The sequence below is a fragment of the Ornithodoros turicata genome, chromosome 4 (assembly GCF_037126465.1).
Source record: "Ornithodoros turicata isolate Travis chromosome 4, ASM3712646v1, whole genome shotgun sequence".
Taxonomy (NCBI): Eukaryota; Metazoa; Arthropoda; class Arachnida; order Ixodida; family Argasidae; genus Ornithodoros; species Ornithodoros turicata.
In genome coordinates, this window is record NC_088204.1 from 55,147,081 (window position 1) to 55,258,286 (window position 111,206).

The 111,206-nt window shown below is 46.3% G+C and overlaps 5 protein-coding genes and 1 long non-coding RNA gene across 9 annotated transcripts; 4 read left to right on the forward strand and 2 right to left on the reverse strand.

Annotated features, from left to right (window-relative positions):
* The first annotated feature begins 10,078 nt into the window (after positions 1 to 10,078).
* Positions 10,079 to 21,134, forward strand: LOC135391583 (zinc finger protein 501-like). Its single transcript, XM_064621883.1, has 4 exons — positions 10,079 to 10,138; positions 10,214 to 10,466; positions 10,525 to 10,826; positions 19,592 to 21,134. The coding sequence occupies exons 1-4, from the start codon at positions 10,117 to 10,119 to the stop codon at positions 19,930 to 19,932; spliced, it is 918 nt and encodes a 305-aa protein (XP_064477953.1). The 5' UTR covers positions 10,079 to 10,116; the 3' UTR covers positions 19,933 to 21,134.
* A 1,617-nt stretch (positions 21,135 to 22,751) lies between these two features.
* On the reverse strand, positions 22,752 to 31,749 carry LOC135391584 (probable ATP-dependent RNA helicase DDX17). Of its 2 annotated transcripts, XM_064621884.1 has the most exons (10): positions 31,610 to 31,749; positions 29,649 to 29,793; positions 27,093 to 27,189; positions 26,906 to 27,039; positions 26,299 to 26,840; positions 26,196 to 26,241; positions 26,011 to 26,137; positions 24,595 to 24,654; positions 23,908 to 24,147; positions 22,752 to 23,201 (listed from the first exon to the last, which is right to left on the reverse strand). In XM_064621884.1, the coding sequence occupies exons 1-10, from the start codon at positions 31,627 to 31,629 to the stop codon at positions 22,966 to 22,968; spliced, it is 1,647 nt and encodes a 548-aa protein (XP_064477954.1). In that variant the 5' UTR covers positions 31,630 to 31,749; the 3' UTR covers positions 22,752 to 22,965. The 2 variants fall into 2 exon arrangements, with proteins under 2 accessions (XP_064477954.1, XP_064477955.1); XM_064621885.1 differs by lacking the exons at positions 22,752 to 23,201; positions 23,908 to 24,147 and adding an exon at positions 24,367 to 24,496.
* Positions 31,750 to 31,824: 75 nt separating this feature from the next.
* On the forward strand, positions 31,825 to 41,659 carry LOC135391586 (Golgi apparatus membrane protein TVP23 homolog B-like). Of its 2 annotated transcripts, none has more exons than XM_064621888.1 (6): positions 31,825 to 32,280; positions 32,356 to 32,435; positions 32,598 to 32,832; positions 34,173 to 34,283; positions 37,406 to 37,534; positions 41,482 to 41,659. In XM_064621888.1, exons 2-6 carry the CDS (start codon positions 32,362 to 32,364, stop codon positions 41,521 to 41,523), a joined length of 591 nt encoding a protein of 196 aa, XP_064477958.1. In that variant the 5' UTR covers positions 31,825 to 32,280; positions 32,356 to 32,361; the 3' UTR covers positions 41,524 to 41,659. The 2 variants fall into 2 exon arrangements, with proteins under 2 accessions (XP_064477958.1, XP_064477957.1); XM_064621887.1 differs by having other exon boundaries at positions 31,825 to 32,183.
* On the reverse strand, positions 39,954 to 52,937 carry LOC135391587 (uncharacterized). Its single transcript, XR_010422049.1, has 3 exons — positions 52,905 to 52,937; positions 42,932 to 43,105; positions 39,954 to 40,039 (listed from the first exon to the last, which is right to left on the reverse strand). It is a non-coding gene; the product is annotated as an uncharacterized LOC135391587 (long non-coding RNA).
* On the forward strand, positions 45,746 to 46,736 carry LOC135391585 (uncharacterized). The gene has a single exon (XM_064621886.1). It carries the CDS (start codon positions 45,870 to 45,872, stop codon positions 46,497 to 46,499), a length of 630 nt encoding a protein of 209 aa, XP_064477956.1. The 5' UTR covers positions 45,746 to 45,869; the 3' UTR covers positions 46,500 to 46,736.
* Positions 52,938 to 53,616: 679 nt separating the features above from the next.
* On the forward strand, positions 53,617 to 78,371 carry LOC135391588 (mitochondrial dicarboxylate carrier-like). Of its 2 annotated transcripts, none has more exons than XM_064621889.1 (10): positions 53,617 to 53,899; positions 54,237 to 54,358; positions 54,417 to 54,539; positions 56,494 to 56,654; positions 72,713 to 72,754; positions 72,805 to 72,919; positions 73,023 to 73,115; positions 73,170 to 73,250; positions 77,867 to 77,923; positions 77,982 to 78,371. In XM_064621889.1, the coding sequence occupies exons 2-10, from the start codon at positions 54,272 to 54,274 to the stop codon at positions 78,087 to 78,089; spliced, it is 867 nt and encodes a 288-aa protein (XP_064477959.1). In that variant the 5' UTR covers positions 53,617 to 53,899; positions 54,237 to 54,271; the 3' UTR covers positions 78,090 to 78,371. The 2 variants fall into 2 exon arrangements, with proteins under 2 accessions (XP_064477959.1, XP_064477960.1); XM_064621890.1 differs by lacking the exon at positions 53,617 to 53,899 and adding an exon at positions 53,940 to 54,098.
* Positions 78,372 to 111,206: the final 32,835 nt, after the last annotated feature.

Consider the following 111,206-nt stretch of genomic DNA (forward strand, 5'->3'; position numbering starts at 1 on the left):
GAGACTCTGGCTGCACATCTCACAAAAAGTAGGGGCACGACATTGGGTGCACTGATGACGTGACACTCATACGATTATGATTCACAAAGCTGCGCTTCGATTCGACCACACTGTTGCGCTCAACCTATCGGATGCCATGCGAAGGCGGTGAACGAGACAATTTGCAATGCACCTGCCATCCCACTAGCTGATGGCGAGCGGCCATGATATAATGCGTAGGACATGATCCGTAAATAATTTTAGCTATCATCGCCATTCATCAGGTACTCACCGCAGTCGTGGCGCTTTCTGGCCTTTGTTGCGCTTGCGCCACAAACACCTACAGTCACAATCTACCGCTGAAGCAGAGAGTCGGGACCCGATACTTGCTTTACGCTGCGTACTTTCGTCATTTAAAAAAGTGAGAAGCGTCGACCTTGAGCAGGGAGGGGCACCCTCCTAACTGCAAGTGAGGTGAGGGCGCCTTGAACCCCCTCACCTCACGAAATTTGAGGTGAGGTGAGGTGAGAGAAAATTTTTTATGCAAGGCTGAGGTGAGGTGAGGTGAGGGAAATTCTCTGAAAAGGTTTTGAGGTGAGGTGAAGTGAGGAAAGATTTTTTCAGGAAAGGCTGAGGTGAGGTGAGGTGAGGAAAATTTTCTGAAAAATTATTTGAGGTGAGGGCAGGCGAGGAAAAATCTGATTTTTTTAGGTGAGGTGAGGTGAGGGAACTTCTCCGAAAAGTAGTTGAGGTGAGGTGAGGTGAGGACAAAGCTCCATCCAGGAAAATTGAGGTGAGGGCAAAGACCGTGAGGAGTTTCGCCCACCTCTGCTCATGAGTGCCCCTCACCCTCACCTCACGCCTTTGAGGTGAGGGTGAGTGAGGGCAAGCCCAAGATCAGGCCATCCGTGAGTGCACTCAGAGGTTCTTACCGTCATGACGTCTCCTCTGAGTGCACTCATGAGGTTCTTACCCTCATGAGATCTCCTGTGAGTGCACTCATTAGGTCTTACCCTCACGAAGTCTCCTGTGACTGCACTCATGAGGTTTTGCCCCTCATGAGACCTCCTGTGAGTGCACTCATGAGGTGGTGTTCCCGTTTTTAGCAATTTCGTCTACGTCGCGCTGGGAACACAGCAAAGCGTCCTGAGCTGACGGATTAGTTGGTGATATGGTTCCAGTGACCCAACTACACGCAGGGTGCACTTTAAAGGGCTGGTGTGCCCGTTTTTAGCAATTTCGTCTACGTCGCGCTGGGAACACAGCCAAGCGTCCTGAGCTGACGGATTAGTTGGTGATATGGTTCCAGCGACCCAACTACACGCAGGGTGCACTTTAAAGGGCTGGTGTGCCCGTTTTTAGCAATTTCGTCTACGTCGCGCTGGGAACACAGCCAAGCGTCCTGAGCTGACGGATTAGTTGGTGATATGGTTCCAGCGACCCAACTACACGCAGGGTGCACTTTAAAGGGCTGGTGTGCCCGTTTTTAGCAATTTCGTCTACGTCGCGCTGGGAACACAGCCAAGCGTCCTGAGCTGACGGATTAGTTGGTGATATGGTTCCAGCGACCCAACTACACGCAGGGTGCACTTTAAAGGGCTGGTGTGCCCGTTTTTAGCAATTTCGTCTACGTCGCGCTGGGAACACAGCCAAGAGCCCTGAGCTAACGGATTAGTTGGTGATATGGTTCCAGCGACCCAACTACATGCAGTGTGCACTTTAAAGGGATAGTGTGCCCGTTTTTAGCAATTTCGTCTACGTCGCGCTGGGAACACAGCCAAGAGCCCTGAGCTGACGGATTAGTTGGTGATATGGTTCCAGCGACCCAACTACATGCAGTGTGCACTTTAAAGGGCTAGGGTGCCCGTTTTTAGCAATTTCGTCTACGTCGCGATGGGAACACAGCCAAGCGTCCTGAGCTGACGGATTAGTTGGTAATATGGTTCCAGCGACCCAACTACATACAGTGTGCACTTTAAAGGGCTGGTGTGCCCGTTTTTAGCAATTTCGTCTACGTCGCGCTGGGAACACAGCCAAGCGTCCTGAGCTGACGGATTAGTTGGTGATATGGTTCCAGCGACCCAACTACACGCAGGGTGCACTTTAAAGGGCTAGGGTGCCCGTTTTTAGCAATTTCGTCTACGTCGCGCTGGGAACACAGCCAAGCGTCCTGAGCTGACGGATTAGTTGGTGATATGGTTCCAGCGACCCAACTACACGCAGGGTGCACTTTAAAGGGCTGGTGTGCCCGTTTTTAGCAATTTCGTCTACGTCGCGCTGGGAACACAGCCAAGAGCCCTGAGCTAACGGATTAGTTGGTGATATGGTTCCAGCGACCCAACTACATGCAGTGTGCACTTTAAAGGGATAGTGTGCCCGTTTTTAGCAATTTCGTCTACGTCGCGCTGGGAACACAGCCAAGAGCCCTGAGCTGACGGATTAGTTGGTGATATGGTTCCAGCGACCCAACTACATGCAGTGTGCACTTTAAAGGGCTAGGGTGCCCGTTTTTAGCAATTTCGTCTACGTCGCGATGGGAACACAGCCAAGCGTCCTGAGCTGACGGATTAGTTGGTGATATGGTTCCAGCGACCCAACTACACGCAGGGTGCACTTTAAAGGGCTAGGGTGCCCGTTTTTAGCAATTTCGTCTACGTCGCGCTGGGAACACAGCCAAGCGTCCTGAGCTGACGGATTAGTTGGTGATATGGTTCCAGCGACCCAACTACATGCAGTGTGCACTTTAAAGGGCTAGGGTGCCCGTTTTTAGCAATTTCGTCTACGTCGCGATGGGAACACAGCCAAGCGTCCTGAGCTGACGAATTAGTTGGTGATATGGTTCCAGCGACCCAACTACACGCAGGGTGCACTTTAAAGGGCTAGGGTGCCCGTTTTTAGCAATTTCGTCTACGTCGCGCTGGGAACACAGCCAAGCGTCCTGAGCTGACGGATTAGTTGGTAATATGGTTCCAGCGACCCAACTACATACAGTGTGCACTTTAAAGGGCTGGTGTGCCCGTTTTTAGCAATTTCGTCTACGTCGCGCTGGGAACACAGCCAAGCGTCCTGAGCTGACGAATTAGTTGGTGATATGGTTCCAGCGACCCAACTACACGCAGGGTGCACTTTAAAGGGCTAGGGTGCCCGTTTTTAGCAATTTCGTCTACGTCGCGCTGGGAACACAGCCAAGAGCCCTGAGCTAACGGATTAGTTGGTGATATGGTTCCAGCGACCCAACTACATGCAGTGTGCACTTTAAAGGGATAGGGTGCTCGTTTTTAGCAATTTCGTCTACGTCGCGCTGGGAACACAGCCAAGAGCCCTGAGCTGACGGATTAGTTGGTGATATGGTTCCAGCGACCCAACTACATACAGTGTGCACTTTAAAGGGCTGGTGTGCGCGTTTTTAGCAATTTCGTCTACGTCGCGCTGGGAACACAGCCAAGCGTCCTGAGCTGACGGATGAGTTGGTGATATGGTTCCAGCGACCCAACTACATGCAGTGTGCACTTTAAAGGGCTAGGGTGCCCGTTTTTAGCAATTTCGTCTACGTCGCGATGGGAACACAGCCAAGCGTCCTGAGCTGACGGATTAGTTGGTAATATGGTTCCAGCGACCCAACTACATACAGTGTGCACTTTAAAGGGCTGGTGTGCCCGTTTTTAGCAATTTCGTCTACGTCGCGCTGGGAACACAGCCAAGCGTCCTGAGCTGACGGATTAGTTGGTGATATGGTTCCAGCGAACCAACTACATACAGTGTGCACTTTAAAGGGCTGGTGTGCCCGTTTTTAGCAATTTCGTCTACGTCGCGCTGGGAACACAGCCAAGCGTCCTGAGCTGACGGATTAGTTGGTGATATGGTTCCAGCGACCCAACTACACGCAGGGTGCACTTTAAAGGGCTAGGGTGCCCGTTTTTAGCAATTTCGTCTACGTCGCGCTGGGAACACAGCCAAGCGTCCTGAGCTGACGGATTAGTTGGTGATATGGTTCCAGCGACCCAACTACATGCAGTGTGCACTTTAAAGGGCTAGGGTGCCCGTTTTTAGCAATTTCGTCTACGTCGCGATGGGAACACAGCCAAGCGTCCTGAGCTGACGGATTAGTTGGTAATATGGTTCCAGCGACCCAACTACATACAGTGTGCACTTTAAAGGGCTGGTGTGCCCGTTTTTAGCAATTTCGTCTACGTCGCGCTGGGAACACAGCCAAGCGTCCTGAGCTGACGGATTAGTTGGTGATATGGTTCCAGCGACCCAACTACACGCAGGGTGCACTTTAAAGGGCTAGGGTGCCCGTTTTTAGCAATTTCGTCTACGTCGCGCTGGGAACACAGCCAAGAGTCCTGAGCTGACGGAGTAGTTGGTGATATGGTTCCAGTGACCCATCTACCGGCAGGGTGCACTTTAAAGGGCTAGGGTGCCCGTTTTTAGCAATTTCGTCTACGTCGCGCTGGGAACACAGCCAAGCGTCCTGAGCTGACGGATTAGTTGGTGATATGGTTCCAGCGACCCAACTACATACAGTGTGCACTTTAAAGGGCTGGTGTGCCCGTTTTTAGCAATTTCGTCTACGTCGCGCTGGGAACACAGCCAAGCGTCCTGAGCTGACGGATTAGTTGGTGATATGGTTCCAGCGACCCAACTACATACAGTGTGCACTTTAAAGGGCTGGTGTGCCCGTTTTTAGCAATTTCGTCTACGTCGCGCTGGGAACGCAGCCAAGCGTCCTGAGCTGACGGATTAGTTGGTGATATGGTTCCAGCGACCCAACTACATGCAGTGTGCACTTTAAAGGGCTAGGGTGCCCGTTTTTAGCAATTTCGTCTACGTCGCGCTGGGAACACAGCCAAGCGTCCTGAGCTGACGGATTAGTTGGTGATATGGTTCCAGCGACCCAACTACACGCAGGGTGCACTTTAAAGGGCTAGGGTGCCCGTTTTTAGCAATTTCGTCTACGTCGCGCTGGGAACACAGCCAAGAGTCCTGAGCTGACGGAGTAGTTGGTGATATGGTTCCAGTGACCCATCTACCGGCAGGGTGCACTTTAAAGGGCTAGGGTGCCCGTTTTTAGCACTTTCGTCTACGTCGCGATGGGACAACAGCCAAGAGTCCTGAGCTGACGGAGTAGTTGGTGATATGGTTCCAGTGACCCATCTACCGGCAGGGTGCACTTTAAAGGGCTAGGGTGCCCGTTTTTAGCAATTTCGTCTACGTCGCGCTGGGAACACAGCCAAGCGTCCTGAGCTGACGGATTAGTTGGTGATATGGTTCCAGCGACCCAACTACACGCAGGGTGCACTTTAAAGGGCTAGGGTGCCCGTTTTTAGCAATTTCGTCTACGTCGCGCTGGGAACACAGCCAAGAGTCCTGAGCTGACGGATTAGTTGGTGATATGGTTCCAGCGACCCAACTACATACAGTGTGCACTTTAAAGGGCTGGTGTGCCCGTTTTTAGCAATTTCGTCTACGTCGCGCTGGGAACACAGCCAAGCGTCCTGAGCTGACGGATTAGTTGGTGATATGGTTCCAGCGACCCAACTACATGCAGTGTGCACTTTAAAGGGCTAGGGTGCCCGTTTTTAGCAATTTCGTCTATGTTTCGTTGGGAACAACAGCCAACCGTCCTGAGCTAACGGATTAGTTGGTGATATGGTTCCAACGATCCAACTACTTGCAGTGTGTACTTTAAAGGACTGGTGTGCCCGTTTTTAGAAATTTTGTCTACGTTTCGCTGGGAACAACAGCAAAGCGTCCTGAGCTGACGGATTACTTGGTGATTTGGTTCCAGTGACCCATCTACGGCAGGGTGCACTTTAAAGGGCTGGTGTTCCCGTTTTTAGCACTTTCGTCTACGTCGCGATGGGAACACAGCCAAGCGTCCTGAGCTGACTGATTACTTGGTGATATGGTTCCAGCGACCCAACTACTGGCAGGGTGCACTTTGAAGGGCTGGTGTGCCCGTTTTTATCAATTTCGTCTACGTCGCGTTGGGAACACAGCAAAGCTTCCTGATATGACTGATTACTTGGTGATGTGGTTCCAGCGACCCCACTACCTGCACGGTGCACTTTAAAGGGCTGGTGTGCCGGTTTTTAACAATTTCGTCTACGTCGTGCTGGGAACACAGCCAAGTGTCCTGGGCAAAGCTCAGGAGGCTTTGCTGTGTTCCCAGCGCGACGTAGACGAAATTGCTAAAAACGGGCACAGAAGCCCTTTAAAGTGCACCCTGCCGGTAGTTGGGTCACTGGAACCATATCACCAACTAATCAGTCAGCTCAGGACGCTTCGCTGTGTTCCCAGCGCGACGTAGACGAAATTGCTAGAAACCAGCACACCAGCCCTTTAAAGTGCACCCTGCCGGTAGTTGGGTCACTGGAACCATATCACCAACTAATCCGTCAGCTCAGGACGCTTGGCTGTGTTCCCAGCTCGACGTAGACGAAATTGCTAAAAACGGGCACACCAGCCCTTTAAAGTGCACACTGCGTGTAGTTGGGTCACTGGAACCATATCACCAGGTAATTAGTCAGCTCAGGACGCTTCGCTGTGTTCCCAGCGCGAGGTAGGCGAAATTGCTAGAAACCGGCACACCAGCCCTTTAAAGTGCACCCTGCCGGTAGTTGGGTCACTGGAACCATATCACCAACTAATCAGTCAGCTCACGACGCTTCGCTGTGTTCCCAGCGCGACGTAGACGAAATTGCTAGAAACCGGCACACCAGCCCTTTAAAGTCCACCCTGCCGGCAGTTGGGTCACTGGAACCATATCACCAGGTAATCAGTCAGCTCAGGACGCTTCGCTGTGTTCCCACCGCGACGTAGGCGAAATTGCTAGAAACCGGCACACCAGCCCTTTAAAGTGCACCCTGCCGGTAGTTGGGTCACTGGAACCATATCACCAAGTAATCAGTCAGCTCAGGACGCTTCGCTGTGTTCCCAGCGCGACGTAGGCGAAATTGCTAGAAACCGGCACACCAGCCCTTTAAAGTGCACCCTGCCGGCAGTTGGGTCACTGGAACCATATTACCAAGTAATCAGTCAGCTCAGGACGCTTCGCTGTGTTCCCAGCGCGACGTAGGCGAAATTGCTAGAAACCGGCACACCAGCCCTTTAAAGTGCACCCTGCCGGTAGTTGGGTCACTGGAACCATATCACCAAGTAATCAGTCAGCTCAGGACGCTTCGCTGTGTTCCCAGCGCGACGTAGGCGAAATTGCTAGAAACCGGCACACCAGCCCTTTAAAGTGCACCCTGCCGGTAGTTGGGTCACTGGAACCATATCACCAAGTAATCAGTCAGCTCAGGACGCTTCGCTGTGTTCCCAGCGCGACGTAGGCGAAATTGCTAGAAACCGGCACACCAGCCCTTTAAAGTGCACCCTGCCGGTAGTTGGGTCACTGGAACCATATCACCAAGTAATCAGTCAGCTCAGGACGCTTCGCTGTGTTCCCAGCGCGACGTAGGCGAAATTGCTAGAAACCGGCACACCAGCCCTTTAAAGTGCACACAGCCGGTAGTCGTGTCGCTGGAACCATATCATCAATGCCCTCATAGGACCTCACACCCAGAGGTGGGCACCCTGACGAGGGCGTGCGAGGGTGAGAGTTTCCTTACCCTCACCTCATCCTCACCTCACGATATTTGAGGTGAGGTGAGGTGAGGGCCAATTTTTCTGGTGATGTTTGAGGTGAGGTGAGGTGAGGTGAGGAAAATTTTCAAAAAGTTTTTGAGGTGAGGTGAGGCGAGGAAAATCTTTTTAAATTTTTTTAGGTGAGGTGAGGAACACCATGGGAAAATTTTTTGAGGTGAGTCGAGGAAAAATTTATGAACGCGCACTTCATGAAAACTTTTCCCGCGCGTACACGAGATATCTTTCCTTCTTTCCACAGCTTCTATCTCTCATATGGGCGGGGACTGCCCTCCTCTCTCGCCGCTGATCTGACGCCCGACTTTGCGCGTCATTCGCATACCCACAACTGAATCTCAATTTCCGCGCAACTTTTACGGGTATAACAATCGTTCCGCGAAGCGTTTTCTATGATTGACTAGGCCAAATCCTCCAGCAAGAAGAAGAAGAAGAAGAAAAAAAGAAAAAAGAGTAACGTTACATTGACTAAGCAATTTCATGAGTTCAATTTCGAAAATGTATTTCAATAGCAAATTGATAAAACTATTTGTATTTGGTGACAAACTAAATGTCCAGAAGAAGTTTGTTTACCCCATATTTTTCCCCGTTTCCCCCCCCCCCCCCCGTTTTCTTATAATGGTCAAATGACACGTTTCGTGCCGCACCCCGTATGCACTCACGCTTGAGATATATGCATTTACATTGGCAGTCACTCAAAGCCAACGCGCATCGAATACACAATCTTCACATCGAATACACAAATAGCTTTAAAAAATTGAGGTGAGGTGATGTGAGGAAAATTTCGAAACAAATTTTTGAGGTGAGGTGAGGAAGTCTCAAAAATTCCTTTGAGGTGAGGTGAGGTGAGGAAAATTTTTCTCCCAGAAAATTGAGGTGAGGGCGAGGCTAGTGAGGACAAACGCCCACCTCTGCCCACACCCCTCAGGCCTCACCAGTGGCTTCACTCACACAGTGCAGGCGCCCCTCCGACAGAGTGCACTCACAGGAGGTCTCATGAGGGGCACAACCTCATGAGTGCACTCACGGGAGACCTTAGAGGGTAAGACAGTCATGGGTGAGGGCTTGCGTTTGTGAGTGCCGCGGGGTGAGGTCGAGTGAGGGCATGTGCCCGTGAGGGCCGTGAGGGTGAGGGCGAGTTAGGGCATGTGCCCATGAGGGCCGTGAGGGTGAGGGCGAGTGAAGGCATGTGCTCGTGAGGGCGGTGAGGGTGAGGGCGAGTGAGGTTTCACCAATGCCCACCTATGCGTGGTAAACAAGCAAGTGATGCAGCATGCGAGGCTAGTGAGGACAAACGCCCACCTCTGCCCACACCCCTCAGGCCTCACCAGTGGCTTCACTCACACAGTGCAGGCGCCCCTCCGACAGAGTGCACTCACAGGAGGTCTCATGAGGGGCACAACCTCATGAGTGCACTCACGGGAGACCTTAGAGGGTAAGACAGTCATGGGTGAGGGCTTGCGTTTGTGAGTGCCGCGGGGTGAGGGCGAGTGAGGGCATGTGCCCGTGAGGGCCGTGAGGGTGAGGGCGAGTTAGGGCATGTGCCCATGAGGGCCGTGAGGGTGAGGGCGAGTGAAGGCATGTGCTCGTGAGGGCGGTGAGGGTGAGGGCGAGTGAGGTTTCACCAATGCCCACCTATGCGTGGTAAACAAGCAAGTGATGCAGCATGCCTCAAGTGCCTGCAAGTGAAGCAAGCCTCCGTCCATGGTCCATGTAATATGGCATGGTTGCTCGAGAAGTCGTCAGCTCATAGCTCTGCCTCTGATTTAAAAAGAAAAAAAGATAAAGAAAGTGTAATTCTCCGGTCGGTGCATCCAGGGACTGCGCCGCGACGTTTGCCTTACAGTGTCCGGGGAAAACCCAGGAAGCATGGGCGCGCAATCACGGCGGGGGGGGGGGGGGGGGGGGGGGAGCTTTTTCCCCTGCCTTCTTCAAGCCAAGTTGCAGGCGCAAAAATTCTGACAGAATGCCAAACATTCTACACCCCATTGGAAAAAAATCCTGGCGGCGCCTATGCCAGGGTGTATACAGAGAGCATAACGAACCCCTGCGCAACAAAATGTATAGATGAATTCCTGGCTGGTTTATTCTCACACATCATCGCGACTTGAAACATTGTGAGCTTACTAAATGTAAACACGACCACAGCGTTGCATCATGAAAGTAGGAATATGTACAAACGTGTTCCTCTCTCACGTAGAAATCGAAACCAAAACTTAGACTTCTTTCGCATGGGGATCGCAATGCAATCTTTATATATTCGTCACATATATGAGGGGAAAGAGAGCAGAGGCTTCTGAGGAGGGGACACGGGGACACCAACGCAAGTTCTGCACTGGGGCACTTGAACACCCAGACATAATTGAATTAACGAAAAAGACATTCGGGGGGGGGGGGGGGGGTTACATTTCTAGTTTCGATTTCAAGACCGATAATCTCGCTACCAGCCGTCGTTGCCGCCCAGGCTTGTTTAAAAATGGAAGACGAACGATGGCAAAGAAAAGAAGTGCCGGTAAATGTTTCGCTTCTACACCTGGGCTTTTTGTTTTTTTTTTTGCTCCTGAAACCTTTATTCGTTTCGTTGTAGGTAAAGAAACAGAGAAACCTCGTTGCAAGGTTTGCGAACGAACGTTTTCGAGCCCGCTGTCGCTGAGAGAGCATGAGGCACTCCACGATGGTCGGACGTTGTATAGCTGCACTTTGTGTGGACGACCATTTAGGCAAAGTACGGGGCTCTGGCGCCACCTTCGAACTCACAAGGCAGCCAAGGACGCTAGCTCAGCAGTCCGCTTCACATGCCCTACTTGCGCTCGACAATTTGCTCGCCGGGATTACCTGAGGTGATCCGCGCGCGTAGCAGTAAGCAGTAATCTGACATTGCTTTACTGACTTCGTTAGGTCCCATCTGAGCATGCACACTGGCGAAGCCGCGCGGCATTCTTGCGAAGTGTGCGGAAAGTGCTTCCACCAGCGTTCGGACCTGAAGCGACATTCGGCGGTGCACGCAGAGAGCCAGGAAGAAAGGCGTCCTCACGCCTGCTCTCTGTGTCAGAAGACGTTCGTGGACCGCTCAACTCTCAACAGGCACGAAAAGGAACACCATGCGGCGTCGCGGCCTCATATCTGCATCTCCTGTAATGCAGCTTTCAAGAGGGCGACTAAGTTAAAAGAGCATGTTGCCAAAGCGCACGCATCAGCGGGTAAGGCCAATCTAATTGATATAATGAAGCCGTTCTGTACACAGCTACTCATTGTATCGAATAGGACTGTGCAAGTAGTCATTTTAAACAGGCTGTCTGGAGCTGACAACAGAGTACACAGTAAATCGTTTTACACCTTTAGTCGCTCGAAACAGGTGCATTCTTCTAAAAACACCCTGTTCCATTGCTCAAACTCAAAAAGGAAGGGGTGTACAAAAGAGCATTACTAAAGGTGGGTCATTCCACATGAAGCGATCCAATCGGGTGGCTCGCCCCCCGCAGAAATCACTGGTTTTTTTTTTCCTTGTTCCAATAGTTGAGAAATCAACACCCAAGAAATATTTTCTCCGAATTCGGCAGCATTTTTTCGCTATGTGGCGCTAAATGTCGGGATCTGCGTCAAAAGTGAGGTGCGTTTGATTGCTTTTCCAGAGAAAACGGCAAAAGGTTTTTCAGGTTTGTAAATGATGAAATGACCCAAAAGTACGTAGAAAACAGCGCAGAGATGGGACATGAAGAAGAAACAAGTGCATACACAGAGCGTTGACTAGCAACTGAAGCTTTACTTCCCAAAGGGGGCAAAACCAAAAAGGAGAGAAGAACATGAAAGGAGGACAATCAGGAACACTCTTGATTCGTGCCCCGTCTCTGCGCTGTTTTCTACGTAGTTATGTACCAACTTGCCCAAGTCACCGCCTTGACCCAAAAGGATGTGTCTTTCACCCACATCTGAGAAACCTTCGTTTTGATGTGGCTTTCAGGACATAATCTAGAGGCAAAAATGCGTGTTTTCGGTGAATGTTTAACATTTTCTGCTCACTCACTGCCTGCGAATTGAAGCTTGAAATTTGGTAGCCATCGAGTTGGTGACTCGACCAATCAACGGAAAAAAAATTATTGCTTAGGCGCCAAATGAGACCCGGATATAATTAGGCAAATATGCCAAATTTTAAGAAATTGGCATAATACAACAAAAAATAAACAAACGTGTCCAATGTGATACGAATAATCTGTCAAAGCGAAAGTGAAGGCAAATGTATCATCTAAAACATAACTAAAAATCAAAAGGGTACTTTTTGTTGTTTTTGAACAATTAATTTTTGAATGAAGCACAGTTACGACAAGGGGCGTGTAGGGCGAAGTTGCGTGCCCTTATGTGACTGGGATGAATAAATAGACACAATCACAAGGAAAAACAGTATTTAGGTAAAAAGAGTTCATTAGGGAATCATATTGAAAACAATTGGTAACAAACATTTTCCAAGTGAGTAGGAGTTCTGTAATTTCATCTGTACACAGGCGAAACTAGCAATGCGGCTGACGAACGTTGTACACCTTGGCTTTGGCGGATGATGATGTGACATGAACCCTCACTTTTCCTGTCAATAGGGGTTCAAAGCAGTGGAAATCCCGAGTGCCTGATATGGCTTTTGCCATCTGTTAACGTGTTTTCAATGCGCCCTGTTCCTGGGTCACATCACTACATGACACCTAAATTGGAACTATGCGCTCTAGATTCTCTTGATCCCAGAGGAAAAGGTCGTGTGCGGTGAGTATCTGGCGGTCGAATGGTCTCCTCAGACTTGCCTTTGCTGCAAGTCGCTTGACAGTGCCTCCAATCCCGTTACACACTCCTTTGCCGTGAGAGGTACCGAAGAAGTGCCATGTAGCTGCAACACCGAAATCCTCTTCATGATAGAACAAATTTATCAAGTTCTTCTTGTTTTTGTACTGGGCAGCGGTGCCATCGGAAAAAACAATGCAACTTTTTGATATGGGGATGATCTGCGAGGAACCGTTCTAAACATAACTTTTGATACAAGTGAACAGATGCATTGTCATGGGCGAGGGACTCTGATATCACCACGAAGGAGAGATTTTGCAATACTTGATCTCGATCCCTGAAATATACCACAATCGGGTGCACTGTTGCCTGCGACGTATTCCGGTAAAACGACTGGGGGAATTCTGGGCAATGAAAGCGCACACAGCAGGTTCTGTAGGAACTCCTCTACTTGGACAACAAATGTTTGAAGCGACGCACGAACTCCAGGCACCCACTGCTGGTATGTGATATTGTCACAAAACTCTTTGTGTCCAGTACGCTCTGGACTCCCGGTAACCCCGGGCAGTCAGTACAGCTGCCCAGCATGCACTGTTCGCATTCAATGCTGCGTACCATTGTACCAAGGAGTTCCTTATAACCGTTTTCTATCCCAGCCACGTGGAGCACCATCTTCACATTCCGATGGTAACTGCAAACACAAACAGCATGCGTTCCTGGGTCCCCTGTGAGGACGCACCAGGGTGGTCTTAAGGAACCAAATGTCGAAAAACCAGCTTTCAATGTAGGATTGTTGGCCTTCCACGTGATGAAAGCTTCCTTCAGGCTGGCGAGCATGAGACATTTCTGGTGTCCTTTCAACACGTCTTTCTTCCCCGGCATACAGTATGATATCAGATCGTCCTTGTAGAATTGAAGCACAGATTGCTTCGTGTCGTTGTCCAGAGCTGGTTTTCCCCTGGAGGAGCTTGGTTCACTGAGGATTCCAGCATATTTCTTCATTTCCCTAGCTTTCCACACCATACGTTGAGACGCTCCAAAATAACTGGCTGTCTGCTGTCTCGACCATGACGGCGGTGCCAGTGTCAATATCATGACTTTCCGCAATTAATTACCTTCTTCAGCAAATTTGTGTCTCAGTTCATCGAGCACAGTTGTGTAACCTTCGAGCAGTACGGGACACGGTTCTTGTGACGTAGTCGGCTCGTCTATCCCAACCCCCAACGATGTTTCTAGTGCCCTCCTCGCTTTTCATTCCATTTTGCGCAGTTTGGCTTGTGCGTAGCCTTCTTGTTGATCCAGGGCTCTTTTTCGCGTCACTGGTGTTTCTCCAAGAAGTACCAGGGACTCGTTGAGCGTCTGCAGATCTTGATCGATGTCGCTCGATGTCTGTACTGTACTGGACTGGCCACAGGTTCCGTCTCACTTGAAGTGTCCTCGTCATGATATTTCGCACACTCTATGTAACACTTTGGACACAACTGGTCAGCTGGAGCGACAGTGCATTTTTCGACAGTGTGGAAGATATTATTTTCATCCCACGCACATTCTTCTTGTGTTTGCTGAACGGGCCGACACAACATCTTGAAGCAAGATTTTGGCTGTATTTTCGTGTGTATAGCAAATGATGGTCCTTGCAAATGCCAGTGATTGAAGTGGTGCGCTTTGCTCGAGCAGAAATCAGTGACTGTTCCTCTTGACTCAACTCGCTGAACTTCGTGACGGAAGGGGTACGAACGTATTTGTTGCAATCCTTTGGGCCAAAAGAGCAGAGCGTACTGTCTCTCACATTGGTCGATGTAGATGGTGCATCCATGGTCGGAGACGAGAGCTCCAGAAGGTGAGTAAACAAACGCCAACCGTAAGCTTCGGGTAAGATGACGGGTCAGGGTGGCTAGTGAGGATGATTGCCCATATCAGTCGCAGCAAACTTTCGGAGGTTGCGGCATTCCTCACAAGCCACTAAAGCCGGAAGCGTCGTGACAGTGAAGGCCACGCAGGCATGTGTTGAGAAGCGGGTTTGGGTAGGTAGAGCGACAGGTATTGACGGACCACGCATGAAATACTTCTGCAAACAATTCTCTCTCGCTTGTCTAGCTCAAAACAGACGACCGCTTGGGAGCATCTTTATTTTTCGACGGGTGCTCCTCTTTCGAGGATATACATATGATACCTGATATTGGATCACATAAACAGCTTGGTGTTCTTCTGAATCATGCGGCGGACTGGCGACGTGCTTTTTTCTTGGGGCTAAAGTGCTCGAGTCCACACGTTCACACTTCGAATACGAATAATGCAACGAAATAATGTTGCGCCAATGAAAAATGTCAGTCTTTACATGTACCGTATCGGAATTGATGTTGATCGGCGGCAGAGAGCGAACTTGGCCATTAACAACAACACCAAGGGAAGGTGCCTTCCCTGTGAGTGGGCGAAAATTACATAAAAGGAAGATTAGGAAAATTTGCTTACAGGTTGCTTTAAAGTGAACGGTTTGCTTTCATTACAGTACTGTAGTAAACAGAATTTATCGTGTTTCTTTTTTTTTTTTTTTTCTGGTAGAGTTGCGTGTTTATTCATTCCAGTGACATAAGGGCATGCAACTTTCGACTACATCCCCTTGTCATAACTGTGCTTCATTCAAAAATTATTTGCTGAAAAACAACAAAAAGTACCCTTTAGATTTGTAGTTATGTTTTAGATGACACATTTATCTTCACTTTCGCTTTGACAGATTGTTTGTATCGCGTTGGCCGCATTTGTTTATTTTTTGTTGTATTATGCCGATTTCTTAAAATTCGGCACATTTGCCTAATTATATCTGGGTCTCATTTGGCGCATAAGCAATAATTTTTGTTCCGTTGATTGGTCGAGTCACCAACTCCATGGCTACCAAATTTCAAGCTTCAATTCGTAGGCAGTGAGTCATCAGAAAATGTGAAACATTGACCGAAAATGCGCATTATTGCCTCTAGATTACGTCCTAAAAGCCACATCAAACCGAAGGTTTCTCGGATGTGGGTGAAAGACACATCCTTTCGGATCACTTCATCGTTTACGAACCTGAAAAACCTTTTGCCATTTTCTCTGGAGAAGCAATCAAACGCACCTCGCTTTTGATGCAATTCCCGACATTTAGCGCCACGTAGCGAAAAAATGCTGCCGAATTCGGCGAAAATATTTCTTGGGAATTGATTTCTCAACTATTGGAACAAGGAATAAAAAAATCAACAATTTCCGCGGGGGTCGAGCCACCCGATTGGATCGCTTCACATTTTATCATTCAGGGCGTAAAGTGAGGTGTTGAAATAGATACGTCCTATACACCTGTTCTTACACCCCATTTGAACTGGAAATATGGTGCTGGAAAGTGTGTTTTAATTGGTGATATGTGAATAAAAGAAAAAGTATACTGGCTTCACAGCTTCACTCAGCAAGTAGTCACATTATGGACTATATCCTGAGCTAAAAACACAGTATATACATGTAACAGGGAGGGATGTCAGGAATTCAGCTGTTATCTCATTGCAGACGTAAGTGTTAATTGGGAAGACGCATTTCCGTCACCGTTACAAATGTTTTCCGCCCCACTGCACTTCACGAAGGTGTCTCAACAAACTGTATTTCAGTATATGATCCATCCAGTACGGTACATCAATATTGGCTATCAAGGGTGCTCCGGTCTCTTACTCAGCACTTACGCTGGTTGTACAGTGTTGCCAAGCTAATGATGGGTGCCTGTGATGCATTGTGCTCCGGTTTGGGTTGTACGCTGGAATCACGGCTGGAACTCTGCCATGTTGTGGGTGGTGCTTGCCATAGAAGGAAAAACATGGGACTGCATGGCTCGGCATGCTGCCACGGGAGCTAGCATTAGACTGTTTCAGAGGGAGTTTTTGCCAAAAGACACCCCATCCTACAAGGTGTTTTCAATAGAATACTCCCTCTACAAGGGTGTTTTTCTTTTTAAATACCCATTATAAGGGTATTTTATGAGGAATGTACCTAAATAAAGGGTGTCTCGGGAAAACACCCACATCTCATGGTATCAAAAAAGGAGTGCGCCATGGGACAAGCATGTGCTTAAAAAGGTGTAAATTGATTTACTGTGACAACAGAGATGATAACAAAAGTGACACAGATAGACAAGGAACGTCGAACTTTCAACTTTTTGTGATTGCCAGAGTGAATTTGAGCGAAGATTTTTAGAGTTCAGGAAACTTGAAATGGAGCTTTTTGGCTCTCCGTTTTCTACAGCTGTGGATAAGGTTCTTGACGACTTACAAATGGAACTGATTGACTCTCAGTGCGACGCACCGATAAGAACAATTTTGCTGAAGTTGATGCGGCTTAGTTTTATTCTTAGATTGGACAAAACACTCCGAAGATACGTACGTTGTCGCAGAGAAACCTATCCATGTGTGGTACAACATACGTCTAATTATAATTTGTGGCTTTGCATCGCGAGACAACTGTGTCAACATACGTCTGCGAGCAGGATGTTTTCTGTCATGAACCTGAATAGGTCAAAGTTATGCACACAACTAACAAATGAACACCTCAACACAGTCCTTAAGATCGCAACTACGCAATCACTTTCACCCGATGTTGACGCAATAGTTAAAAACAAGAGGCGTTAAATTTTCTCAGTACATCGCAAATAAAAAAGGATTGCTGGCCCTGTGATTGAGCATTGCTAAGGCACAGTTTCACCAACACCGGTTAACGTTTGAACAAATCCGAGACATACATAACCGAGATCAATAGTCCCTTAGCTTGAATTTGATGCTAAACTGTGCTTCACTAAAGAGTGTTAATGTCGCTGAAACACTCGTCACGTCAGCAACTAACATTTATAAAAAAATAATTGAGTTTTAACTTTTAAAACTTTTAAACTAAGTTTTAGCAACCCTTGATCTCGGTTCAAAGTTAACCAGCATTGGTGAAACTGGGTCTAAGTAACACAAATATATAAGCTTTATGTCATTTTATGTGCTGTATTTTGTCATCTTTATCAGAATCAGGCTACCCCAAACCTGTGGCATGCGGTCCGCATAGCTCCTCCATGGCTCAATGCGGCCCGCTGACACGATTGTGTTCGGCAGATGCCATTTTTGCGTGTGGGTTATGAGGCAGGGTGGACATCCTGTGGGAAAGCGCACGTAGCTACTGGATGACTAATTACCTAAAATTCATTAATTAACTTTTTAATTAGATGTTTCAGGAAAATGCGTGACAGCAGGATTGAAGGCAATCATTTCAATCTACCCTCCTTTAAAAGATCCTGAAATGAGCACATACAGGGTGGGTGCAGATAAAGTAGCCCCATATTTTCGCACATAACGCGTTTCCTGCATACCGTACGAACTTCCGGCGGCACATGCGGCGGCAAATCGAGAATAAAATTCGTGGTAACCAAACTTTGCGCAATAAAATTGTTAGCAACGCGAACTTCGCTCCGTGTATTTCCAATGGGACATGGCAGTCCAGCACAGTTGCATCGCCCCACCGCTGGGGTTGCCACTCGCGCAGAAACAAAACGAGATCTGGTACGCCTAGCGGTAGCTAGACGCAACTGTGCCGTGACAGCCATATTGACTTCTGCATAGGAAAATCGGGATGTACTGAGAGTAACGTTTGCATGGATAACATTTTTGTTACGCGGAGTATGGTTACCACGATTTCTTTTGTTCGTTTTCAACGGATAAATGCATCATCCCACGCCACCGGAAGTTCATGTGGTAAGCAGAGAACACCATACGTGCATAAATGTGGGACTACTTTATCTGCATCCACCCTGTACTTTGAGATATAAATCACCAAACTTTTATATGCATATGAGCCAGTACGCACTTCTCGAGCACAAAAATGACATGACTTTTGGCTTGCCTTGGCCAAAAAGTGGTCTATCTGGCCAACAGACCAGCATTTACTCCAACCAGCTTCGTCGCTACAAAACAGATGGCCAACCGATATGAACGCCTATCGCTCTTTCTGTGCTCGAGAAGTGCGTGATTTCCGTTTCGACTAACTTGCATAGCAAAATTTAGCAATTTATATAGATATATCTGAAAGTATGCATTCGTTTCAGGATAGTTAAAAAAGAGTGTGGATATAGATAGGGATGGATATAGATTCATTAATTAACGAGTCAATTAATGAATTTCAGGTAAGTAGTCATTTAGTAGTTTCATATGCTTTCTGACAGGATGTCTGCCTAGCCGCATAACCCACCTGTGGAAACTGCATCTAGGTGGCTCTCATAGTTATATTTTAAAAATCCTATACGTCGAAAGAGGAAAACAAAACAAAAAAATATTGTCAAGGAGCCTGCAGTGAGGGAATCAGAAACATAATGTTAAGTGGGAGCAACTAATGGTTATTAGAAACAAGACTTTCGTGCACGAGTCTGCACTTCTAACCTGAAGAAGTGCTGCCTCTTGCACAAAAGTCTCATTTCTAATAAATGTAGTTGCTCCTAACCAATTAACATTACGTTTATAAGAATTCTGTAGAGGACAAAAAAATTCAAGATCTTGTATAATCAAACCAAATTTCAACCGAAGTTCTGTTTTTTTTAAACAGCTGTGGTACCTGACTTTGAGGCTTTTGCTTTAATGTAGTGCTTTAAGTCCTCTTGACAAGTTTTAGGACCACTATTTTTTTCTCTTGTTTAGCTGTTTCTCACAAACATTTACTCAGTATTCAGAATCCAATTAACGTAGCAAACACAATTATATACAAGTTAATAGAGAGTTTTAGTGCGTCGTACGCTATTGCTTTTGCGTACTTAAGGGATAGTGTTGGTAGTTCTGCACACACGCAAAACATAAAGAGAGCTTTGCGCATACTGCAGAGCCACCGCGCTATCCCTTACGTACGCAAAGGCAAACTCTCTAATGTGTTTTGGAGTTCTGCTTCATGTTAACTGCATGTGCAGCCACCTCCATTCTCACCAAAAAAAGCCTCATATCTGAACTAGTACTCATTGCCGGAACACATATTTAATTAATCGTAATGTATGAAATTTCCAAACTCTTGTGGACACTAGCCAGGATTGCAAAAAGACAGTGCTGCAATCTCTTTGAAAGATACCAAGCAAAAGAGTGTTTCTGCGACACTAGTTCTACTGCAGGAGAGAGAAAATTGTGAAAGTCAGGATGCAGTGTGGTCTGTCTAGAAAGTTCTCCTTCGTTTACAGGACTGGAGATCTCAAATGTGGAACATATTCTCGGCGAAGACTTTGTGGAGCAACCAGACTTTTCAAGCCAGAAGTTCTACGACTGGCTGGCAGCATTTACGTCGATATCCATCCTCCTACCTGTCCCACTAGAGGCTCATGTCTTTGGGAGGGTGAGCCAAGTGGCCAAACAACTGGATGAAGCCCTTGCTGTTCCATTGGGAATGGTTGCCACAAAACATAACTACCAGATCCTTTTAGGGATTTCAGAGGACCTTCACCGGGTCACCAATCGGCACCTGCATGCTATCATGGAAGGCCTGCAGGGCCTCACTACCGAAGGATCTCAGGCAACAGCTTAGGGCAAACGAGCATTGTGTGCTGGGTCTGCCATTATCACTTGAGGGTTCCATGTCAGTGGTTAGTTACCGTGTTGCATGCAGAGGAACGAGTAAGTGAAACATCCTTAGGGTTCTCCGTTTTCGGGTTAAACCCAATTTCTCACGATAGTTCCCCCCCCCGAACAAATTTGCAAGAATTCGTGTAAAACCCAATATCTACCCGAAATCCTTGTGGTCCTTCAACTTGTGGTTCTCGGTAAACCGTCGGAAAAGTGAATCGTAATATCAGCAAAGAGAGCCATTTGTGACAACCTATTTGTCCTCCGTGTATGATCCCCTCCTGCAGGAGTCAAAGACGAGCGGAATTATAAAGATTATTGTTTCTTGTCCCAGTTCCCCAGTGGCTTGTTTCACTGTTTCACTGGACTGGTTTCACTGGGCTTGTTTCACTGTCCCAGCAGTGCCTTGTTTCATATGGCTTTCGTTTCACCCGAAAATTCCGCGGTGACATGTCAAACAGAGATCATAGCACCCAATTTCTCCCTGAATTCTCGTGCGTAAATAGCACCCGATTTTTTCCTCCCGAATTTGAAAAATCTTAAAACCCGAAAACGAAGAATCTTAAACATCCTACGTTAGGAAATACACTTTTGCACACCTGCCGTTCTGAGCTATGGTGAGATGAGAAAGGAAGCTTCGATCTCCGAAAGCTGCTGCTTTTGGGAGCAGGGCATTCGCAGTGACATCAAACAGCATCAGCTTTGGTAATTGCAGATCCGATTTTCTGTATGACCATTTGCAGCCTTTGTGGTTCACATTGATGCAAATAACACTCCTCTCCATCCATCCAGTATAGCTTCGTGCAAACGTCGCAACCCCTTACTGCGATCAGTAACCCTCTATAGACAGGTGGGTTAAAATTTTTGTCTATTGTACCGACGCTAAACGTGGTTGGATACTGTTACATGCGAGAAGTACGAGGCAGAACTTTTTAAATGTGGTTCTTGTTCAGAACAATAGATGACTGGTATTCTCCGTATTAAATTGTAGCAATGGATAATCGTGCCTTAATCATTACAAAGTAGTGATTGAATAACTGCATTTGTAATTTTATCTTCTAATACAGGAGTGCTGTGGTCCTTTCTTATTAATTTAGCCTACAATTGTAATGTACGTGGTTTTCTGCTGTCCTGAAATATTGCAAAATAAAATTGCACTCTCTACATCAGGGCTCTTGTATTAACACGACTTCCTCGTTTTCTGCTATTTTTGCGCTAACGGCTGGCTTCGTTCACTACACTTCCTCTTACAACCAACAAGTTTTGTCTGAAAATGATGGCTGGATTGCTTAGCAGAACAAAAACTGGATGCCACTGACAATGATGTTATAGCAGCAAAAGTGCTCATTCTACAGTTATAAAAAGCCGGTGACAAATTCAACTGAAATATTTTGCACATGTCCAGTTTTCAGCTTTCGTTTAGGTTTGTACTGTCCCTTTCATTTAGCAAACCTAGTGATAGCAGACAAGACAAATGCAGCCTGCAAACAGTCACAAAAAACATGGATTGGATACTGTGAATACCAAACATTGCCATTATTTTACCAAATTATGCAAACTTTAGGTGGAGACGTAGGGCACTGCCGCCTCCTCGAAATTTCCGATTGAATCAGCACTGAACACACCATTTCTCAACCTAATCACAGAGTGGCAAAATGTAACGGATTTGTACTGTTATATATTATGCTGCCATGAAGTATAATCTTGACATGAAAGCACTTAATAGGAAAGCCATTAGTGGTAGAGCACTGCACGGGCCGACTTTTCCGGGCCCGACCCGGCCCGGCCGCATCGAAAAATGGCCCGGGCCGACCCGGGCCTTCATATTTTTATGCAGCCCGGCCCGGCGACCCAGTGACTAGAGCCCGGCCCGGCCCGGCGTCTAAGCAAATAGAGCCCGGCCTGGCCCGGTGACCCGGCGAGTAGATCCCGGCCTAGTATTTCCAGCCGCGAGGTACGCGTTTCTGGCGATTATCAAACAAATTTATAAGTAAATTTATAAGGAGAGAAGACAAACATACAAGTGATGGCGGTTTAACACCGTAACCGCACAAGACCAAATTAAATCCAGAACGCACGGGGCGTTATCGTTACACTGTCAAGATTTTGCGGAGATAGAGCATGCTGTCGACAAACTGCTTCTCCCAGTCCCTATCCCTCTCACCAAGCTTTGCCAAAGTGATTGTGAAATATGTGAGGAGCAATGTAAAGTGGCTTGGAGAATGTTCTAGAGGGTCGAATCATATGCATAATGCAGTACCCTTTGCTTGTCTTTGCAAACTATGCACAGAAATGACGCAAGCGCATGAAGATAAGAACTAATGCATCTCCAATGTGTGGAATTAGCTGCGTGGCCCGGCCGGGCCTGACTCTCGGGAACATATTTGTAGGCCCGGGCCCAGCCCGGCCCGCGGTGCTGGCGTATTTTGTCGGCCCGGGCTCGGCCCGGCCCGGAGCACACAGCCAATAACAAGCCCGGCCCGGCCCGCGGGCCGGGTCGGGGGCCCGGGCCCGTGCAGTGCTCTAGCTGGAACCAGAGATGAAATGATGAAACCTACTTCCAACTTGTTGCATGTCACACTATGTTGGTATTTGTGGTTGTCCTGCAAGGTTAATTGAATTCCACTGCTCATGTAACTGCTCATGTACAGCCTTCATTGTGAGCAAAAGCCAAAGAAAAGGAATTTAGCATGCAGTACCTTGAGCTTCCAATCCGATTAGTGTTTCCTACAACTCACTAAATATGATGCTTGTGTCACTAACACAAAAATCTCAAACGACTAAGAAGCTAATAAATACTTTATTAACCCAGACAAAATAATACAAGAAAGCTCGACATGAACTTCAAGTGCAGACCTGGTGTATGTCCAAAAAAGGATGGCAATTCATTACAACAGATATAAAAGGAAACTCCCAGATCCATGAAAGCTTACACTTAAGTGGCACAGGAAAATGACAGTATCGGAGACTCTTCTCCTAAAAGAAACATGTTCTATTACCAGCCGGAACCTTCCATCCGTGGAGGTCCCCCGGCGTTATATGGACCGCCATTTAGGGGTGGGTAGCCTTGGCGCGAATTGTGCATCCCATTCTGCTGGTAGTCTTGGCGAGGATTATGCGTGCCATTCTGCTGTTGAGGTCCATTGTAGTGGCTGTTGTATGATGGCCCCACAGCATTACTCCCGGTGAGCCGTCCAGCCGCAGGGTTCCTCCAACGACTGCTTCGGCCACCTGCACAATTTCCACAGTACGTGTCTTTACCCTCTGCTTCAGCAATCCCGTTCCTCAGGAGCAACTGCCCATGCAGTGAAAGAGCTGATACTCGTAGTGCAGTCAAGCTGCATCCAGACGAACTATCTATGGCAAAAGTATGTCACAGCAACACACTTCAGTATGTCCATTTCAAACATGTTTTAGACACATGTGCATGGAGTCACTGCCAGATTTTTCGAACTTAAACCAGTCCGAATTCTTAGTCAATGGTAAAAATGGACATTTTTCCTCGAGATTTCATTTCAAAGCAGCTCAGAAAACTGTTCGTGCGCGTCTGCTTCGCCGCACGAGAATGGGAAAATGAACTGGGACGAATTTCCGCTAGCGTAACATTGCTGTTGTACACATTTATGGATGAATACAGCATAGCAGTTGACTGGCAAGAGTCAACAATACCTCTTGTCACAGTCTTTAACTGAGCCTTTTTTAAAACCAAATTTAGGAAGTGAGCCTTAAACTTATGAGCTCCCATACTGTACTATCTTAAAGACTTCCTATCTCATCTGTACTGTATCTCCGAGAGACATATGAGAGATTTTCCTCACCCTACAGTGTAGGTGAAAGCACATAACTGAGCTTACGCATGCAATCGGATAGGCAATACTTGAACGAATCATAGCAAAGCATCCTCGCGTAACAGCTATGCACGAAAGCGGCCCCTCACCTCCACGGCCATAGAAGTTGCGTCCCATTTCCATGAGCTCAAAGAGTTTTGGATTGACCACCTGGTTGGCCTCCTTGAGCACAGAGATTAGCTCACCAGCCTGCTTGCCATTGTTCATGGTGAAGAAGGTGTAGGCTGTGCCAGTCTTATTGGAACGTGCCGTGCGGCCAATGCGGTGCACGTAGTCCTCCGAACAATTGGGGTAGTCGTAGTTGATGACAAACTTAATGTCGTCCACATCTGCATTTGTCAAACAGTGTGGTCACCAAGGTGGTTGCGTAACAGCCGAGAGAGTGTTAACGCTCCCTACAGAATGCCAGCGAGAACCCAGCGACTGCATTACCTGTGGTTTGGACGTGCGAGGAAGTTGTGGGCAAAACAAAAAGCTTGCTTGGTTGCCGGTCGCCACTTACGAGCGCGTAACAGCTGCTGCGGCTGCAGCTGTTACCTCTCATTCTCCCTCTAAAACCACAGGTAAGGACTCCAGGACCAGCTTTGGCCAGCCCTGCTGTGAAGTGGCCCTCCGAGGCACCGACCCATCTTTTTTTGTTTTGTTTTCACTATTTGTACGACGGGTCTTAGGGTGCCTCTGCAACAAACAGAAAGATGTCGGCCACATTTATACCACTCGCTGCTAATGTCCTCAAGCTGTGGCAACTCTTCCAAAGCAGTTTTCGCACCACTCACCCAGTCCTCTGGCTGCCACGTCCGTTGCCACCAGGATCGGAGACTTCCCTGTGCGAAACTCTTAAAGACAAATTGCAGTCGTCAATAAAAGAGACTGAATAGTACAACAGGGGGAAAAAATAGCCGGAGCTCTTTGGCTGCACGCGTAGCATATGTTTTGTAAGTGCTCAAACGTCGCCACTCCAGTACTGGACAGCTGTTTCGGCCTTCTTGGGCCTCATCAGCAGTACTGCCGACGTTTGAGCACTAACAAACATGAATGGTACAACAGGTAGCAGCACAGATATACAGAACAGAACAGTACTGTGACACTCTTATTACGGAAGTTGTCGTGTGTCTGGCCGTTAACCCTGTGCAATCTATCATCCATGTTGCAATAAATACCATAATTAAGAATTTTTTTTTACAGCTCCAATGCACTTAAGACAATTTTGAAAAGGCACAGGAGACAGCTACCCTGGAGAAAAATACAAGTAAAGGCATTGGCAGAGCATCATCTAGAGGTTGTACGACTCTACAAAAATGTAACAACTACTTACATTAGTATCACGAGCAAAAAATTTATGCTTAAGTTCAAGTGCTTTCACTATACGGCCATTTGTAACAACTGCAAGTTTTTGACAGGAACTCATAAAATCTATACATAATCTGATGCTGCAATTGCATTTACGGACAATCCATATTCTGCATCAAAGGAACAGGGGCGTGTTGTGAAACTGCAGTTGACCGTACTAAATAATACAGGACGATTTACCGTCAAGTACAAATGACTATAGATTTTGCACAGAGCAAAAAGACCATGTTCCTACATTTGTATCTTTGCTTCACTGAGAACCATCTTTTTTGATTAATATTAATAATAACTAATAATTCGGGGCTTTATGTCCGGAGACAACTGTGATCATGAATGACACCACAGTGGTCGAGTCTGGGGATTAATTTTGCCAACCTGAGGTTTCTTTAATGTGCGCTCGTCACACCACATTTAACATCCCTCGCAGAAGACGGCGTGTCTCAGCAACTTGTACCCTTGCACCGAGTTGCCACCGTCCTTGGCCGGGTTTTAACCCGCAATCTTGGGATGAGCAGGCGGATCGGCAGCAGAATCTACCGACTGAGCCACTGAGGCCGGCACCTTTTTTGACTCTTCTAATAGCTCTTACGTGTGCAGCTGCTATTTGAACAAGTTACAGAACACTGCATCTTCTGCGCTTAGTGTGTTCCGTAGAAGCACAAAAGTCTTGAACAGGTTTGGAAGATATGCACTGCTGCTTCTCCCTGCTTGACAACACCCTTTTCTACTTACTACACCAGAATGCTCGACAAATATGATGATCTAAGAAATGTCAGCCTCGTAAGCTACAACACATTGGTGCACGGCACAACGGCACGCTGCAAGGGGGCCACAGCTTTTACCTCCAAGAACCCAGTCACGTTCGGGCTGCGACTTGTCCCCGTGAATACACATGGCCGGCCAGCCATCGCGTCTCATGCGACGGGTAAGGTCGTCCACCTTGCGTTTGGTCTCGGCAAAGATTATGGTCTGGGTGAGAACAAAGTGAGTCAGATTTAGAGCAAAGTCACAACCGGGCTTGATTCACCTTGTTGTCTTTTTCATTCATGATTTCATGCAGGAGCTTGATCAGCCTGAAAGAAGAGGCCAAAGGCCTTACTCTCATTTTCAATCAAAGCAAAAGCTCTCACTTTGCATCTTTCTCGCTTTCTTGGCAGACGTCAATGATCTGCAGGATGTGGTGGTTGGCACACAGCTGGAGTGCCCCAATGTTGACCTGGATGTAGTCCTTGAGGAAGTCTTCAGCCAGGGCACGCACCTCCTTGGGCCAAGTGGCGCTCCACATCAGCGTCTGGCGGTCCGGGCGAATCTGGTCTACGATCTTACGGATCTGGGGCTCAAAGCCCATGTCGAGCATACGGTCCGCTTCGTCCAGTACCAGGTATGTGCAACGACGCAGGTTAGTCTTTCCCGCTTCCAGAAAGTCGATGAGACGTCCGGGTGTTGCGATGCAGATCTCGACCCCTCGCTCCAGATCTCGGATCTGTGGACCCTTGGGAGCCCCTCCGAAGACGCAGGTGTTGCGGATGCGCGAAGCACGGCCGAACTCTGCAGCCACTTGCTGAATCTGCTGGGCAAGTTCGCGTGTGGGGGCCACAACCAGGGCAATGGGGCCGTCCCCACGCTCCAGGTACGGCTGATGCGAAATGTGAAGGATCGCAGGAAGGACGTACTGCAAACGCAAAGTGGTTTATCGTCACCCTCGACATTCTAAAAAAAGGGGGCATTCGAGCTTACGGCGAGAGTTTTTCCCGAGCCCGTTTGAGCGATGCCCACCATGTCACGACCACTTAGGGCGACTGGCCAACCCTGGGCCTGGATCGGTGTCGGTGACACGTAGTTTGCATGCGCAATTGCAGACATGCAGTAGTCTGAGAGGCAACACAAATTTTATCACCGGGGCAGCTGCTGATGACATTCTTACCTGGCAAATTGGCTTCTTCAAAAGACAGGATTGGATTTGGGACATTTCGACCACGCACAGTTATCTCTTGTTGGCGCCTATACGCTTCCACCTCCATCTAGAAGGAATAATGAGAATGCACTCGTGAGTTTTTCCCACAATTTCAGAATTTCTGATCCAATTGCCAGACAGACCATTCTCCGGCCTAAATATACCCAAGATCATGCTGGTTCTGCGCTCGAGAAGTTTGTAGTTCAGGTTTCAGCTCATTTGCACATCAAAATTTGGCGATCTATGTTAAGTACATGCTCGTTTCAGGATATAAAAAAAAAAAAGTGGATTCAGATGATTGCCTCCAATTCTGCTGTGTCACATTTTCCCAAAAACATCTAATTAAGTTAATTAATTAATTTTAGATAACTACTAATCATCCAGAGCTACATGCACTTTTGTGCAGGACGTCCGCCTGGCCGCATAATCCACCTGCAACAATGGCATCAGTGCTGCTTCCACAGCCTTTATTAAAAAATTGATGAAGGATAAAAAAAAAAAAAACTGTATATAAAAAAAGGCTGCGTCTTGGGCATCCAGGCGAACGCAATTAAATGCGGCAGCTTCACAGGGTTTCATGTTCTGATCCTGATCTCCACGCACCCCACCCATCTCTCATTGCAACTGTTCCGGACGGAATCGTGGTTGGTTATACCGAACAAGCAAGGAACAACTGATGAAGTTTGTGTTAGTCCTATGGAAATCTCTGACAGGCTTATCTCTCTATCTTTGAGTTGTGACAAACTGCATAGTAGCACCTCTCCACTTTTCATGTGTACCTCTCTCACTGTTCGGCTCACGCCCTAGAAGCTGAGCCACATTCGCGGGACATCTATGGGAAAGCGAAAGTGGCCATTATTGGTGAGCTTCCTGAAAGTAGGCATGCAGTTGCCCTTATCAATGGCTGTGTAGATGCTTGGAAGGTGCTTCAAGAGAGATGGACTGTCCCTGAACAAGGCTTGTGAGCTCAGCGATGACATGAAGGGAATTAATTGTGGTGCGTGTGATAATGGTGAATGCCTCTCGGAGAAATGCTGCAGTTGCCAAACTGTTGCGAATCTTTTGAGGACTTTATGACTGCAGATGCTGATGTGCGAGTGGTAGCGGATTTAAGTGATGAAGCCATCATTGACGATGCAGTGCCCGCATTAATAGTTGACGAGCTTTCGATGAACCAGTAGGCTAGCCTCTACTTGGTATCACAACAGCAGAGGCACTGAGCTAGTGTTTCGTTTCGTGATTTCATAACGCAAAAGTGCTAGACGCAACCCACGTGAACACCCTAGAGTACGGTGTAATTGTCGCTGCCGCCTACAAACAAATATATTTAAATTAAAAATAAAATTGAAATATTTTAATATATAAAAATATATAAATACATTTAGACAATACATATAAATACAATACAATATATTAAATACAATTAAATAAAAACGACATTTGATCAGTTTCACATAGCCTTGTTACCTGTCCATACTTTTGACCTAGCTACCATTTCCTGCCATCTTGACATACAACGAATGTTGGAAATGACAAACACATTGCATGTAAGGGTCGAGTTCGTTGAACTAGGGTGTTCAGCATTTGCCAAAAAATTGCCCATTGCCGGAAAACATCTCCCCAAACGTTTTTCTCTGAAAATCTGCCTACTCCGAGTCTATCGGTATTGCTCGAAAGTGGCAGCAATCTTTTTCTCTCCCGAGAGGGCAAAAGAAGGAAAATTCCAATGTCACTTCCTGTTCTCAAAATGTGCCTGCTGTGGTCATCTTTGGGTGAAGGACCTGTTCAATTGTTTGTGTTTTCAGTGAAGGATGACCTTACACCATTAGGAATGCTGGCTGGTTAGTCCTTTGTTGGACATTGAGCGCAATCAGTGACCTTTTTGTGTTCCATTCTGGATGTGTCCTTTCCTTCCACTTATTCCCAGTTTTACTGCTTGTGCCTTAAGCATCCTGGCCATGCCAGTTTCCAGTGCAAACGTTGAGCTCACATTCTCAAGACTCTGTCGCTAACAGGAAGGAGCGTGTCGCAGTGACTGACGAAAGCATGATGACGCACACGTGTGTATTACAGCAAGTTCTAGGTGTTTATCCCTATGGAAATCTTTGCAGTGTCAACAAATAATATGATATTTTATTTGTTTGCGTCCTACTGCTGTCTTATTATGGCGGATTCAAGCTTTTTTCAGTAACACAGTATAAATAATTCGGGCATTTATCTTTTAGTTCAAAATATCACTCCCGAATAAATCCGCTTTTTTTTTAAATCAAATAGATGCCGATAGACACCTCCAGGATTTCCAGGAAAATAAAATGCCGAAAATGAGAAACCCTAGTTTTAATCGAAGTTAACTTGTACGTGGCCATTGACTTTGGTGGGCCTTATAAGGCTATTGCTTTAGATCAACAAACCCCCAATTCTAAACAACCAAAACAAGATTCATATGTTCCGTAACATCTGATTTTTTGATTGAATTTTCTCTACAATGCATTTATTCGATGTGCTGCGTGAAACAAGGATGCATACATGAGAGCGACTGGCAGTGGCTGGATGTTCCCTGTAGAAGTCCTTCTGGAAGGGCTGAAGGCGGCTCATATCCCACTTGGGCTTGCGGAGCCTTTCCCCTGGTTGCCGTCCCTTGGGATCGCCCCAGTGACCACGCTGATCATTGCTATTAAGGGAAGCAAAAAAAACAACTTTATTTTATGATTGTTGAATTTTATTTGTCGGGGAGTTTCATCGCCAGTGGCAATACGCACTATCCCATTGCAGGTGGTGATGTGGAAAATGAAATAATGAGTCGCCTCACAGTGAGGATCAAAGTCCTAAGGTGTCCAAGAAAGGGATGTCAATGACAATGGTGGTAAGGGGAAAGGTTTCATTAATGTCAACGTGCCTATTCCACTGCTTCACACGTGGCGCCCTGAATCACAAAATAGCACGAGAACCACAATTTACAGCAAACTCCACGGTAAAGAAGCCTGAGCATGGGCAAAAACACGGACAACACAAACATGCTCCGGCTTTTTCGCTATGGGGTTCCTCAGTCAGCTTGCCTATCTTTGTGATATTATCTGTCACAATTTACAGGTTTCCCCGCATAAAATCCTCCATGCTTCCTTGCACACTGCAAAAGTGCTTTGCAGTTTCACCTTTTCCTACAAACATCAGCCATAATCATCTTGTCCATAATGGTCCTGCGTAACAGTTCCTCAAGGTAGTATGTTAGTATCACGTGGTAAAAAAAATATATGTTTGAGGTGCCTTCCATGCTCCTTTAGCTTTCCAAAGGTTGTAGTAGGGTCTCTTGCCCAGGTATGATGTGGTGCTATATAAATGTTGCGTGGGATTTTACACATCCCTGCCTCCAATGAGATACCTTCCTCTTACACGGAGGTAACGCATCCCTGCATCTTGTTTCAGGTAAACAATGTCCTGGTCTACGAAAAGTGTAATGTAATACAGATTGATGGTTTGGACAGATGGTTCGGAATGCTGGAGACCCCTCGTGTGCTGCTGTCTGTTCTTTGTCCTTTTTCCTCTGGAATAAATGATTGCCAACGGTCCAAGATGGATGTTTTAAGTAAGATACTGAAGACATCATGCGGCGTATGCAGTAGACGTTCTGCATGCTAAGTCTAGAGAAAGGCCGTATTGATCTAAGCCTATGGGCTCCAAAGAATTACTGAAATCAGTACAGTGGTCTCCAAACGTCAGTTAATCATGGCACCCGAAGCCCTCGGGCTCCCCACACATCAAAGTAAGAAGGTGCTTGATGTTTCGAAGAGCAGCTCAGAAATAGAAGAAAAAAAAAAAACAATGAAAAGTGCAGCAGACACCAAATGAGTAGGAGTTCCCCTTGTTGATGTTAAGCCTAACGTAACATTCCACACAAGCAACTAACCACAGTGTATATGAAGTGTTCATGAACAAAGCAAGTCACATAATAATTAAGAGTGGACTAGTGGAGCCGTAGAGGGCCTCAGAGTCGTAAAGTAGACACTGCACTGATTATATAGCAGGTGGATAGGTTCAGTGGGTACGGAGGTGCACATCGCAATGGCAGAGATTGCTGACATGGCTGTGGGCACAGTGAGTGAGAAATAAGAGCAGAATGCAATGCAATAAAAATAGGCCTCAAAGCATATCCCTCCAGCAATTGTACCCTCGACCTCAAACAAGTGAAATATCTAATAAAAGAGTTCATTAACAATGTAGTATGTAGCAAGAAAGAGAGAGAGAGAAAAAAAAAGAGAAAAATCCACCGATGCGCAGCTGTTCGAAGCAAGCGCAACAAACGCGAACAAAACACAACACCGAGGCTTCAATATGTTCCACTTCCTGAAACCAATCGATTCACTGTAAGCGGTGAAAAACAAAGCGACGTGTCGTTTAGGCGTAAACAACAACAACGCTCCATCGACATTACACCAATGGGGATTCATCACGTTGGCTCTCTATTTTGTGGCGAAGTATTGCAAACTTACCCTCTGTCTCTGTACGACATTTTGACAGTAGCAACCGATGTATAAAACTGGAGCAAATGCAAACAAACGCCCCAGCAGAAACAGCAACAACACGACAAAACGTAGCGTACTTGACCACTTGACGTTGACGTGGTTGACGTAGGTAACAAGGGGGCGTTGTCGGCGTTGTTGTGCACGATCACAAAGTGTCTGGGAACGATGCTTTTCGATCTGAGCGCCAACGCCGTCAACGATGTCGGCGAACCAGGGCGAACATTGCGTTACGTGACCAAAAGCACAGGAAGCGACACTGATTAGCATTTTGTGTATAACCTGCTCAGGGACGCTCATGAAACCCTGAGGGTCTACCAATCATCACAATCATCATCATCTGCGAACGATCCAAACAGATCCAACATATGCTCTATTGGCATGCTTTTTTATTGTCTTGATCACACACTTTACGCGAGGAACTGGTGAATGATTACTCGTTCAGGAACGACGTGTATCGCTTTGATGACTGCCTCGGCGCTGATTGCGTCCACTGAGTCAATGTGAGCACTGCAAGAACGTCGACATGAGTGACAGTAGGAGCGTAAGTCGCGTCGATAGAACAAGATTTCGACAGCATGATGGTTGATTCAATACAGGTTATGCTGTGCATGTAACGCAATTTTGGAAGCCGTAGTGAGGTCGGTGACGGTGTCATTACGTGGCATGTGTACATCTACTGGTGACAAATACAAAGATGTGTAAAATTATCTTAGGCACTGATGGAAGGGACGGAAGACGCCGCTACTATCGATTTCGGCCACCTCGACGCGGAAATTCCCAAGAAGCCCACAAAGTGAGTACTGCCTTCCTTTTTCCTGACTAAGAATTTATAATTCGTGGCTCTACTCTGCAAGACAACTATGATCGTGAGCGACGCCACGGTTCTCGACCTGTATCGAGTCGGCTTCACCTCACTGTCGCAGTCTCGCTGCAGTACGTATATACCTCTATGCAGGCACCCAGTAGCTGTGGCATGTCATCTGGGCTTCCGAGGGTCAGCCATCATCGTCTACTTGCTGTGCCGCTTCTTCACGGATAGTTTTGTATCGAGCTTTGTGAGTGTACTGCTGCTACTGTCAGCTGACTTCTGGGCAGTGAAGAATGTTACGGGACGACTGCTTGTTGGGCTGCGCTGGTGGAACTACGTGGATGATGCTGGACAGAGTCACTGGGTCTTTGAGAGCCGCAAGGTAGAGATCCCACAGCCCACAGTTAGACCTAACCTTTAAGCTGACAAGTTTCTGTCCACACTGTCCAACAGATTTTATATTTACTCCCTTTTCACTAGTACAGCTTCAAGTAGAGCCCTGCGCGGATGAGATTTTTGGCATCCGCGCACACGTTATCAGCATCCGCATCCGATCCGCTGAGCAAAATGCAACATCCGCATCCGAGCCGCAAAATCTGCACGTTTCGAAGGACGCGTAAAGACAGCCGGAAGCATGTTGGTATAATTTCGGATGCCTCCAAGCTGTCACGGAAGGACTCACGACTACAAGCAAAGTTAAACCCCTCAACAAACGTGATATGGAGAGACTTCTGGAACGCGTGGAACGCTACCTCCCTGGTGCTCGTGTGGTTTGAGACGCCAGAATGCCTCCTCTCCCGTCTTGGCCTTGCATGGTCAAAGGTGAACCCGAGCATGCATGCGCTCGCTGTTGGCATGCAATAGAAATAAATTACTGGCGGAAAAATTAGAGCAAGCGGTATATCCACATCCAATCCGCTGCCTTCGCATCCGCATCCGATCCACACACCACAGAAAGTGCTAAATTTTCATCCGAATCTGCAAGTATCTTGCGGATATCCGCTTCCATCCGCGGATGGTGCAGGGCTCTAGCTCCAAGTACAACATGCTTTTACTCCTTTCTTGTTTGTGATTGCATGTTTTGGGAAACAAAATGTGGAACACAAGGTGATGCAAAGGAAACATCACGTGAAACATGGTTGCACCCATTATACAGGGTCTAGGGCTGTGGTAGTAAGCGAATAATTAATTTGAATAAATATATAAAGAACGACTTAGAAACGGATCATCGTGGGCTTCAGTGGGCTGCTACTTTGGCACCCCCTGTTATACAAGATGAATAAAGTCACATATGGCTTACCTAGATGCCTTGGAGTTTTCCCGAAAAGAGTTCGGCATTGGCGATGTGTGCAGTTTTATTAACTGTATATTGTAACTGTATAAACGTGATGTGCTGGCCCCTCAATCAGAGGCCCCACAAACAGAAAAGAAGAAAGCCCACGCAACCTTCGGAGCTAATAATTGTCTTCGCTGTCATTTTATTAAGGTCTGGCACCCCCTCTAACAAAGGCACACGGGGCGGTATGCAGCCCTGCATTTTGTGAGATCTGTATGTAGATGTCTCTACCTACTTTTCTGAAAATTTTCCTCTTTTGGCAGCACTTGACCATAGAAGTTGTTGAATGTCCAGTTATCTCTTGTTCGTTGAGGCTTGCAATGCTGATCAATGCGCAGCTGCACCGTTTTGCAACATTTATGTTTTCGTACTCCTCGTTTCAACAGGATGGAGACAGTTCAGAGGCTGGCATCTTCTGGGTGGCACTGGTAGCTTCCCCAGCGCTTTGGCTACTCTTTCTATTTATCTCCATTTTCACATGGAGTTTCCAGTGGGCGGTGAGTATGCGTAGTTGTGTCCACTAGTGAGCTCAAGTGTCGACGGAGGTCAGATAGTGAGCATCTTGCCGACAAGCAAACTCCTACATTTGCTACCAAATTACGAGTACATACAACCTGTGCCTCCACACGGCAGGTCTGAAAGCTTGTGCCAAAGTTAGTTTGCTTACTTATCGCAATGACTTTCATTACATGGCCCAGACGTAGAACAGAGTAGGGTTGACTGCTCATGGCGGCAATGTCGTTAAGTGGTGCTAAGTGTAAAAAAAAATGTGATACAGTCGACCCCCGTTTATCCGGACAGTGCCGTTCCCGGCGAAATCGTCCGGATAGCGGAGCATCCGGATAAATGAAACGACGGAATAGAAACGTCCTACAGAGCAAGGTTTAATTAAAACACAGAAATCTCGTCAATGACAGCTGTCACATAGTAGTGTAGGCACTCGATTCCTGCAAACTTTTGCTAATTACATATAGTTGAGCCACGCTCTTGCGCTGATCGAATAATGTCAGTGCGGACGCAAAGTGTAAATGTCGGAGCCTTGTTTCTCACTGGCGTCATCGGCACCGTCTTGCTGCACATCATCGGAGGCAACAGCAGCAATCACACCGTCATCAGCCACAGCTGCATACGCGTCATCATCCTTATCAACGTCAACGTAGTGAGACACCGCAGCATCATCTACGGCAGTCGCAGTGAGCCTCTGCATCAGGGATCGCAGCTCAGCTAGGGGAATGTCTTCATCAGCCAACGGGCCGTAAGCAGCAGGCCCTCGGGTTGGAGTTTTCCCCTCTAGAACCGGACAGTTGCTCGAGATATTTCTAAATGACTCGACTGGTCGACGTGACCCAACGCACACAAATAGAAAAGTGGGTCATCGTGCACGGTTGTCTCCCCTACGGAAGAATGTAGGTCCCTGACGTGTGACGAGAATAACCCCAACACAGCGAAAAGGGTGACGAAGCGGGGTCAGCGTCTCCTCTTTCTCACGGTAGTCCGGATAACTGAAGCTGGATTAGAAGAATTTTCAACTTTCGTTCCCTGGAATTCTTGTCCGAGTCCGGAAGCTGAAGTCCGGATAAACGAGAGCAAAATACATGGAGGAAAATCCGTTCCCGTGCCTTTTGTCCGGATACCGCGGGATCCGGATAAATGAAGTCCGGATAAACGGGGGTCGACTGTAATATCTCCAAGTCTATTAAAATACGTAGTTGTTTATAGAATGCATTTGGAAGAATTCAGTTCCAGCAGTAACTTGAACATATGTGAATTTTGATGTGTGCGTATGATAGAAAAAGCATGATGACGATGGACAGTGTCGTCTGCTATGATAATCTGCTGGCACAGAACGCGGGGGCTGATGGCTAGCATCGAAATCACTCCAGATTCTATTCTACATCCGCATTCAATAGCTATAATGTTTACTCGAAGACACAATAGTAATGAATTACGCATGGGTGACGTAAGGTGGCGTAGGAGGAGTGGTTAATGTGAAAACCACTTGGAGTGTGTGGGATAGGTGTCAAGAGTATTTAGTAGTACAACAGTGCCTATGTTGTATTTTTTCCAGTTTTCCATAGCTTATATAGCTACAGCTCTAACTTTTCCTGCCAACTGCGTGTAAGGCCAAATCTTGAGAGCAACGAGGGGTTACAATCAGAAGGGATAGCACTGTCATCGTCGACGGTCGTGAAAACAACCCTTTGTGGTGCACAGGATGAGCTGGAGATGGGCCCTCCAAAAACGCTCTGCATATTCTCAATCTGTCTCCATAAGTTGGAATTATCTGACTAGGTTGCAGGGAGAATAATAGACAGTGAATAAGGGAGCTCTGTAGTATACCGTGTGTTTCACCTAAAGTGATAAAAAAATCTAACTGGTGACGTACTCGTCAGAGGATTGTGGGACTTCAGGCAATTCCGTTCTGGAAACTTTTGCCGCCATTTAGGAAGGCTTTGGACAATCTTTAATTGAAGGAAATTTATTTTTTCAATTGAACTTTGAAAATTGCCAGGCAAACCTCACTTTTTTTTTACAGAAATACGAAGTCCTCTACGAATAACCACAGATCCAACAAGAACTATGCACAGTATCGCAATGGATATAGTCGAAAAAAATTTGTAAAAATTCGGCTTTAGCCCCACCTGCCTAATTGTTGAGAAAGAGCGCAGTGAAGGTGCATGGAGAGGAGAAAGTGTTCCCGTCCCTTGTTTTAGCTTTCTTTCTCCCACTTTTACCTTTATGCTGGTGACGACCGTCTTATCACAAAGAAGGCAAAACAAATGAAGGCGGAGACACCACTTCCTGCTCTACAAACACATTTCGCTCGCACTTCTTTGCGAAAGTCAAGCAGGCGGGGCTAAAGCGTAATTTTTACAAATTTATTTCGACTATTTCTGTTGCGATACTGTGCATAGTTTTTGTTGGGCCTCTGGTTATCCGTGGAGGACTTCATATTTCTGTAAAAAAAGTGAGGTTCACTGGCAATTTTCAAAGTTCAATTGAAAAAAATAAATTTCCTTCAATTAAAAATTGTCCAAAGCCTTCCTAAATGGCGGCAAAAGTTTCCAGAAGGTAACTGCCTCAAGTCCCACAACCCTCCGGCGAGTACGTCGCCAGTTAGAATTTATCACTTTAGGTGAAACGCCCTGTATATTGTTGCATAATCACGGGCCACAATGGAAAGTGGTTGGTGTGGGGGATGACCTCTTGTTCAGCTGATTTTACCTGGCATTTTAACAAGTCGAGGAAACTTCCTTGATATCAGAATTGCAGTGTACGACTAGCTTAGTTTTGTGTACCTCCTAATAATAGAGCAGGAACAACCTACAAAATGTTTTGTATCGCCGGTGGGCATTACTTGTTGCGTCGTGATATAATTTCTCGTCGTGCATGACCTCACAGTGCTACGTGTGGCATTCACGAGTGGTGATATTACGCTCCGGAGGTCCTTGAAGAGATGTAGGGAGATATTTGTGTGTACTTCAAAACCTCCACAAGGGAATACTATCTATTGTTTCTTTTTAAAAAGGGTGTGCATTGCAGGGGACGTAAGATACTGTTGGGAAGTGGCTTACTCTCCGTTGCCTTTGCAGTGCAGTGAAACCTTTTGTTTGTCCAGATGATCTGCACAATTGCCCTCTGCTTGAACGGCGCCAACCTGTATGGCTACATTCGCTGCCGGCTGGGCAACAAAGGCTCCATATCATCTGCAGCATCCAATTTCTTTGGACGGCAGTTTCTCAAAGGGGTGAGTCGAGATGGCTCCTCATTAATCTTCGCATTGGCTGAGTGTTCAGTCAGACAGCGAGAGATAAAGTTAGACAGTGCAAGCTGTTAAAGAGATCTGAGGGTCGGGTGCACCCAGTAGTGGGGTACACCTGAAACTTCAGTGTAAATGAGCGCATTTTAAAGTTCCTCCATTGCAGACAGTGTGTCTGATGTAGCGTGACTGTCCCAGAGTCAGGCTTTTCACATTGTGGACTGACTCTAAGTTATGTGCCACAGGCTCAACAGCAACGTCTTGAGCTCGATGGTGGATGTGGGAGTAGCACGTCAGACTCAAAAAGCTATGGTTTGCTCGTGCGTGTTCGCATTAGTCCCGTCGGCTATGCACACCACTATCATTCCAGCTATCTTTCCTGTCAAAACTAGCCCCTCTTTCACGTGACAGCGGTTGCTTTTGCTTTATGAAATGTGATGGTTGGGACACCTCTCGAGACTGAGTGTAGTTGAGTGTGCTACTTTGCTGTTGTTTGGAGAATTCGATGGCAAGCATTGCCGCCATCACCAGCGATTTGCACATCAAGTGATCCCTCCCGTGTGGCGCCTTCGCCAGCTGCAGTGTGGATGTTTACACGCTGCATAACGCACACACGGCCTTCGGCGTGCATGTTATTGGAATATCCTGACACTGATTCTTTGTTCAGGTGCAGCATTCGAATATCTCAGTCAGACAGGGTGAGGCGACTTACAACACGACGAACAACACGAACACGCACAAAAGAACGGCGAAACGAAACCAACTCCCAATAGCGATTGCACACGCACGTGCAACCCGTACGCACCACCCTCGTTGCATGGCTCTGTAATGTTAGAAGTTTTATTCGTGCGCTGATGCATTCTATATGGATTTATCCTGTAAGATTTTGCAATCTATTGCGTGCGTTTCACTAATGGAGGCTCGTTAACAAGAGCGGATCCGGACAACGTGCATCCTGCAGGACTGGCGAGATACCGTCAAGAAATCTTTTGCGGACATGCTCGATGATTTTGCGTGACGCTGATGTCACGAGCACGGGGAGCTCGAATATTCGAAGATATTCAATTTATTCGAAAACCACAAAGATAAAATCGTCGAATCAAATTGTATCGAATATGAGAACTGAAAATATTTGATTCGTATTTGAAATGTCGAATAGTCCCACAGCCCTGTTTACTTGTTCGAACTTGACGCACACGTGTTCTTTACATTTCTGCATTTGCTTCTTCATGCTTGCAGAAGCGAACGCAGCATGCAGATAGCACGCACTCGAAAACATTCTTGTGCACCTACACATTTAATGAATTTCACACATTGCAGAAATGGAGCATTGCGAGGCATAGCAACACTATGCCAAGGCACAGACTCCGGGCTACAACTTCATGTATTTGGCTAAGATTTAATTGCGTATTTACAATGCGTCCTGTACTCACATGTGTTCTCTTCAATCTTTAGTGTAGGGAATCAAGTTTGTCATCAGGTCCGGCGAGACGGTGGGGTAGCCAGGGTTGGTGCCACTTCAAGGGCCCGCACGGCCCAAGGCCTGTCGTAATTATATAAAGAAATATTTAGGCTATGTTACCGAGATGTGAGGAGGGGGCCCGGGCATGACCCATCCCCGGGGCTCGTAATTCATCTCACCGTCCCTGTTTGTCGTACATATTGGGCATACCGGAAATCAGTATTTCATCACCACACCTGTCTTTTGCACAGGATGCCATACATAGCTGGCTCACGCAGCTCTTGCACGAACCGAACGAACACATCACTTTCATCAAGTTCTGAACCTTCTGACACGTTTTTCCAAAAACAGCCTCCACTGCACTGCTGAACACATCGCGAAGTTCACGAAATTGTCTAGATACTACTCACTCGCTTATTCCTATGGCAACAAAGAGAGCACAGAGATTTACCATATTTGCTCGCAATGAACAAGCGCGAGCCGAAGAAACGAGAATTCTTTCGTCTCTCCCTCACGACGACCACGACGAGACTGTCGTAAAGTCGTGAACAACCCAACTTTGGGTACAGGAGATGATGCGGGCCACGTGACTGTTGTCTCTGTTGTCATGACGACCATGATGAAAGATGACATGGGGGGAACGCGAACAAGCGCCCTAGGCCTGCACCACTGACCAGTTGCTGGTTAGTGGTGACATGCTCCAGAACTGTGGTGTCATTCACAGCTACCAAACTTGGTTTCTACATCAGAAGATCCAGCTCTGCAAGTGAAGCTTTTGTAACTCAATAGATAATTTGTAATGGACTGGACAGGCCAACGCGGGGTACATGGCTGCAATAGGAAATGGGAAAATTCCTCAAGGTTGTTGCTCTCAGTTGATGATATGCAGGTCATACGCTGCATCAGACTCAACACCAGATAAGTGGAGGCACCTGTTGGCTATTTTGCGCAGCGATTCCTGGAAAGTTTTGTCCGAATCCTCATGCTTGAAGCCCAGATAATTCACGTTTCTTGTCCAGATAGTCTGGGATCTGGATAAGTGAAGCACATGTTCACAGGGGTCAACTGCATTATTTTAATGACATCTCAATGCGTCACTTCTTAGATAGTGATGATGAGCTAAGTATTCCTCTTGGTGCAGTTTTGTTTCTCAAACGAGGTTAAAATTTTCAGGTGGGTTGGTGATACACTAGACAATTTTTAGAACCCCAGTGCGGAGGAAGAAAATAAAGGACAAACTCGAGATAACACACCCACTGACTACAAACCAAAGATTTTATTTGTGGAGACGATGCATGCCTATAAACACTGAACCCTCTCACTCCCCTCGTCCTGTTGAACAACCTAGAACATTTAAAATTCTCCTTGCCAGGTTGTCAGCAATTAAGCTATCAGAAACTTCCTTCGCCCACCCAGATCTTCACTCACTCACGCTCAATTAACCACCTGTTCAGGTCTCAGATGCTCGCTCACTGCCCGCTCAATCCTCTGCTCGCTCACTCACGCTCAGTTCATTGGCCGAATTGAGCATGAGTGAGGTTTGACGAGGTCTGGCGGGAAGGTCTACATCGGGGACACCGCCCGGTGCGTTAATACAAGGTTAAAAGAACACCAGGCTAATGTATGGAAGAAATATGTACTTTGGGGGAACACCTTGATGTTCGCTCTGGCTGCGAAAAAATTTTTGGTCATACGCAAGTTACTTTCAAGAGCAAAAACTGAGTTGTTTGTTTTACAGAGAGGCTTTAGAGATAAAACAAGTGGGGTAGAGGTGTATTAGCAATGCATATGCATATTTTCTCGAGAAAGTAGGGAAGTGTTGGATAGCTTAATCGCAGATAACCTAGCGATGAAACTTTTGAAAGTTCCAGATTCTTTGACAGGAGGAGGGGGTGAGAGGGTTGAGTGTTTATAAGCACGCAATCTTTCCACGAATAAAATCTTTCGTTGGCAGTCGGTGCATGTGTTGTCTCGTGTTTGTCCTTTATCGTCTTTAGGATTTTAGTTTGTTTCTTATATTCATTGTCTCCTGCACAAAGGGTCTGCTACAGGCTTAAAAACGTTAGTTGGGACTACACCGGTTTCTGATGAAGATGTGGTTTTCCTTCATGACATTCTATATGCTGAGACGCGCTTGTCAGTGAATCATACCACATTCGGAACATGTAATTTCCCTTTACTCCCTTCTTTCTTATTTCATGAAGGCTTGCTCAGGTGCTCAGAATTTGAAATGCAAGAAGACGTAAAGTGCAACTCTCTTTTACATTTTCAGCTCACACAAGCTGCGCGATAAAACCCACGCAGTGTCTTCGCAGTGATATTGACTAAAATAGCTTCTCAATCCTTTTTGTCTTTATTACCCACTGGATAAATTGTACTAAAAAACGATTTCAAAATGCAATGTTCCGCTTGAGTACGGTATTGGTGATATATACATGTTTTGATTCCTGTTACATAGTCGATATACTTGCAGGTGTTTAGTGGAGGAGATGCGGGTCAGCCAAGAGGAACGTGACCCTAGAGGCTCGATTATGCAAGCTTCATCGGTCTAGTCATTGAAGATTCCTGAGAGGAACTACCATTTTTGTCTTGTCTTTCAACTTTATTTTTTGGTGTCTTTATAGAAATAAAGGAAGCAATGAGCCATTCCATTTATAACTTGTCATGCTATCTTTTATGGCAGCCATATTGGTAAAGCATGAACCGCATGGCCCGAAAAGTGTCCGAATTCTTTCCGAACCGAATTCGTGACCGAACTTTTTTCGGAGAACAGAATTCCGGGCCACGTTCGGCCCGATCTGGCCAAGCCAGATTTCTCCTCCGCAATGGGAAGTGACGCCAACCGAAAAAGTAGAAGCATCCAATGGCTATTCAGCCGGAAGGAGAACCATAGCAACGACGACGTAGCAATTGGGTCGACTGCTGCCGTGTGTGCGACTTCTACCCCTATGAATACAGGGATTATCTCATTGAGCTGGATGGTTGAAAAGCGATGTTCCCCAAGGTCAGAAGTCTTCGGCCGAAATTCGGGGTGCATTTCGGTAGCATGCGGTGATGCACAGAAAAAAGTTCGGTCCCGGTTTCGGTTCGGACAGTTTTTGGCGCCATGCGGACAGAAGAAAGTTTCATATTAATCATTTCCAATCCAGATTATAATGATGATTAGAGGGTAGAGTCGAGCAGAGAAAACCACAGAGACCAAGAACTCGAGCGTGATTATTAAAAGTCCATGGCTAGTGAAAAACCTAAATTGCCTGAAGAAAAGATACGAGCCACACTACTTCTTTGTGACACTTTCACAACGTCAGAAGGTCTTCTATCGATTGTGTATATTGCTCACGTACCATTGTCGTGTGTCGGTGTGCAGCGAAAGATAGGCAGGTAATGTGTGCCGTTGCAGAATATGGTACAGAGTCACAGTCACCGGTAGTGAATCGTGACAGAGTTTAGTTGTGCACCAGCAGGACTACATTACTACTTTTTGATGTCGTCTATCAGGGGAAGCACGAGCAACTTGACCTTATTGCAAATGACCGCAAATTATAACAAAAAGGGTGATCTCGGTACTACTATACTAACTTTAGTACTATTCATAAATTAAAAATGTGTGTGTGTGTATGGGGAAGTACCATTGGCACTGACATTTACTCGCGTAAGTACTCGTTGCAATGCAATTAATGCCCCCCCACCTGGATGCCTAAAATTATGATACTTTTTCCTTGCAGATTTTATGAACAGTCTTTAGCTGCATAGTCGTCACGTACCGGATGGTGACAGTGTAGAGCAAGCACTGGATTGCCTTACATAACTAACACCCCCTTTGTGGCCTTTTGGATTTAAAGTCTGTTAGTTATGCGAGTAAATATGGCATTATACATAGGGCCTTGTGTTTTGGGTTAAACCCGGTAAAAACCCGTTCTTACCCCCGATTTGCCTCGTCGTCACATGGGGTAAAACCAGAAAGACCCTGTAAAGTAGGTGGCGATGGTGAAACTGCTTCCTGCAGTCAGCCACGCTCGGGTGGACGACGCCTGTCGCAGGGGGGATCGTGCATCTTGGGCCGACTTCACGGAGAACTGTGCCGACATTTGTAGCGTCTGAGGGAAAGCCAAGGAAAACACTCAGACAGCACAGCTGGTGCCCGGATTCGAACCCTGGTCACCTCAAAAAGCGGCACTAAGCACTGCACATTTGGCATGGCTGTTCTGCACCTTCTGTTGGTCTAAATTGCAAGAAGCATTATTTTGTTATTTTCCACCCGATATCGCACGATCTTAACCCTGTTTTATGGCTCCAGAAATAAAGCCCAATTTTTAAGGCCAAACATTACAAAAACATCAAACGCGAAAGCACAGGGCCCTAATTATGTGTTAACGAAATGCCTCGTCTTCCTGCGCATCACCAGAAACAAGTCCGAGGGCCACAGTGTGACAAGCCAAGTATTTCTGATGAACAGTTATGCAGCAGATTTCATACTTTACGTTGTTAATCCTAATTGAAGTCCTGGCGGCCTACTCTGTTTGATACTTGGAGAGAGATACACATTTTCCTCAAGTCTATCGTTTGTCTATCGTCTCTTGTTTGTGACCCCTTCGCTTCATGCATCTTGTACATACTTTTACCAAAGGGGCAGAACACGTGACATCACCGTCTAATGCCATTAGAGTCCCAAATGGCATTGCCCACGAAGGTCGTGCCACATGTCAGCATTATGGTGATGCCACTCCTTTAATGGTGTCATGCGTGTTTTATCCATTCATTTTTTTTTCTCTGTGAAAATTTCAAACTAATCCAGCTTCTCCTTCATCAAAGAATACTTGTCTAACCTCAAATTTTGAATTAACCTTGTCCTGCACGGTACAAAGTGGTTTTATGCAAGAATACAATTGTTACTCTGCACAGACAATGGGAGAGAGAATGGGCATTTCATCGGCAAATAAGTTGTGGTGATAGCGTTATGGAGAAACTGTCATTCAGACAAATGTCGTTAAATATCTCCGTGTGGTACTGCACGAATGGCATTAAGCACTTTGTCATTTTTCGTTCCCGCGTGGCAGGGGTGTAACATCCTATCACACACTATAGTACTAGTAGTATTGGCCTGCCTTACACTCCCAGCCTTATATCAAATCCCTTACAGGACAAAGCTAGGCGGTTGGTACAATGTTATGGTTCTGTGCTCTGGGCTGCGAGACCACTACCACCTGTGGTGTGTTGCTGTAGACCGCGAAGTATATTGATACACGAGGTTATATTCAGGGCATTTAAGCACATTTATACATAAACTTATCTTTCCTACATCCTAAACAAGTGGTCCACGGCAGCCAAACGTGTTTGTTTGGCGTCATATGAATACACCCTGTTAGTTCCTTCTTTGCGTTACTAGGAAGACCTGGCGAACCTAGAAAATATGCCAAAAATCCTCCATCAAAATCTTTCAATTTCTTGTCACACCACTGCATTAGTGAAATGCCAGGATTTGTGCAACATCTTCATCTCAAGGGGCTGGCGGTATCAAATAGGCTGTGTGTAACAATGCATGTGCTTGCATTTCATGTTTTCTTGGCCTTTTTGGCAGGTATTTCGAGGGAAGATATTTGAGAGGCTGTTGTGGAAAAATTCTTGGTCGCGTTGCGCGTCGATAACTATCAAAGAAACATCTTTTACTTGTCGAGTCTGTGTATATCAAGCTTGTTGGCGGTTCTGGGAATTCAAAAATTCTGATTAGGTACCACCTATTCGATAGGTAACACCTATATAGGTAACACCTATTCGGACCCACAATTCGCATGAACCTTTAAACACGTCACACCTAACCCTTTAAATACCATGCCAATGATGAGGACGGTGCCCAGAAGAAGAACAGTCTCTGTTCGAAATATCGGCGGCTTCTGTCCTGAGGCAACTCCCTTCCTACATCTCTACCGGTTCGCTGGATTTCTACCCATCTACTATTAAAACAGAGTACGTTGAGGTTTGACACTTGAGATTTCACACATGCACAAGGAACAACCACGTCACATTTATTCCCAACACATCATTATGAGGATGGCGTGTACTGTAGATTATGCTGTACAATGATATATGTGTGAAGGTATTAAAATCCTGCGTCAGACAGCAGATCCTTCCTTCAGTCCTTCATCTCGCCGTCTTCCTCCTCCTCTTCAACTCCGCGCACGTAAAGGACGTTGTTACAACGAACAAGAACCTCACCGAGGTTTCCTGTACAGTTCCCATCGATGTACTCTTCGGTGTTTGCCAGTTGGAGATTCATGTAGCCATCCACAGACACGAGGTAGCCTTTGTACTCCATGCCCCACTTGAGTTTCACCATCACAGGCTTTCCTGTCAGACTGTTGAGAAAAGGCTTTGGGTTCAGAGGTAACGAAGACATTCTTGTGATTTGGCTTGCGTTAGCGTGTGTTCAATATTCGACGAAACAGGACAACGATACGAGAACTCACGGAACGCATACGCAACGTACTTGTTGGACTGGATTGGAACAGCTAATAGCAACCGACGGACACAAGCCGCACAATCCTCGCCCGTAGCGCCGTTGTGTTCTTTTCTTTTCCCTTTTGGTCTTGTACGGTAATAACGGACCACTGCAAAGTAATGAAATGAAGAAATGAATACGATAATGGGTGGAAAGAATAAAAAATTGGCATGTGTCATCATTATACCAGCGGCTTTGGGAGACCGTATCTAACGCCTGGATACAGCTGGTCTGGCAACCAGGAAACCACGTGAGAGGGCGCGAAATCCATGGCGCAAAACAGCGGTCGGCGGTACGGAGTCTGAGCTATGAACCAGCGCTGTATGAACATATCTTTCTTTTTCTGAAAGGAAAACAAGACTATAATGGGCCGAGTATCAGAAACACTTGCGTCATTATTTGTGCTATCTGTTGTGAGTGAAGTTATTTACCGAGTGTATGTGCATTTCTGCAAACGAAAACCGCTATCTGAAGTGCTATTCTTTCCCGATAGTCATGTGACATGCTCCTCCGTCGTGTACGGTATGCAATGTGCCGTACAAAACTGTGGATATTCCCACGAAGAGACATCGCTCAAACGACTACTCAATGTGCTAGATTCGAGCCGAAGAAGGCTCGACGTGTGCGTCTACTTGATCACGTGTGACGTTTTGGGCGACGCGATCCTACGTTGCCACAAGAGGGGGAGAATCGTTCGAGTGATCACAGACTCCGAAGGTTCCGACAGTGCCGAATCGCAGGTGGGCAAACTGCGTGCCGAAGGCGTCCGTGTTCGCACCAACAACAGGTCATCGTTCCTAATGCATCACAAATTTGCCGTTGTAGACAGCAGGTTTCTGGTGAGCGGTTCATTCAACTGGACACGCCAAGCCATCACGGGCAACCACGAGAATCTCCTGCTTACTGAGGACCCACACTTGGTCCAGATGTACGAAGGTGAATTTCAACGTCTTTGGGAACTTCTCCAGTGGGAGCCATCAGCCCAGTCCCCTTGATCGTATCGAACTTGATTTCCCCGAGGACGAATACGTGTGCAGCCCGTCATATCTGTATATATACATTTCATTGTCAAAAACTCATACTGGATGGGGTATTTACCAGACGTCCAGAAGAAAGCAGTCATATAGCATCCGGAGGTGAATGTAGCACAGGACACAGGCTGAACGTGCTTTTAGTTGTGGAACTGTAATGCATCTGTTTTAATCGCGTAAATACATCTATGGCTACTTTTATGAGACTTCCTGTAAGGCTTTCCCCTCACATAGATTTCCCACACATTATTTCCACACTTTTTTGTTATGATGACCAACAATGTGAGCTCCAAAAATTCGTGAGTCGACCTTCTAATTGGAGATTTTAGGTACTTTAGATTGGGAGATGCTCCTGTCTCGAGGTATATGTTGAGGAACTGGTGAGGGGCCCATTTCTTAAAAATCTTGAGATGAGCACGTATTCCGATGTATCTATTGTCAGATTTTGCTGCACAAGTCAACCGAAACCCGATGTACCATGTGTGCAAGCAGGGCAACACCCTTCAGGGAGCATGCAAGAATGAATGCATTTGGTGTAGGAAGTGGATCGAGTGGAAATGAAGGAACCGTTCACCTTTAGTACAGTGATTTTTATGTGCAAATGATGAACTGCTGTCACCACATAAAGAAACTGCTATTTCCCCTTGACTGTTAATTCAGGATCTCGCATTATATAAAGAAACTGCTATTTCCCCTTGACTGTTAATTCAGGATCTCGCATTATCTTCACCAGGTCAGGCAATGAAGTGATGCTGGGTAAAGAAGAGCCTCACCTACTCTATGCCCACTTCGCAGTGCTGGTCTCCTATGCATCAGGAAAAAGATAATAGTGTAAATATCAATGGTGCGATCCTGGATTATGCGTAGCATTATATATGGATAAAGTATCAAAGTTCAGTTAGGCAGCGTACACACATGTGGAGAGCGTGAGTGGAAACGCGATCGCAGGGCAGGAAGGGCTGCCTCAGTTTTTCGTTGACCGCACAATGCACGATTTTTGGCGGCATGCCACGCATCCTCGGCCGGTCAGGATGTCAACGGAAGTCGCGTCACGTACTTGTTTTCTTCTGACCTCTCTCACTGAGAGCATTGACAGCGTCTAAAATGTCACTACTTCCTACATTATATAAGATGTATGCTGCATTAAGATGACGTTTTGGACCCGCAATGAAATAAAATTGGGGAGGACAGGTAAACAAAGTAAATTAATAAAGCAATATATAGTGTCAGGAAAGTGAAAGCTAAACATTGTTCACAAGTGAAGAGTGCGCTGTCACCTCAACGAATCAACCCAAAACCTGCGTTTCTTGCGCCCATGATGTTGATTTCGCAAAAACTCAAATGTGAGAACGTTCATAACAGTCAGTTGACTTCGCTTTCATTCGCCATCTTGATAGACGCGGTATCAGAAGCTCTCACACTTGACGAGATCTCCCTGTTGAGAGACAGGTGGTTCCTCACCTCTCTACCGCATGTGGGTATGGGCCAGAGCCATCAAGACCTCTCCAGCAAGACCCATATTTGATCAAAGAGGGGCATGACCGGCACTTTGATGGAGGTTTACAGTATTATTTAATCCATGGCTTGTCAAACTTTTTCACCCCGGGGGAACTGTTCAGCAGCTTTTGAAGAGTCCCAAGGAACGCACTGAGTATTTCCTCTGCTTTCCATAAAAGGACATTGAAGATACCTGCTGCAGTATGCTCTAGTGTACTTACTTATAGTGCAACAGAAACGGAGCTGCACCGGTGACACGTATACAATACGCACACGCGTGAATATCGACGAGGAAAGGAAGAGGCAAAACTGCATGACTCCAACCTTCTTAATTAAAAACGCTAAAACCCCCAGTGCCGGGAAGCTAAAATAAATGACACACCACACAAAGCACTGAACCCTTTTTTAAGCCTTTCCAACTTTTTCCCATGACTTGATACAGACCCCGAAAATGTGCAGAGAAGCACATGCATGAACAAGACTTGATCATATCGCTGTCTGTCGTACTGGGGCGGTCTACTGCTTAATGCCTCTCGTGGTGGTGATATGGATGGATGGATTGTAGTGGCACCCCTGGTTGCTGAATGAGCTCGCTGTTGCAGGCCGCACAGAGGTGGGCAACGTCACAACTAATGCTCTGGGGGAATGCGCGTCCTGGGCCGACTTGTAAGGGAACTGTGCCTCCTCCTCTCACTCATTCGCACGTAGACATATAAAGTCAGGATGTCAACCAATTGCCGCAGATGATCTCGCCCAGGCCCAGTCACTCCACACGTGTGGTGCTGTCGTGTCAGCAGAGCACTTTTTATTGGCTGCTGGAAATCGTCTGCTGGCGAGGCTAGCGAGAACCACCGGTGGAGACGCGGGAAAGGTCGCACAACATACAACTGTAAAGAGAAAGAAAGGAAGAAAAAAGATGGCGCGCGCATTGGGCAGAAGACATGAAGTCGCAGATTTGCAGCCGAGAGAAGGAGTTCTCCTGACACGCGACATTTAAAGCTGTCTTGTGCACCAGGGCCCCGACATGGAACTCACAAAGTCTTATCGCGCGCGCTTCAGATATCACGCGTGAAGACCATTTCCGCGATTTCAAACAAATGTCGCGATTCGCCCTCGCGTATCACGGGCGAAGCGATATGAGCGCGCGACTGCGCGCTGCAGTCGTTCTTTTTACGAGCTCCCGCAGCCTAGCGGCTACGATGATGGCATTCCACGCCGAGACTGGGCAGTGACCCAGGTTCAAATCTGGGAATCGACTGTGCTGTCTGGATGTTTTCCATGGGTTTTCAGATGCCGAGCAGTGCCCTTGAAGTCGGCCCAGGACGCACGAGCTCCTGCGATAGTCGACGTTGCCCGCCTGAACACACCCGACCAGAGGCGGAGAGTTCTCATTTTCCCGTGGGGGGGGAGGGGGGGGCAAGGGCGCACCGCGAAGTAAGTACTCTGGCGGGAGGGAGGGGGGAGGATATGTTTATTAAGAAAAAAAAAAGAAAGGAAAGGTAAGCCAGATGGATGTCGGCTTGTTATTCAAAAAAAAAAAGTCAAAGGGGGAAGACAAAAAAGACAAAGAACAAAGAAAGCAAAAGAAAACAAAAAGAAGGAACCCCAACAACACAGAAACGTCCTGCGATCGTCCCCAGGATGTCAGCCCCGGACGACGGTGACATCCTCAGGAAGTTATCAACTGGTCCTCCCAGTGTTACCTCCGTGTTAAAGTGGGACTCCCGGTCATATCACCTGCACATCCTCAGGGTGTCAACCTGGAACACTCGCAGGACCTTGTGAGGACGACTTCACCTGCGCCCACCTGTACCTCATTTTTCTGCGTATAATTTACACGAAACCAGACGCAGTCCTGATAACTTTCCATACATCTTGATTATCTTCCGCAATACAATCTCGCTGTTTGTTTCTAGTACAATTCATAATGAACAACGAGCGCAGCGGTTTAAAGAGAAAGCAGCGAGAAATATGAAAGACGCAAAAAAAAAATCTTGTCTGGGGCACGAAGCCCGAGAAACCCACTCCGAAAGGTACTAGAAATCTCTTCCGAAGCCAAAACAGACACTGTTTATTGCTTCTAACGCGAGCCTCCGTACATTCGAGAGTCCTGCTCACCTGTGACACAAGACGAAGGGTGAGCTATCCATGTTTCTTTCGATTACGCAAAGAAAGAATACTCAAACTGAGGAATTGATTGAAGTATTAGGTCCGCATCAATGCAAAGTCTATGTTTCTTAGTTCTTTTGGTTTGAGACGTTCAGGTAGGAGCTTTGAAAGTCAAAAGCAGTGCGACAGAATCGCGCGTTTCTCTCCATTCCACGAGTAATGCGCTCCATTTATCATACACAGTCATCCTTTTTAGATGCAGAGAATTTTACTCTGAACTACCCTTTATTTCAGAAAACTGTCAATCAGGTCCCAGGATCGGCCCAAAAAGAAAACAAATGTGTTCAGAAAGTCTGAACAGCTAAACTAAACAAAGTAATATTTCTCGTCCCGCTAGCTACCCCACAGGTACGGGCACAGGACGTACCAGAATGACTCTTCACGGACAGTCCGAGACTGTTATCCTCAGGAAGTGCCGAGGATAACCTCGATGGACGAGGACACGATGACACTGTGGGGACGTCCTGAGGACCGCGTGTGTTCTTTGGGAAAGAAAAGAAAAATGAAGAACACAAAACAAAAGCTGAATAATCACACACTCTGGCGGGATCCTATGATGTATGCAGAACTGGTATAGAAATAAGAGGAAGGAAGAACAGCAAAAAAGAAAAAAACAGGGGGAACGTAAACAGTGAACATGTGCACAACTGAAGGCATTACGCCTTTGAAAACTGAGTGCAAAAGGAACAAAATGCATTGAATCCTCGGTGTTTGACCCGAAATGCGCGCAATATAATGAATATGGTCAATGAAATGGAGCAGCGGGAGTTGAACCCGCTCCCAACGGATATGCGTTCCGAAGATCCTACCGTTACACCTCACTGGCAGCTGCTGGTACCTTTTCGACTGCTACGTTTCATTGATCTGATTGCTTTGAGCGAAATTCAGGCAATGTGTTGTGTCATCCCCTGTGTTTCTTCGCCTCGCCTTCTACTGTGATAATGAGTATGGTGGGCGGATACATATTTTACAAATTGCAAGGTGCATTTTTGGGGTTGGTGCCTCTTCGCTCTTTTGACCCAGGCGCGCCGAGCCCCAAAGGTTGGTGTCAGTCTCTTAGCGGGACTTCCCGAGGGAGGCGCCCCCCCCCCTAGTTCATGTTCCGGGGGGCCAAGCCCCCCCCCCCCCCCCCGCAGTCGGCGTGCCTATGTAGCCGACTACGGCGACCATTACCACCACCACTTGAGCTGCATCAGGAAGGGGGAAGAAGTAGCAGGGGGGACGATTATTCGAGTGAGGAACGGTGGTTATGCATGCTGCGGCCGTGTCGTGAAAACACGCCCTACATTGTTGGCCGATCGCCAAAGCGTCCCACTACTATTGTTTTATAACGTATAGATGCCATTTTCGTAACTGTTGGCTGGCTTTCGTACCGCAATAAAGACAAAGGCGAGGATTTTTCACGCAAAATGCCGTTTGTAAAACCTGTCTAACATGTCTAAAAATTAACAGTTGTCGCGTGTTGCGTTAGTCGACATCACAAGTACAGAATTCGAAACCGAAACCAATTTCTGACTTATATGCGCGCCGTGAGTTAGAGGATCCTTTCTCTTTTTTTCATATGGCGTATATATGGCTCTCAGCTTCAACGACTACAACCAGGGTGTCGAACCGAAACGTTTTTCGTTCCGGTTGCATCATAAAGGATCCGGTAGCGGTTCTGCTCCGGAACAAAAAAATAACGGTTCATACCGGTTTTTAACCGGTTCCGCTTCTGCTGGGAATATTCATCCCCACAAAAAAAAAAATCAATGTTGCAAAATGTAAACCCGTTTATTCCGCATACATGGTATATAATATTAATAGACAGCTGTGAAATTGGTAGCTCCTGGTTCCTGTAGGTTACTGTCCGTTCAAATGGGCTTTCTCCTTTCTTGAAGCGCATGCTACAAACGGACTTGTTTGTCGTGATGTCATATACGTAAAGTTCTTTCTTGCTCGGTTGGAGCGAGCGCGTCCCATCCGAATGTCTGTTGCTACTGTCTAGCAGCAAGCACCACCGCACGAGTACGACGCAAATCGAGGAACACCTTCACTCACAAACGCGCTCGAAGGCTCCGTTTTATTTTCTTCGTGTCCTGTCCACAAAAGAGTTGCCATTTCGCACGGGCTTGCCCTCGCGTATACGTAAATGTATTCAACTTAGCTGATCTCAAACAAGGGACGCGTTGCGCGACATTACCGATAAAGAAGCCATTATGCAGACCCCCTTGGGTCGCTGTTTAGTTGAGGAGAGTTTGGGGGGATCAAATTAAAACGAACACTACTGCACATTGCTAGAGAGTCACATGTGCCTCTAAGTCTGTGTGCGTGCGCGAACAATAAACCATTAAAAAGGGAGCCTAAGGGTCATAGTATACCGACATACATTTCGTAACCCTCGTATAGTATCCATGACATGGCTTCAGAGCACACGACGTCTGTTTCATTCGCCTATCCGTAGTCCAAACCGGCGAAGTTTTTTCTTGGACCGAAAACCGTTAAATATATTTTTCGGTTTCCCACCTGAGCGAAAAAAAAACGTATACGGTTTCGATTCCGTTCCGGTTCGCACCAAAATAGCGGTTTTTTCGGTTCCGGTTTTCGGTTCGCTCCGACACCCTGACTACAACAGAGTCTACGTGACTGTCTCAATCTTAGGTAGTATGTGCACCCCCGAGAACTGATTGAAATCGTCATAAAGAGACATCATTGGTCACTTACCTTGGTACTACGTGAAGATGAGTTCGGTAACCGACTGACGGCAAGCTACGGTGGCGTCCCGTTGGCACGAGCTGTTGGCCCAACGTCATTGGCCAGGTCCTCGCCGACATATAGTTGGCAGTTATCGTTGGCCAGACGTTAGACCATGACTGGCTGGCCGACTTAGTTGGCTGCCAACTGGTCCCCGACTTTCTGCCGACAATCGGCCAATTTCATTTGGGTTGCATATACTCAGAAAGGGGCTAACTCAAAGTTAACACACATCAAATTATACCGCTTTTTTCATTACCGAAAAACTCCACTTTTCACACTAAGAGAAAAAAATAAGCTCCCTTTCCAAATCGGACACTGAAAATATGAAAGATGATTCGATAAAAATGTCTGTGGTTCTTCACGAATGGTGCTGCTGCTCTTTTTGCCAGAAAGGCACAAAAGAAAAACAGAAGCAATTAGATCGAGACGGGTTTCACTGCATGTTCACCCCACTCACAGCAGAAATTCTAACCCCTTGACGCAAACGTCCTGCACAAGTCCCTATATTAAATTTAGCCATAAGGCACGTTTGAGCATTTCACAGAGTAGCGTTGTTGCGAAAAGCTTTGAAGTTGGCTGCGGGCTGCCCATCTTGTCCTTGCAGTTTACTCGAGAGTTTAGATTACGAAACCGAAAACGCTCGTCAGCTGATCGATCACAGCGCCGTTAGCGCCACCAGGGAACTGGACTTTCCCGGCTGCCCGCTGCAGGTCTTGCGGCATCTAGTCTAGCAAAATATGTGATAATAAATAGTATCATAGCATCTTACAACGAGCATAAGATATCCCCAGCATTTTTCTTTGACTGTTTCGCAATGCTCGTGCTTGCTACATGTGATCGCGTATCTGTTCTCTTCTAAGGGGAAGTGATACGTGATATGCTATCTATCTAAATGGGAAGTGCTCTACCTGGTCAACGTGGAACACACCTTTTATTTCGAGCCATCGCTGTCGTCAACATCCGTAAGTTCTACGTAAGCCATGCAAGGGAAACGTTTCGTTATCAACGCGAAAGGAACCGGTACGTTGTTGCACGCCGGCGGACTCGCATCTACTTCGCTCCCGGGAAAACACGCACCGGCTATTTCCTCAGGCGGTCTTCCTCGACACCCTTTGCACTCTACCATACCTATCAGACAGTACGAGCTCATACAGGCGTCAGGTGTGTCGCGAATAGAAACAAAACTGTGCGTGCTGTCCGTTCTTCGCGTATCATTACGCAACTTCACTTCGATGTTTCACTCGTTTATCCGCAGCTGTTAAGCAGACATTTACCCCCCGTTGATCTCGTTTCCCACAGTTTAAACAAGGTGCAGCGTGCGTGCCTGCCTCGGAATGGAAGTTCGCCTTTCCCGCTGGTATTTTGGCGGCCTGGCCGGTGCGATGGCCGCTTGTTGCACCCATCCATTGGACCTACTTAAGGTGAGCCCAGATAGCACACGCGCAACGTGTGATTTTATTAGCATTACCCATCTTCTAGGTTCACATGCAAACACATGGCGTGGCAGCGAGGCTCAGTTTGCTTGGCACGGCAGCAACCGTCGTCCGCATGGAAGGGATTCCTGGTCTGTACAATGGTCTGACAGCATCTGTTCTCAGACAGGTATCTCATATATTCTGACATCACGTGTGCTGTCAAAAATTTCGTGTGCAAACAATCTAAAAAGCTCTCAGTGTTGACACGAGTGCTTCTGATGCCCACAAATACCGTTCTCTTCTCTACACTAAGCTACGTGAGTCTTCCCTTTTTGAATAACCACCGTTTGCACCGGGTGTGTGTAGCCGACGCGGGCTGCGGTCACCAAGATTCCGCTGTTACCTTATTTTGATAGGGCAGGTTCAGTTGCTAACATTCGTAGCAAGTACACTTTGAGACGGAACTAATTTATTATGAGAGATGGGGGAGGACAGAAATCATAAACATGTGTCGGGGAAATGGGCTTTGTCATGTGACCTGCGCTTTGGTAAAGAGCCCATGACAAATGTTCCATTGAATGCTTATCATATATGCATAGCACACACATAATGGCAATTCACAATGAATCAAACTGTTTTATTTGACACCATATACAGACTACACATCACCTGTGCTTGGGCACTTGCACAACTACTGACATCGCCGTTCTCCCTGACAATCAGAACCATCATTGTAACGTGTTGTCGTTGCATACTTCCGAAGTATCATTTGCAACTTGTCCTTTACAGCGATACAGGATGAAAATGGCTCTGGAGTTCCAAACTTGAATAGAATGCAGCAATTATTTAAATTTTAAAGACATTTTCACATGCAAAGCAATGTTCCGATTCAAACTAGCTATTGTGTGCACTGGCTCTCCTGGACCCCCCACTGGTCTTCTTCTACTGGGTACACTCAATGGTATAAAAGTCTTAACTTGTGGGCACATGGACAGAGAGGCTAGAAAAGACTTTTCTACTTTATCATTGGCTTACAATGTTAATTGTATGAAACATACGCAAATATGTTTCTGCCTGGGGATGAGCCCTTACACCCAAGCAACCATTGGAATGCAATAATATTAACCAAAGGCAAAAAAATTCCAGAATGTCTCCTTTTGTTCTCCTCTAGGTTAAGTAGCTCACTAAGATAAAGTGTACTGTATCTTTCCTGAAACATTTGCCTTCTGGTGTATATGCACATTGAAGGACAGAGCACTGGTGCAGGGAGTGCATGGTTGCGTAAGAAATTGTGGATGGGCTTGATTTCAAGAAAAGTAAGAATCGGGTCGTATTTTAGGCTGGAAATTTGTATGGTGTGTGATTTCGAGAGGGCATAGTATAATTGTGCCCTGTCGTTTGTGTCCTGTCGTTTGTGTCAAAAAGGGATTTGTCTTTTCCACAGACTCAGGAACATATGTTACCAGTATCAAGTATGCATTAGCTCGCTTCCATATTCGCTTTATGTTCCAGCTTATCTTGTCCAGTATGCTGTACTTTGACCTTTACAGCACAGTTCCTTGTATTTTTCCCATTTTGCAGGACATTACTTTTTTCATTCATTGAACTTCTAGTGGATTCAGGCTCTTTGAACTGAACTATTGGTTGACCCCCAACTTACACATTATAAAAAAGAAAAAGAAAACAATTATTTATGAAAGAGATAACAAACAATAAGCATTGACAATAAACTGAAGTGAGATTGCGAGAAAATGCGCAACAAAAATGACAGGCATGAGAATTCAAGAAGGCGGTATCCATTACCCATTGTTGCGAGACTCCTACGTTTTGTGCCTATAGTGGCTATGACTCCTTGTGGTGCATTTAAAAAAAGTAATAAGACCCATATTCTGTATTTTTAAGGTTTTTTTGCAGATACATTTTTCTTCATATCAGTGTTCCCAGTTTTCAGCAGCTCATCCCATTTCAACCTCGTCATATGGTATAATAGAAGTATATTGTGAGGAAAACTAAAACACAATGACAGACAGAGTAAATTGATAAAAGGTGTGGTCAGCATGACCTCCAAATGGGAGATGTGCATGCTGTACAGCCCAGAAGTGATGCTGCTGAGGTAATGTGGCACATTGTGTGTGGTGCAGCTGACCTACTCTACAACACGGTTTGGAATCTATGAGGTGGTGCGTCAAGTGGTGGTGAAACCTGGCCAGAATCTCAAGTTCTATGAGAAAGTGGCCCTGGCTGCTTTTGGTGGAGCTGCAGGAGGCTTCGTGGGAACCCCCGCAGATATGGTCAATGTCAGGTATTGCATGAGTTTTGTAACATTTATTTCTTGGACCAAATTAAGAGCTATGTTGTAAATTAAGTTTCGAGTTTGGCATTATAGTAATAGCAATGCAGCAGAACTTTTGATATAATGAACCTGCACATAGTGATGATATGGATGTGGCGAAGAAAATGTATGGTTCCAGTTAAATGGGTATAGATGCCCCAGGTATTTTTCCTCTCTATTGTGAGCACGTGACAAACTGATGTAGTGAAGATAAATATTCGTCACAAGAGCAAATTTTTGACCGTGCAGTTGTGTAAGCATTGATACTTGGTGCTGTTATGTGTTGAGTAGCACAGAAAAAGATAACCAAGACAGAGAATTTGGTTAGTTGGTGCATAGATCTAGTAGATGAAACAGTGCCAGCACATATCACAGTAGAGCGAGAGACAGACAACACAACTGCTGATTTCCAGCTAGTAGTCTACTGACAACATGAAGACCTGCTGAAATACTACCTTGTACCTTCCACACTGCTACGCCATGCATGTGCACACGTTCGAACGCATGTTCTCTACTATTTGTGTTGTTCTGCACAAGTTCCCTACCATAGTCAGCGATTGTGCTGTCTGTGCCTCTCTACTGTGATGCGTACTGGCACTATTTCATCGGCTGGAACAGAAAAAGACGGCATGGCAGCAAGACTCGAATCATGTTTTCCTTGAGAATCTGACATTACTTCACGAAGTTTTTGCCTAAAGCACAAAGCATAAAGTCATGGTAAAGATGTTCCAGCTCATGATTCAGATGTTTGCAGAGCAGTTGTGTCTGAGCATTGCAAAAAAGAGAGTAACTATGGTAGGTGCTATTTGGGGTGGAATTAACAGCAAATACTAAGATGCATACACATAAAGGCTTCGATGCTGCACTCGTACAAATGGTTTCAAGCTAGCACATCTAACATTCCTGTGTGCCACCTTCTTATCAGAGAAAAAGCATTGGAGATGCTTGTGTAAAGTGCATATCTTTCATGAATATCGACTTGTTGTGTCTACAAAGCATTCTGTAGGTTATATGCAATAGAAACTGTTAAGTAATGACATAGTGAAAATACTGGTAGAGTGAAGTTTTCCAGTGATCCGACAAACATCACTATAAAGATATCGACACATCATTAAGTAGGCCTGCCTCAGAACTTGTGATACTCATCAGTATCAGCTAGAATGTAAATTACAGCTACTTTCCACCGTGTTAAAGCTAAAGTTACACAGAGCTGAAGACTGCCTATTTCACTAGCGTGTAATAAAATGTGTCAGTTTTTGTGATTTCTAGAAGAGTCACTAGACTCCCTATTTAGTGACTCTAATTTCTACATAACTGGCTTTGATAGCTGCATTCACAAGAGTACTGTTTACAAACTATGTCCATAGTGCATGCAAGAAAGTGACTACCGTTTTATTGTTTCAGCCTCAGAACTATTGCTTTCCATCGTGTTATTAAAAGGAGGATTCTTCCCAAAATTGGTAAAGAAATAGAGATCATAGTATTATTAATATTATCTAAATAGTAATGGACCTCTACCTGTTTCTAAACAAATGACGTCATAGTGTTCGACAGCGCCACGCATTTGGTGGAGTTGAACTACGTTCAAAGCTAGTGGCGAACAAGGTCGCTTCCGAAAGCCACGGTCTTGAGGGGATTACGATGGTCTCTGAAAGGGACGCGACCTTTGGTCCTAGTTTGCTTTCAATAGGAGGCAGCCAACGAATGCCCATTCGTAGAACCCAGCTCTCCCCTTTCGGTCTGTGTCAGTGTCAGTCTGTCTACCAACGTCATGATGACGTTTCTCGGGTAGAGGTTTATTTAACTGGTGGAATATTATATACATATTTTTATGAGAAAAGTGAGAGCAGCACAGACGACATTTTTGCACGTGAGCGATGTGGTCAGGCAGACATTCTTTGCAAGCTAATGTGTAACTACCAGATGACATAATTACCTAAAACTAACTTAACTTTTTTTTAATTACAGGGTAATTGGAGACAGTCATTGTTTAAAGCCAGCCCATTTTTCCAAAATTTTGAAATGAGCACATACTTTGAGATATTAATCGTCACATTTTGCCATGCATATTAGCTGAAGCCACGTGCATCAGGTGCGTTTAAAGGACTAACCCCTTCGGTGCAGGTGGCTTATCTGTGTTGCTAAGTGGTTTATTTACGAGAAGGTGTGACCCCCTGGGGATACTGTTGGTGCTGTTACGTTGTGTTGTTCCTGTAGTATCACCATTTTGCACAATATTTTCAATGTCCAAGCCATGAACCCTGACATGTTTCTTAGACATGCCGCACAGCATTCCTCGAGCAGACGGTTCACTCGGCTTACGATGTAGTTCGGATTGTACCTGGGTAAAATTCTTTCTAAAATGTAATTAAATTACATTACTCATTACTGCATTTCAAATGTAATGAAATTACATTACTCATTAGTGCAATTGAAATGTAATGAAATTACATTACAATTACTACAAAAAAGTAATGACATTACAAAGTTATTGATGCGAGCTTAATCGTAACAATATTGAGGATGCGGAAATTCATTGTCAGACAACACCATGTTTGAACAACAAGATATATTTTGCTCTGTGCATCACAAGGATTGTCACCCTCTCTTAGTGCAAAAAGCTCTTGTTGTAGCATAGTAGCAACTGACTTTCAAAGTGGCCGTCGGTTAGGCTGCCCCTCTTGTAGCTGAATGTGTCTTTAGCCGTGCTGAAGACTCTCTCGACCGATGTAGACGATGGCAAAAGCCTTCCCCAAAACTCAGGGAAATGTATGCTGACAATATAACAACAGTTGGCCTGTACTCTTCTGTTTGTCCCTTCTACATGTCAGGCTATGTGCCACGTATGACGTGTCGTTCCACAATGTAGAGACGAAGATGACACAGCGTATCACAACAGGAAGATTGTCCAGAGGATGGGGTCCGTAAACAATGATTCTCCAAGGCCACAAAACGTCGACCTGAAGAACGTTTGTTTGTGGGTGCCCTAACTAAGGCAGCCGGCTCGTCGAAGGGAGCTGACCTTCCACATGCCCATTGAGCGTCACCGTTCATAGTGGGCGTTGGCAAAATGCCAACACAGAACACACAATCGATTCTTTTGTAAAAACTAATGAGTAATGTCATTAAAATTACTACCCAAATGTAATTAAATTACATTACATATTACATAATGTCAAAAGTAATGCATTACATGACAAATTACCAAAAAAAAATCATTTAATTCTCTACAGTAATGACATTACTACCCAGGTAGGGTTCGGATGCTACCGGGATCCCCCCCTTATGAAAATATGACCGTGATGCACAGTAGTTAGGGAATGTTATTTTATGAACATTGAAATAGTATCCCCTGTGCATGTGCATTTCTAAGGACTGCAGTGGAGTAAGCAGGATATCTGCTGGTTCTGCAATATGTAATCTCTATCCTAATGCTGCTCTCATACTGACTGTTCGAGTAGTTATAAGGGAACCACATATACAAGAACTTTATTTTGAGATGATGCATGGGGAGTTTCATTTATAAAGGAGCATGCCATGGTGTCAAATGTATTCACTGTTTTAATGGGGGAAACTGTGTTAATAAAGAGCAAAATTGTGAGACTACTGGAAGAACTTGTATCTTTTATGACATACTGTTGTGTCCGCTCAGCCAGGCATCCCATTCCAGAATCCTTTATTGATAGCGATCATCATGGTGCTATCGGCTCTGCGCGACACCACACATACCACTAAAATGAGGGTTCTCTACATGTTCTGGTCTAGCCACCAAACTCTGTCAGCATTCATTCACACTGCGTTTTTTTGGTTAATGCATTACCACCTGTGATAAATATAACCTTGCTTGGTTTTTCATTCTGTAATGCCTCCTTTTTGGATCATGATGTTTCTATAACTCTTCAGCTTAGGCAAACACTGAGGGACAAAAGATATACGCGTAGCGGCTTGAGCTACTTGGTGTTTGTGTTTTGGTCCTCTGTGTTCGCCCTAGCGATGCATCCATCTTCAGTGGATTTTGTCCGCCAGCTTGCCTGCCATGCCACTGTACGACTCAGTCCTTGTGTGATGCTGCTGTTGAACGCTTCTCCTCGCTCAGTTCTACTATTGATGTGAATCTCAAAAGCACCTGCGAGTATGTCTAATTAATAGTCAGTTATGGAATCCGTGGCAAGAGAGAAGCGCGAAGGAGTGGTTATTGTAACTGCGCTTTCTGGAAAAATGGTTGTACTTTAGCATAATAAAACTCTCTAGGCTTGCATTGCGGTATGAAGAACTGCAGGGCGTGGTCACAAAAGCGGCGCGAGAAATATTATGGCACAGTAAAATGCTATCGTACTTTCTCGTTAAAGGTGGTGTCCGCGAGGAATCCGGAACAATAAAGTTAATGTGATATCCACTTGGTGATGCCTTTCAAGAAGAAAACACCAAAAAAGTTTCGCAAAATTCGTTCGTGTTTTACCATAAAACATCGAAAATATCGAATTCGAAACAAACTGCCGGCTTCCGGTTGAAAAGACCCTTCCCTGCCTCGCCTCTTCCGGTGACGTAATTGGCATTGCGGGCGAGATTCCCAATCGCTCATCTGGAGGCGTCGCCAGGTTGGTTGCAATCCGATACCACCGAAATCATGAACGCGGATGTTTCTTCTAGCGACAGTTCGGCAGCAGATTGCGAGTCGGAGGACAGCATTTTGTGAGGACAGTCGGCCTTCATACAGACTCCAGTGGCGTCGGTAGCACACTGTTGCCTGAATTCAGCCGGGAGCGCGCAGCTGGTTGCAAAATCCGATTAAATTCATTTTCTAATGTTTCCAACTGTTTCAAAACGAAATATTCCGGTTACATACAGGGTGTTCCACCAGCCATGATAGAAATACATAGTAAAGAACGTAGGCGCCGCAGAGACATGCGGTCAAGAGGTTTTTCTCGGCCAATAACTTTTGCCACATATTGGTAACATTTTCATTTCATTTCAATTGACTGAAAGTTAATTTCTTGAATTCAACTCTGAACTTTCCCAAGGCACCCAACGTTTTCTTTGCGGAAATGGGTTCCCCGTGATCATTTTACTCAGTATAGCACATAATCCCACTCATAATGAAGTGGCAATTGCCGAAATAAATTCGCCGAAAATCCGTGGAAATGAACCCTTGGCTCCGCCTCTTTTTTGACGGCTCTTAGTTTGAGCGCAAAGCTGCGAAGAAAGGAGCTTACGTTGTGGGAAAGGGTCACAAGCCTTACCCACGGAACAAACACGCGCGGTGAGTGCGGGAATCAGAGCTATCTTATAAAAAAATGAGGTCACCCGACGTGTTGACAGGTAGGGAAGGAGATACATTTTGGAGCGTTCTGCACTGAGGTGTCAGTGAATGCAGTGAACAAATAAACGGCAGCGATGGCAAGCACTGTGTATTTCAACCAAGAAAAAACGAATGATCATTGCTCTAGGGGCTGCAGGTATGGACTGTCACAAAGCAGTCCTCAAATACAGTGAAAAGTTTCCAGGAACTAGGGTGGTGAGCAATTGTACCATAAGGCGTGCATTTTTGAGACTGCCCACAACAAGATGTTTCCATACCGGTACCCAGAGCACCGGTCCATACCGGTCACACCCAATAACTGCCAGTGGGTCGAGACAAACAGACAAGGTCCTGAAAGAAGTAGATGATCCCCACGCAAGTCTGCGCGCCCTGGCAAAGCGAGTACATATATCAAAGTCAAGTGATGACTACACAAGCACAAACTCCACACGTACCACGTGAGCGTTCATCAACATTTCCAGCCGGGCGACAACGAGAAACGGCTGGATTTCTGTAACTGGATCCTGTGTCAGACCGAGGAAAGCCGGAATTTTGTGAACAGGGTCTGAGGCCCACTTCTGCCATAGCGCTCAAGTGAATCTCCACAACGCGCATTATTGGAGCCAAACAAACCCACACATGGCTACGGGACTGCAAGCATCAGTACGATTGGGTATTCAGTGTGTGGGCCGTGATTTATAACGGAGCCATTATTGGGCCAATCTTTTTCACGGGATCCCTAAATACCAACCGCTACTGTAGCGAAATTTTAGATGCCGTGTTCAGCTTTGTTGATGACCTGCCTCTTGCTGAACGGACCCGCGTTTGGTTCTAGCACGATGGGGCTCCACCTGACAGCGCGCGGCGTGCAGTACAGCTGCTCCGTCAGATGTTCCGGGAGAAGTGGGTTGGCCGATTTGGTCCAGTGTCATGGCACGCCAGGTCTCCTGACTTAACGCCGGTGGTCTTTTACCTCTGGGGTCGCATCAAAGACGAAGTATACAAAAGCGAGCCACGATCGCCGGCTGACCTGCAGGGGAAAATCACAGCTTTCTGCTCGTCGCTCTCCAGATTCCAAATAAAAAGGGCCGCGAGGGACACAATTCGGAGAGCCCACCTGTACATTGCAGCCGACGGCGAACACTTCCAACACGTTTAGCCATACCTGGTGCATGGTGGTACCTTGCTTTTACGCCTTTCGTTTTGCTTTCACTTTCGTTTTTTTTTCTTCTTTTTTAAGTTGGTTAGTCTTCTATTGTTCAGGGAAATGTATCCTCTTCTGCATTGAAAGTGTCGCTAATGATAACCTAATAAAAGTACACAAGAAGTGTGTTGAATGTGGAGAAATCCGCAGCATGTCGAAGCAAAAGAATTGAAAAAGAAGAGCGCTGACAGGCGTTCGTGCATACAACTCTCTCTCTCTCTCTGTCTCTCTCTCTCACACAGACAGACAGACAGACACAGGCAGGCAGGCAGGCAGGCAGGCAGGCAGAGGTTCATGACAATAAGGTGATGCAGAAAAACTACGAGACCGCTATCTGCGGTCCTCGTGAGAACTGCCGCGTACAGGAGGAGCGGGTTCACGCGCACCCAAAAGCAAACAAACATACTGAGCAAAAAACGAATAAAGGAAAAAGAGCGTGACGCTGAAACTGACGTTGGCAAAGCTGATACCTAGTAGCGGAACTCTTCTGTGGGTAGGGCTTGTAGCCCTTCCCCCCCTGGTGTGGCGTGTCAATGTAAACTTCGCAGCTTTGCGCTCAAACTACGAGCCGTCAAAAAAAGAGGCGAAGCCAAGGGCTCATTTCCATGGATTTTTGGGCGAATTTATTTGGGCAGTTGCTATCTTGTTACGAATGGGATTATGTGCTGTGTGGGAACCCATTTCCGCAAAGAAAACGTTAGGTTGCCTTGGGAAATTTCGGGGTTCAATTCAAGAAATTAAATTTCTGTCAATTCGAAATGAAATTAAAATGTTACCAATATGTGGCAAAAGTTATTGGCAGAAAAAAATCCCGTGACCGCATGTTTGTCCGGGGCCTACGTTTTTTACTATGAATTTCTATCGTAGTTGGTGGACCAACCTGTATATTTCAGGCACCCACTATTCCGATCGCACCTTCAGTTTGACTGCGTTTTTTGTCCGAACAGCACCTTTAAACACTGACTTCAAATATATCATTGTCAATGTGTAGCCAGAGTCAGAGGCGGAGAGTTTTCATTTTCCCAGGGGGGGGGGGGCAAGGGCGCACCGCGAAGTAAGTACTCTGGCACGGAGGGGGGATATGTTTATTAAGAAAAAAAAAACGAAAGGAAAAGAAAGCCAGATGGGGGGGATGTCGGCTTGTTATTCCAACAAAAAAGTGAAAGGGGGAAGAAAAGGGCAAAGAAAAGAAGAAAAAACAAAAAAAAAAGGAAAAAAGAAAAATGAAGAACCCAAAACTAAAGTTGAAGAATCACACACTCCGGCGGGATCCTAAGATGTATGCAGAACTGGTATAGGAATAAGAGGAAGGAAGAACAGAAAAAAACAAAAGAAAAAGAAAGAACAGAGAGAACGTAAACAGTGAACATGTGCACAACTGAAGGCATCACGCCTTTGAAAACTGAGTGCAAAAGGAACAAAATGCATTGAATCCTCGGTGTTTGACCGGAAATGCGCGCAATATATGGTCAATGAAATGGAGCAGCGGGAGTTGAACCCGCTCCCAACGGATATGCGTTCCGAAGATCCTACCGTTACACCTCACTGGCAGCTGCTGGTACCTTTTCGACTGCTTCGTTTCATTGATCTGATTGCTCTGGGCGAAATTCAGTCTATGTGTTGTGTCATCCTCTGTGTTTCTTCGCCTCACCTTCTACTGTGATAATGAGTATGGTGGGCGGATAGATATTTTACAAATTGCAAGATGCATTTTTGGGGTTGGTGCCTCTTCGCGCTTTTGACCCGGGCGCGCCGAGCCCCAAAGGCAGGTGTCAGTATCTTAGCGGGACCTCCCGGGGGAGGCGGCGCCCCCCCCTAGTTCACGTTCCGGGGGGGCAAGGGCCCCCGCGCCCCCCCGCAGTCGGCGCCTATGGCCAGAGTTGCCGGATATCCAGAAAGCTGAGACAGGTGTAGCCAATGGAGGAGGTGTTTTTAATGACAGCCGGAAAGGATGGAAGCCGAGGCCAGAATGAATTGGGTGCAGTCTCGCGCGATGGTCAAAGCGATGGGGATGATTGCGATCCGTGATCTTCCTCACAGCTTCCCCCGGCCGAGTAGGAGCCAGCCCTGCGACGGGAGGTGAGGGTGGAATATAGGGCTTCAAGCGGGAGACGTGGACTCTTTCCGTAGAGCGGCAACGGCGGTCACTGGGTCGATCAACGGGGTGAACAACGTAGGATACGTCGGAGAGGCGTCGGGAAATAGTGTAGGGCCTGAGGTATCGGGATATCAGCTTCTCACAGAGGCCACGTGACCGCACGGGCGTCCACAGCCAAACCAGGTCTCCAGGCACATAGCTGACAGGACAGTGGACCTGGTCGTAGCGTATCTTGGAGGTTGCTTGGGTGTCAAAAGTTTGGGCATCGGGCCATCTGTCGACATTCTTCTGAGCAGGACGCGGCTTCTGCAAGGATGGGGTTATCTGCAGTCACAGGAATAAACGGGAAGATCGTGTCAAGCGTGGAGGAGGGGTCACGGTCGTAGACAAGTTAGGAGCCAGGCTGGCTCCTACTTCGCCGAGGTGAAGCTGTGAAGAAGATCACGGATCGTAATCACCCCCATCGCTCTGACCATCGCGCGAGACCGCGCCCAATTCATTCTGGTCTCGGCTTCCATCCTTTCCGGCTGTCATTAAAAACACCTCCTCCATTGGCTGCACCTGTCTCAGCTTTCCGTTTTAGAGATAGCTATCCATTATATTGCTACAGATGAGCTCGGTTAAGAAGATGTGACCAGCTGCACCCGCAACAGAGGCATCTGATGTGGCATACCACCACAACCTAGAGAAAGCCTGCTTACTCGTCAACGTGACGTAACAACTAAGAGTCAGCCAATTAGGATCGTGTTTTCAACGGCAGTAGCCCATCACGAACGAGCTTTCAGCGGTCGTAGTCGTAGAAACGAACCACCGTCGTCTGCGATTTAACGTTCCGGCGTACTAAATTGGGAAAGCTTTAAAATAAAGGGCAAAACGGTCCCATATCTTTCTCAAGACTGATTTTCTGGAAAGCGTTTCGCACTTTTTGTACACAGATTCAGATCTACAGATTCCAAGTTAGATGCAGTCATTTGCGGGTTCTTGGGGGTCATTTGCTGAAGGGCGACACGCAGTAGCAGACGGGTTCTGACTATATAGGGTGTCCCAGTAAAGGTGTCATTGAATAATAATAAAGAAAACTACGACACCTGTAGAATCATGCGGTCAACGGCATTTGTTCTAACTAGGTTTTTGCCACCTCCTGATGTGAATGTCATGTAACGTAAGGTTAATTATGTAAATTTTTGCGAACTAAACTTGTAAATTTGCCAACTAAATGTCACTTTTTTACCCCGCCAATGTGAAGAGCGTGCCGAATTTACTCAAATTAATGATAATAGACCTCTCCCTCTTGTAAACAAATGACGTCATAGTGCTCGACAGCGCCACCAATTTGGTAGAGTTGAACTACGCTCGAAGCTAAGGGCGAACAGGGTTGCGCCCGAAAGCCACGGTCTTGAGGGGATTACGATGGTCCCTGAAAGGGACGCAACCTTCGGTCGTACTTTTCTCTCAATAGGAGGTAGCGAACACGTGCCCATTTGTGGAACCCAGCCCTCCCCTTCCGATTTGTTTCGGTTTCAGTCCGTCTACCGACGTCATGTTGACGTTTCTCGGCTAGAGGTCTATTGACAGGGATATTGAGGAGCTATCCCATTGGAAAAAATAGCCGAACATCATGCCCCTCGAAGCACCACGAGTATAGCGCGCGACGTCGTTTTGAGCGCAATCGCTGTCAATCCGACGAAAGGAGGTTGGTAACCCAGCCCACAGAGTGATGGTAGAAAAAGTGACAGTTCCTGAAATTGGGATAGTGAAGGCATGATCCCAGCGGAGGCCAGATCCGATAAGCCATGCCGGTGTTATCTCTTTCTATTATCCCGGCGTGGGCCGGGTTTCCAACCTCCTTTCGTCGGACTGACGAACGATTGCGCTGAAAAATTTGTTGCGCGCTATGGTCCGGGTGCTCCGAAACGCATGATGTTCGGCTATTTTTTCCGCTGTGATAACTCCTCAATATTCCTGTCAATTATATTGAATTTGAGTAAATTCGGCACGCTCTTCACATTGATTGGGTAAAAAAGTTACTTTTACTTGGCAAATTTCAGAGCTCAGTTCGCAAAAATTTAGATAATTAAACTTGCGTCACATGACATTTACATCAGGAGGTGACAAAAAGCTAGTAGGAACAAATGCTGTTGACTGCATGATTCTAGGTGGTGTAGTTCTTCATTATAATTCAATGACATAATTCAATTTATTATAATTCAATGAACGGCATGATTTATCGCGCGAGGAGAACATTTTGCACTTTAGTGCCCAGGTTATACCATCACCGCGGTGTACGATGCGGTATGCCCCGGAAAAGGATCCGGTTGGTCCCGGGATTTTTTCCGGCGGGGGTGGGGGGTTGTGCAGATAGTGCGACCTCAGTGAGTGAGAGAACTCTTCCCCTTGAGAAGCATGCAGCGGTCTGTGCAGGCGTTCATAGGTTCAGGTTCAGGCTCGCCAAGTCCCTTTTAGAACGGGGCAGGTGCGTCAAGGACAGCACTGGCGAAAATCTAGACACACAGACTAGATTGAAGGAATATAAATATGATGGGCGGTTAGGGAATCTTGTCACTTGATTCTGTGGTGTCGTCCGCGTCGCCGGTAGGCTGGGCAGGGCCAGCGTGGCTGGTGGATTGGATTAGCCGTTGAGATCCCTGTTTCGGTTTCAGTTTCTCAGCACGGGTCCTCTGGGATATTGGGGGGGGGGGGCAGCTGGAAGGCTCCTGCTATGCTCTTCTGTGGGCCCTATTAGATCATTATAACGGCGGGTGGCCTCGTATTTTCACGAGCTCCAGGGAGGAGGGGGCTTCGCCCTCCTTCTCGGCACGTCCATTGTGCTGTTGCGGCAATGGCTTTTATCCACACTTCCTTGGCTTTTCCTTGGTGAATCATCCACCGTACTTGCCGCGTCGGACCTCCATCTGTTCTACAGGATGAAACGGGAACTCCCTTTTGTCCACTTCCCCCATGATGACGTCATTGACGCCTTGACCCCCTTTTGGATGGCCAAACTTCCTATTCACCCCCCACCCACACGCATACGCACACGTGCACTTAAGCATTGGAACATCGTTGAAACCTGGGACAGATATTGTGTCGGCTTCGACGGGAACGTCTTCTGCCGTGGCAGTTCTGGTGCGAGACATCAACTTCAGCAGGAAAAAGTTGAAGGAAACATGGACTTCGTACGGTGTACAGCAGTTTGAGAGTCACCACATGGGTTAGGTTGGCGCAGGGAACACAACCGCCCGAAAGGACAACGTACCCTAACCAACGGTACCTTTCCATAGGACTCACCTTCGCCAGAAATATCCACGGTCGTATAACAACACAAAACAACTCACCGAACAGTTTCAAACGGTTCATTAGCCGACTTAGCTTCCAAGCACTATAGAGTGTGTTAATTGAAGAGCCCCAGGACGAGAGCCACAGATACATATTTCAAACTTCTCTTTCCTTCACATTTCCTTAAAAGTTCGGGGATCTTGTACCTTTCTAAGCACTGGAGCAGTCTCGCCCAGGCAATTGCCAAACATGGGCCTACCATCCGCTTACAAAGCTTACTGGATAATTAACTCGGAGGAAGATATCGCTGGTGCGCATCGTCACGAAGTTTGGGCCAATAATCAAATTGCTCACGGAAGCGGTTGGAGCAGGGAGTTTATCAGATTCTCGATCTTCAGTCTGCTGCAAACTACGATTCCAAAACATTTCGTTGCTTCTACTGTCACGCATAATTTTCGTCGTCACTCTACGTAGCGAGAAATAGTGCACCGAGACCGAAGATATTGGGCATCATCACTGTAGTGACGATTTGCGACTATGTTGCATCGTAGTAGGCAAAATACACACGGACAAGCGACAGCGGGGACACAGTTCGCAGTTGACGATGACAGGTGTGACGGACAACCTATGACGTGTGACAGCAGAGTAAACACAGGCATCACTGTCAGTCTGCACGTGCATTTATCTTAAACGAACACGGCAAAGACAAGAATATGCCGAGTAGTCGATATAACACAGACGTTTGATTTGACGATCTGCGGATGGTGACTGTGACGTTCACTCGTGCCGCTTGATTATACGCTACTGCCGCTTGATTATACGCTACTGCGCTGCTACCAGTGGCGTAGCCAGACCTCCAAGGTAGCGGGGCCTCGATACGAAAGCCCGCCCACTTTCACACTCCCCTCCCCCGCTATTCCTGGGTCCGCCAACACACACATTTTATTGCCAGCTGGCTATTGCGCACACCGCAAGATAAGGGATGCAAATATAGACTGTTTGAACGTTCACAATGTGATTACATGTAGGCTGTCATCACCAATGAGGCCCTGTCACCAGATTGGAAGTATTTTGATACACTCATACTTTGAAAGCCATTCAAGAGTGTAGACAGACGCAGGAACTGCAAGAACTTTCGCGATCGTCGCACTGGTACCCCGTCCCATATATTATTTTCTCCTCGGGTTTGCACGATTTGCGTGGGACGGCCCGTGGCAGGCCCTTTGTGGCTACACCACTGGCTGCTACTAATCGTAGAACCGGCTGCGTCCGTTCTAGGTCTAGAAAGATAAGAAGGTCTAGACCTCTGAGAATGTGCCTATGGCTAGTTTTTTTGAAAAACATGAAAAATAAAAATTCCATATTCAATTGCAAATTTCTGTTTCATCTTTCCCCACCTTACCCTACATCCTGTCAGATTCGCAGTGCTTATTTTTCGAAAAATTAACGAAGCTGATTAACTTTTAGCTAATAAAATGACTGATCAAAACTGCGAAAATGAATTACGTCGCGTGAGAACATTGCAAGCTTTTTTTTTTTTCATACGATGAAGACTCCAGTAACTCAAACATTACAATCCAAATTTTAAGGAAAATATAGCAACATTTTAACGTAGAATACGTCTTCGTCTTGAATAAGGGCCAGTTCTCACTTGGCGACGCCCGACGCGGCGTCGTGAGCGGGCGGCGGAAATAGACGCGCATTTCCGTAGTCGGGAAAGGAGAGACGTCGAGCCAAAAAAACTGCCATGCCGACCTTCTTTCACGACGTCGGCGAGAGCTGCCGAGAACGACAGCTGGCGACCAATTAGGTGACACAGAAAGGCCACGCCTCCTGATTTTTCGTCTGCTTTGGACGAAGGAATGCCACTGTGGTGGGAACATGAAAATCTTGCGCGCTGACGGGGCGGAATTGCGCCTCTATTTCCGTCGCCCGCTCACGACGCCGCGTCGGGCGTCATCAAGTGAGAACTGGCCCTTAGGCCGCGTACCCACATGCGGTAGAGATGTGCGCAACCGCCTGCCGCAAGCGGACGCGAATGCATGCCGCCCCAGCTATACTGCCTCCGCCCGCTACTCTCCACAGCGAAAGCTTGACAAGATGGCGAACGACAGCGAAGTCGAGCTACTGACTGTAGTAAACGTTTGCTTTCTTACATCTCAGCTTTTGCGAAATCAACATCGCAGACGCAAGAAACGCATCCTTTGGGTTCACTCGCTGTGGTGATAGCCCATTATTTTCTTGTGAACAGTGTTTAGCTTTCAACTCTCTGACACTATGACAGTCAATATCTTACACTTTACTTACCTGCACTCCCAAATTTTATTCCAATGTCTACCCGAAAAGTCATTTTAATGCAACGCTCTATAATGTAGGCAGCAATAACATTTTATTTACGTCATAAATTCGCCGGCTGAAAAACGTGAGCATCACTGCGACATACCTTCTGGTCAACGACGCCGTCAATGCTCCCCGTGCGGGAGGCCGGAAGAAAACAAGAACGCACGCAACTTCCGTTTACTTCGGATTGGCCGACCATGTGCGGATGCCGCTAAAAATCGTGCACCGCGCGATCACCAAAAAGCGGAAAGCGGAGGTGGCTTTTCCCGCACAGCGGCAAGAGTTTACCGCGACGCGTTCGCGTTTCCGCGCAGATTCTCCGCATGTGGGTACGCGGCCGAATGGGAGGGCTGTTCCGCGAAATGGAGCGTAACGAAATAAAGGATACATTCCAAACGACCACTGCCACTGGTACAGCAGTGGGTGGCACATGGCAACGGCATCACACGATACACTATAGATGCAGACGTGACAGTCAGTGCTTGTTATCGCGACCTTGACCTTTAGACGGCGGTCGAAACGCATGGAGCGTTTTTCCAACGATTTCCCTCGGCGTTCTCGCTCGACGTCCGGCCGATACTGCGGGAAAAAAAAATTCATACGCGCGCCACCTACAGACAGTCGTGCGCGTCCGGATGCGTTTTCCGAGGATCGGTCAGGGCGATAGCCGCCGTGTAACAGACGAAGTTGCTACGGTAGTCGTACGTCCGCTTCTGCGCGTTCAAAATTCAAATTTCCATTGTCCAATCATGATGTAGATATCGCGTGCTGATGAGCAGCGCCCCTAGCAGATCGTGCGGACTGGCTCCTCATAGGGGTTGCCGATAATGACATGGTCGTTGTAATCTAGTAGGTCGTGGTATGGTGGCTAGTCGTGGTTTTTAGTGCATGCTGCGCGTGAAAAACTCTCTGGTGAAAAACATAGTGCGCGTTGTGAAACGAACTGGCGTCGCTGTCCGAAGGATACGAAGATCAATGTTGTCAGTGGAACATTCGCGAGAACTGCTTTGGGCTACAATTCAGTGAGTCGGTACTGGCAGTGCGCATCATGCCGCGCATATACGGAACACTACGATCGGACCCGTTTCAAGTCCACACGGCTACGATAGGTAAGCGCGCGCTTCTCCTGCTGTCTCATTGGATGCCGCCAATCGTTGCTCCCTGTGGATCCCATTCATTGCCGCCAAAGACGGCTGTGTTTTCATTGCGTTTTTCTTCTGAACGGTAGCGTTCTGTGAACTTGTTTTGCTTGCGTTATACCAATTGAAACACAGACTTTCATTTGAGAGCAAGTTGTTTTTGCATTTTAGTGCCCCTTTAACTACCTACGCTTAATAGCCAGCTTGCGTGTATGTGGCAGGCGACAGTATGCTGACTGGCGTATTCAGAAAGACGTACAGAAAGGCTTGAGATGATCAGGGATTTTCCCGACACAAATTCGGCATCATTATCTGATGAAAACGACAGCTACAATCACGCAGACGATAGCAGCGGGCGCCTCTCAAATAGCCAGAAGGTGGCATATGAAAAGAGCGCAAAGAACTGACGGCGGTAATTTTGTGGTAACACAAACCACACAAACATATCTGCCGATGAAAACGCTATATACCATACCATATCATACTTCAATTTCAGTAGTAGATGAATAGGTAGTTCTGCGGTATGCATCGTTTCAGGTAGAGCTTCCGCACGGTCGAGTTACAAGGTTTCCCTCTAAGTATTTCGTTGTATACCGCACGAGCAGGCGTTTGCTATCTCGCACGCTAACCTGTACCGGTACGTATGATAACGGCTGGGCTTTATTCCTATAGGATGCAGAATGACATGAAGCTCGCGAAGGAACATCGACGCAAGTGAGTTACCTGAATTTTCGTCTAGCGATGGCTAAAGAGTGTTGATGCAGCTACAAGCATGCTCTGGACGGCCTGTGGCAGGTGTACCGGAAGGAAGGGCTCCGGAAGCTGTTCTCAGGGGGCGGGACGGCCACAGCTCGAGCGGCTCTTATGACAATAGGGCAGGTAAGCGCCATGCAGTCTGCCCTATGTCTCTCGGCGTTTAATTGTGTCGCCCGAGAGATTGGTGTTTTTCTACTCATAATCCTGCCATTTCTCCTCTTTGTAGATCTCCTTTTATGAGCAGATAAAGCAGACGTTACTGGCAACACGGTTTTTCCAAGACAATCTCACTACCCACTTTACGTCCAGTTTGGCAGCCGTAAGCTCTCTCGATCTCCGTGTGGGCTCTTGTGTGAATGTCTCTTGCTCGCAGGCCAGCATTGCAACGACGCTCACCCAGCCATTGGACGTGATGAAGACACGCATGATGAACGCCTATCCCGGAGAATATCGGGTGAGCCGGAGAGTGGCGTAAGAGCGACTAGAGGAGTATGGAAGGCACTTGAAACATATGTTCTTTTTTTATAGCATGATATGAACATGCTACCGCAAAGAACCGTCAGGAACCTTTTCTTTGGAAAATGAGAAGTTCCTGAGAAAATTAGTTTACAAAAATGCGCGTAGCAGAGGTCGATCTCACGCATGCTGGTCCTGGCGTGTGATGGCATCAAATTAGTCAGCGCTTCTTATTGGCTGGCGAGAACGACCAGTCGAGACGCGGGAGCGACGTACGGCGCGAAATGCAGTTGCGAAAACAAAGTAAGAAAAACGCACCTAACTATTGGCTGACAGACGTTACTTCACAGACTGGCAGCCCAGGGAAGAAACTTTTCTTACCTTGTGTTAAGGCTGGTTTACAGTCCGACGGAACGTGACTGAATGGCGCGCGGCGGGCCGCTGCGTGACGCCAGCGGCCATCGTTCAGTTTATAGTTCGGCGGTATGTAGCGAAACGTGGTGGCATGGCGGCTCGCGACTGCGTCAGCCGTCGTCCAGCGGGTAGAGCACGTCTCTACTTCTGGCGTCGGCCGCCGGTAGCTTCGACTACAATGCACTACGCTTGCCGTTCTGAGCCGCAAAATGACCATCAGAGTCTGCACGAAACACGTCTAGTGGATGACAGAGATACATAAATAAAAATAAAAAAATTGAAAAGTGCAGAAAAAAATGCGAACTTCAGAGCCGTGCGTCTGTGACGCCACCTTCGATTGCTTTGCAAATGCGGTCATTGTCCTTTGCCGCTGTTGAAGTAACGATGTTCTGTCTCATCAACAACGGATGCAAGAAGTAATAGAAGGCTGTTCGGGACAGGTGCGTCAAAGATATGAAGGCGAGGGACGCATTGACAAATAAATGGTATGGATACACATAATGATATCGTGCCGTCGTCTCTCTCTATCTCGTTGGACTATGATTAAGTGACGATGGTGCAGTGGTGCATGGCGAACTCTGGCGGGCGGGAACACGGCGGTGACTGACGAAACTTTGCGTCAAACTGTAAACCATCCTTTAGTCTTGACGTTGCCCACTCAAGCGTGACCAGCTACGGCTAGCAGTCTCACCACCACCGCTTTCCTGACCCGCGAGATTGAAAGCTCTTTTGCTCACTAAGATTGCGCGCTTCTGTCATACTTTTTGTGCGAACAGGTATATCTAGTCCTACTTTCTACTCTTCCTGACATACTTTTTCTCGAGTCCTTCCATGCTCCTTTAACAGAGTTACAGTCGTTTCGTAGACAAGCTTTTAAGCCTGGCAGTATCGAGGACATCTTGTGTGCTTTTTTTTGGCAGTTCGCTGCCTAAGCCTCAACGGCTTTCGGTAATTCTGAACATGATAATGGACGACCATGATATTTCTGTGTTGGGCGCATGGGGCTTGAGTCTTTCGTTAAAAGTTCAGCAGGGCAGAAAAATAACAGTCCGTATCATTCTACTGCAGTGGTGAATTCCACGGAGTACACTTTACCACTCAGAACTGTTGAACGATAGACCATTTTATATGGTGTGTGTCCATGCATGAGAATACGGAAGCAGACCAGCCACTCGGTCTCTACGAAAGAGCTTTCAGCCGGAGTTCCTCAAGCTGTGCAATGTTCGTACAGAAGGCCGGCATTGTAAGTGTGGTAACGTTGAGTGTGAAACAGCAAGAACAACTTTATAATAATGATTGGGATTATAAGAATGACGATTGGGGACTGGGGAGTTGAGTCTGCAGGTCAACTAACAACATCTGTAAAGCAAGAATAGTATCTCTGTTTTTGGTTGTTTGATGGTGACACATACTCCGCATGCGCCCACACATTTGTGCGGAAAAGGAGGGGAGCAGAGAATATGATATCGTCAGTGCCTTGACCATATTCTAGAGCCATTGTGGGATAGCGTAGCACTTGCTCCACCTTCACGTGCTTGGAATATACACGAGTCATTCAAGGTTGACCGAGACTTTTGCACGAGACAGTTTGGCAAAGGACGGGATATGGTGACGAATGAACCACATGGACATGTTCATCCTACTGCAGTCACGTCAGTGAACATCGCTGAAAATCCTCTGCCCGTCAGCACCAAGGCAGTGGTACAAAATAGCCTTACGTCAGGTTGCAGACTCTTTGTCTAGGCCAGATGCAACCAAGTAATTCTGGAATGCCGTCTTCCACGATGGACAAGTAATCGTAGGCTTGCCCGGCTTCGGTAGAAAAAACGATGGTGGCGGTAATCCCGACATTGTAGACTGTGAACGGAAAATGTGCAGGAGAATTGTAGCAGAACGTCAGTACGCAGGGAAGTTTTCCAGTCGTCGCCAGATTAGGTAGCCAGTGGTATCCTCGAAATTAAGCATCCACCACCTTCCTTCATCATTCCACACTTTATCCTCTTTTCTTATCCATGACGATGGCATTGCAGCATTGCATTGATGGGACATTGCAGCCCAGCGTAATATTAGTGTCGGCAGTGTGGAGACAATAGAGAGTTTTAGTAGATCGTGCGCAAAGGCGATGGCGTTGGTGATTCCGCGCACTGCCCGAAGTTCTTTCTGTTTGGGCGTGCGCAGAACCATCAACGCTATCCCTTACGTAGGCAAAGGCGATACTGTACGATGTACTAGAACTCGCAAATAATTCACGAACACCTACTGTTCCGCAAAGGCTGTGCAAGGTGGGTTCCCCCGACACCTCACTTGTAACCAGAATGGAGCACACATGGCAGTCTCCGAGCAGCCGCTAAAAACCGGTTTCAATCCGAGGGGGACGAATTTTTGCAATGTGATGAAACCTGGACACAACATTTCACCCCAGAGACAGAAAGAAGCGTCATGGAATGGCGACATAAGGCTTCCCCGCCGCTAAAGAAAAGCAAGATGCAGCCGTATGCTGGCAAGTCCACGAGGACTGTCTTCTGTATGGACTTCTTGGAGGGTGGCGTGCGGAACCCAATTCACAAGAAAAGGTCTGGGGTGTTGTCTTGAAGGGTAATTCTTTTTCGTGACAATGTTCGTCCTCCCACGGCGAATTTGACGGGAGCAACCGTGGCCGAAATGCACTGGGAGGTTTTGCCCCATGTTCATTACAGCCCAGGTTTAGCCCCAAGTGATTACCATTTGTTTGGGCCCCTTAAACAGCACCTTACAGGAAAGGACGTTCCACACAGATGAAGCTCTTCAGAAACATGTCCTGCAGTGGCGATGACAGCAACCCGCTCCTTTCTACGCAAAAGGCATCACCGCAATGGCAGCGGTGTCTAGATGTTCACGGTGAATACTCTGGAGAATGAACGTAGTTTGGTGCTTCCAGAATTTTTCATTGTATTTAAAGAAATAAAAGTCGGACAACCTTGAACGACACTTGTAGATCAGAGAACGGGATGATCTTCATGGTTGTGTATGGACGCCAGCTGCTAGCCGAGAGGGATTCTCCAATAAATCCCCCAAAGATCGAACATACCAGCTCCGGTGGCGCAGCGGTAACGCGTGCGCTTGGAGACTGGGAGGTCCGCGGTTCGAATCCGCGGGCCGACTGTGCCGTCTGGGGTTTTTCCTGGGTTTCCCTCAGATGTGTAATAGGCGTATGCCGGCACAGTTCCCCTGAAGTCGGCCCATGGACGCAGCTATCCTCCCCCCGAGCGGATTCCGCTCGGTCTTCCACTTCACCCTCTCCTCCTCTCCACCACCTTTCCCTTCCCGAGAAACATGCCGCCTAATCAGGCAGGCAAACCTCTCGGGTTCCTCCCAACGACACTCCTCCTCCTCCTCCTCCTCCACGTCAGCCGTTCACAGAGGACACCTGTCTAGTCTACAGACAGACCGAGAGATTCCATCACATGATTGTGATGGAATACACGACCGAACAGTGCCATGGTTTCTTTAATCTATGATCAGGCAAAAATGACGTTGCTGTTTTGTTACAAATTCGACGTGCAAATGTTTGCTTCTTTCGTCATGTCCTTGGGCGACTTTCGCCTCGAGCGTTTTGTCAACGCAGTGCAGGCGTCTATGGGGGCAGTTGCCCCCTCCTCCCCGAGCCCGCCTGAAGGGGCGCCAGAAAAGCACATTTCGGCCAGGAAGAAGGCATGTTAGAACGACAGAAGAGAGGAAGAACATCAAGAGTGCAGGGGGTGCAAATTTTCCTTTTTGTCCCCCCCTCCGGATGCTCAACGTAGGCGCCGGCCCCGTATCAGTGCGTGATTTTTGTTTCTTGGAGCTTGTGTTTTTTCAAAACCAATCCTCTAAGGGGATTCCTCATTGTTCCGAGACGCCACACTCAATAAAGCTGACTGTTCTTGCGGTGTCAGGTTGTGAGGAGGAGGTCGCTGTCAGGAGGTTCCTGTTTTGCATTTTCTGTGATATAAACGAAAGTGCAGAAACCGACACTGAAAATTTTTGTTTAGGCTTAATTGATACAAGCTTTCGTGTGTAAGACCATGCTTCTTCAGGTACAATGTGGAGTGGTGATACGAATAGCTGTTTCTGGACTTTTGTTTATGTGATCTACCGGACTTGTCTCCCCTCTTCTTATACGTTTGCATTTTCTGTGGTAGTAAAAAACCAGGGACGACTCTCATTCCTTTTCCTTTGCAGAGTATCTTGCACTGCTTCTTACATACGAAGAACTTAGGCATTGGAGCATTTTTCAAGGTAAGTACCCTCTGATTCAGCAGTGTGGCAAAACCTTTTCTTGTATCTTTCTGCCCAGGGTTACGTTCCGGCGTTCGTCCGTCTAGGACCTCACACCATCTTGACTTGGGTCTTCCTGGAGCAGATGAGACTCCGCTTTGGCCACGTTAAACGTGTGGCTGCCTAGTTCTTGCGAGATTATGTGCATGACGCAATATTTCCAACGTTACCATTCAAAATGGCTATCTGTTTATATGGTTGTACTTAGGTGCTATGCAGAATTTCTTTTATATATATTCAGCTACAGTTGTATCCATGTCGTACCTATTCGATATTTTTGGTTAAGAGAGTCATTACTGTATCGGGAATGCCAAATGAACCAATGTTTATAGCATTGAACATTCCGCCCGAGTGCAATCTGTATAATGTACCAATGGTCAGAGTAAACATTCCTGTTGTTGTTCGAGGACACTGAACTCCTCGGTATCATCTTCTCGACACTGCTCTGGCCATTTTCCTGCCGTTCATTGATTCACTGTCAAATCAGAAAACAAATATTTGTGGAGATTTTGGACGCTGCTGCGAAAAGTATTGGAAGAAAATCGCGAGACTGATATTCGAGCAAAGCAACAGATCGCACAGCGGCTGTTTTTGCTGGAAGTGGTCAAAAGAAGGAAAAGCTGAACATGTTCGATACTTGACGATGCCTGTGGCTTGCGATGAAACGAGAGGTCATCGCAGCTGTTCACAGCAAGACCACTACAAGAACTTCAGAAGATATGCCTAGGTGCTCACATAGATGGGTCGCATAATGTTAAAAACAAGAAAAAAACGCGTGCGACTAACACGAGATAATTCTACGTCACACTCGGTGTAGTGCGGGTGATGACACAGGGTGAGGTATGTCACACCTCACCCGTTGAAACAGCCACACTAGCCGTTCAGCCGTGGTCGTGCTAAAGACTGGGAGGTGGTGGGTTCGAATCCTACTACCGTCGGCGCTGTCCGAGGTTTTTCCCTGGGTTTTCTGAAGAGTTTCTAGATGAATGTCAGCATAGTTCCCCTTGAAGTCGGCCCAGGACGTATACTAAGCCCCCTGATCCCCACTCGTTCCTGCTGTCCTCTCCATCTGTCCGCATCTGTACGCCGCTCATAGCCACAATTGCTTCGCGGAGCTAACACGGAATAATAAGAAACCCTACAATGTTTGGGAGGAGGTAAAGGACAGTCGCGGAACCCCGGTTGAGAACCCCTGCATCAGGCTATGGATCTGCAGCTGGTATGATGGGTTGGGGCCAGTGACGTCGGAAGTCCCTCACGGCAGGGGTCGGGGAAGGGGGCGAGCCCTAACCCAACCCAACCCAACCCAACCTAACCTAGGGAGCCATTGATGTGCTTATTGGAAATGACTCGCCCGGTGCAATCCGATGACTGTGAGGGCGTAACGCATATGGGAAGGCCACCTTGCGTTCTTTATTGCCTTGAGGCGAAAGGGAAATTGGCGTTTCAGCAGCACAAACTGAAATAAACTGAAATATTGGTTTGTTTCATTCCAGTTCATTAAGTGCGATAAGACAAACAGAAGTGAGCGAGCGATGGTGTGTTCCTTTAATTTTTTTCTTTATTTCCTTTACGTTTTATATTTGTTCTCGTCAATGGTGTCAATGGGAGTCATTATTGTTGCACTAGAAAGGATCCGGCCGAGTGTTCTGGCCATGGCTCAGACAGCGCTGCAAATATGCTACACGTGTCATCAAGCACACCAGTGTACTGGCGCCTCGCCGCATGATAAGAGTTTCCCTTTCTAGCATCGAATATTTCCCTGCGTTGACCAAAAACTAGTCAACGTCCTTTGCTGGAGGGAAATCAGCATTCTCCTGTATCAGGGTGAGTGAGGCTACTGAATGGCGTGTCGCTACTCTTTGCGCAGTAGATCTGCACATACAGTATAGTATAGCGTCCATTGGGGGTTTACGTCGCGTGACAACTGAGATCATGAGCAACGCCACAGCGGTCGGTCTGTGGATTGCTTTTGCCCACCTGAGGATTCTTTACTGTGCGATGAGAGCTCATGACACGGCACCCCATATTTAACGTCCCTCGCGGAAGATGGCGTGTCTAAGCAACTTGTACCCTGCCAACAAGTTGTTCGCGTCTTCGGCCGGGTTCGAACCCGCGATCTCGGGACCAGGAAGTGAACACGCTACCGACTGAGCCACCGAGGCCGGTAGTATCATATAGCGTAATTGGGTGGATAGTACCTGTTCGGGTGAATTTCGTTTTCTACGTGATAACAGAGCTAAAAGCGAGTCTGTCTCGGACGACACGTACAGATGTAAAATGGGGTGGAGGGACCTCCGGATGAAAGTTCAGGGAGGGAGCAGGTTCCCTGGAGGAAAAACCCGACGACCCTGCTTATGGCAGAATAAACGTGAAGCCCCTCCCTCCTCCCACCAGCAGCAAAGGGAGAAGAAATGGTTAATCTGTATTTCCCAGGTAAAAAATTCCCAGAGCCTGCATGGGCGTGATGAGGTGAGGTGAGGTGTTGTTCTCTTAACTATCGCTTTATTGTCCAACCTAGCTCCCGGGACCTGCTGTACGTCCCCCTCCCTCCAGGCCCGTCGGAGCGGCTCTGGGGTATCGTATTGTTAACCTGCAGTTGCCGCAAAGAAGAACCTTCCTTTCATTTAATGGATTTTCGTGGCACAATGTTGAAATAAGACCCTTTCACTGTTTGCCAACAAATGGTGCAAACCAAAGACTTACGGGGTACAAATCCAGTTGACGCGCGCTGACGCACCCTGGCGGGGGGTAGCTGGCGAAAGGGTTTTGCAAACAGCAGGCGCAAACTGGAAGACTTATGGGGTACAAATTCAGCTGACGCGCGCTGGCGCACCCTGGCGTCACGAAAGGGTCTATAGGAAGTCGGACACAGCAAGAGGTGGGACTGTTCGATACACGCGGTCAAGAAATTGACAGAAGGAGCTACCCGCTTGCTGCAGCTGTAGCGTCCTGCGGTAAGCCCGCACTATTATCATTTGGCACGTTGTGTGATGAATCGGTGTGAAGGGTTGCAATGACGTAGGACAGTCCGCAAGCTCAGGACACAGTCGCGGACATGCAAGACGACGCCCTGCAACCCTTGACACCGATTCATCCCACGACATGCCACAGGACAGCAGACATCCCACGCGGTGCTACACGCATGCAGTTACAGCACCATGCAGTTGCGACGGCGCGCACACCTGCGATTGCCGCAGCGTTACAGAGCAAGTAACGAAAAATTTTGTGCAGGAGGGAATAGTGTAGTGACTGTTGGTTGTGCAGGGCGTGCCATTGTGATCGTTATAGAGATTGTCGCATCCTTCCCGGTTGATTCCGAAATTATAGTGCCGTTTTACTCCGCATTTACCACCGACAATAACGCCAAAAACTCGACGCTAATTAGTGGAATAGTTTCTGTGAAATTTGATGTAATTCATGGCAAGAGCAGAACATTGATGTTGAGAGTTTGCCGGAACTTCCTCTCTGAAAATCGGACAAAACGTCACTCCGACAAGGCCAGTGATGGAGCACCCTTTGGCGCGGACAAGCCCAATGAGGGAGCGACCGGAGGGCAGATGGGAGGGCGTCTTCAGATTGCGGAGATTCTGTGATCGGCTTGTGGAATGTTCACTGGGCATGTCGAGTGTGTTCGTACAGCCAGCAGCGTAACACCATGTTCCACGCGACGTGGTCGCGTCGAGAATTGACACTGGGAAGCGAAAGTCGGCGTATTTGCCGAGGACTTTTTATTGCGGAGTGAACGCGAACCAGACGAGTCCGGGGGCAGTCAGCTGCGCTCCAGTGAACTGCAGGGTCTTGCCCTATCAAATGTTTGCTCTATGTCCTTGCTCTATCTGCGCCGGCATGCCATGCTCGCTAATTACTCAATGCAGGCGGCACATTGCGTCGTGTACGTGTAAAGCCCATAAGGACATTCAAGCATGGTAAATTTCAAAGTGAACGAGCTCCACAACGCAACGTTATAACGCAAAACGTGCAATTCCTGCAGTCAAAACAATCAAGATGGCGGTGTTGCGAAGAGCAGTTCATATGCTGCTCCCCAGGCGGCGGCATGGCGCATATCCCGCCAGCCGGGTGCAATTGCGGTTTTCATTAGCTTTCGTGTAACCGTCGCATTTTGCTCCCGGAATAACGTGCGGAAGGTAATTGCCGATATACTTAGGAGACGACAACCAAAAGGGATATCATCTGCTTATATTGAAAGGCAGTGAAATAACGTAACGCGGAGACGCCTCTGCCTGCCAAAGCGACACGTCGCCATCTGGGGAGCTGCGTGTGAACTGCGGTTCGCAACACCGCCATCTTGGTTGTTTTGACTACGGAAATCGCACGTTTTGTGTTATAACTTCGTATTGCGGGGCACAATCACTTCGATATTTACCCTTATTGAATGTCCTTATGAGCTTTATACGTAGACAACACAATGTGCCACCAGCATTGAGTAATTTGCGGGCAGAATGTGCCAGCGTGGGTAGACTTCTATGGGGTAAGACCCTGTAGAATAGATTCTAAATTACTATGTTATCCAGTACACCGTACCCGCGAGGTGCTCCCGTTTGTGTGCCTGGCTTATGTCATCATGATGTTACTATTGGTGGGGCTTCCTTAGCTGCGGGGGAGTGCGAATCTTTAAAACTCGTTTATTCAAAAAATGTAAGCAGTTTCAGAGGAGACACTTTGGCAAGTAGACCGTGAAGTGGTGCCAAACATTTCCGTATTGGACTGATTGACACGTTAGTAGTATTATTCCATTACGCACAAGAACATCCTTTTTCTAATCCAGTAGAAGCCAATTCTAATCCAGTTCTAAGCCAACATCCAGGTGTAATCCAATATAAGCGAATTCTAATCCACCACAAGCCAATTCTAAGCCACTTGATTGGTCGCCCATAGCTCCACCCACTTCACGTTGACTGGCCCATGCTAAGTGTACTGATCATATTTTGGTTGGGCGCGAGTGTGTGTCTCCCTCTTGTCCGTGTGTGTTGCGCCATAAAGGGACTCGGACCAGAAGTTCAACAAATCTTTCGTTTGCATCTATTACGAAGGTATAATATGCCTCCAAGCCACACGCGAAATATTTTGGCTGTGCGTGGCGGCAACGTTTCCCAAACGGGAAGCTGAAAACCAACTTGGCTTTTCCTCCTCAACTCGCGCAATCGGCGCCGAAATCTAGCCTCTTTGTAGGGGATATTCGCCAATTTTCGTGTGCGTGACGAAAACATGAGGTTCATGTTTCATTGGGTGACCGGACCGGAAGTTCTGTTGTTAGTGAGTTTGTGAGAGCGGCGGCATCCGGAAAGCGACCTTCAATATGGACGTCGAAGCAAGAAATGCGGTGACTTCGAGCCCGGAAGTTTTTTCTGACCTTTCTACGACCAAGAAGGAAATTCTGTGTGCTGAACAGCTCGGTAGCCTCGCTTTCAAAACGTCGCCGATGCCGCAAATGCGAGCCGAAGTCAGAGGTCCACGAACATCGGTCACAGATGAAGCAAACAGAATCAGTTGCCTGTCTTCGGCAGACAGGTAAGCGATGAGCTTTTTAACGCACACTGTGATCGAACATGTAAACGTTCTCTGAAATTTCGTGTCCTCATATTTAATGCGTACTTGATGTTTAGGGTGCCGGTGCGGCTGGTGTGTCATAATGCCGAAGGAGATCGAATGCTTGTGCTGCAATAGGATCTCGAAAGCGCAGCAGTACGAGTGCATTACAACCCGCGAAGATTTCCAACTTCTATGCTTCAATACGACTGTCCCGAAGGTGGCATATTTTGAATTCCGTGGGCAGCGCGAAATTATGAGCGACCATATTCACAAGTAAGTCACATGTGGCCCTGTCGAACGATGTTAAAATTTAGGCACTCAAAATTGGTTTGGTCCTGCATTAAAGTTATTAAGCATTATTAAAGCACTAAAAACTCCAGCGCAGGGCGCAGCACATAAAAGACGACACAATACACAACTGTGAATTGGAGAAAAGCAATATAGGCAACTGCGTAATTGTCGTAGTGTGCTGTCTTGAGTCACCTTTTTATGTATTGCCCTGTGCTTAGGTTTTTAGCGTAGGCTTTTAGCGATATTGAGTGTTCTTACTTTCGATTCACTGAAAAGTAAAAAAAAAATGTTGGTTTCTAAAAGAATACAGCATGTGTAGTAATATACAGGGTGCGTGCAGATAAATTGCAGTCGCTCTCAAGTACATGTGGAAATGCCACGACACACACCCTGTACTGTGACCGGTTACCTATTTGCCTAAACTATATCATATATCATATGTACATCTGCGTAGACGATATGGATATACTGCGTATCGCCAGTTTGCAACGTGTTTTTACCACAAGCTTGGGAAAAACAAGAGCATGGTCATCCCAGCCTGTGCAGTGAACAGCATCTGGCGAGCCTTCCACACAGAAACTGCCACAGGCTTCTAATACCTAACATCCTAACTGGAGGTACCTCTTCGCACAGCTCGTCTATCGCATTTAAAATAATTCAGCATCTGTATCTAGGTTGACTTATAGCGCTCAGGATGATGCATTGTTCATGACTTCAATATGTTCTGTTGAAACACAACACTAGTCCTTTTTAATGAGTCTTGAGGAACGATAGATGAGCAGTCCTTTCGTGACATTGTGTACCGTTGCTACACTGAACAATTTCTTGAGCAAGACTGATGAACAAATGAAAAGCAGAGTCTGTCTTTCAAATATGCATGTTCCTTGTAAATTCTGTATCTGTTAAGTGACCCATGTTGATGTCCCCCCTCATGTAATGCCCGCAAGGGCCTTTGAGGTGTATTCATGAATAAATAAATATCAAAACCAGAAAAAGATGTGACATCTATTGTAATACCTATCCTCTCTTTGTGTGAATGATGCATAAACATTCTCAGAAGGTATTTTGTCACACTTTGCCTCATTGTGCCTAAAGCCTTATTCCACCTCTTACATCATCTCCACATCCTCAATCTCCAAAGCTGTACAAGGCTAAAGTAATCAGGTACTACATAAAAAAAGGGGGAAGGAGGAAATTAAAAGCTGACACATCTAAAATTCAAAGAAACCCTGGTGCTTTCTCAGGGCTACTCATGTCTCAGTCCTGGATCAGATCCCCATAGTAAACAGCTTTTCTGAGCCTCAGTAATTGATTCCCCTGATTGCCCTGACTGTGAGGCAATACTCATCGGTTTGATGGCAAGTGGGCTTGCGTCTGATAGTGCGGTTTGGAATAAAGGGAGCAAGGAACATCTCTCTACGATCTTAAGAAGGATATCAACATAACCTGTCAAGGCATAGCATTTCATATTGCTTTCAGTAAGTACAACACTGCTCATAGAAGTTGCGACCATTCACGTCGGGAAAGCATGGTGAAGTTACCTCAGGCAGTGCATCCAGAACTGGGAGTCAGGTTCATAGAGAGCACCTTATGAGAAGAACAGGGACAGTGCCCAGTGAAGACACTCCAGGAATTTTGTGCAGGTTTAGGGGGTCATGCCTTTTAACTGTTTTGATGGAGAGCAGGGTGTGTGTAACACTGACCTCTGGTGTATGAGTTCTTGTTATCTAGAATCAGGTAGCCACGTTCTAGTAATCTGGAAAAGCCTTAGCTCTCTTGCAGGAAATTGCTAATGAATCTAAGTGTCTTCCGTGGAAACAGCTTGCAACTGTCTTTCTATTCACCCTTCTTAGTTGACCTAGCAAAAGCAAATATGTAATGCTGCACACAATATCTAATGCTAGCACATTAATTGCTTTGAGTGTTCTCATTTCTGAAATGGAGCTACCTCGTGCATACGCTGTGCCATGTCGGCAAGAACATAAATCAGATTGCCTTTACTTTCGAAATTGGCCCTTCAGTGCTTCGTGTGACTGCAAGAATGGTATCCCCTAAACAAGAGGCAATCAGAATGATTTCTACAATGTAATGAGCTTTGTAAAACAACAACTTTATTTGAAAATATATTCCAAATGCCGGGTGACGACCTCATAATGTAACATCCTTTACTGCAAACACCGCTTAACACAAAGATTAAAAACGGAGCGTAAACGTTTTGCCGTCTATCCGGGTGGCATCATCAGTACAACAGAGGCCAAAGACGAGCACATCAGCCTGCTTATCTAAGAGGGCGTCATACACATCCGATAGGGGGCCATAGCTTGTATTACAGGCTGATGCATCACGTCTGATAAACCAGGACTCTAAGAACTTTCTAAGGCCACATCGCTAGTCATGTGCAAAGGTTACCGCACCATCAAAATTAAGTACATGTCCCTTAGGCCAACAAAGGTAGACTAATTCGGTCCTGGTTTGAGTAACATTAGAAGCCTTGGCAACGTCCCTTGTGTGGCCTTTTAGTCTTGTCCCACGTCTTTTGTCTGTGTCGCCAATGTAGGTGGCATCACAGGCTATGCACTTAACTTTATATGCAAAGTCTTAATGCCTGATGGGCAGAGTGCCCTTCAAATGACATATGAAACACCTTGGATGAAAGGGATGCACACCACTGATTTGACTCCTTCAATGTTGTTTTTGACTGTTCTCTGTTGTTGCGATGATGCCACCCGGATAGGCGATGAAACGTTCACTCTCTTTGTTATCAATCATTGTGTTAAGTCGGTGTTTTCAGTAAAGTATTCTACATTATGAACCTTATTTGAATGATGATTAGTGGCAAGCTTCATACCCTGGGCCACTACTCTAACAATTGCTTGCGGTAATGTAGTGAAATGGGGTAATGAGCCTTGTAAACAATTTACTTGGCAATAGATTTATTTATCTGTCATAGGATGAAGGACCGTGTGGTGTTACATAACGGAGGGGCGTGTAATTATACAAGACCGATCACCTAAAGGCCTTGCTTCACACTAGATTAAAATGTGATGCAAATGTAATGTGACAAACGCTGCATGGTGGCGATATGATAGGTTCTCCTCACGAATTGTTGACACGGTTGCGGTTAGCCAAGGAACTGCATATCCAGTTAATGGTAGAAGGATCAAATTTTAATGAGGCTAGTTTGGCCAACAAGTGTGCATAAAGCACAGTGTCAAAAGCCCTCATAAAATCAGGGATCGGAACCGAAACTGAACCCGAACCGAAAACCGGAAAAAACCGTTATTTTCTGACGAACCCGAACCGAACCGAACCCGAGCGATTTTTTTGCTTGTCCTGAGCCGAACCGGAACTGAACCGAAAAAAATTGATACGGTTACCGGTTCGGGAATCGGTTCAGAGGTGAATTAATTGTACTACTGACCTATCTTTTTTTTTGCTCACCTGAATGGTTATCTCACACCTTTCTCTTACAATCGTGTACGGTGAGCGTAAGCTTGCTTGCATGTAGCAAAATTACTGCCCGTGGACCGGTTAAACCGAGGCCGAAAAAAGCAACTGCTCCAATCCCTGTAAATGCCCCGACCGCCGACAGATTTTTTTTTGTCTGTGTATGTGCGGGGGGGGGGTGGGGGGTGGGGGGGTTCCCCCTGAGCCGAACCCGAACCGAACTGATATACCTGAACCGGTTCAAGCTGATAATTTCGGTTCAGCGGAGCTAAACCCGAACCGAACCAATATGCCTGAACCCGAACCCGAACCGGACCGAAAAAAATACCGGTTCCGATCCCTGCATAAAATATCGCTTACAAGTATTCCCTGTAAATTCCTTGAGCACGTTATCGTCTCACATTTAACAGCGTTTTTAGAAACTAACTCCTTTTTCTTTCCATACCAGCACGGATTTCGAAGGGGTCATTCGTGCGAGACCCAGCTTGCTGGCTTATCTGATGACATACTGTCAGGTCTTGACTCCGGTCTACAGATTGATGGTGTTTTCCTGGACCTGGCCTAGGCCTTTGATAAGGTACCACATAGTAAACTCTATGCCAAGCTGTCGCGCCGTAATCTTGATCCTTGTGTATTGGCATGGATAAAAAATTTTCTTTTAGATAGGAGCCAGTACGTAATCGCCAATTCTTCGCATTCATCGCTTCTTCCAGTTTCCTCTGGCATCCCACAAGGCTCCGTCATAGGGCCACTCCTCTTTCTTATATACGTGAATGACCTCCCCCTTGGTATTACTTCCAAAATACGACTGTTCGCTGATGATTGTGTTGTTTATCAGACTATTTTGAACCCATCTGATGCTGTCGTACTCCAACACGATCTCAACCTGGTATCCTCTTGGTGTACCACTTGGCAGCTTCCCATTAATGTCGGCAAGAGTCAGTGGCGTAGCCAGACCTCCAAGGTAGAGGGGGCTCGATACATAAAAAAAAAAAAAAACCCTTCTCCGCTGATTCTGGGTACGCCCACAAACTCATGCTTGCACACACAGCGAGGTGAGAGATGAAAATACAGAATATTTGAACGTTTAATAATGAGTTTATATATGGGGTGGCATGAGCTGTGAGGCCGCCTCACGAGATTTGAAGTAGCTCGAAAAGCTCATAGTTTCAAAAGTATTCAACTATGCTGGTTAGACAGACGCTGGTAACTGCAATAACTTTTGCGATCGTCCCGCTGGAACCCCCTATATATATATATATATATATATATATATATATAAGGAAGAAAAAAATAGCCAGAGCTCTTTGGCTGCACGTATAGCATATATTTGTAACTCAAACATCGCCATGCCAGTACTGGACAGCTGTTTCGGCCTTGTTGGGCCTCATCAACAGTACGCAGGCAGGCAACGTTTGAGTGGATAGCGTCAGAAGGTCACGTAACACGTGATTCCTCCCGTCAGGGTGAGATAACTCACTCACTGAAAGCCCAGTGCAAAGCCAGTGAAGTATAAAAGGAAAAAAAATAGCCAGAGCTCTTTGGCTGCACGTATAGCATATGTTTGTAACTCAAACATCGCCATGCCAGTACTGGACAGATGTTTCGGCCTTGTAGGGCCTCATCAACAGTACGCAGGCAGGCAACGTTTGAGTGGATAGCGTCAGAAGGTCACGTAACACGTGATTTCTCCCGTGCCGTCCTGATGGGAGGAATCACATGTTACGTGACCTTCTGAAGCTATCCACTCCAACGTTGCCTGCCTGCGTACTGTTGATGAGGCCCAACAAGGCCGAAACAGCTGTCCAGTACTGGCATGGCGATGTTTGAGTTACAAACATATATATATATATATATATGTATATATTTTTCTCCTCGGATTTGCGCGATTTGCGTGGGTCAGCCTGTGGCAGGTAGGGGGGCTCGAGCCCCCCCTAGGCCCCCCGTGGCTACGCCACTAGCAAGAGTAAAGTCTTGTCTTTTTGTTGACGCCATCCTTCAGTTTTTACATACGCTATCGGATTATCCTCTTTAGAACGAGTCACTATGTACAAGTACCTCGGCTTACATCTCACGAGTGATTTGTCCTGGTCTACGCACATCTCCCATATTGTTTCCGAGGCCAATCGAACCCTAGGGTACTTGCGTAGGCTCCTCCGTTCTTCTAATCTTATGGTAAAAAAGATAGCGTATACTACCTTCGTAAGAACAAAGTTAGAGTACCCCTCACCAATCTGGGACCCTTATCAGGTTGTTCTCTCCCAAGCTCTCGAGTCAATACAAAACGCAGCGGTACGCTTCATCTGTAACGATTATTCGCCTTTCAACAGTGTCTCTTTGTTGAAAAGGGACGTTGAGCTCCCTATTTTATCGCACCGCCGGAAAATCGCTTCCTTATCGCTGTTTCACAAAATCTTTCATTCCCCTGCTTTACGAAGTGACCTACTCAGTGACGCTACCTACATTTCGGGTCGGCACGACCGCGCACACAAATTACAACGCCCTCTTTGCCGACACGCTTATTTGCACGAATCATTTCTGCCCCGTTCGATTCGCCTTTGGAACGACCTCCCGTCCGAGATCGTCTAACTTACTGATCCCATATCATTTAAACGTGCAATTGATAACCATTTTACTATCTCCTTTGGGTAGCTATGCTCTTATGTTGTAATCTAAACCTGATGTTTTTTGTTACTTCTCTTGCCGCATTGTAATTGCATCCTATTGTTTTCCTGTCTTCGCCGCAACATGCTTATTTTTTCTTACCAACGTTTGTATTTTTCCCCTTTGTGTATACATGTGTTGTGCTTTCATTCCGTCATGTAATGCCCCTTTGGGGCCTTTGACGTACTATGGAATAAATAAATAAATAAAATAAAAAATACTGCACCTACGTGGACCCAGAAATGACAGTTTAAAATGCTGTGACCGAATTATGTTAGTTTTGCCAAAATACCCTTTTCTAAAGCCATGCTGGAATTTAAAAAAAGAAATTGATAGATAGACTCAACATGGTTAACAACGTGCTGGTATGTGGTGTGCTCCATTTGTTTACAGGGAACCCTAAAAAGTGGAGCTGGTTAGTAGATAGAAGGAGCATAGTTGACACCTCTTCTGCAGACAGAAATTAGCTTGTGACCTATGCCCTTTCAAAGCACCTTTCACACAGATTAACGCATCTTCGTTCCAGCACTTCCACCTTCAAATGTTCATCGCTGTTGAGTGGTCTATCATTCTTGTAACACAGATCTTAATTGAAATGCAGGAGCCTAAGGGATGCTCTGAAAGAAAAGTGTTTGGTTTTAGTCCTCTTAATGTTTCCGAAAACAAACTTCACAGTGACTATTCTTCTGAAATGAGCAACACCAGAACGAAAGCAAAAAATATCTCTTTGTATCCAACTGAAACATGGCACTTCAATTTAATAATGGCAGTTAAAGATGATGATGATTCAATTTTAATGGCGCATAAGCAACTCGGGCTATAGTGTGCCAAAACCATGGAAAATTGTGACTATTAAAAATCAGACGATTATACTAAAATATTATAGTAAAAATAAACAGTCGAAGAAAAGGCAGAAACAATTGTTGGCATTGTGTGGGTGGTGTTGAGTTTTCCACACTAGGTGTTCAATAATAATGTACGCTAGATATGCTATATCATCAAAAGTACACACTCAATATGTGGTGGGGATATGTGAAACCAATATAACACATACTTACATTTCGAACTTCCTTGAAAAAGGCAGTCCAGGTCTGTCAGATTTGTCAGACTCGATACAAAGCCAGTAAGCACAGTGTGGAATGACTGATTCACCTTTCGAAAGCAGAGGGTGCAGCACCCACGACCTTTCGTCATCTCAATGCTTCAGAGCGGCACAGCCTAGTAAGGAGCCATCAGAAGGGTCACATAAAGTATAACTGGGTTCATGAAGGGGAGGGTTCTGTGGGATACGTAAGAAAGCATACGTGTTACAGAACAGCTACGAGAACGATCGGATGCACTTGCATGGTTTTGAGTGCGTAGACTTAGAACTGAAAAATAAATGTGCTAACCTTGTTGAAACTACTTTTCCGTCAGAACCACACGAGAGCACACTTGGTTTCTTTAGATGAAGGTACAAAGAATTCAACTTCAGCATTTGTAGTACATCATCAGGTCCCGATGCTCCTTTGATATGCAGCAGACAGAATTTCGCTGAGGCGAGTGACTGCCGTTGCGGTTCGTTGCTTCGCAGCAGATCAAGAACAGTACGCCGCAATGATAGGTGAAACGTTCAGAATATGGCGAACAACTCCAACACCAACCCAATGACCCGAAAAAGGCAGGATGAGCCGGGAATCACACAAGTTCGCAAGCTCGTCATACGGCAGCCATTACAGCCGACCGGATACGGAACCATATGGAACGCAAGACAACAGAACGCAGATTGAAAATGCAATCGCAGAACCTACTGCATGTGTTAAATGCAGGGTATATTTTTCTTTTTGAGACTCCGTAACAAAAACATATTAACATATAAATGCCATTTCATTAAGGGAATTGACAGGGTATTGTGTGACCACGTGACGCGTTTGAGCCAATTGTGGGTGTTGCCAGTGGCCCTCATGTTGACGTCATTTTGATGATGGGCCGGGGTGGATATTCTATATAAACGTATGTTTTCTTGGTTTGACGCTGGGCGTGCTGCACTCGGATGAAGTCGAATGTTTAAAATTCGAGTTTAGAGAAACTGTGGGGTTTTAATGCGCGAATTTTCGCATGAAGAGTCCTTGTTGGTTGCTTTATCGACTGCAAGTACGAAAGAGCTCCCACAACTTCTGGTCAGAGTCCCTTTAAGATGCATCAGTATTACCAACTAGCCCAACTATTGTTGCTGATTGGCATAGCCCTGCCCCTATATGGTAATTAGCCAGCTCTGCCCCCACTTCACGCTGATGGGTCCATTCTAAGCGTACTGATCCTGATTGCTCCGCCTCTCCACATTTTCCAGACTTCTAAGCCCTGAGATTGGTGGAACCCAGCTCCGTCCCCATTCTAAGCCTATCGATTGGCCCTTCACGTTGAGTGGTCCGTTCTAAGCCCACTGATTGGCTGGCGTAGCTCCGTCCCCCCTGTTTTCAAGCCTGCTGACTGGCCGACTTCACTCTAAGCCCACTGAACATAGCATTCATTAGCGCTTGCCAGATGGTGCGCGGGTCGCTCGGCAGTGGCTTCAGATGGTTCTAACCCAATTGTGCGGCTCTATCTGAGATGACCAAGCTTACCTCGTTAGAGCACCACCAGAAGGTCCAACTCAGGTGCTTCAACTCCAGGTGGTTCCACTTCGACACGCCACAGGAGTGAGAGAGCTTCGTCGAGACGTGTTGCCACATATCACGCTTCTGTTTGCTACACCTTGCTACACAGTTTCCTCAAGTTATTCCACGATGCGCATGCAGTTCCAGCACTGTGCTCGAATTCTCATCTCCGGCACGTCCATGTGTGGGAAGGCAGTCCGCACAAAGAATATCCATGTGTGGCAAGACAGTGCTCACAAAGAATGAGACACCCCTAGTTATTTAGCATTACACTGCAGAAGATACTCTACATATGAAAGTATGCAACGGGATGGGAAAAGGATTTCAACGGCGTGGAGTTTATGGACAGGATACCCACAGATTAGGATGAACAATATATCCCACCCTCATAGTTATTGACGATCAAATTACAGAAAAGGGGATTCTATCAGAGGTAGAGTCACTGTTCGTGAGTGGTAGCCACTATAAGAATGCATCAGTGATCCTGATCAAACAAGCCTTGTTCTATCAGAATGCCGCTTTTCGAACGATATCCCTGAACGCCAGTTATATCATATTGTTCCGGAACACTCGGTCAGTACAACAGATCGAAACCTTCGGACATCAAGTATTCAAGAAACGGGCTCTCCTATTTCCTCGACGCATATAACCAGGCGACGGAGAAGGCGCACAGTTATTTAGTTGCAGATCTTCACTCGCAAACACCCCCGTCCGGTAGCCTGTGAACAGGTATTTTACCGCACGAGCGGCAGTTCCCGGTCACACCCGCGAAATGACCGATCTTAGAAGACATCTGACTCTCCTCACTGACTCTCCTCACTGACTGACACTCACACTGACCAATGTGAAGAGCATGTCTAAGTTACTCAAATGAAGGATAATTGACGGGTATTGAGGAGCTATCCCATCGGAAAAAATAGCCGAACGTCATGCTCTATGGAGCTCCCGCAAGGTTGCGCACGACGAATTTTTTCAGCGAAATCATTGTCAGTCCGACGAAAGGAGTTTGGGAACCCAGCCCACCCCCGAAGAAAGAGATAACACAGAAATAGCTTAATGCGTCCGACTTTCGCTAGGATAATGCTTCCCTTTCCCAATTTCGGAAACTGTTACTTTTTCTACTATTACATTGTGAGCTGGGTTTGGAACCTCCTTTCGTCGGGCTGAGAGCGATTGCGCTGAAAAAGTCGTCGTGAGTTAAGGTTTGGTGCCCCGGAAAGCATGGTGTCCAGTTATTTTTTCCGATGGGAATGCTCTGAAATATCACTGTCAATTATCGTGAAGTTGAGTGAATACGGCACACTCTTCATATTGGTGGGGTAACAAAGTGACCTTTACTTGTCAAATTTTCGAGTTCAGTTTGCAAATATTTACATAATTAATATGATACATGACATTTACATCAGGAGGTGGCAAAAACCTAATAGAACAAATGTCGTTCACCGCATCATTCTAGGTGGTGTAGTTTATTTATTATAATTCAATGACACGTTTTCTTGCACACCCTGTATAGAGGGAAGTGAATCAACCGCTCAAACATTGTGGCTCTCGTGAGCTACTTAGCACGTCGTAGCGTGCTCATCAGAAACCCAGTTGGTACAAAAAAGTGTCAAAAATTATAAGCGCTCTGGAAATACAGCAAATTGCTCGCTGGAGCAAATATGGAGCCCTATAAAAAGATCAAGGAGAAAGGGTTAGGTGGAGTGGATTGATACCGACGTTATCACAAGCTCATGCGCAGAGAAGCCATCGAACAGCTGAAAGAAGATGCTTACATCCTTCACGAGCCAGTGAAGAAAAAATTTAAGCGGCGCTCTATCATTGCAACTCACAGTCAGAGAAAGAATAGCCAGTCATTTCACTAGTATGGGGAAGTTTGCGTTGTATCTGAAAACGGATTATTACATGCTGACGTGATGAAGCACTACGCTACGACGCGCGCCGATTGGAATTGTTTCATTGTGTTTCTCTGGCATCCTATTCGTGGCGATGTGCTCTAAATTACACTCAGGCAAAATTGAAGTTGATCATCGACGAGGACATGTACAGAATCATTGAATTGGGTGTTAGAGGCGGCAGTCATGGACGGTATCGAAGATACATGTATCTTCGATACTATCTTTCGATGCATTTGGTGCATCTGTATTAGGTATCGCGCGCCAAAAATGAGAGTATTGGAGTATCGGTATCGAAAATATATTTTTAGTGTATCATGTATTTTAACGATACTCGATACTAGAGCGCTGCACGGGCCTAATTTTCAAGCCCGTGCCCGGCCCAGGCCCGACGTCTTCTATAGATTTACAGCGCGGGCTCGGCCCGAGCCCGACTCCGCCGGCCCGGGCCCAGCCGGTACCTGACTGTTTCCATGCTCTAGCCCGGTCCCAGCCTGCCACTTCTCTACTGTATGTTCTCGAGGCCCAAAGGCGTATTTAGACGTACTAAAGAAAAGGATGCAGCGAATTGGTGGAGAGAGAGGAGGTACACTTGAATGGATCGGGTGTGCTTCGCTTGCCTGCGATCGCTCTAGGCTTCGTGCTTGCCTGCTTGGGAAGGCAGCACGATATGTATGTACCTTGCGGTTCAAGACAGACTCATCTCCACTCTATTGTGCATGCCACCGGTGTTAGTTTCCCTTACTCGAACTCTTACGCGAACATAATATGTCAGAACGGCTAACCTAACTGACCCTCGTGTCGGACTCTCAGAGCCACGTCCCCAAATGTGTGCGAGTTCACGTGTGAAATCTAGACCCATTACACCAAATAAGCATGATCACACATAAAAAAGTGACAGTTGTCAGATGAGAGTACCATGAGATCAGCTGACATGAAAATTCAGCTGTCCAGTCTCGCGAAATATGTTTGCGTACATGTCGGACCATGGCCGGCGTTGTAAAGCCCGTACCCGGCCCGGTGGTTGAAACCCGAGCCCGGCCCAGGCCCGCATAAAAAATGGAAAGCCCGGCTCGGGCTTTCGGGTAATCCCGGGCCCGTGCAGTGCTCTACTCGATACTAAGAAAAGTCGCAAATATTGAGGTTGTTGTGAGACTTAGGGTCGGCGGCGCTCGCTCAGGCTGTAGTAGAAGCCAGGCCGCAGCGGCGTAGGCATGTCGACCATAAATTCTCTCGAAGCTTACGTCCGCGCGCGCGCTCCATCGTTGAGGTCACCGGGAGAGGAGGCCCTGGGCCTTGCTGTGGGGCGCGCGCGGCTTCTAGTTAGTTCTAGAAAAATTTCTTCCGTCTCTTTCTACGGTGGCTTGAGCACTGTAACCAATTCTACAGCTCACAATTCACAATGGCCAACTCAGAAAGTCAAGTATCAGCTATGGCTGACGAACTCTGGTGTGCCATCTTGGATGGAAAATATTTTACTGTCACGTCGTCTGATGGAGACCGAGTCAAGGCCATGTGTTCGTTTTGTAACACGACGATCAGCGGCGCCTACTCCTCAACTTCGAATTTCAAGCTTCATCTAGGAGGTATGTGTAAACTTTTGTAGTTTTGGTGTTTGTAAGCTCTTAAGATTTGAGATTTCAACTGTCACTTATGGGATGGAACTAGGCGCTGGACTTTTCAGTTTAAAAAAAAGAGAAAAAAAGTCAAATTCGGATTCCGTTTTTGCCAAAAGAACGTTTTCCGTTTAGCAAAAAAAAAAAAAAAAAAAAAAAGAAACTCGCGTTCTGAAATAAACACCAAAAGAACTGCGTCGAGTTTTTCAAAAATAAAAACCGAAAAGTCCAACTCGTAGATATAACTATGTGTCTCAATATGTCACTGTTTTCTCATGCACCTCAATGATACACTTTACTTTTGGATAAGAAATACCTGTTTTCTGATAAATATTCGACCAAATGCGCTTTTGCGAACGACCAGGTAAAGATGGGCATCATTTTATTTCAGCGTGTACTTCCCCAGAAGCCGAAAAACTTCGAAGTGTACAAAGAAGGGTGGAAAAAACCAGCCGCAAAGCGGAAAGCTGACACCCCCGCCGACAAAACGCACCAAACAAAACTGTTTTACTCTCCCAGGCATTATGGCCTAAGCTGTCCTTGCGCCATTAAACTCCGAATCATCGTCATCATCATCACGCTCTCCCGGGAGTAAACTGTCGAAAGCTGAAGTGGATAACCTGATTGTTAGAAAAAATGGCTAGGAAGCAAGCGAGCTGGTGAAGATGATGCATAATGTAAAAACCCCGAAACTAGGGAACTCAAAGGGAGAGACTTGAGACTTCGTGTTGTGTCTGTCCCTTCGTGCTCCCTAGTCTCGGGGTTTTTACATTATACATTATGCTAATTGTTAGGTTTGTGGTAAATGGTCTCCATTCTCTATCGACAGTTGAGGAGCCAGGCTTCATAGCGCTCATCGCAGGTACGCTCTCTGCTCTAAATGTGCAGACCAGACATGTTCTCAGGGGAACTTTGTCTGTTTCTTACCTGTAGGCTTGCGCCCGGGAATCAGCGTGATTTCGCGACAAACACTAGGACGGAGAATTGATGAAGAATGGGGAAAAATGTTGAACGACTTACGCCTGAAACTGTCTGCCGAAGACTATGTTGCGACGACCGCTGACATCTGTTTCACACCTGACCGAAGCTTTATGGGGGTCACAGTTCATTGCGTAAGTAAGCACTTTTTCTACTACAAAAATAGTACAACTGTGAAAGCCTGCGCTAAATCACGAGGTGCACTCTGTGTTTCTTTGGATCGATCCCGACTCCCTCTCTCGGCGGTCACTGGCACTGTCGTGCAGAAGGTTTGCTGGACGCTACACGTACGATAGGATCGCAGAATTACTTGAAGATGTCAGACAATCCTTCGACATTTCACATCAGTTTGTTAAAGCACTTCAGGAGTTTGGCATATGCTCCGAAATCATCGACGAGGGTAAGCGGTAGAAAGCGAATCATTAGCTTGCAATTAGATGAATATGCCATAACATGCCCACTTTTCCCCAGACAGTGTTAAATAAAATGTACAGCACACACCCTGTATATAGAGTTATAAGCAATTGATTGTCCTTGTTATCCGCCGGTTTAGTTACTACTCTGCCGCCAGGACCGGTCATTTAATTTTTACATATTCGGCTCTTGATTTATGATGGAGACTTATGAGAACACGTCAGAAAATGAGCCCATCGTTATTAAATACGGTTTCTAATAAAGCAAAACGGTTTCTATTCACATTTCATGGGATTATGCAATATAAACCACTTTTTTGTTTTCTAAAGCGAGTGATGCTCATGAAAGTTATGAAAAATATTTGAACTGAGTGGTTCCTTTTTTCTGGCCGATGGAGTCGCAGACGACTTGTCATTCCAGTCAGTGGCAGAACCTGTTGGTCTTACATATGCAGAATAACCTTGCCTTGTCATGTCCGCTGTGCTTGTCACACACTAAGTCTTGTTGCAGTTTCTGATGTCAAGGTAGCCTTGTCGACACTCCTTTGAACGCATTCACACATTTGCCATGTCGAAATGCTCAGCTCTTTGGAACCGCGTTCGAAGGCCCAAGTCATCTGAAACAATTGTGAACACCTTAGGACATTCTCTGCACACACCGTGCGTGACGCGCAGAGGTGGGCACCCTCACGAGGGCGTGCGAGGGTGAGGGTTTCCTCACCCTCACCTCACCATCACCTCACGATATTTGAGGTGAGGGGAGGTGAGGTGAGGGCCAATTTTTCTGGTAATGTTTGAGGTGAGGTGAGGAAATTTTTCAAAAAGTTTTTGAGGTGAGGTGAGGTGAGGAAAATTTCAATTTTTTAGGTGAGGTGAGGAAAAATTTCAAAACCATTTGGAGGTTAGGTGAAGAAAACTGTAAAAATTTTTTGAGGTGAGGCAAAGAAAAATTTATTAACGTGCACTTTATGAAAACTTTTCCTGCGCGTACACGGGATATCTTTCATTCTTTCCGCAGCTCCTGTCTCTCATCTGGGCGGGGACTGCCCTCCTCTCTCGCCGCTGATCTGACGCCCGACTTTGCGCGTCATTCGCATACCCACAACTGAACCTCAATTTCCGCGCAACTTTTACAGGTATAACAATCGTTCCACGAAGCGGTTTCTGTGATTGACTAGGCCAAATCCTCCAGCAAGAAAAAAAAGAACGCTACATTGACTAAGCAATTTCATGAGTTCAATTTCGAGAAACTATTTGTATTTGGTGACAAACTAAATGTCCAGAAGAAAGTTGTTTACCCCATATTTTTCCATTAAGCCGTTTTCTTATAATGGTCAAATGACACGTTTCGTGCTGCACCCTCTATGCATTCACGCTTGAGGTATATGCATTTACGTTGGTAGTCACTCAAAGCCAACACGCATCGAATACACAATCTTCACATCGAATACACAAATAGCTTTAAAAAAATTGAGGTGAGGTGATGTGAGGAAAATTTCGAAAAAAAAATTGAAATGAGGTTAGGAAAATTTCAAAAAAAAAATTTTGAGGTGAGGTGAGGAAGCCTCAAAAATTCCTTTGAGGTGAGGTGAGGAAAAATTTTCAATAAAAAATTGAGGTGAGGTGAGAAAAAATTTTCAAAAATTTTTGAGGTGAGGTGAGGTGAGGAAAATTTTTCTCCCAGAAAATTGAGGTGAGGGCGAGGCTAGTGAGGACAAACGCCCACCTCTGGTGATGCGCTGGAATTCTCTGTATGATAGCATAAAAGACCTGCTTTGCTCGAAAGACAAACTGCGAGGGCTATGCATTGCACTCAAACTGCAAGTGTTCCAAGAAAGAGACTTCGTCTTTCTTCTGGAGTACTGCGACGTCATGCAGCCCATCGCCTGTGCTTCGACTCGACTGCAAGGTGAAGCTGACTGCTTTCGGAGAACTGCTGCCAACTCTGCTGCCAGTAAAATCAAAGCTTAATGAAAAAGCTGATGTAGACCTCGTGTACTGCAAGCCACTTTTGGGTGCAGTTACGGATGGATTTACGCGCAGGTTCGACCATCTTTTGCAGATGAAACCCAGTGCAAAGGAAGCAACGGTTGCTGCTGTTCTTCACCCCTATTTTAAGTTGCGGTGGTTGCCAGCAGAAATGTAAGACCTCCGCCGGCATGCACAGGAACTTACAGAATAAGCTGTTGTTGACTTTGTCAGCATGACTAAGGCCATGCATTCTTTCACACGTGGGTTAGTGGGGTCATCAGCGCCGGCAGCGTCAAATGCATCAGCAGGCGCGTTCTTTTCATTTGAAGAGACAAGCACTCTCTACCAGCCTTTGTTCTCAAGAGGCGCTAGTGAAACTCAAGTTTCTTAACTACCTCCAGGATCCCCGAGTTGACGCGGCTATGCTTCACTCTTATCAGTTGAGAAAAGCCGCTTTCATAAAGTACAACACTGCAACGTGCTTGTCTGCTCCTGTAGAGAGCCTTTTCTCATTTGCCCCGCTTATAGCACGTCCACATTGGGGCTCTTTCAGACAGGCGGTTTGAGCAAATGCTGTTACTTAAAACCTTCAAGTAAAAGTAACAGACATGTATTGCTGAATAGAAACGTTCAACCCTTTTACTATTTGTTGTTTTCCCTCTAGCTTTTAATGAAGGATGTTCAACTTAAAACGTCTGTTATCGCAGTGCTGGCAAAATAGCAGTTCGGTTCCCCAAGCGCACAGGGCTTGCACCTTTTAGCAGGGAGCAAAGTCAGAGGCTACGGGGTAAGTACTGCAGCACCAAACGAAAAGCAGCAGAAAAAAGTTTCAGGTTTATTCGTATGTATAGTGAAGTGCTCACAGACCGGTATGCATGAAGAACATTATCCTAAAGATATTGCTCTTTGCTAGGCTGCTTATGGAAGCGATCGTTTCAACGTACCCATGGCTTCAGCCCAATCTAAAGTTCTAACAAGGCGAGCTGCTCAGACATAGCAGCTTCATTAAATCTGTGCGGTCAGACACGTTTAGGCTCTTTCAGAAAGAGTGCACATATAAAAATACACTAAAGGTTCGAGAAATAACGGATAAATTTTATTTACTTCCCAAATCACATTACCAGCTTTATTGTATTGGCATTCCAGTGATGGAAACTTCGTTAATCATAACACCAGCTTTAGTATATTCGGGATTTCAGTGATGTATCGAGGTATCGAGGATACAGTATAGAGTATCTGTATCGAAAATCAATTTCGGTTCTGCATCTTGTATCGGTATTGGAAATACAATTTTTGAGGGTATCGAGTATCAGTATCGAAGATACTTTTTTGGAGTATCGTGCCCAGCCCTGAGAGGCGGGCTCTGTCAGGTGAGCAGGCGTCATTTACGGGCTAACAGCCCTCTGTACGGTGGCTATGATCCTGATAAACAGGAGGTGTACATATCACACATAGATTGCCACAATCTTTATGGATTCAGTATGATAAAACACCTCCCGTTGGCGATTTCGAATGGGTTGAGGATTTTTGCTCCGTGGATTTTATGCCTCACCTCACGGATTTGGACGTGGGGTACATGTACGACTTGGAGTATCCAAAATCTATCCACGCGCTGATGCGGTAGTTCCCCCTGGCTCCCGAGAAGGCGGTCATCCCGAAGGAATGGATCTCATCGTTCCAGCGATGGCTCCTCGCAGAATTAATGTATCAGCCGGTAAACAGCAAAAAGCTGCTTGCTCACGTGCAAGGACAAGGTCGAGTACGTCGTTCATTACGCGCTACTCGCACTCTATTGTAAATTGGGCATGAGGCTGACGAAAATTTACTGAATACTAAAATTTCGTCAGGCACCATTCCTGCGTCCCTACATTGAGGACAATGTTGCCAGACGCGTTGCCTTGGGCACGACGTTAGAAAAATATTTCTATAAAATCTCAAATAATGCAGTCTTCAGCAGGACGCTTTTAAATAAATTTAACGTGAGGGATATTCGAGTAGCCTTCGATGCGGAGACGGCGAGTTGCCTCGGGAGTCGGGCGGAACGCGTGAGAATGGAAATTTTGTCCCCAGATTGTGTCATGTACAAAATGCGCAAAAGAAAAGTGCGATGCGATTTCCCCCTGCAGATTGGCTTTATTTCATTTCATTTCATTTCATTTTATTGCACCTGAAGGCGCCCTAAGGGGCATTATATCAGAGGGAGGGCATGGAATAACAGCGACAAGTAGAAACGACACACACATACACACACGTAAATGGGATGAGCACCTTTGCGTAAGAAGCGTACACAGTCAAAATATAAAAACATACATATAGAGTCAAACTGAAATGTGTACAATCAAACTGAAAAAAACTCTGTAATGGCGGCTTCAAAGTGAGGTCTAGAACTGATTGATACAATGTGAGAAGGTAGCTGATTCCAGTCTTTGATGGTTTTCGGTAAGTAAGAAGAAAGAAAGGTGGTAGTTTTGCAACAATAGCATCCAACCTTAAGTAGATGATCTGTTCGGCGGGAGATGTAGTCAGGTGCAGGTAGAAGGGATGACTTAAGTAGGTGATTAGAATAGTATATTTTATGGAACAACAACAGCCGGGAAATCTGACGCCTTTTAGACAAAAGTGGAAGTCCTACAGAAGATTTGAGGGATGAGACACTCGTGAAGCGAGAATAATCAGTGCAAATGAAGCGGGCAGCCCTATTTTGGATACCTTCGATGGAGGTAACAAGAGAGGATAGGTGCGGGTCCCAGATTGCAGACACGTATTCCAGCCGTGAACGTACAAGCGTAGTGTAGGCCAGGCGCTTTAATTTGGGCGGAGCCAGAGAAAGGGAACGACGCAAAAGGCCTAAAGAGCGATTGGCGTCCAATATTATCTTGTTGATATGGGTCTTCCAAGAAAGGTCGGAAGAGATAATAACGCCAAGGTATTTTATGGATGAGACTGATTCCAAAGGAAGTCCTGATAATGTGTAAGTATTAACTGTAGGAGATTTACGTCGAGAGAAGTGCACATGCTTACATTTGTCTATATTTAGGGTCATGCACCAGGTCGAGCACCAAGAGGCAATCTTGTCAAGATCAGATTGTAATGCACAAGTGTCATCACTGTCAGATAGTGTGCGGTAAACAACGCAGTCATCTGCAAACAACCGAATCTGAGAAGTTAAGGATACCGGGAGGTCGTTGATAAAAATTAGGAAAAGCAAAGGGCCTAAAACAGAACCTTGAGGGATTCCGCTGAGTACGGGGGCGGGGAGAGAAAGGCAGTCGTTGACTACAACTCGTTGGTACCTGGAGGATAGGAAACCGTGCAGCCAGGAAAATACCAGGGGATCTAAGTTAAGTTGAGACAATTTCACAAATAACCTTTGATGGGGATCACGGTCGAAAGCTTCACTGAAGTCTAGAAATAAAGCATCAGTTTCGACATTCATGTCTAAGTTTATGTGTATGTCGTTAGTGAAAGAGAGGAGTTGCGTTTCGCAAGAGAAGTACTTTCGAAAGCCGTGTTGGTCATTGAAAAAGAAATTAACTTTATCAAGAAATGAAGATATATGAGAGTGAATAATGTGCTCTAGAACCTTGCAGCAGGTGGACGTCAGAGAAATTGGTCGCTAATTGCTGGGAGTTGACGATCGCCATGCTTGAAGACTGGCACAACCTTAGCCATCTTCCAATCAGAAGGAATGCACCCAGTTAGAAGACACTGAGTAAAAATATTCTGCAGAAAACAACAAAAAATACATTTAGTGTTTTTAAGCACCTTACTGTGTATACAGTCAATCCCGGGAGCAGAGGAGCTATTCAAGGATTCCAGGATCTTTATAATTCCATTGACGGTGATAGTGATAGGCTCAGCTCGAGGATATTCGTGAGGATGGCATCATGGTATGTTACAAGGAGGCTCAATGGTGTATACGGAAGAGAAATGTCTAGAAAACAGAGCGGAAGCAGCGCTGGGGGTAAGGACATTACCATCACTGTCCACGTACCCTGTCAATTGTGATTGTGATTATGATTTTAGAACTGAGTAAATTAACCATGTACTCGTACTACGAAACCCTGCTGAGTAAGCTCTCTTATCCAGTGATTACCTGCAAATTTGACACAGATTCTCTGATCCTCGGCATATTCTTCAGGGTCTATGAAGATCAGTTATGAGCGATCGCCGATAAACATTTAGACGTCCTCCTTTGATTGGGATCAACCACTGTACAGCGAGAGGAACCGTGGTAGGCTTGGTACATTCAAATGTGAAACCGGTAGCATACCCATAGTGGAAGTAAGCTTGAAAACCAAAATGTACTCCATCAGAATAGCCGGTGGAAACAAATTACAAGAACTAAAGCGGTCAAAAAGAACATTGTGCGAAAACACCTCCACCATGATACGTACCATGATACTCTATTCAAGCATACTAGTGTATCACACAAACAGGTGTTAATAGTGGGAAAGAAACAGTGCATGTACACCGTCTGATGTCGTATGACGACGAACGATTCCTCTACAATGACGTCGACTCCTCCCCGTACGGAAGCTCTGAATATGGTAAGCTCGAGTGGATGACGTAGATAGCGGGATTTCACCTGGCGTTCTTTCCCTCCTCTGATAATGCAGAGGATGAGAAGGAGTAGCGTCATTTGGACTGTGTCACTGGAAGGATGTGGTACTTCGTTCTCTTCTCGCTCGTCACATGCAGATTGGCAACTGTACTGCAAGCATCAAGCTGGAGAAGGATAAGCACACCTATGCTCACAAAAGCCCTGGCCGTATTCTGGCCATCAGAGAGGGGCATGTGGTACCTATGCAGTCCGGCATTAACCTGAACAGGAACGCTAGTGGATCACTGCGAACATGCCTTCAGTCGCTGGACGTGTGCAACATCTACGAAGATATCCAGTGCATGTGGAAGTGTCAACTCACTGAGGACGAAATTTTTCTTAGCCGCTGTCCCGGAGACATCCACATGATCCGTGACTTCCGAGGAGCCACACCCAGCATCAAAGGAATCAATCTCTCCAAGATCGCCATGATTTTTCTCAAACATCCACTCAGTAAATGTTGAAATGTATTTTTTCCTGTCTGTCTGATCGTGTAGAGCCACCTGAGATAGAGCCGCCCAATTGGGTTAGAACCATGTGAAGCCACTGCCGAGCGACCCGCGCACCAGCTGGCGAACCCTAGTGAGTTCAGTAGGCTTAGAATGGAGCCAGCGGAGCCATAGAGGGGCGACGGAACCAAGCCAGCCAATCAGTGGGCTTAGAATGGGTCACTCAATATGCAGGGCCAATCGGTAGGCTTAGAATAGGGACGCAGCTGGGTTCTGCCAATCAGAGGGCTTAGAAGTCTGGAGAATGTGGAGAAGAGGAGCAATCAGGATTAGTAGGCTTAGAATGAACCAATCATCGTGAAGCGGGGGCAGAGCCGGCTAATTAGCATAAAGGGGCGGAGCTATGCTCACCAATCAGCGATCAGCAGGCTCAGCATGCACCAATCGGCGTGAAGTCGCGGAGCCAAGCCAACAGATTAGCATAAAGGGGGAGGCTATGCCAACCAATCAACGATCAGTAGGCTTAGCATGGGCCAATCAACGTGAAGTGGGCGGAGCTAAGGGCGACCAATCAGATGGCTTAGCATCGGCTCGTGTTGGGTTAGCATTGGCTTATGTTGGCTTAGAACTGGATTGTGTTGGATTAGAACTGGATTTGGCTTAGAACTGGATTAGAATTGGTTTCTACTGAATTAGAAAAAGGATGTTCTTGTGCGTAATGGAATAATACTACTCACGTTTCTGGGTGCGATAGCCCCTTTACGACTCTGCGGTTCGCTGTGTAACACTGCGCTCGCGCTGGTAGTTTGAACTACTTCTCTACCAAACGCGGACGTGGAACGAGCAAGGACGTTCTTCGACGGGCTACGCGGCGAAGATGGCTGAGGGAGACGACCCAGCAGACCGATCCTCAAAAGATGTGGTAGGGGAATTTGTGGGTTTCAGGACGCCACACGGACTTTCTTGTCTTTGCATGCTGGACGCCACTTCACGAATCTAAGCACACACAATTGTACACGACCTTCCGGGAAAAGAAGTTCCTTTGTTGATGATCGTACGCCTGGAATGCACCAGGCCGTCCAGGAGTGGAATCGTCATGGCCGGCACTTATAACTGACCGCTATAAATGATAATATGCCATAAATCCAGTCGAGCTTGTGGAGGAACTCCGCACTGAAAAAGCCTGAGCAAAGGGAAAGACCAAGAAGGGACATCTGCGTCCTTAAAGGGGTCCTGTGATAGCTTTCCCCTGTGCTCATTCTCAGACTTCCTAGGTATGGAGCAGTGTTGTACCCGCTACCAAAACGAAGTAACGGAATATCGCTACACGCACCACTTCACAAAAAAGTAGCGCAATACTAGCGTCGCTACAAAATTAAAAGTAACGTAAATACTGCACCGCTACTTTTCCGCTACCGTACCCTTTTTGTCTCTTCTGTATCATTCTCTGTGGTTAACACTGTAGGGTGATACCACGTAAGATCAGACAGGCTGGTCCGGACGTGGTCTCAGACAGACTTGTACAAAATACTGGGCAAAAGTATTGATTTATTTATTTCAAGAACCCCAAGGGTCCGGAGGACATTACATGGGGGTGGGAACTGGATCGTAAGATACATTTACAGCAACTTGATAGAAACAAACAAACAAGCAAAAAAGAACAACACAATTAGCAGTAAGCAAACAGGAAAATAAAGAAACGACGACAGTACAAACTCATAAGAAAACAAGTATTAAAGCATGAAACAGGGAGTCTGTTCACATAAGTACAGATAAATAACAAATAGTATGATAAGGGGGAGGAGAAAAATTTCATAGCAACTTACGTACAAGCGTGGTGGTCTTGTGGGTGGAGTGAACGGGAGAGGGTGTTACAAAATACTGTATGGTCGATAATAGTTGCGAGGGATGATGGGAGGTTGTTCCATTCGATGGCAGTTGAACAAAAGAATGATTTGGAGAATGCATTGGTATTATAATGAGAGCATGTGATCTTATTAGTGTGGTCGATGCGAGGAAAGATGACACTCGAGCGGGTGATGGGCGATCGATGCGGTGGCAAGATGAAAAAGAACCTATGGAAGAGGGCTAATTTGGCAAGCCGGCGACGATGTTCGAGTGAGTCGAGATTAAGATTTGATTTTAATGCGGATACAGAGACATTGAATGAGTAGTCGTTGGAAATGAAACGGGCAGCCCGATTCGTGCTGGCTTCTATGGCGTCGCAGAGATACTTTTCGGAAGGGTGCCAAATAGCTGATGCATATTCCAGCTTGCTTCGTACAAGAGCCGTGAAGGTTAGGAGCTTAAGATGGAAGGGGGGGGGGGGCGCCAACCTGAGGGTGCGTCTAACAAAGCCTAGGGAGCGAGAAGCGTTAGTCATTATGTGGTTGATGTGCTCGTTCACACTTAGGTTGGAGGAAAGGTGGATTCCAAGATATTTGTAAGAATCTGCTCGGGTTAATGTGATATCACTTAGAGTGAAGTGGAAGGGAGGAAGACAGGAGACCCGTCTTCGAGAAAACGACAAAATGCGACACTTTGCAATGTTCAGAGGCATTTGCCACTCATTGCACCAACGCTGGATTAGTGAAAGATCGCTTTGTAAGGTTAGATGGTCAGAAGGAGAGAGGATTTGCCTGTACACTACACAGTCGTCAGCGAAGAGACGAATCGTGGAAGATATGCCTGAAGGAAGGTCATTTATATAGATAAAGAAAAGGAGGGGACCGAGGACTGAACACTGAAAAAATTTAAAATAAGATACTAAAGGCTCAACGTAAAAAGTATTTAAAATAGAGTACAAAATACTCAAAACTGAAAGTAATTTGATTACAGTAGTAAATACTCTCAGAAGTATTTAAGATACTCTATAAAGTACTTTAGTATTAGCAGTAAGTGAAACGCGTATTCTGAACGTGGCCGTACTAAACTTCATCAGCCATGCTTAAGCATATCTTTCATTTGCAACGTCTTGGTGTCAAGTAATGTTTGGTGAACTTTGGTGAACCCAAGTAAACTTTGTTGATATGTTCTGACCCAAAACTTCGTAATCCCTCCTGTATGTCCGTTCGGGTCTTTCAACCTCTGGCACATGTTTCTTGCTGTGGTGACCAAGGAAATAAATGCCGGGATTCTCTTGTACCTAATCCCCTGGTGATTCACCTGGCAATATGAATAGGAACCGTTTTCTGACGAAGTTCGCTATTGACAAGCAAGGCCAGGCTTGGGACCAGCCTATTGTACAAGAGGATAAATGACAGATTCGCAAATGCCCGAAAAAAGAAAAGAAGGGGGGTTAAATTCCCGTGAGCTGAAAATCTGGGCATGGCGGGAAGTGTGCTGGATATGGCATGACGAGGAAAGAAAGTGATTTGAGTACTGAGTGGCAAATACCGAAAAAAGTATTTTAAATATATTAAAATTACTTGTTGCAAAAAGTATTGAGTAGAGTACCAAAATACCGGAAAAAAGTATTTAGAATACTGTATTTTAAGTACGCACTCAAGATACGTACAAGTCTGGTCTCAGATTTCGCTGGAAGAATTATATGTTGTTGGCAGTGATGACCAGTAGTTAACTACATGTAGTTAAACTACCTTATTGTAGTTAAAAAGTAGTTATCAACTACTTGCAGAAATGTAGTGGTAACTACTAGTTAAACTACCATTTTGAGTAGTTAACTACAGTAGTTAGGTTACTGCAGGCGCCAACTACTTCCGATTTTGCCGCAAGCTTTACTTGTCTAGTGAAGCCTCATTTGCTGTGAAATAATTCTGCAACTTAGTTTATCGAGTAGGCACAGAAAGAATCCCGCCGCAAGCTTTGTATTTGACGATCGTAGCAATGGCTTGAGCCAAAGTTTATCATTGCTTGTGATTCACATTTAGGTGTCCAAAAACACTACAAGGGATTGATGTTGATGGACAACTTGAAGTAGTTATAGATGCAGTTAAAATATATTGCAGTAGTTAAAGAAGTAGTTCTAACTACTCCCCTGAAAAGTAGTTGAACTACTAATTAAACTACTCCACCGCGAAGCAGTTAGTAGTTATAGTTAAACTACTGTAGAAGTAGTTAGTGGCCATCACTGGTTGTTGGCCGATATCTCTAGGTGAAGAAGCCGTTTATTTCAATGGCTAGTTCAACTCGATGCCGAATGCCGATGCTTTTATCGATCTTTTAATTTTTCCGAACTTTGGCCGCTCCTGGCGAAGACGCGACCACGCGGCACCTTGATTTTGTTTTTGTCACAGCACATCGACACAGCCGTTTTTCCTTTAACATAAGGACTTGTAATGCTAAACCATAAAAATAGAAAAGGGGGAAAGAGAGGAGGGAACCAAAAGAAGAGAAAGGAGGAAGCAAAACAAGCAATCAAAGAAAACAAACAAAACAGAAAGGATGAAGCACAAGAACAAACCAAAGGCTTGTGCTAATGCATTTCAAAAGGATCTACCAATGGATCTTCCTAAAGTTTTTTTTTTCTGTTCAGTTCTGGTTTGGTTCAGCAGCAAAGTAAACAATTTGGCTTCGGTACGGTTACGGTTCAATCAAAAATAAGGGCTTTTAGCAGATTTCGGTTTGGGTTAAGCTCTGGTTCCAATCCCTGCCGCCACATGCGTAATGTAGCTGGAAGGCTCACTTCGGCGCCCTACGACGTCGACCGCACTTAAATAATGCAACATGTTCGCATATTCTGCAAGCACAAGCCATTAGACATGCACGAGAAAAATATCAAGGCGATAAATTATGTAGCTTTTTAGAAATTGGCTCGAATGTATGACATACTTTCCGATTTTTCCCATTTTTGCGCGGCTGCAGTGTGAGACACACTGAACCCACGAATATGCTTCTGATAATATAAGATTAGATTCTGAGTCACACACGACTATGATTGGTTCCGGTAGGCACGATAACCTTGCCAACGGTGTGCTAAAACTGCCTAGTATCTTTTTATTCGTCTTTTTTCGTCTTTTCTTCTCGTTTCTCGTTAAGTCCGCACACCGACACCGCCGTTTTACCTTTGACACAAGTCTTCTAATGCCAATCGCATTAATAATCTTTATTTAAGTGCCCGATAGCGGCACGAGGCCTTGGTGTTGGCGCACGATCAAGAAAATTAGGGTACATAAAGGGTATTGGGGCCCGGATCACACCCAACGCGAAGGAGCACGACTGTCAAAATTGCATGCGACATAGCGTCGAGTATGTATGGGAATATCCATTCGAATATACAGGGTGTTTCACCTGAAGTGATAAAAAATTCTAATTGGCGACGTATTCGCCGGAGGATTGTGGTACTTTCGGCAATTACCCTCTGGGAACTTTTGCCGCCATTTAGGAAGGCTTTGGACAATTTTTAATTGAGGGAAATTTATTTTTGGCAATTGAACTTTGAAAATTTCCAAGCGAACCTCACTTTTTTAAAACAGAAATATGAAGTCCTCCACGGATAACCGCAGACCCAACAAGAACTATGCACAGTATTGCAACAGAAATAGTAGGAAAATATTAGTAAAAATTACCCTTTAGTCCGCCGGCTTGATTTTCGCAAAGAAGCGCGCCCCAAATGTGCGTCGAGAGGAGCAAGTGTCCCCGCCTTTTGCCTTCTTTGTGATAGGACGGTTGTTCCATTTTCTTTATGATAAGCATAGCCGACGTTTCGGGCCTTGGAACCTCACGGTCACCATCATCTGATAAGGTGCGAGTTCGAGCCCTGCTACGAACTCACGTGAAGGTGGACATAGCGTATCGGTGAGCTCGTTCATGCCGTATATTAGCGCACTTACCAGATAGTACCACATTTGCTCTGTTTATCAGTGTGATAGCTGTTTATCAGTGTGCACTAATATGTGGTATGATCGAGCCATGTCCACCTTCACCTGAGGTCGTAACAAGGCCCGAACTCACGGCTTATCAGATGATTGTGATCGTGAGTTTCGAAGGCCCGAAACGGCGAGATACTGTATGGTGATAAGACGGTTGTCACCAGCATCAAGGTCAAAGCGGGGGAAAGAAAGGTACAACAAGAGGCGGGAACACTTCCTCCTCTCCCCGCATCTCCCGTGCGCTCTTCTTTGCGAAAATCGAGCAGGCCGGGCTAAAGCGTGATTTTACTTTTTTTCGACTATTTCTGTTACGATACTGTGTATAGACGACTTGCACTCCTACGTCATCGATTACGTTTCGCCGCCGCGCAAAGCACGCTGGTGGGCACCTATCAACCTTATCAGCCTTTTCGGCCTATCAGCAGACGCGTTTTTCCCGCTTCTTGCCAACCAGAGCAAAATATAACCTCGAACCGGTCTTCTCGGGACGCCACATGTTTGTAAACAGAAAGTGGTCTATAGTTTTTGTTGGGTCTGTGGTTATCCATGAAGGACTTCATATTTCTGTAAAAAAATGAGATTCGCTTGGCAATTTTCAAAGTTCGATTGACAAAAATAAATTTCCCTTAATTAAAAATTGTCCAAAGTCTTCCTCAATGATGGCAAAAGTCTCCAGAAGGTAATTGCCCAAAGTCCCACAATCCTCCGGCGAGTACGTCGCCAGTTAGAATTTATCACGCTAGGTGAAACGCCCTGTATACACGAGAAGGCACATAGCAGACAGTAGCATCATTTGTGGATAGCTCAATTGAGTCGCAACTTGAGAGCCAATAGGGATGTCAAAGATATCGACAAAGGGGTGAATGGCGTTCGTCGATTGCTGAATACGTGCAATGG

Coding starts and splice junctions, on each gene's coding strand:
- LOC135391585 (XM_064621886.1), top strand. CDS start 45,870: ATGGGCCGAGTATCAGAAACACTTGCGTCATTATTTGTGCTATCTGTT.
- LOC135391584 (XM_064621884.1), bottom strand. CDS start 31,629: ATGTCGTACAGAGACAGAGG. Junction 29,794..31,609: donor ATGTCGTACAGAGACAGAGG/GTAAGTTTGCAA, acceptor TTCCCTTAATAG/CAATGATCAGCGTGGTCACT. Junction 24,148..24,594: donor CGTGGCAGCCAGAGGACTGG/GTGAGTGGTGCG, acceptor TGACAAATGCAG/ATGTGGACGACATTAAGTTT.
- LOC135391583 (XM_064621883.1), top strand. CDS start 10,117: ATGGCAAAGAAAAGAAGTGCCG. Junction 10,139..10,213: donor GGCAAAGAAAAGAAGTGCCG/GTAAATGTTTCG, acceptor GTTTCGTTGTAG/GTAAAGAAACAGAGAAACCT. Junction 10,467..10,524: donor GCTCGCCGGGATTACCTGAG/GTGATCCGCGCG, acceptor TGACTTCGTTAG/GTCCCATCTGAGCATGCACA.
- LOC135391588 (XM_064621889.1), top strand. CDS start 54,272: ATGGAAGTTCGCCTTTCCCGCTGGTATTTTGGCGGCCTGGCCGGTGCG. Junction 54,540..56,493: donor CAGCATCTGTTCTCAGACAG/GTATCTCATATA, acceptor TGTGTGGTGCAG/CTGACCTACTCTACAACACG. Junction 56,655..72,712: donor GCAGATATGGTCAATGTCAG/GTATTGCATGAG, acceptor TTATTCCTATAG/GATGCAGAATGACATGAAGC.
- LOC135391586 (XM_064621887.1), top strand. Junction 34,284..37,405: donor CATGGAGTTTCCAGTGGGCG/GTGAGTATGCGT, acceptor TTGTTTGTCCAG/ATGATCTGCACAATTGCCCT. Junction 37,535..41,481: donor GACGGCAGTTTCTCAAAGGG/GTGAGTCGAGAT, acceptor ATATACTTGCAG/GTGTTTAGTGGAGGAGATGC.